The sequence below is a fragment of the Callithrix jacchus genome, chromosome 6, assembly GCF_049354715.1.
Source record: "Callithrix jacchus isolate 240 chromosome 6, calJac240_pri, whole genome shotgun sequence".
Classification (NCBI taxonomy): domain Eukaryota; kingdom Metazoa; phylum Chordata; class Mammalia; order Primates; family Cebidae; genus Callithrix; species Callithrix jacchus.
The window spans coordinates 31275399-31419577 of NC_133507.1; positions in this window are offsets into that span (position 1 = coordinate 31275399).

The window sequence follows — 144179 nt, forward strand, 5'->3', positions numbered from 1 at the left end:
TCTGCTGTGCGTTGGTTCAACTAACGGAGTTGAAGCTTTGTTTAGATTTAGAGAGTTTGAAGCACGTTTCTCCTTGGAGCTGCTTTTGGATATACCCAAGTGAATGCCAGTAAACGCTGTATTGAGAAATATCTGCTTCTGAAACGAAAACGGAGCTACCTAACAGAGTGGTCTTCAACGTGTGCATTCAACTTACAGAGTTAAACTAAGGTGTGTTTGCAGTAGTTTCTAGAAACTTTCTGTGAAAAAGCAGAAAACGCGATTTTACAGCCAAATCCAAGTATTTCAGCAATAGCGGTACATCTCCGTCTAAAACACCAAACAAACGTATCTTTTAAACTGCTCTACTATGTGTTGGTTCAACTAACGGAGTTGAAGCTTTGTTTAGATTTAGAGAGTCTGAAGCACGTTTATTTTGGAGCTGCTTTTGGATATTCCCGAGTGAATGGCAGTAAACGCTGTTCTGAGAAGTATCTGTTTCTGAAACAAAAGCGGAGCTACCTAACAGAGTGGTCTTCAACGTGTGCATTCAACTTACAGAGTTAAACTAATGTGTGTTTGCAGTAGTTATTAGACGCTTTCTGTGAAGAAGCAGAAAACGCGTTTTTACAGCCAAATCCAAGTATTTCAGCAAAAGTGGTAAATCTCCGTCTAAAACACCAAACAAACGTATCTTCCAAACTGCTCTGCTGTGTGTTGGTTCAACTCACGGAGTTGACGCTTTGTTTATATTCAGAGAATTTGAAGCACGTTTCTCCTTGGTGCTGCTTTTGGATATTCCCGAGTGAATGGCAGTACACGCTGTATTGAGAAATATCTGCTTCTGAAACCAAAACGGAGCTACCTAACAGAGTGGTCTTCAACGTGTGCATTCAACTTACAGAGATATACTAATATGTGTTTGCAGTAGTTTCTAGACGCTTTCTGTGAAAAAGCAGAAAACGCGTTTTTACAGCCAAATCCAAGTATTTCAGCAACTGCAGAAAATCTCCGTCTAAAACAGCAAACAAACGTATCTTCCAAATTGATCTGCTGTGTGTTGGTTCAACTAACGGAGTTGAAGCTTTGTTTAGATTCAGAGAGTTTGAAGCACGTTTCTCCTTGGATCTGCTTTTGGATATTCCCGAGTGAATGGCAGTACACGCTGTATTGAGAAATATCTGCTTCTGAAACCAAAACGGAGCTACCTAACAGAGTGGTCTTCCACGTGTGCATTCAACTTACACAGTTAAACTAATGTGTGTTTGCAGTAGTTTCTGGACGCTTTTTGTGAAGAAGCAGAAAACGCGTTTTTACAGCCAAATCTAAGTATTTCAGCAATAGCGGTAAATCTCCGTCTAAAACACCAAACAAACGTATCTTCCAAACTTCTCTGCTGTGTGTTGGTTCAACTAACGGAGTTAAAGCTTTGTTTAAATTAAGAGAGTTTGAAGCACGTTTCTCCTTGTAGTTGCTTTTGGATATTCCCGAGTGAATGGCAGTAAACGCTGTATTGAGAAATATCTGCTTCTGAAACGAAAACGGCGCTACGTAACAGAGTGGTCTGCAATGTGTGCATTCAACTTACAGAGTTAAACTAACGTGTGTTTGCAGTAGTTTCTAGACACTTTCTTTGAAGAAGCAGAAAACGCGTTTTTACAGACAATTCAAGAATTTCATCAATAGCGGTAAATCTCCGTCTAAAACACCAAACAAACGTATCTTCCAAACTGCTTTTCTGTGTGTCGTTTCAACTAACAAAGTTGAAGTTTGTTTAGATTCAGAGAGTTTGAAGCACGTTTCTCCTTGGAGCTTCTTTTGGATATTCCCGAGTGAATGGCAGTAAACGCTGTATTGAGAAGTATCTGCTTCTGAAACGAAAACGGAGCTACCTAACAGAGTGGTCTTCGACGTGTGCATTCAACTTACAGAGGTAACCTAATTTGTGTTTGCAGTAGTTTCTAGACGCTTTCTGTGAAGAAGCAGAAAACGCGTTTTTACAGCCAAATCCAAGTATTTCAGCAATAGCGGTAAATCTCCGTCTAAAACACCAAACAAACGTTTATTCCAAACTGCTCTGCTGTGTGTTGTTTCAACTAACGGAGTTGAAGCTTTGTTTAGATTCAGAGAGTTTGAAGCACGTTTCTCCTTGGAGCTGCTTTTGGATATTCCCGAGTGAATGGCAGTAAACGCTGTATTGAGAACTATCTGCTTCTGAAACGAAAACGGAGCTACCTAACAGAGTGGTCTTCAACGTGTGCATTCAACTTACCGAGTTAAACAAATGTGTGTTTGCAGTAGTTTCTAGACGCTTTCTGTGAAGAAGCAGAAAACGCGTTTTTACATCCAAATCCAAGTATTTCAGCAATAGCGGTAAATCTTCGTCTAAAACACCAAACAAACGTATCTTCCAAACTGCTCTGCTGTGTGTTGGTTCAACTAACGGAGTTGAAGCTTTGTTTAGATTCAGAGAGTTTGAAGCACGTTTCTCCTTGGAGCTGCTTTTGGATATTCCCGAGCGAATGGCAGTAAACGCTGTATTGAGAAATATCTGCTTCTGAAACGAAAACGGAGCTACCTAACAGAGTGGTCTTCAACGTGTGCATTCAACTTACAGAGTTAAACTAATGTGTGTTTGCAGTAGTTTCTAGACGCTTTCTGTGAAGAAGCAGAAAACGCGTGTTTACAGCCAAATCCAAGTATTTCAGCAATAGCGGTAAATCTCCGTCTAAAACACCAAACAAACGTATCTTCCAAACTGCTCTGCTGTGGGTTGGTTCAACTAACGGAGTTGAAGCTCTGTTTAGATTCAGAGAGTTTGAAACACCTTTCTTCTTGGAGCTGCTTTTGGACATTCCCGAGTGAATGGCAGTAAACGCTGTATTGAGAAATATCTGCTTCTGAAACGAAAACGGAGATACCTAACAACAGAGTGGCCTTAAACGTGTACATTCAACTTACGGAGTTAAACTAATGTGTGTTTCCAGTAGTTTGTAGACGCTTTCTGTGAAGAAGCAGAAAACGCGTTTTTACAGCCAAATCCAAGTATTTCAGCAATAGCGGTAAATCTCCGTCTAAAACACCAAACAAACGTATCTTCCAAACTGCTCTGCTGTGTGTTGGTTCAATAACGGAGTTGAAGCTTTGTTTAGATTCAGAGAGTTTGAAGCACGTTTCTCCTCGGAGCTGCTTTTGGATATTTCCGAGTTAATGGCAGTAAACGCTGTATTGAGAAATATCTGCTTCTGAAACGAAAACGGAGCTACCTAACAGAGTGGTCTTCAACGTGTGCATTCAACTTATGGAGTTAAACTAATGTGTGTTTGCAGTAGTTTCTACACGCTTTCTGTGAAGAAGCAGTAAACGCGTTTTTACAGCCAAATCCAAGTATTTCTGCAATAGCGGTAAATCTCCGTCTAAAACACCAAACAAACGTATCTTCCAAACTGCTCTGCTGTGTGTTGGTTCAACTAACGGAGTTGAAGCTTTGTTTAGATTCCGAGACTTTGAAGCACGTTTCTACTTGGAGCTGCTTTTGGATATTCCCGAGTGAATGGCAGTACACGCTGTATTGAGAAATATCTGCTTCTGAAACGAAAACGGAGCTACCTAACAGAGTGGTCTTCAACGTGTCCATTCAACTTACGGAGGTAAACTAATGTGTGTTTGCAGTAGTTTCTAGACGCTTTCTGTGAAGAAGCAGAAAACGCGTTTTTACAGCCAAATCCAAGTATTTCAGCAATAGCGGTAAATCTCCGTCTAAAACACCAAACAAACCTATCTTCCAAACTGCTCTGCTGTGTGTTGTTTCAACTAACGGAGTTGAAGCTTAGTTTAGATTCAGAGAGTTTGAAACACGTTTCTCCTTAGAGCTACTTTTGGAAATTCCCGAGTTAATGGCAGTAAACGCTGCATTGAGAAATATCTGCTTCTGAAACCAAAACGGAGCTACCTAACAGAGTGGTCTTCAACGTGTGCATTCAACTTATGGACTTAAACTATTGTGTGTTTGCAGTAGTTTCTAGACGCTTTCTGTGAAGAAGCAGAAAACGCGTTTTTACAGCCAAATCCAAGTATTTCAGCAATAGCGGTGAATCTCCATCTAAAACACCAAACAAACGTATCTTCCAAACTGCTCTGCTGTGTGTTGGTTCAACTAACGGAGTTGAAGCTTTGTTTAGATTCAGAGAGTTTGAAGCACGTTTCTCCTTGGAGCTGCTTTTGGATATTCCCTAGCGAATGGCAGTAAACGCTGTATTGAGAAATATCTGCTTCTAAAACGGAAACGGAGCTACCTAACAGAGTGGTCTTCAACGTTTGCATTCAACTTATAGAGTTAAACTAATGTGTGTTTGCAGTAGTTTCTAGACGCTTTCTGTGAAGAAGCAGAAAACGCGTTTTTACAGCCAAATCCAAGTATTTCAGCAATAGCGGTAAATCTCCGTCTAAAACACAAAAAAAACGTATCTTCCAAACTGCTCTGCTGTGTGTTGGTTCAACTAACGGAGTTGAAGCTTTTTTTAGATTCAGAGAGTTTGAAGCACGTTTCTCCTTGGAGCTGCTTTTAGGATATTCCCGAGTGAATGGCAATAAACGCTGTATTGAGAAATATCTGCTTCTGAAACGAAAACGGAGCTACCTAACAGAGTGGTCTTAAACGTGTGCATTCAACTTACGGAGTTAAACTAATGTGTGTTTGCAGTAGTTTCTAGACGCTTTCTGTGAATAAGAAGAATGCGCGTTTTTACAGCCAAATCCAAGTATTTCAGCAATAGCGGTAAATCTCCGTCTAAAACACCAAACAAACGTATCTTCCAAACTGCTCTGCTGTGTGTTGGTTCAACTAACGGAGTTGAAGCTTTGTTTAGATTCAGAGAGTTTGAAGCACGTTTCTCCTTGGAGCTGCTTTTGGATATTCCCGAGCGAATGGCAGTAAACGCTGTATTGAGAAATATCTCCTTCTGAAACGAAAACGGAGCTACCTAACAGAGTGGTCTTCAACGTGTGCATTCAACTTACAGAGTTAAACTAATGTGTGTTTGCAGTAGTTTCTAGACGCTTTCTGTGAAGAAGGAGAAAACGCGTTTTTACAGCCAAATACAAGTATTTCAGCAATAGCGGTAAATCTCCGTATAAAACACCAAACAAACGTATCTTCCAAACTGCTCTGCTGTGTGTTGGTTCAACTAACGGAGTTGAAGCTTTGTTTAGATTCAGAGAGTTTGAAGCACGTTTCTCCTTGGAGCTGCTTTTGGATATTCCCGAGTGAATGGCCATAAACGTTGTATAAAGAAATATCTGCTTCTGAAACGAAAACAGAGCTACCTAACAGAGTGGTCTTCAACGTGTGCATTCAACTTACAGAGTTAAACTAATGTGTGTTTGCAGTAGTTTCTAGACGGTTTCTGTGAAGAAGCAGAAAACGCGTTTTTACGGCCAAATCCAAGTATTTCAGCAATAGCGGTAAATCTCCGTCTAAAACACCAAACAAACGTATCTTCCAAACTGCTCTGTTGTGTGTTGGTTCAACTAACGGAGTTGAAGCTTTGTTTAGATTCAGAGAGTTTGAAGCACGTTTCTCCTTGGAGCTGCTTTTGGATATTCCCGAGTGAATGACAGTAAACGCTGTATTAAGAAATATCTGCTTCTGAAACGAAAACGGAACTACCTAACAGAGTGGTCTTCAACGTGTGCATTCAACTTACAGAGTTAAACTAATGTGTGTTTGCAGTATTTTCTGCACGCTTTCTGTGAAGAAGCAGAAAAGGCGTTTGTACAGCCAAATCCAAGTATTTCAGCAATAGCGGTAAATCTTTGTATAAAACACAAAACAAACGTATCTTCCAAACTGCTCTGCTGTGTGTTGGTTCAACTAACGGAGTTGAAGCTTTGTTTAGATTCAGAGAGTTTGAAGCACGTTTCTCCTTGGAGCTGCTTTTGGATATTCCCGAGTGAAAGGCAGTAAACGCTGTATTGAGAAATATCTGCTTGTGAAACGAAAACGGAGCTACCTAACAGAGTGGTCTTCAACGTGTGCATTCAACTTACATAGTTAAACTAATGTGTGTTTGCAGTAGTTTCTAGACGCTTTCTGTGAAGAAGCAGAAAACGCGTTTTTACAACCAAATTCAAGTATTTCAGCAATAGCGGTAAATCTCCGTCTATAAAACCAAACAAACCTATCTTCCAAACTGCTCTGCTGTGCGTTGGTTCAACTAACGGAGTTGAAGCTTTGTTTAGATTCAGAGAGTTTGAAGCACGTTTCTCCTTTAGAGCTGCTTCTGGATATTGCCGAGCGAATGGCAGTAAACGCTGTATTGAGAAATATCTGCTTCTGAAACGAAAACGGAGCTACCTAACAGAGTGGTCTTCAACGTGTGCATTCAACTTACAGAGTTAAACTAATGTGTGTTTGCAGTAGTTTCTAGACGCTTTCTGTGAAGAAGCAGAAAACGCGTTTTTACAGCCAAATCCAAGTATTTCAGCAACAGCGGTAAATCTCCGTCTAAAACACTAAACAAACGTATCTTCCAAACTGCTCTGCTGTGTGTTGGTTCAACTAACGGAGTTGAAGCTTTGTTTAGATTCAGAGAGTTTGAAGCACGTTTCTCCTTGGAGCTGCTTTTGGATATTCCCGAGAGAATGGCAGTAAACGCTGTATTGAGAAATATCTGCTTCTGAAACGAAAACGGAGCTACCTAACAGAGTGGTCTTCAACGTGTGCATTCAACTTACAGAGTTAAACTAATGTGTGTTTGCAGCGTTTTCTGCACGCTTTCTGTGAAGAAGCAGAAAACGCGTTTGTACAGCCAAATCCAAGTATTTCAGCAATAGCGGTAAATCTTTGTATAAAACACCAAACAAACGTATCTTCCAAACTGCTCTGCTGTGTGTTGGTTCAACTAACGGAGTTGAAGCTTTGTTTCGATTCAGAGAGTTTGAAGCACGTTTCTCCTTGAAGCTGCTTTTGGATATTCCCGAGTGAATGGCAGTAAACGCTGTATTGAGAAATATCTGCTTGTGAAACGAAAACGGAGCTACCTAACAGAGTGGTCTTCAACGTGTGCATTCAACTTACAGAGTTAAACTAATGTGTGTTTGCAGTATTTTCTGCACGCTTTCTGTGAAGAAGCAGAAAAGGCGTTTGTACAGCCAAATCCACGTATTTCAGCAATAGCGGTAAATCTTTGTATAAAACACCAAACAAACGTATCTTCCAAACTGCTCTGCTGTGTGTTGGTTCAACTAACGGAGTTGAAGCTTTGTTTAGATTCAGAGAGTTTGAAGCACGTTTCTCCTTGGAGATGCTTTTGGATATTCCCGAGTGAATGGCAGTAAACGCTGTATTGAGAAATATCTGCTTCTGAAACGAAAACGGAGCTACCTAACAGAGTGGTCTTCAACGTGTGCATTCAACTTACAGAGTTAAACTAATGTGTGTTTGCAGTAGTTTCTAGACGCTTTCTGTGAAGAAGCAGAAAACGCGTTTTTACAGCCAAATCCAAGTATTTCAGCAATAGCGGTAAATCTCCGTCTAAAACACTAAACAAACGTATCTTCCAAACTGCTCTGCTGTGTGTTGGTTCAACTAACGGAGTTTTAGCTTTGTTTAGATTCAGAGAGTTTGAAGCACGTTTCTCCTTGAAGCTGCTTTTGGATATTCCCGAGTGAATGGCAGTAAACGCTGTATTGAGAAATATCTGCTTGTGAAACGAAAACGGAGCTACCTAACAGAGTGGTCTTCAACGTGTGCATTCAACTTAAAGAGTTAAACTAATGTGTGTTTGCAGTAGTTTCTAGACGCTTTCTGTGAAGAAGCAGAAAACGCGTTTTTACAGCCAAATCCAAGTATTTCAGCAATAGCGGTAAATCTCCGTCTAAAAATCCAAACAAACGTATCTTCCAAACTGCTCTGCTGTGTGTTGGTTCAACTAACGGAGTTGAAGCTTTGTTTAGATTCAGAGAGTTTGAAGCACGTTTCTCCTTGGAGCTGCTTTTGGATATTCCCGAGCGAATGGCAGTAAACGCTCTATTGAGAAATATCTGCTTCTGAAACGAAAACGGAGCTACCTAACAGAGTGGTCTTCAACGTGTGCATTCAACTTACAGAGTTAAACTAATGTGTGTTTGCAGTAGTTTCTAGACGCTTTCTGTGAAGAAGCAGAAAACGCGTTTTTACAGCCAAATCCACGTATTTCAGCAATAGCGGTAAATCTCCGTCTAACACACCAAACAAACGTATCTTCCAAACTGCTCTGCTGTGTGTTGGTTCAACTAACGGAGTTGAAGCTTTGTTTAGATTCAGAGAGTTTGAAACACGTTTCTCCTTGGAGCTGTTTTGGACATTACCGAGTGAATGACAGTAAACGCTGTATTGAGAAATATCTGCTTCTGAAACCAAAACGGAGCTACCTTACAGAGTGGTCTTCAACGTGTGCATTCAACTTACGGAGTTAAACTAATGTGTGTTTGCAGTAGTTTCTAGACGCTTTCTGTGAAGAAGCAGAAAACGCGTTTTTACAGCCAAATCCAAGTATTTCAGCAATAGCGGTAAATCTCCGTCTAAAACACCAAACAAACCTATCTTCCAAACTGCTCTGCTGTGTGTTGTTTCAACTAACGTAGTTGAAGCTTAGTTTAGATTCAGAGAGTTTGAAACACGTTTCTCCTTAGAGCTACTTTTGGAAATTCCCGAGTTAATGGCAGTAAACGCTGTATTGAGAAATATCTGCTTCTGAAACCAAAACGGAGCTACCTAACAGAGTGGTCTTCAACGTGTGCATTCAACTTATGGAGTTAAACTATTGTGTGTTTGCAGTAGTTTCTAGACGCTTTCTGTGAAGAAGCAGAAAACGCGTTTTTACAGCCAAATCCAAGTATTTCAGCAATAGCGGTAAATCTCCGTCTAAAACACCAAACAAACGTATCTTCCAAACTGCTCTGCTGTGTGTTGGTTGAACTAACAAAGTTGAAGCTTTGTTCAGATTCAGAGAGTTTGAAGCACGTTTCTCCTTGGAGCTGCTTTTGGATATTCCCGAGTGAATGGCAGTAAACGCTGTATGGAGAAATATCTGCTTCTGAAACGAAAACGGAGCTACGTAACAGAGTGGTCTTCAACGTGTGCATTCAACTTACAGAGTTAAACTAACGTGTGTTTGCAGTAGTTTCTAGAGGCTTTCTGTGAAGAAGCAGAAAACGCGTTTGTACAGCCAAATCCAAGTATTTCAGCAATAACGGTAAATCTCCGTCTAAAACACCAAACAAACGTATCTTCCAAACTGCTCTGCTGTGTGTTGGTTCAACTAACGGAGTTGAAGCTTCGTTTAGATTCCGAGAGTTTGAAGCACGTTTCTTCTTGGAGCTGCTTCTGGACATTCTCGAGAGAATATCAGTAAACGCTGTACTGAGAAATATCTGCTTCTGAAACGAAAACGGAGCTACCTAACAGAGTGGTCTTCAACATGTGCATTCAACTTACGGAGTTAAACTAATGTGTGTTTGCAGTAGTTTCTAGACGCTTTCTGTGAAGAAGCAGAAAACGCGTTTACAGCCACATCCAAGTATTTCAGCAATAGCGGTAAATCTCCGTCTAAAACACCAAACAAACGTATCTTCCAAACTGCTCTGCTGTGTGTTGGTTCAACTAACGTAGTTGAAGCTTTGTTTAGATTCAGAGAGGTTGAAACACGTTTCTCCTTGGAGCTGCTTTTGGACATTACCGAGTGAAAGGCAGTAAACGCTGTATTGAGAAATATCTGCTTCTGAAACCAAAACGGAGCTACCTAACAGAGTGGTCTTCAACGTGTGCATTCAACTTATGGAGGTAAACTAATGTGTGTTTGCAGTAGTTTCTAAACGCTTTCTGTGAAGAAGCAGAAAACGCGTTTTTACAGCCAAATCCAAGTATTTCAGCAATAGCGGTAAATCTCCGTCGAACACACCAAACAAACGTATCTTCCAAACTTCTCTGCTGTGTTTGGTTCAACTAACGGAGTTGAAGCTTTGTTAAGATTCAGAGAGTTTGAAACACGTTTCTCCTTGGAGCTGCTTTTGGACATTACCGAGTGAATGGCAGTAAACGCTCTATTGAGAAATATCTGCTTCTGAAACCAAAACGGAGCTACCTAACTGAGTGGTCTTCAACGTGTGCATTCAACTTACGGAGTTAAACTAATGTGTGTTTGCAGTAGTTTCTAGACGCTTTCTGTGAAGAAGCAGAAAACGCGTTTTTACAGCCAAATCCAAGTATTTCAGAAATAGCAATAAATTTCCCTCTAAAACACCAAACAAACGTATCTTCCAAACTGCTCTGCTGTGTGTTGGTTCAACTAACGGAGTTGAAGCTTTGTTTAGATTCAGAGAGTTTGAAACACGTTTCTCCTTAGAGCTGCTTTTGGACATTCCCGAGTGAATGGCAGTAAACGCTGTATTGAGAAATATCTGCTTCTGAAACAGAAACGGAGCTACCTGACAGAGTGGTCTTCAACGTGTGCATTCACCTTACAGAGTTAAACTTATGTGTGTTTGCAGTAGTTTCTAGACGCTTTCTGTGAAGAAGCAGAAAACGCGTTTTTACAGCCAAATCCAAGTATTTCAGCAATAGCGGTAAATCTCCGTCTAAAACACCAAACAAACGTATCTTCCAAACTGCTCTGCTGTGTGTTGGTTCAACTAACGGAGTTGAAGCTTTGTTTAGATTCAGAGAGTTTGAAGCACGTTTCTCCTTGGTGCTGCTTTTGGATATTTCCGAGTGAATGGCAGTAAACGCTGTATAGAGAAATATCTGCTTCTGAAACGAAAACGGAGCTACCTAACAGAGTGGTCTTCAAAGTGTGCATTCAACTTACAGAGTTAAACTAATGTGTGTTTGCAGTAGTTTCTAGACGCTTTCTGTGAAGAAGCAGACAACGCGATTTTACAGCCAAATCCAAGTATTTTAGCAATAACGGTAAATCTCCGTCTAAAACACCAAACAAACGTATCTTCCAAAGTGGTCTGCTGTGCGTTGGTTCAACTAACGGAGTTGAAGCTTTGTTTAGATTCAGAGAGTTTGAAGCACGTTTCTCCTTGGAGCTGCTTTTGGATATTCCCGAGTGAATGGCAGTAAACGCTGTATTGAGAAATATCTGCTTCTGAAACGAAAACGGAGCTACCTAACAGAGTGGTCTTCAACGTGTGCATTCAACTTACAGAGTTAAACTAATGTGTGTTTGCAGTAGTTTCTAGACGCTTTCTGTGAAGAAGCAGAATACGCGTTTTTACAGCCAAATCCAAGTATTTCACCAATAGCGGAAAATCTCCGTCTAAAACACCAAACAAACGTATCTTCCAAACTGCTCTGCTGTGTGTTGGTTCAACTAACGGAGTTGAAGCTTTGTTTAGATTCAGAGAGTTTGAAGCAACTTTCTCCTTGGAGCTGCTTTTGGATATTCCCGAGCGAATGGCAGTAAACGCTGTATTGAGAAATATCTGTTTCTGAAACGAAAACGGAGCTACCTAACAGAGTGGTCTTCAACGTGTGCATTCAACTTACAGAGTTAAACTAATGTGTGTTTGCAGTAGTTTCTAGACGCTTTCTGTGAAGAAGCAGAAAACGCGTTTTTACAGCCAAATCCAAGTATTTCAGCAATAGCGGTAAATCTCCGTCTAAAACACCAAACAAACGTATCTTCCAAACTGCTCTGCTGTGTGTTGGTTCAACTAACGGAGTTGAAGCTTTGTTTAGATTCAGAGAGTTTGAAGCACGTTTCTCCTTGGAGCTGCTTTTGGATATTCCCGAGAGAATGGCAGTAAACGCTGTATTGAGAAATATCTGCTTCTGAAACGAAAACGGAGCTACCTAACAGAGTGGTCTTCAACGTGTGCATTCAACTTACAGAGTTAAACTAATGTGTGTTTGCAGTAGTTTCTAGACGCTTTCTGTGAAGAAGCAGAAAACGCGTTTTTACAGCCAAATCCAAGTATTTCAGCAATAGCGGTAAATCTCCGTCTAAAACACCAAACAAACGTATCTTCCATACTGCTCTGCTGTGTGTTGGTTCAACTAACGGAGTTGAAGCTTTGTTTAGATTCAGAGAGTTTGAAGCACGTTTCTCCTTGGAGCTGCTTTTGGATATTTCCGAGTGAATGGCAGTAAACGCTGTATTGAGAAATATCCGCTTCTGAAACGAAAACGGAGCTACCTAACAGAGTGGTCTTCAAAGTGTGCATTCAACTTACAGAGTTAAACTAATGTGTGTTTGCAGTAGTTTCTAGACGCTTTCTGTGAAGAAGCAGACAACGCGATTTTACAGCCAAATCCAAGTATTTTAGCAATAGCGGTAAATCTCCGTCTAAAACACCAAACAAACGTATCTTCCAAAGTGGTCTGCTGTGCGTTGGTTCAACTAACGGAGTTGAAGCTTTGTTTAGATTCAGAGAGTTTGAAGCACGTTTCTCCTTGGAGCTGCTTTTGGATATTCCCGAGTGAATGGCAGTAAACGCTGTATTGAGAAATATCTGCTTCTGAAACGAAAACGGAGCTACCCAGCAGAGTGGTCTTCAACGTGTGCATTCAACTTACAGAGTTAAATTAATGTGTGTTTGCAGTAGTTTCTAAACGCTTTCTGTGAAGAAGCAGAATACGCGTTTTTACAGCCAAATCCAAGTATTTCAGCAATAGAGGTAAATCTCCGTCTAAAACACCAAACAAACGTATCTTCCAAACTGCTCTGCTGTGTGTTGGTTCAACTAACGGAGTTGAAGCTTTGTTTAGATTCAGAGAGTTTGAAGCAACTTTCTCCTTGGAGCTGCTTTTGGATATTCCCGAGCGAATGGCAGTGAACGCTGTATTGAGAAATATCTGCTTCTGAAACGAAAACGGAGCTACCTAACAGAGTGGTCTTCAACGTGTGCATTCAACTTACAGAGTTAAACTAATGTGTGTTTGCAGTAGTTTCTAGACGCTTTCTGTGAAGAAGCAGAAAACGCGTTTTTACAGCCAAATCCAAGTATTTCAGCAATAGCGGTAAATCTCCGTATAAAACACCAAACAAACGTATCTTCCAAACTGCTCTGCTGTGTGTTGGTTCAACTAACGGAGTTGAAGCTTTGTTTAGATTCAGAGAGTTTGAAGCACGTTTCTCCTTGGAGCTGCTTTTGGATATTCTTGAGAGAATGGCAGTAAACGCTGTATTGAGAAATATCTGCTTCTGAAACGAAAACGGAGCTACCTAACAGAGTGGTCTTCAACGTGTGCATTCAACTTACAGAGTTAAACTAATGTGTGTTTGCAGTAGTTTCTAGACGCTTTCTGTGAAGAAGCAGACAACGCGATTTTACAGCCAAATCCAAGTATTTTAGCAATAGCGGTAAATCTCCGTCTAAAACACCAAACAAACGTATCTTCCAAAGTGGTCTGCTGTGCGTTGGTTCAACTAACGGAGTTGAAGCTTTGTTTAGATTCAGAGAGTTTGAAGCACGTTTCTCCTTGGAGCTGCTTTTGGATATTCCCGAGTGAATGGCAGTAAACGCTGTATTGAGAAATATCTGCTTCTGAAACGAAAACGGAGCTACCTAACAGAGTGGTCTTCAACGTGTGCATTCAACTTACAGAGTTAAACTAATGTGTGTTTGCAGTAGTTTCTAAACGCTTTCTGTGAAGAAGCAGAATACGCGTTTTTACAGCCAAATCCAAGTATTTCAGCAATAGCGGTAAATCTCCGTCTAAAACACCAAACAAACGTATCTTCCAAACTGCTCTGCTGTGTGTTGGTTCAACTAACGGAGTTGAAGCTTTGTTTAGATTCAGAGAGTTCGAAGCAACTTTCTCCTTGGAGCTGCTTTTGGATATTCCCGAGCGAATGGCAGTAAACGCTGTATTGAGAAATATCTGCTTCTGAAACGAAAACGGAGCTACCTAACAGAGTGGTCTTCAACGTGTGCATTCAACTTACAGAGTTAAACTAATGTGTGTTTGCAGTAGTTTCTAGACGCTTTCTGTGAAGAAGCAGAAAACGCGTTTTTACAGCCAAATCCAAGTATTTCAGCAATAGCGGTAAATCTCCGTATAAAACACCAAACAAACGTATCTTCCAAACTGCTCTGCTGTGTGTTGGTCCAACTAACGGAGTTGAAGCTTTGTTTAGATTCAGAGAGTTTGAAGCACGTTTCTCCTTGGAGCTGCTTTTGGATATTCCCGAGAGAATGGCAGTAAACGCTGTATTGAGAAATATCTGCTTCTGAAACGAAAACGGAGCTACCTAACAGAGTGGTCTTCAACGTGTGCATTCAACTTACAGAGTTAAACTAATGTGTGTTTGCAGTAGTTTCTAGACGCTTTCTGTGAAGAAGCAGAAAACGCGTTTTTACAGCCAAATCCAAGTATTTCAGCAATAGCGGTAAATCTCCGTCTAAAACACCAAACAAACGTATCTTCCAAACTGCTCTGCTGTGTGTTGGATCAACTAACGGAGTTGAAGCTTTGTTTAGATTCAGAGAGTTTGAAGCACCTTTCTCCTTGGAGCCGCTTTTGGATATTCCCGAGCGAATGGCAGTAAACGCTGTATTGAGAAATATCTGCTTCTGAAACAAAAACAAAGCTACCTAACAGAGTGGTGTTCAACGTGTGCATTAAACTTACAGAGTTAAACTAATGTGTGTTTGCAGTAGTTTCTAGACGCTTTTCGTGAAGAAGCAGAATACGCGTTTTTACAGCCAAATCCAAGTATTTCAGCAATAGCGGTAAATCTCCGTCTAAAACACCAAACAAACCTATCTTCCAAACTGCTCTGCTGTGTGTTGTTTCAACTAACGGAGTTGAAGCTTAGTTTAGATTCAGAGAGTTTGAAACACGTTTCTCCTTAGAGCTGCTTTTGGAAATTCCCGAGTTAATGGCAGTAAACGCTGTATTGAGAAATATCTGCTTCTGAAACCAAAACGGAGCTACCTAACAGAGTGGTCTTCAACGTGTGCATTCAACTTATGGAGTTAAACTATTGTGTGTTTGCAGTAGTTTCTAGAAGCTTTCTGTGAAGAAGCAGAAAACGCGTTTTTACAGCCAAATCCAAGTATTTCAGCAATAGCGGTAAATCTCCGTCTAAAACACCAAACAAACGTATCTTCCAAACTGCTCTGCTGTGTGTTGGTTGAACTAACAAAGTTGAAGCTTTGTTCAGATTCAGAGAGTTTGAAGCACGTTTCTCCTTGGAGCTGCTTTTGGATATTCCCGAGTAAATGGCAGTAAACGCTGTATGGAGAAATATCTGCTGAAACGAAAACGGAGCTACCTAACAGAGTGGTCTTCAACGTGTGCATTCAACTTACAGAGTTAAACTAACGTGTGTTTGCAGTAGTTTCTAGACGTTTTTTGTGAAGAAGCAGAAAACGCGTTTGTACAGCCAAATCCAAGTATTTCAGCAATAACGGTAAATCTCCGTCTAAAACACCAAACAAACGTATCTTCCAAACTGCTCTGCTGTGTGTTGGTTCAACTAACGGAGTTGAAGCTTCGTTTAGATTCTGAGAGTTTGAAGCACGTTTCTTCTTGGAGCTGCTTCTGGACATTCCCGAGTGAATATCAGTAAACGCTGTACTGAGAAATATCTGCTTCTGAAACGAAAACGGAGCTACCTAACAGAGTGGTCTTCAACATGTGCATTCAACTTACGGAGTTAAACTAATGTGTGTTTGCAGTAGTTTCTAGACGCTTTCTGTGAAGAAGCAGAAAACGCGTTTACAGCCACATCCAAGTATTTCAGCAATAGCGGTAAATCTCCGTCTAAAACACCAATCAAACGTATCTTCCAAACTGCTCTGCTGTGTGTTGGTTCAACTAACGTAGTTGAAGCTTTGTTTAGATTTAGAGAGGTTGAAACACGTTTCTCCTTGGAGCTGCTTTTGGACATTACCGAGTGAAAGGCAGTAAACGCTGTATTGAGAAATATCTGCTTCTGAAACCAAAACGGAGCTACCTAACAGAGTGGTCTTCAACGTGTCCATTCAACTTATGGAGTTAAACTAATGTGTGTTTGCAGTAGTTTCTAAACGCTTTCTGTGAAGAAGCAGAAAACGCGTTTTTACAGCCAAATCCAAGTATTTCAGCAATAGCGGTAAATCTCCGTCGAACACACCAAACGAACGTATCTTCCAAACTGCTCTGCTGTGCGTTGGTTCAACTAACGGAGTTGAAGCTTTGTTTAGATTCAGAGAGTTTGAAACACGTTTCTCCTTAGAGCTGCTTTTGGACATTCCCGAGTGAATGGCAGTAAACGCTGTATTGAGAAATATCTGCTTCTGAAACAGAAACGGAGCTACCTGACAGAGTGGTCTTCAACGTGTGCATTCACCTTACAGAGGTAAACTTATGTGTGTTTGCAGTAGTTTCTAGACGCTTTCTGTGAAGAAGCAGAAAACGCGTTTTTACAGCCAAATCCAAGTTTTTCAGAAAGAGCAATAAATCTCCCTCTAAAACACCAAACAAACGTATCTTCCAAACTGCTCTGCTGTGTGTTGGTTCAACTATCGGAGTTGAAGCTTTGTTTAGATTCAGAGAGTTTGAAGCAACTTTCTCCTTGGAGCTGCTTTTGGATATTCCCGAGCGAATGGCAGTAAACGCTGTATTGAGAAATATCTGCTTCTGAAACGAAAACGGAGCTACCTAACAGAGTGGTCTTCAACGTGTGCATTCAACTTACAGAGTTAAACTAATGTGTGTTTGCAGTAGTTTCTAGACGCTTTCTGTGAAGAAGCAGAAAACGCGTTTTTACAGCCAAATCCAAGTATTTCAGCAATAGCGGTAAATCTCCGTATAAAACACCAAACAAACGTATCTTCCAAACTGCTCTGCTGTGTGTTGGTTCAACTAACGGAGTTGAAGCTTTGTTTAGATTCAGAGAGTTTGAAGAACGTTTCTCCTTGGAGCTGCTTTTGGATATTCCCGAGAGAATGGCAGTAAACGCTGTATTGAGAAATATCTGCTTCTGAAACGAAAACGGAGCTACCTAACAGAGTGGTCTTCAACGTGTGCATTCAACTTACAGAGTTAAACTAATGTGTGTTTGCAGTAGTTTCTAGACGCTTTCTGTGAAGAAGCAGAAAACGCGTTTTTACAGCCAAATCCAAGTATTTCAGCAATAGCGGTAAATCTCCGTCTAAAACACCAAACAAACGTATCTTCCAAACTGCTCTGCTGTGGGTTGGTTCAACTAACGGAGTTGAAGCTTTGTTTAGATTCAGAGAGTTTGAAACACCTTTCTTCTTGGAGCTGCTTTTGGACATTCCCGAGTGAATGGCAGTAAACGCTGTATTGAGAAATATCTGCTTCTGAAACCAAAACGGAGCTACCTAACAGAGTGGCCTTCAACGTGTGCATTCAACTTACGGAGTTAAACTAATGTGTGTTTCCAGTAGTTTGTAGACACTTTCTGTGAAGAAGCAGAAAACGCGTTTTTACAGCCAAATCCAAGTATTTCAGCAATAGCGGTAAATCTCCGTCTAAAACACCAAACAAACTTATCTTCCAAACTGCTCTGCTGTGTGTTGGTTCAACTAACGGAGTTGAAGCTTTGTTTAGATTCAGAGAGTTTGAAACACGTTTCTCCTTGGAGCTGCTTTTGGACATTACCGAGTGAATGGCAGTAAACACTGTATTGAGAAATATCTCCTTCTGAAACCAAAACCGAGCTACCTAACAGAGTGGTCTTCAACGTGTCCATTCAACTTACGGAGTTAAACTAATGTGTGTTTGTAGTGGTTTCTAGACGCTTTCTGTGAAGAAGCAGAAAACGCCTTTGTACAGCCAAATTCAAGTATTTCAGCAAGAGCGGTAAATCTCCGTGTAAAACACCAAACAAACGAATCTTCCAAACTGCTCTGCTGTGTGTTGGTTCAACTAACGGAGTTGAAGCTTTGTTTAGATTCAGAGCGTTTGAAACACGTTTCTCCTTGGAGCTGCTTTTGGATATTCCCGAGTGAATGGCAGTAAACGAAGTATGGAGAAATATCTGCTTCTGAAACGAAAACGAAGCTACCTAACAGAGTGGTCTTCAACGTGTGCATTCAACTTACAGAGTTAAATTAATGTGTATTTGCAGTAGTTTCTAGACGCTTTCTGTGAAGAGGCAGAAAACGCGTTTTTACAGCCAAATCCAAGTATTTCAGCAATACCGGTAAATCTCCGTCTAAAACACCAAACAAACGTATCTTCCAAACTGGTCTGCTGTGTGTTGGTTCAACTAACGGAGTTGAAGCTTTGTTTAGATTCAGAGAGTTTGAAGCACCTTTCTCCTTGGAGCTGCTTTTGGATATTCCCGAGTGAATGGCAGTAAACGAAGTATGGAGAAATATCTGCTTCTGAAACCAAAACGGAGCTACCTAACAGAGTGGTCTTCAACGTGTGCATTCAACTTATGGAGTTAAACTATTGTGTGTTTGCAGTAGTTTCTAGACGCTTTCTGTGAAGAAGCAGAAAACGCGTTTTTACAGCCAAATCCAAGTATTTCAGCAATAGCGGTAAATCTCCGTCTAAAACACCAAACAAACGTATCTTCCAAACTGCTCTGCTGTGTGTTGGTTGAACTAACAAAGTTGAAGCTTTGTTCAGATTCAGAGAGTTTGAAGCACGTTTCTCCTTGGAGCTGCTTTTGGATATTCCCGAGTGAATGGCAGTAAACGCTGTATGGAGAAATATCTGCTTCTGAAACGAAAACGGAGCTACGTAACAGAGTGGTCTTCAACGTGTGCATTCAACTTACAGAGTTAAACTAACGTGTGTTTGCAGTAGTTTCTAGAGGCTTTCTGTGAAGAAGCAGAAAACGCGTTTGTACAGCCAAATCCAAGTATTTCAGCAATAACGGTAAATCTCCGTCTAAAACACCAAACAAACGTATCTTCCAAACTGCTCTGCTGTGTGTTGGTTCAACTAACGGAGTTGAAGCTTCGTTTAGATTCCGAGAGTTTGAAGCACGTTTCTTCTTGGAGCTGCTTCTGGACATTCTCGAGAGAATATCAGTAAACGCTGTACTGAGAAATATCTGCTTCTGAAACGAAAACGGAGCTACCTAACAGAGTGGTCTTCAACATGTGCATTCAACTTACGGAGTTAAACTAATGTGTGTTTGCAGTAGTTTCTAGACGCTTTCTGTGAAGAAGCAGAAAACGCGTTTACAGCCACATCCAAGTATTTCAGCAATAGCGGTAAATCTCCGTCTAAAACACCAAACAAACGTATCTTCCAAACTGCTCTGCTGTGTGTTGGTTCAACTAACGTAGTTGAAGCTTTGTTTAGATTCAGAGAGGTTGAAACACGTTTCTCCTTGGAGCTGCTTTTGGACATTACCGAGTGAAAGGCAGTAAACGCTGTATTGAGAAATATCTGCTTCTGAAACCAAAACGGAGCTACCTAACAGAGTGGTCTTCAACGTGTGCATTCAACTTATGGAGGTAAACTAATGTGTGTTTGCAGTAGTTTCTAAACGCTTTCTGTGAAGAAGCAGAAAACGCGTTTTTACAGCCAAATCCAAGTATTTCAGCAATAGCGGTAAATCTCCGTCGAACACACCAAACAAACGTATCTTCCAAACTTCTCTGCTGTGTTTGGTTCAACTAACGGAGTTGAAGCTTTGTTAAGATTCAGAGAGTTTGAAACACGTTTCTCCTTGGAGCTGCTTTTGGACATTACCGAGTGAATGGCAGTAAACGCTCTATTGAGAAATATCTGCTTCTGAAACCAAAACGGAGCTACCTAACTGAGTGGTCTTCAACGTGTGCATTCAACTTACGGAGTTAAACTAATGTGTGTTTGCAGTAGTTTCTAGACGCTTTCTGTGAAGAAGCAGAAAACGCGTTTTTACAGCCAAATCCAAGTATTCCAGAAATAGCAATAAATTTCCCTCTAAAACACCAAACAAACGTATCTTCCAAACTGCTCTGCTGTGTGTTGGTTCAACTAACGGAGTTGAAGCTTTGTTTAGATTCAGAGAGTTTGAAACACGTTTCTCCTTAGAGCTGCTTTTGGACATTCCCGAGTGAATGGCAGTAAACGCTGTATTGAGAAATATCTGCTTCTGAAACAGAAACGGAGCTACCTGACAGAGTGGTCTTCAACGTGTGCATTCACCTTACAGAGTTAAACTTATGTGTGTTTGCAGTAGTTTCTAGACGCTTTCTGTGAAGAAGCAGAAAACGCGTTTTTACAGCCAAATCCAAGTATTTCAGCAATAGCGGTAAATCTCCGTCTAAAACACCAAACAAACGTATCTTCCAAACTGCTCTGCTGTGTGTTGGTTCAACTAACGGAGTTGAAGCTTTGTTTAGATTCAGAGAGTTTGAAGCACGTTTCTCCTTGGTGCTGCTTTTGGATATTTCCGAGTGAATGGCAGTAAACGCTGTATAGAGAAATATCTGCTTCTGAAACGAAAACGGAGCTACCTAACAGAGTGGTCTTCAAAGTGTGCATTCAACTTACAGAGTTAAACTAATGTGTGTTTGCAGTAGTTTCTAGACGCTTTCTGTGAAGAAGCAGACAACGCGATTTTACAGCCAAATCCAAGTATTTTAGCAATAACGGTAAATCTCCGTCTAAAACACCAAACAAACGTATCTTCCAAAGTGGTCTGCTGTGCGTTGGTTCAACTAACGGAGTTGAAGCTTTGTCTAGATTCAGAGAGTTTGAAGCACGTTTCTCCTTGGAGCTGCTTTTGGATATTCCCGAGTGAATGGCAGTAAACGCTGTATTGAGAAATATCTGCTTCTGAAACGAAAACGGAGCTACCTAACAGAGTGGTCTTCAACGTGTGCATTCAACTTACAGAGTTAAACTAATGTGTGTTTGCAGTAGTTTCTAGACGCTTTCTGTGAAGAAGCAGAATACGCGTTTTTACAGCCAAATCCAAGTATTTCAGCAATAGCGGAAAATCTCCGTCTAAAACACCAAACAAACGTATCTTCCAAACTGCTCTGCTGTGTGTTGGTTCAACTAACGGAGTTGAAGCTTTGTTTAGATTCAGAGAGTTTGAAGCAACTTTCTCCTTGGAGCTGCTTTTGGATATTCCCGAGCGAATGGCAGTAAACGCTGTATTGAGAAATATCTGTTTCTGAAACGAAAACGGAGCTACCTAACAGAGTGGTCTTCAACGTGTGCATTCAACTTACAGAGTTAAACTAATGTGTGTTTGCAGTAGTTTCTAGACGCTTTCTGTGAAGAAGCAGAAAACGCGTTTTTACAGCCAAATCCAAGTATTTCAGCAATAGCGGTAAATCTCCGTCTAAAACACCAAACAAACGTATCTTCCAAACTGCTCTGCTGTGTGTTGGTTCAACTAACGGAGTTGAAGCTTTGTTTAGATTCAGAGAGTTTGAAGCACGTTTCTCCTTGGAGCTGCTTTTGGATATTCCCGAGAGAATGGCAGTAAACGCTGTATTGAGAAATATCTGCTTCTGAAACGAAAACGGAGCTACCTAACAGAGTGGTCTTCAACGTGTGCATTCAACTTACAGAGTTAAACTAATGTGTGTTTGCAGTAGTTTCTAGACGCTTTCTGTGAAGAAGCAGAAAACGCGTTTTTACAGCCAAATCCAATATTTCAGCAATAGCGGTAAATCTCCGTCTAAAACACCAAACAAACGTATCTTCCAAACTGCTCTGCTGTGTGTTGGTTCAACTAACGGAGTTGAAGCTTTGTTTAGATTCAGAGAGTTTGAAGCACGTTTCTCCTTGGAGCTGCTTTTGGATATTTCCGAGTGAATGGCAGTAAACGCTGTATTGAGAAATATCCGCTTCTGAAAGGAAAACGGAGCTACCTAACAGAGTGGTCTTCAAAGTGTGCATTCAACTTACAGAGTTAAACTAATGTGTGTTTGCAGTAGTTTCTAGACGCTTTCTGTGAAGAAGCAGACAACGCGATTTTACAGCCAAATCCAAGTATTTTAGCAATAGCGGTAAATCTCCGTCTAAAACACCAAACAAACGTATCTTCCAAAGTGGTCTGCTGTGCGTTGGTTCAACTAACGGAGTTGAAGCTTTGTTTAGATTCAGAGAGTTTGAAGCACGTTTCTCCTTGGAGCTGCTTTTGGATATTCCCGAGTGAATGGCAGTAAACGCTGTATTGAGAAATATCTGCTTCTGAAACGAAAACGGAGCTACCTAACAGAGTGGTCTTCAACGTGTGCATTCAACTTACAGAGTTAAATTAATGTGTGTTTGCAGTAGTTTCTAAACGCTTTCTGTGAAGAAGCAGAATACGCGTTTTTACAGCCAAATCCAAGTATTTCAGCAATAGAGGTAAATCTCCGTCTAAAACACCAAACAAACGTATCTTCCAAACTGCTCTGCTGTGTGTTGGTTCAACTAACGGAGTTGAAGCTTTGTTTAGATTCAGAGAGTTTGAAGCAACTTTCTCCTTGGAGCTGCTTTTGGATATTCCCGAGCGAATGGCAGTGAACGCTGTATTGAGAAATATCTGCTTCTGAAACGAAAACGGAGCTACCTAACAGAGTGGTCTTCAACGTGTGCATTCAACTTACAGAGTTAAACTAATGTGTGTTTGCAGTAGTTTCTAGACGCTTTCTGTGAAGAAGCAGAAAACGCGTTTTTACAGCCAAATCCAAGTATTTCAGCAATAGCGGTAAATCTCCGTATAAAACACCAAACAAACGTATCTTCCAAACTGCTCTGCTGTGTGTTGGTTCAACTAACGGAGTTGAAGCTTTGTTTAGATTCAGAGAGTTTGAAGCACGTTTCTCCTTGGAGCTGCTTTTGGATATTCTTGAGAGAATGGCAGTAAACGCTGTATTGAGAAATATCTGCTTCTGAAACGAAAACGGAGCTACCTAACAGAGTGGTCTTCAACGTGTGCATTCAACTTACAGAGTTAAACTAATGTGTGTTTGCAGTAGTTTCTAGACGCTTTCTGTGAAGAAGCAGACAACGCGATTTTACAGCCAAATCCAAGTATTTTAGCAATAGCGGTAAATCTCCGTCTAAAACACCAAACAAACGTATCTTCCAAAGTGGTCTGCTGTGCGTTGGTTCAACTAACGGAGTTGAAGCTTTGTTTAGATTCAGAGAGTTTGAAGCACGTTTCTCCTTGGAGCTGCTTTTGGATATTCCCGAGTGAATGGCAGTAAACGCTGTATTGAGAAATATCTGCTTCTGAAACGAAAACGGAGCTACCTAACAGAGTGGTCTTCAACGTGTGCATTCAACTTACAGAGTTAAACTAATGTGTGTTTGCAGTAGTTTCTAAACGCTTTCTGTGAAGAAGCAGAATACGCGTTTTTACAGCCAAATCCAAGTATTTCAGCAATAGCGGTAAATCTCCGTCTAAAACACCAAACAAACGTATCTTCCAAACTGCTCTGCTGTGTCTTGGTTCAACTAACGGAGTTGAAGCTTTGTTTAGATTCAGAGAGTTTGAAGCAACTTTCTCCTTGGAGCTGCTTTTGGATATTCCCGAGCGAATGGCAGTAAACGCTGTATTGAGAAATATCTGCTTCTGAAACGAAAACGGAGCTACCTAACAGAGTGGTCTTCAACGTGTGCATTCAACTTACAGAGTTAAACTAATGTGTGTTTGCAGTAGTTTCTAGACGCTTTCTGTGAAGAAGCAGAAAACGCGTTTTTACAGCCAAATCCAAGTATTTCAGCAATAGCGGTAAATCTCCGTATAAAACACCAAACAAACGTATCTTCCAAACTGCTCTGCTGTGTGTTGGTCCAACTAACGGAGTTGAAGCTTTGTTTAGATTCAGAGAGTTTGAAGCACGTTTCTCCTTGGAGCTGCTTTTGGATATTCCCGAGAGAATGGCAGTAAACGCTGTATTGAGAAATATCTGCTTCTGAAACGAAAACGGAGCTACCTAACAGAGTGGTCTTCAACGTGTGCATTCAACTTACAGAGTTAAACTAATGTGTGTTTGCAGTAGTTTCTAGACGCTTTCTGTGAAGAAGCAGAAAACGCGTTTTTACAGCCAAATCCAAGTATTTCAGCAATAGCGGTAAATCTCCGTCTAAAACACCAAACAAACGTATCTTCCAAACTGCTCTGCTGTGTGTTGGTTCAACTAACGGAGTTGAAGCTTTGTTTAGATTCAGAGAGTTTGAAGCACCTTTCTCCTTGGAGCCGCTTTTGGATATTCCCGAGCGAATGGCAGTAAACGCTGTATTGAGAAATATCTGCTTCTGAAACAAAAACAAAGCTACCTAACAGAGTGGTGTTCAACGTGTGCATTAAACTTACAGAGTTAAACTAATGTGTGTTTGCAGTAGTTTCTAGACGCTTTTCGTGAAGAAGCAGAATACGCGTTTTTACAGCCAAATCCAAGTATTTCAGCAATAGCGGTAAATCTCCGTCTAAAACACCAAACAAACCTATCTTCCAAACTGCTCTGCTGTGTGTTGTTTCAACTAACGGAGTTGAAGCTTAGTTTAGATTCAGAGAGTTTGAAACACGTTTCTCCTTAGAGCTGCTTTTGGAAATTCCCGAGTTAATGGCAGTAAACGCTGTATTGAGAAATATCTGCTTCTGAAACCAAAACGGAGCTACCTAACAGAGTGGTCTTCAACGTGTGCATTCAACTTATGGAGTTAAACTATTGTGTGTTTGCAGTAGTTTCTAGAAGCTTTCTGTGAAGAAGCAGAAAACGCGTTTTTACAGCCAAATCCAAGTATTTCAGCAATAGCGGTAAATCTCCGTCTAAAACACCAAACAAACGTATCTTCCAAACTGCTCTGCTGTGTGTTGGTTGAACTAACAAAGTTGAAGCTTTGTTCAGATTCAGAGAGTTTGAAGCACGTTTCTCCTTGGAGCTGCTTTTGGATATTCCCGAGTGAATGGCAGTAAACGCTGTATGGAGAAATATCTGCTGAAACGAAAACGGAGCTACCTAACAGAGTGGTCTTCAACGTGTGCATTCAACTTACAGAGTTAAACTAACGTGTGTTTGCAGTAGTTTCTAGACGTTTTTTGTGAAGAAGCAGAAAACGCGTTTGTACAGCCAAATCCAAGTATTTCAGCAATAACGGTAAATCTCCGTCTAAAACACCAAACAAACGTATCTTCCAAACTGCTCTGCTGTGTGTTGGTTCAACTAACGGAGTTGAAGCTTCGTTTAGATTCCGAGAGTTTGAAGCACGTTTTTTCTTGGAGCTGCTTCTGGACATTCCCGAGTGAATATCAGTAAACGCTGTACTGAGAAATATCTGCTTCTGAAACGAAAACGGAGCTACCTAACAGAGTGGTCTTCATCATGTGCATTCAACTTACGGAGTTAAACTAATGTGTGTTTGCAGTAGTTTCTAGACGCTTTCTGTGAAGAAGCAGAAAACGCGTTTACAGCCACATCCAAGTATTTCAGCAATAGCGGTAAATCTCCGTCTAAAACACCAATCAAACGTATCTTCCAAACTGCTCTGCTGTGTGTTGGTTCAACTAACGTAGTTGAAGCTTTGTTTAGATTTAGAGAGGTTGAAACACGTTTCTCCTTGGAGCTGCTTTTGGACATTACCGAGTGAAAGGCAGTAAACGCTGTATTGAGAAATATCTGCTTCTGAAACCAAAACGGAGCTACCTAACAGAGTGGTCTTCAACGTGTCCATTCAACTTATGGAGTTAAACTAATGTGTGTTTGCAGTAGTTTCTAAACGCTTTCTGTGAAGAAGCAGAAAACGCGTTTTTACAGCCAAATCCAAGTATTTCAGCAATAGCGGTAAATCTCCGTCGAACACACCAAACGAACGTATCTTCCAAACTGCTCTGCTGTGCGTTGGTTCAACTAACGGAGTTGAAGCTTTGTTTAGATTCAGAGAGTTTGAAACACGTTTCTCCTTAGAGCTGCTTTTGGACATTCCCGAGTGAATGGCAGTAAACGCTGTATTGAGAAATATCTGCTTCTGAAACAGAAACGGAGCTACCTGACAGAGTGGTCTTCAACGTGTGCATTCACCTTACAGAGGTAAACTTATGTGTGTTTGCAGTAGTTTCTAGACGCTTTCTGTGAAGAAGCAGAAAACGCGTTTTTACAGCCAAATCCAAGTTTTTCAGAAAGAGCAATAAATCTCCCTCTAAAACACCAAACAAACGTATCTTCCAAACTGCTCTGCTGTGTGTTGGTTCAACTATCGGAGTTGAAGCTTTGTTTAGATTCAGAGAGTTTGAAGCAACTTTCTCCTTGGAGCTGCTTTTGGATATTCCCGAGCGAATGGCAGTAAACGCTGTATTGAGAAATATCTGCTTCTGAAACGAAAACGGAGCTACCTAACAGAGTGGTCTTCAACGTGTGCATTCAACTTACAGAGTTAAACTAATGTGTGTTTGCAGTAGTTTCTAGACGCTTTCTGTGAAGAAGCAGAAAACGCGTTTTTACAGCCAAATCCAAGTATTTCAGCAATAGCGGTAAATCTCCGTATAAAACACCAAACAAACGTATCTTCCAAACTGCTCTGCTGTGTGTTGGTTCAACTAACGGAGTTGAAGCTTTGTTTAGATTCAGAGAGTTTGAAGAACGTTTCTCCTTGGAGCTGCTTTTGGATATTCCCGAGAGAATGGCAGTAAACGCTGTATTGAGAAATATCTGCTTCTGAAACGAAAACGGAGCTACCTAACAGAGTGGTCTTCAACGTGTGCATTCAACTTACAGAGTTAAACTAATGTGTGTTTGCAGTAGTTTCTAGACGCTTTCTGTGAAGAAGCAGAAAACGCGTTTTTACAGCCAAATCCAAGTATTTCAGCAATAGCGGTAAATCTCCGTCTAAAACACCAAACAAACGTATCTTCCAAACTGCTCTGCTGTGGGTTGGTTCAACTAACGGAGTTGAAGCTTTGTTTAGATTCAGAGAGTTTGAAACACCTTTCTTCTTGGAGCTGCTTTTGGACATTCCCGAGTGAATGGCAGTAAACGCTGTATTGAGAAATATCTGCTTCTGAAACCAAAACGGAGCTAACTAACAGAGTGGCCTTCAACGTGTGCATTCAACTTACGGAGTTAAACTAATGTGTGTTTCCAGTAGTTTGTAGACACTTTCTGTGAAGAAGCAGAAAACGCGTTTTTACAGCCAAATCCAAGTATTTCAGCAATAGCGGTAAATCTCCGTCTAAAACACCAAACAAACGTATCTTCCAAACTGCTCTGCTGTGTGTTGGTTCAACTAACGGAGTTGAAGCTTTGTTTAGATTCAGAGAGTTTGAAACACGTTTCTCCTTGGAGCTGCTTTTGGACATTACCGAGTGAATGGCAGTAAACACTGTATTGAGAAATATCTCCTTCTGAAACCAAAACCGAGCTACCTAACAGAGTGGTCTTCAACGTGTCCATTCAACTTACGGAGTTGAACTAATGTGTGTTTGTAGTGGTTTCTAGACGCTTTCTGTGAAGAAGCAGAAAACGCCTTTGTACAGCCAAATTCAAGTATTTCAGCAAGAGCGGTAAATCTCCGTGTAAAACACCAAACAAACGAATCTTCCAAACTGCTCTGCTGTGTGTTGGTTCAACTAACGGAGTTGAAGCTTTGTTTAGATTCAGAGCGTTTGAAACACGTTTCTCCTTGGAGCTGCTTTTGGATATTCCCGAGTGAATGGCAGTAAACGAAGTATGGAGAAATATCTGCTTCTGAAACGAAAACGAAGCTACCTAACAGAGTGGTCTTCAACGTGTGCATTCAACTTACAGAGTTAAATTAATGTGTATTTGCAGTAGTTTCTAGACGCTTTCTGTGAAGAGGCAGAAAACGCGTTTTTACAGCCAAATCCAAGTATTTCAGCAATACCGGTAAATCTCCGTCTAAAACACCAAACAAACGTATCTTCCAAACTGGTCTGCTGTGTGTTGGTTCAACTAACGGAGTTGAAGCTTTGTTTAGATTCAGAGAGTTTGAAGCACCTTTCTCCTTGGAGCTGCTTTTGGATATTCCCGAGCGAATGGCAGTAAACGCTGTATTGAGAAATATCTGCTTCTGAAACAAAAACAAAGCTACCTAACAGAGTGGTGTTCAACGTGTGCATTAAACTTACAGAGTTAAACTAATGTGTGTTTGCAGTAGTTTCTAGACGCTATTCGTGAAGAAGCAGAATACGCGTTTTTAAAGCCAAATCCAAGTATTTCAGCAATAGCGGTAAATCTCCGTCTAAAACACCAAACAAACGTATCTTCCAAACTGCTCTGCTGTGTGTTGGTTCAACTAACGGAGTTGAAGCTTTGTTTAGATTCAGAGAGTTTGAAGCACGTTTCTCCTTGGAGCTGCTTTTGGATATTCCCGAGTGAATGGCAGTAAACGCTGTATTGAGAAATATCTGCTTCTGCAACGAAAAGGGAGCTACCTAACCGAGTAGTCTTCAACGTGTGCATTCAACGTACAGAGTTAAACTAATGTGTGTTTGCAGTAGTTTTTAGACGCTTTCTGTGAAAAAGCAGAAAACGCGTTTTTACTGCCAAATCCAAGTATTTCAGCAATAGCGGTAAATCTCCGTCTAAAACACCAAACAAACGTATCTTCCAAACTGCTCTGCTGTGTGTTGGTTCAACTAACGGAGTTGAAGCTTTGTTTAGATTCAGAGAGTTTGAAGCACGTTTCTCCTTAGAGCTGCTTTTGGATATTCCCGAGTGAATGGCAGTAAACGCTGTATTGAGAAATATCTGCTTCTTAATAGAAAACGGAGCTACATAACAGAGTGGTCTTCAACGTGTGCATTCAACTTACAGAGTTAAACTAATGTGTGTTTGCAGTAGTTTCTAGACGCTTTCTGCGAAGAAGCCGAAAACGCGTTTTTACAGCCAAATCCAAGTATTTCAGCAATAGCGGTAAATCTCCGTCTAAAACACCAAACAAACGTATCTTCCAAACTGCTCTGCTGTGTGTTGGTTCAACTAACGGAGTTGAAGCTTTGTTTAGATTCAGAGAGTTTGAAGCACGTTTCTCCTTGGAGCTGCTTTTGGATATTCCCGAGCAAATGGCAGTAAACGCTGTATTGAGAAATATCTGCTTCTGAAACGAAAACGGAGCTACCTTACAGAGTGGTCTTCAACGTGTGCATTCAACTTACAGAGTTAAACTAATGTGTGCTTGCAGTAGTATCTAGACGCTTTCTGTGAAGAAGCAGAAAACGCGTTTTTACAGCCAAATCCAGGTATTTCAGCAATAGCGGTAAATCTCCGTCTAAAACACCAAACAAACGTATCTTCCAAACTGCTCTGCTGTGTGTTGGTTCAACTAATGGAGTTGAAGCTTTGTTTAGATTCAGAGAGTTTGAAGCACGTTTCTCCTTGGAACTGCTTTTAAATATTCCCGAGCGAATGGCAGTAAACGCTGTATTGAGAAATATCTGCTTCTGATACGAAAAAGGAGCTACCTAACAGAGTGGTCTTCAACGTGTGCATTCAACTTACGTAGTTAAACTAATGTGTGTTTGCAGTAGTTTTTAGACGCTTTCTGTGAAGAAGCAGACAACGCGTTCTTACAGCCAAATCCAAGTATTTCAGCAATAGCGGTAAATCTCCGTCTAAAACACCAAACAAACGTATCTTCCAAACTGCTCTGCTGTGCCTTGGTTCAACTAACAAAGTTGAAGCTTTGTTTAGATTCAGAGAGTTTGAAGCACGTTTCTCCTTGGAGCCGCTTATGGATATTTCCGAGTGAATGGCAGTAAACGATGTATTGAGAAATATCTGCTTCTGAAACGAAAACGGAGCTACCTAACAGAGTGGTCTTCAACGTGTGCATTCAACTTACGTAGTTAAACTAATATGTGTTTGCAGCAGTTTCTAGACGCTTTCTGTGAAGAAGCAGAAAACGCGTTTTTACAGCCAAATCCAAGTATTTCAGCAATAGCGGTAAATCTCCGTATAAAACACCAAACAAACGTATCTTCCAAACTGCTCTGCTGTGTCTTGGTTCAACTAACGGAGTTGAAGCTTTGTTTAGATTTAGAGAGTGTGAAGCACGTTTCTCCTTGGAGCCGCTTTTGGATATTCCCGAGTGAATGGCAGTAAACGCTGTATTTAGAAATATCTGCTTCTGAAACCAAAACGGAGCTAACTAACAGAGTGGTCTTCAACGTGTGCATTCAACTTACAGAGTTAAACTAATGTGTGTTTGCAGTAGTTTCTAGACGCTTTCTGTGAAGAAGCAGAAAACGCGTTTTTACAGCCAAATCCAAGTATTTCAGCAATAGCGGTGAATCTCCATCTAAAACACCAAACAAACGTATCTTCCAAACTGCTCTGCTGTGTGTTGGTTCAACTAACGGAGTTGAAGCTTTGTTTAGATTCAGAGAGTTTGAAGCACGTTTCTCCTTGGAGCTGCTTTTGGATATTCCCTAGCGAATGGCAGTAAACGCTGTATTGAGAAATATCTGCTTCTGAAACGAAAACGGAGCTACCTAACAGAGTGGTCTTCAACGTTTGCATTCAACTTATAGAGTTAAACTAATGTGTGTTTGCAGTAGTTTCTAGACGGTTTCTGTGAAGAAGCAGAAAACGCGTTTTTACAGCCAAATCCAAGTATTTCAGCAATAGCGGTAAATCTCCGTCTAAAACACCAAACAAACGTATCTTCCAAACTGCTCTGCTGTGTGTTGGTTCAACTAACGGAGTTGAAGCTTTGTTTAGATTTAGAGAGTTTGAAGCAACTTTCTCCTTGGAGCTGCTTTTGGATATTTCCGAGCGAATGGCAGTAAACGCTGTATTGAGAAATATCTGCTTCTGAAACGAAAACGGAGCTACCTAACAGAGTGGTCTTCAACGTGAGCATTCAACTTACAGAGTTAAACTAATGTGTGTTTGCAGTAGTTTCTAGACGCTTTTCGTGAAGAAGCAGAAAACGCGTTTTTACAGCCAAATCCAAGTATTTCAGCAATAGCGGTAAATCTCCGTCTAAAACACCAAACAAACGTATCTTCCAAACTGTTGTGCTGTGTTGGTTCAACTAACGGAGTTGAAGCTTTGTTTAGATTCAGAGAGTTTGAAGCACGTTTCTCCTTGGAGCCGCTTTTGGATATTTCCGAGTGAATGGCAGTAAACGCTGTATTGAGAAATATCTGCTTGTGAAACGAAAACAGAGCTACCTAACAGAGTGGTCTTCAACGTGTGCATTCAACTTACAGAGTTAAACTAATGTGTGTTTGCAGTAGTTTCTAGACTCTTTCTGTGAAGAAGCAGAAAACGCGTTTTTACAGCCAAATCCAAGTATTTCAGCAATAGCGGTAAATCTCCGTCTAAAACACCAAACAAACGTATCTTCCAAACTGCTCTGCTGTGTGTTGGTTCAACTAACGGAGTTGAAGCTTCGTTTAGATTCCGAGAGTTTGAAGCACGTTTCTCCTTGGAGCTGCTTTTGGATATTCCCGAGTGAATGGCAGTACACGCTGTATTGAGAAATATCTGCTTCTGAAACGAAAACGGAGCTACCTAACAGAGTGGTCTTCAACGTGTCCATTCAACTTACGGAGGTAAACTAATGTGTGTTTGCAGTAGTTTCTAGACGCTTTCTGTGAAGAAGCAGAAAACGCGTTTTTACAGCCAAATCCAAGTATTTCAGCAATAGCGGTAAATCTCCGTCTAAAACACCAAACAAACCTATCTTCCAAACTGCTCTGCTGTGTGTTGTTTCAACTAACGGAGTTGAAGCTTAGTTTAGATTCAGAGAGTTTGAAACACGTTTCTCCTTAGAGCTGCTTTTGGATATTCCCGAGCAAATGGCAGTAAACGCTGTATTGAGAAATATCTGCTTCTGAAACAAAAACGGAGTTACCTAACAGAGTGGTCTTCAACGTGTGCATTCAACTTACAGAGTTAAACTAATGTGTGTTTGCAGTAGTTTCTAGACGCTTTCTGTGAACAAGCAGAAAACGCGATTTTACTGCCAAATCCAAGTATTTCAGCAATAGCGGTAAATCTCCGTCTAAAACACCAAACAAACGTATCTTCCAAACTGGTCTGCTGTGTGTTGGTTCAACTAACGGAGTTGAAGCTTTGTTTAGATTCAGAGTTTGAAGCACGTTTCTCCTTGGAGCTGCTTTTGGATATTCCCGAGTGAATGGCAGTAAACGCTGTATTGAGAAATATCTGCTTCTGAAACCAAAACGGAGCTACCTAACAGAGTGGTCTTCAACGTGTGCATTCAACTGACAGAGTTAAACTAATGTATGTTTGCAGTAGTTTCTAGACGCTTTCTGTGAAGAAGCAGAAAACGCGTTTTTACAGCCAAATCCAAGTATTTCAGCAATAGCGGTAAATCTCCGTCTAAAACACCAAACAAACGTATCTTCCAAACTGCTCTGCTGTGTGTTGGTTCAACTAACGGAGTTGAAGCTTTGTTTAGATTCAGAGAGTTTGAAGCACGTTTCTCCTTGGAGCTGCTTTTGGATATTCCCGAGTGAATGGCAGTAAACACTGTATTGAGAAATATCTGCTTCTGAAACGAAAACGGAGCTACCTAACAGCGTGGTCTTCAACGTGTGCATTCAACTTACAGAGTTAAACTAATGTGTGTTTGCAGTAGTTTCTAGACGCTTTCTGTGAAGAAGCAGAAAAGGCGTTTTTACAGCCAAATCCAAGTATTTCAGCAATAGCGGTAAATCTCCGTCTAAAACACCAAACAAACGTATCTTCCAAACTGCTCTGCTCTGTGTTGGTTACACTAACGGAGTTGAAGCTTTGTTTAGATTCAGAGAGTTTGAAGCACGTTTCTCCTTGGAGCTGCTTTTGGATATTCCCGAGCGAATGGCAGTAAACGCTGTATTGAGAAATATCTGCTTCTGAAACGAAAACGGAGCTACCTAACAGAGTGGTCTTCAACGTGTGCATTCAACTTACAGAGTTAAACTAATGTGTGTTTGCAGTAGTTTCTAGACGCTTTCTGTGAAGAAGCAGAAAACGCGTTTTTAGAGCCAAATCCAAGTATTTCAGCAATAGCGGTAAATCTTTGTCTAAAACACCAAACAAACGTATCTTCCAAGCTGCTCTGCTGTGTGTTGGTTCAACTAACGGAGTTGAAGCTTTGTTTAGATTCAGAGAGTTTGAAGCACCTTTCTCCTTGGAGCTGCTTTTGGATATTCCCGAACGAATGGCAGTAAACGCTGTATTGAGAAATATCTGCTTCTGAAACGAAAACGGAGCTACCTAACAGAGTGGTCTTAAACGTGTGCATTCAACTTACAGAGTTAAACTAATGTGTGTTTGCAGTATTTTCTGCACGCTTTCTGTGAAGAAGCAGAAAACGCGTTTGTACAGCCAAATCCAAGTATTTCAGCAATAGCGGTAAATCTTTGTATAAAACACCAAACAAACATATCTTCCAAACTGCTCTGCTGTGTGTTGGTTCAACTAACGGAGTTGAAGCTATGTTTAGATTCAGAGAGTTTGAAGCACGTTTCTCCTTGGAGCTGCTTTTGGATATTCCCGAGTGAATGGCAGTAAACGCTGTATTGAGAAATATCTGCTTCTGAAACGAAAACGGAGCTACCTAACAGAGTGGTCTTCAACGTGTGCATTGAACTTACAGAGTTAAACTAATGTGTGTTTGCAGTAGTTTCTAGACGCTTTCTGTGAAGAAGCAGAAAACGCGTTTTTACAGCCAAATCCAAGTATTTCAGCAATAGCGGTAAATCTCCGTCTAAAACACCAAACAAACGTATCTTCCAAACTGCTCTGCTGTGTGTTGGTTCAACTAACGGAGTTGAAGCTTTGTTTAGATTCAGAGAGTTTGAAGCACGTTTCTCCTTGGAGCTGCTTTTGGATATTCCCGAGTGAATGGCAGTAAACGCTGTATTGAGAAATATCTGCTTCTGAAACGAAAACGGAGCTACCTAACAGAGTGGTCTTCAACGTGTGCATTCAACTTACAGAGTTAAACTAATGTGTGTTTGCAGTAGTTTCTAGACGCTTTCTGTGAAGAAGCAGAAAACGCGTTTTTACAGCCAAATCCAAGTATTTCAGCAATAGCGGTAAATCTCCGTCTAAAACACCAAACAAACGTATCTTCCAAACTGCTCTGCTGTGTGTTGGTTCAACTAACGGAGTTGAAGCTTTGTTTAGATTCAGAGAGTTTGAAGCACGTTTCTCCTTGGAGCTGCTTTTGGATATTCCCGAGCGAATGGCAGTAAACGCTGTATTGAGAAATATCTGCTTCTGAAACGAAAACGGAGCTACCTAACAGAGTGGTCTTCAACGTGTGCATTCAACTTACAGAGTTAAACTAACGTGTGTTTGCAGTAGTTTCTAGACGCTTTCTGTGAAGAAGCAGAAAACGCGTTTCTACAGCCAAATCCAAGTATTTCAGCAATAGCGATAAATCTCCGTCTAAAACACCAAACGAACGTATCTTCCAAGCTGCTCTGCTGTGTGTTGGTTCAACTAACGGAGTTGAAGCTTTGTTTAGATTCAGAGAGTTTGAAGCACCTTTCTCCTTGGAGCTGCTTATGGATATTCCCGAGCGAATGGCAGTAAACGCTGTATTGAGAAATATCTGCTTCTGAAACGAAAACGGAGCTACCTAACAGAGTGGTCTTCAACGTGTGCATTCAACTTACAGAGTTAAACTAATGTGTGTTTGCACTATTTTCTGCACGCTTTCTGTGAAGAAGCAGAAAACGCGTTTGTACAGCCAAATCCAAGTATTTCAGCAATAGCGGTAAATCTTTGTATAAAACACCAAACAAACGTATCTTCCAAACTGCTCTGCTGTGTGTTGGTTAAACTAACGGAGTTGAAGCTTTGTTTAGATTCAGAGAGTTTGAAGCACGTTTCTCCTTAGAGCTGCTTTTGGATATTCCCGAGTGAATGGCAGTAAACGCTGTATTGAGAAATATCTGCTTCTGAAACGAAAACGGAGCTACCTAACAGAGTGGTCTTCAACGTGTGCATTCAACTTACAGAGTTAAACTAATGTGTGTTTGCAGTAGTTTCTAGACGCTTTCTGTGAAGAAGCAGAAAACGCGTTTTTACAGCCAAATCCAAGTATTTCAGCAATAGCGGTAAATCTCCGTCTAAAACACCAAACAAACGTATCTTCCAAACTGCTCTGCTGTGTGTTGGTTCAACTAACGGAGTTGAAGATTTGTTTAGATTCAGAGCGTTTGAAACACGTTTCTCCTTGGAGCTGCTTTTGGATATTCCCGAGTTAATGGCAGTTAACGCTGTATGGAGAAATATCTGCTTCTGAAACGAAAACGAAGCTACCTAACAGAGTGGTCTTCAACGTTTGCATTCAACTTACAGAGTTAAATTAATGTGTATTTGCAGTAGTTTCTAGACGCTTTCTGTGAAGAGGCAGAAAACGCGTTTTTACAGCCAAATCCAAGTATTTCAGCAATAGCGGTAAATCTCCGTCTAAAACACCAAACAAACGTATCTTCCAAACTGCTCTGCTGTGTGTTGGTTCAACTAACGGAGTTGAAGCTTTGTTTAGATTCAGAGAGTTTGAAGCACCTTTCTCCTTGGAGCTAGTTTTGGATATTCCCGAGCGAATGGCAGTAAACGCTGTATTGAGAAATATCTGCTTCTGAAACGAAAACGGAGCTACCTAACAGAGTGGTCTTCAACGTGTGCATTCAACTTACAGAGTTAAACTAATGTGTATTTGCAGTAGTTTCTAGACGCTTTCTGTGAAAAAGCAGAAAACGCGTTTTTACAGCCAAATCCAAGTATTTCAGCAATAGCGGTAAATCTCCGTCTAAAACACCAAACAAACGTATCTTCCAAACTGCTCTGCTGTGTGTTGGTTCAACTAACGGAGTTGAAGCTTTGTTTAGATTCAGAGCGTTTGAAACACGTTTCTCCTTGGAGCTGCTTTTGGATATTCCCGAGTTAATGGCAGTTAACGCTGTATGGAGAAATATCTGCTTCTGTAACGAAAACGAAGCTACCTAACAGAGTGGTCTTCAACGTGTGCATTCAACTTACAGAGTTAAATTAATGTGTATTTGCAGTAGTTTCTAGAGGCTTTCTGTGAAGAGGCAGAAAACGCGTTTTTACAGCCAAATCCAAGTATTTCAGCAATAGCGGTAAATCTCCGTCTAAAACACCAAACAAACGTATCTTCCAAACTGCTCTGCTGTGTGTTGGTTCAACTAACGGAGTTGAAGCTTTGTTTAGATTCAGAGAGTTTGAAGCACGTTTCTCCTTGGAGCTGCTTTTGGATATTCCCGAGCAAATGGCAGTAAACGCTGTATTGAGAAATATCTGCTTCTGAAACAAAAACGGAGTTACCTAACAGAGTGGTCTTCAACGTGTGCATTCAACTTACAGAGTTAAACTAATGTGTGTTTGCAGTAGTTTCTAGACGCTTTCTGTGAACAAGCAGAAAACGCGATTTTACTGCCAAATCCAAGTATTTCAGCAATAGCGGTAAATCTCCGTCTAAAACACCAAACAAACGTATCTTCCAAACTGGTCTGCTGTGTGTTGGTTCAACTAACGGAGTTGAAGCTTTGTTTAGATTCAGAGTTTGAAGCACGTTTCTCCTTGGAGCTGCTTTTGGATATTCCCGAGTGAATGGCAGTAAACGCTGTATTGAGAAATATCTGCTTCTGAAACCAAAACGGAGCTACCTAACAGAGTGGTCTTCAACGTGTGCATTCAACTGACAGAGTTAAACTAATGTATGTTTGCAGTAGTTTCTAGACGCTTTCTGTGAAGAAGCAGAAAACGCGTTTTTACAGCCAAATCCAAGTATTTCAGCAATAGCGGTAAATCTCCGTCTAAAACACCAAACAAACGTATCTTCCAAACTGCTCTGCTGTGTGTTGGTTCAACTAACGGAGTTGAAGCTATGTTTAGATTCAGAGAGTTTGAAGCACGTTTCTCCTTGGAGCTGCTTTTGGATATTCCCGAGTGAATGGCAGTAAACGCTGTATTGAGAAATATCTGCTTCTGAAACGAAAACGGAGCTACCTAACAGAGTGGTCTTCAACGTGTGCATTGAACTTACAGAGTTAAACTAATGTGTGTTTGCAGTAGTTTCTAGACGCTTTCTGTGAAGAAGCAGAAAACGCGTTTTTACAGCCAAATCCAAGTATTTCAGCAATAGCGGTAAATCTCCGTCTAAAACACCAAACAAACGTATCTTCCAAACTGCTCTGCTGTGTCTTGGTTCAACTAACGGAGTTGAAGCTTTGTTTAGATTCAGAGAGTTTGAAGCACGTTTCTCCTTGGAGCTGCTTTTGGATATTCCCGAGTGAATGGCAGTAAACGCTGTATTGAGAAATATCTGCTTCTGAAACGAAAACGGAGCTACCTAACAGAGTGGTCTTCAACGTGTGCATTCAACTTACAGAGTTAAACTAATGTGTGTTTGCAGTAGTTTCTAGACGCTTTCTGTGAAGAAGCAGAAAACGCGTTTTTACAGCCAAATCCAAGTATTTCAGCAATAGCGGTAAATCTCCGTCTAAAACACCAAACAAACGTATCTTCCAAACTGCTCTGCTGTGTGTTGGTTCAACTAACGGAGTTGAAGCTTTGTTTAGATTCAGAGAGTTTGAAGCACGTTTCTCCTTGGAGCTGCTTTTGGATATTCCCGAGCGAATGGCAGTAAACGCTGTATTGAGAAATATCTGCTTCTGAAACGAAAACGGAGCTACCTAACAGAGTGGTCTTCAACGTGTGCATTCAACTTACAGAGTTAAACTAACGTGTGTTTGCAGTAGTTTCTAGACGCTTTCTGTGAAGAAGCAGAAAACGCGTTTTTACAGCCAAATCCAATATTTCAGCAATAGCGATAAATCTCCGTCTAAAACACCAAACGAACGTATCTTCCAAGCTGCTCTGCTGTGTGTTGGTTCAACTAACGGAGTTGAAGCTTTGTTTAGATTCAGAGAGTTTGAAGCACCTTTCTCCTTGGAGCTGCTTATGGATATTCCCGAGCGAATGGCAGTAAACGCTGTATTGAGAAATATCTGCTTCTGAAACGAAAACGGAGCTACCTAACAGAGTGGTCTTCAACGTGTGCATTCAACTTACAGAGTTAAACTAATGTGTGTTTGCACTATTTTCTGCACGCTTTCTGTGAAGAAGCAGAAAACGCGTTTGTACAGCCAAATCCAAGTATTTCAGCAATAGCGGTAAATCTTTGTATAAAACACCAAACAAACATATCTTCCAAACTGCTCTGCTGTGTGTTGGTTAAACTAACGGAGTTGAAGCTTTGTTTAGATTCAGAGAGTTTGAAGCACGTTTCTCCTTGGAGCTGCTTCTGGATATTCCCGAGTGAATGGCAGTAAACGCTGTATTGAGAAATATCTGCTTCTGAAACGAAAACGGAGCTACCTAACAGAGTGGTCTTCAACGTGTGCATTCAACTTACAGAGTTAAACTAATGTGTGTTTGCAGTAGTTTCTAGACGCTTTCTGTGAAAAGCAGAAAACGCGTTTTTAAAACCAAATCCAAGTATTTCAGCAATAGCGGTAAATCTTCGTCTAAAAAACCAAACAAACGTATCTTCCAAACTGCTCTGCTGTGTGTTGGTTCAACTAACGGAGTTGAAGCTTTGTTTAGATTCAGAGAGTTTGAAACACGTTTCTCCTTGGAGCTGCTTTTGGACATTACCGAGTGAATGGCAGTAAACGCTGTATTGAGAAATATCTGCTTCTGAAACCAAAACGGAGCTACCTTACAGAGTGGTCTTCAACGTGTGCATTCAACTTACGGAGTTAAACTAATGTGTGTTTGCAGTAGTTTCTAGACGCTTTCTGTGAAGAAGCAGAAAACGCGTTTGTACAGCCAAATCCAAGTATTTCAGCAATAGCGGTAAATCTCCGTCTAAAACACCAAACAAACGTATCTTCCAAACTGTTGTGCTGTGTGTTGGTTCAACTAACGGAGTTGAAGCTTTGTTTAGATTCAGAGAGTATGAAGCACGTTTCTCCTTGGAGCTGCTTTTGGATATTCCCGAGTGAATGGCATTAAACGCTGTATGGAGAAATATCTGCTTCTGAAACGAAAACGGAGCTACCTAACAGAGTGGTCTTCAAAGTGTGCATTCAACTTACAGAGTTAAACTAATGTGTGTTTGCAGTAGTTTCTAGACGCTTTCTGTGAAGAAGCAGAAAACGCGTTTTTACAGCCAAATCCAAGTATTTCAGCAATAGCGGTAAATCTTTGTCTAAAACACCAAAAAAACGTATCTTCCAAGCTGCTCTGCTGTGTGTTGGTTCAACTAACGGAGTTGAAGCTTTGTTTAGATTCAGAGAGTTTGAAGCACCTTTCTCCTTGGAGCTGCTTTTGGATATTCCCGAGCGAATGGCAGTAAACGCTGTATTGAGAAATATCTGCTTCTGAAACGAAAACGGAGCTACCTAACAGAGTGGTCTTCAACGTGTGCATTCAACTTACAGAGTTAAACTAATGTGTGTTTGCAGTATTTTCTGCACGCTTTCTGTGAAGAAGCAGAAAACGCGTTTGTACAGCCAAATCCAAGTGTTTCAGCAATAGCGGTAAATCTTTGTATAAAACACCAAACAAACATATCTTCCAAACTGCTCTGCTGTGTGTTGGTTCAACTAACGGAGTTGAAGCTATGTTTAGATTCAGAGAGTTTGAAGCACGTTCTTCCTTGGAGCTGCTTTTGGATATTCCCGAGTGAATGGCAGTAAACGCTGTATTGAGAAATATCTGCTTCTGAAACGAAAACGGAGCTACCTAACAGAGTGGTCTTCAACGTGTGCATTGAACTTACAGAGTTAAACTAATGTGTGTTTGCAGTAGTTTCTAGACGCTTTCTGTGAAGATGCAGAAAACGCGTTTTTACAACCAAATCCAAGTATTTCAGCAATAGCGGTAAATCTCCGTCTAAAAAACCAAACAAACGTATCTTCCAAACTGCTCTGCTGTGTGTTGGTTCAACTAACGGAGTTGAAGCTTTGTTTAGATTCAGAGAGTTTGAAGCACGTTTCTGCTTGGAGCTGCTTATGGATATTCCCGAGCGAATGGCAGTAAACGCTGTATTGAGAAATATCTGCTTCTGAAACGAAAACGGAGCTACCTAACAGAGTGGTCTTCAACGTGTGCATTCAACTTACAGAGTTAAACTAATGTGTGTTTGCAGTAGTTTCTAGACGCTTTCTGTGAAAAAGCAGAAAACGCGTTTTTACAGCCAAATCCAAGTATTTCAGCAATAGCGGTAAATCTCCGTCTAAAACACCAAACAAACGTATCTTCCAAACTGCTCTGCTGTGTGTTGGTTCAACTAACGGAGTTGAAGCTTTGTTTAGATTCAGAGAGTTTGAACCACCTTTCTCCTTGGAGCTGCTTTTGGATATTCCCGAGAGAATGGCAGTAAACGCTGTATTGAGAAATATCTGCTTTTGAAACGAAAACGGAGCTACCTAACAGAGTGGTCTTCAACGTGTGCATTCAACTTACAGAGTTAAACTAATGTGTGTTTGCAGTATTTTCTGCACGCTTTCTGTGAAGAAGCAGAAAACGCGTTTGTACAGCCAAATCCAAGTATTTCACAAATAGCGGTAAATCTTTGTATAAAACACCAAACAAACGTATCTTCCAAACTGCTCTGCTGTGTGTTGGTTCAACTAACGGAGTTGAAGCTTTGTTTAGATTCAGAGAGTTTGAAGCACGTTTCTTTTTGGAGCTGCTTCTGGATATTCCCGAGTGAATGGCAGTAAACGCTGTATTGAGAAATATCTGCTTGTGAAACGAAAACGGAGCTACCTAACAGAGTGGTCTTCAACGTGTGCATTCAACTTACAGAGTTAAACTAATGTGTGTTTGCAGTAGTTTATAGACGCTTTCTGTGAAAAGCAGAAAACGCGTTTTTATAACCAAATCCAAGTATTTCAGCAATAGCGGTAAATCTCCGTCTAAAAAACCAAACAAACGTGTCTTCCAAACTGCTCTGCTGTGTGTTGGTTCAACTAACGGAGTTGAAGCTTTGTTTAGATTCAGAGAGTTTGAAGCACGTTTCTCCTTGGAGCTGCTTTTGGATATTCCCGAGCGAATGGCAGTAAACGCTGTATTGAGAAATATCTGCTTCTGAAACGAAAACGGAGCTACCTAACAGAGTGGTCTTCAACGTGTGCATTCAACTTACAGAGTTAAACTAATGTGTGTTTGCAGTAGTTTCTAGACGCTTTCTGTGAAGAAGCAGAAAACGCGATTTTACAGCCAAATCCAAGTATTTCAGCAATAGCGGTAAATCTCCGTCTAAAACACTAAACAAACGTATCTTCCAAACTGCTCTGCTGTGTGTTGGTTCAACGAACGGAGTTGAAGCTTTGTTTAGATTCAGAGAGTTTGAAGCACGTTTCTCCTTGGAGCTGCTTTTGGATATTCCCGAGTGAATGGCAGTAAACGCTGTATTGAGAAATATCTGCTTCTGAAACGAAAACGGAGCTACCTAACAGAGTGGTCTTCAACGTGTGCATTCAACTTACAGAGTTAAACTAATGTGTGTTTGCAGTAGTTTCTAGACGCTTTTCGTGAAGAAGCAGAAAACGCGTTTATACAGCCAAATCCAAGTATTTCAGCAATAGCGGTAAATCTTTGTATAAAACACCAAACAAACGTATCTTCCAAACTGCTCTGCTGTGTGTTGGTTCAACTAACGGAGTTGAAGCTTTGTTTGGATTCAGAGAGTTTGAAGCACGTTTCTCCTTGAAGCTGCTTTTGGATATTCCCGAGTGAATGGCAGTAAAAGCTGTATTGAGAAATATCTGCTTGTGAAACGAAAACGGAGCTACCTAACAGAGTGGTCTTCAACGTGTGCATTCAACTTACAGAGTTAAACTAATTTGTGTTTGCAGTAGTTTCTAGACGCTTTCTGTGAAGAAGCAGAAAACGCGTTTTTACAGCCAAATCCAAGTATTTCAGCAATAGCGGTAAATCTCCGTCTAAAACACCAAACAAACGTATCTACCAAACTGCTCTGCTGTGTGTTGGTTCAACTAACGGAGTTGAAGCTTTGTTTAGATTCAGAGAGTTTGAAGCACGTTTCTCCTTGGAGCTGCTTTTGGATATTCCCGAGCGAATGGCAGTAAACGCTGTATTGAGAAATATCTGCTTCTGAAACGAAAACGGAGCTACCTAACAGAGTGGTCTTCAACGTGTGCATTCAACTTACAGAGTTAAACTAACGTGTGTTTGCAGTAGTTTCTAGACGCTTTCTGTGAAGAAGCAGAAAACGCGTTTTTACAGCCAAATCCAATATTTCAGCAATAGCGATAAATCTCCGTCTAAAACACCAAACGAACGTATCTTCCAAGCTGCTCTGCTGTGTGTTGGTTCAACTAACGGAGTTGAAGCTTTGTTTAGATTCAGAGAGTTTGAAGCACCTTTCTCCTTGGAGCTGCTTATGGATATTCCCGAGCGAATGGCAGTAAACGCTGTATTGAGAAATATCTGCTTCTGAAACGAAAACGGAGCTACCTAACAGAGTGGTCTTCAACGTGTGCATTCAACTTACAGAGTTAAACTAATGTGTGTTTGCAGTAGTTTCTAGACGCTTTCTGTGAAAAAGCAGAAAACGCGTTTTTACAGCCAAATCCAAGTATTTCAGCAATAGCGGTAAATCTCCGTCTAAAACACCAAACAAACGTATCTTCCAAACTGCTCTGCTGTGTGTTGGTTCAACTAACGGAGTTGAAGCTATCTTTAGATTCAGAGAGTTTGAAGCACGTTCCTCCTTGGAGCTGCTTTTGGATATTCCCGAGTGAATGGCAGTAAACGCTGTATTGAGAAATATCTGCTTCTGAAACGAAAACGGAGCTACCTAACAGAGTGGTCTTCAACGTGTGCATTCAACTTACAGAGTTAAACTAATGTGTGTTTGCAGTAGTTTCTAGACGCTTTCTGTGAAGATGCAGAAAACGCGTTTTTACAACCAAATCCAAGTATTTCAGCAATAGCGGTAAATCTCCGTCTAAAAAACCAAACAAACGTATCTTCCAAACTGCTCTGCTGTGTGTTGGTTCAACTAACGGAGTTGAAGCTTTGTTTAGATTCAGAGAGTTTGAAGCACGTTTCTGCTTGGAGCTGCTTATGGATATTCCCGAGCGAATGGCAGTAAACGCTGTATTGAGAAATATCTGCTTCTGAAACGAAAACGGAGCTACCTAACAGAGTGGTCTTCAACGTGTGCATTCAACTTACAGAGTTAAACTAATGTGTGTTTGCAGTAGTTTCTAGACGCTTTCTGTGAAAAAGCAGAAAACGCGTTTTTACAGCCAAATCCAAGTATTTCAGCAATAGCGGTAAATCTCCGTCTAAAACACCAAACAAACGTATCTTCCAAACTGCTCTGCTGTGTGTTGGTTCAACTAACGGAGTTGAAGCTTTGTTTAGATTCAGAGAGTTTGAACCACCTTTCTCCTTGGAGCTGCTTTTGGATATTCCCGAGAGAATGGCAGTAAACGCTGTATTGAGAAATATCTGCTTCTGAAACGAAAACGGAGCTACCTAACAGAGTGGTCTTCAACGTGTGCATTCAACTTACAGAGTTAAACTAATGTGTGTTTGCAGTATTTTCTGCACGCTTTCTGTGAAGAAGCAGAAAACGCGTTTCTACAGCCAAATCCAAGTATTTCACAAATAGCGGTAAATCTTTGTATAAAACACCAAACAAACGTATCTTCCAAACTGCTCTGCTGTGTGTTGGTTCAACTAACGGAGTTGAAGCTTTGTTTAGATTCAGAGAGTTTGAAGCACGTTTCTTTTTGGAGCTGCTTCTGGATATTCCCGAGTGAATGGCAGTAAACGCTGTATTGAGAAATATCTGCTTGTGAAACGAAAACGGAGCTACCTAACAGAGTGGTCTTCAACGTGTGCATTCAACTTACAGAGTTAAACTAATGTGTGTTTGCAGTAGTTTATAGACGCTTTCTGTGAAAAGCAGAAAACGCGTTTTTATAACCAAATCCAAGTATTTCAGCAATAGCGGTAAATCTCCGTCTAAAAAACCAAACAAACGTGTCTTCCAAACTGCTCTGCTGTGTGTTGGTTCACCTAACGGAGTTGAAGCTTTGTTTAGATTCAGAGAGTTTGAAGCACGTTTCTCCTTGGAGCTGCTTTTGGATATTCCCGAGCGAATGGCAGTAAACGCTGTATTGAGAAATATCTGCTTCTGAAACGAAAACGGAGCTACCTAACAGAGTGGTCTTCAACGTGTGCATTCAACTTACAGAGTTAAACTAATGTGTGTTTGCAGTAGTTTCTAGACGCTTTCTGTGAAGAAGCAGAAAACGCGATTTTACAGCCAAATCCAAGTATTTCAGCAATAGCGGTAAATCTCCGTCTAAAACACTAAACAAACGTATCTTCCAAACTGCTCTGCTGTGTGTTGGTTCAACGAACGGAGTTGAAGCTTTGTTTAGATTCAGAGAGTTTGAAGCACGTTTCTCCTTGGAGCTGCTTTTGGATATTCCCGAGTGAATGGCAGTAAACGCTGTATTGAGAAATATCTGCTTCTGAAACGAAAACGGAGCTACCTAACAGAGTGGTCTTCAACGTGTGCATTCAACTTACAGAGTTAAACTAATGTGTGTTTGCAGTAGTTTCTAGACGCTTTTCGTGAAGAAGCAGAAAACGCGTTTATACAGCCAAATCCAAGTATTTCAGCAATAGCGGTAAATCTTTGTATAAAACACCAAACAAACGTATCTTCCAAACTGCTCTGCTGTGTGTTGGTTCAACTAACGGAGTTGAAGCTTTGTTTGGATTCAGAGAGTTTGAAGCACGTTTCTCCTTGAAGCTGCTTTTGGATATTCCCGAGTGAATGGCAGTAAACGCTGTATTGAGAAATATCTGCTTGTGAAACGAAAACGGAGCTACCTAACAGAGTGGTCTTCAACGTGTGCATTCAACTTACAGAGTTAAACTAATTTGTGTTTGCAGTAGTTTCTAGACGCTTTCTGTGAAGAAGCAGAAAACGCGTTTTTACAGCCAAATCCAAGTATTTCAGCAATAGCGGTAAATCTCCGTCTAAAACACCAAACAAACGTATCTACCAAACTGCTCTGCTGTGTGTTGGTTCAACTAACGGAGTTGAAGCTTTGTTTAGATTCAGAGAGTTTGAAGCACGTTTCTCCTTGGAGCTGCTTTTGGATATTCCCGAGCGAATGGCAGTAAACGCTGTATTGAGAAATATCTGCTTCTGAAACGAAAACGGAGCTACCTAACAGAGTGGTCTTCAACGTGTGCATTCAACTTACAGAGTTAAACTAACGTGTGTTTGCAGTAGTTTCTAGACGCTTTCTGTGAAGAAGCAGAAAACGCGTTTTTACAGCCAAATCCAATATTTCAGCAATAGCGATAAATCTCCGTCTAAAACACCAAACGAACGTATCTTCCAAGCTGCTCTGCTGTGTGTTGGTTCAACTAACGGAGTTGAAGCTTTGTTTAGATTCAGAGAGTTTGAAGCACCTTTCTCCTTGGAGCTGCTTATGGATATTCCCGAGCGAATGGCAGTAAACGCTGTATTGAGAAATATCTGCTTCTGAAACGAAAACGGAGCTACCTAACAGAGTGGTCTTCAACGTGTGCATTCAACTTACAGAGTTAAACTAATGTGTGTTTGCACTATTTTCTGCACGCTTTCTGTGAAGAAGCAGAAAACGCGTTTGTACAGCCAAATCCAAGTATTTCAGCAATAGCGGTAAATCTTTGTATAAAACACCAAACAAACATATCTTCCAAACTGCTCTGCTGTGTGTTGGTTAAACTAACGGAGTTGAAGCTTTGTTTAGATTCAGAGAGTTTGAAGCACGTTTCTCCTTGGAGCTGCTTCTGGATATTCCCGAGTGAATGGCAGTAAACGCTGTATTGAGAAATATCTGCTTCTGAAACGAAAACGGAGCTACCTAACAGAGTGGTCTTCAACGTGTGCATTCAACTTACAGAGTTAAACTAATGTGTGTTTGCAGTAGTTTCTAGACGCTTTCTGTGAAAAGCAGAAAACGCGTTTTTACAACCAAATCCAAGTATTTCAGCAATAGCGGTAAATCTTCGTCTAAAAAACCAAACAAACGTATCTTCCAAACTGCTCTGCTGTGTGTTGGTTCAACTAACGGAGTTGAAGCTTTGTTTAGATTCAGAGAGTTTGAAACACGTTTCTCCTTGGAGCTGCTTTTGGACATTACCGAGTGAATGGCAGTAAACGCTGTATTGAGAAATATCTGCTTCTGAAACCAAAACGGAGCTACCTTACAGAGTGGTCTTCAACGTGTGCATTCAACTTACGGAGTTAAACTAATGTGTGTTTGCAGTAGTTTCTAGACGCTTTCTGTGAAGAAGCAGAAAACGCGTTTGTACAGCCAAATCCAAGTATTTCAGCAATAGCGGTAAATCTCCGTCTAAAACACCAAACAAACGTATCTTCCAAACTGTTGTGCTGTGTGTTGGTTCAACTAACGGAGTTGAAGCTTTGTTTAGATTCAGAGAGTATGAAGCACGTTTCTCCTTGGAGCTGCTTTTGGATATTCCCGAGTGAATGGCATTAAACGCTGTATGGAGAAATATCTGCTTCTGAAACGAAAACGGAGCTACCTAACAGAGTGGTCTTCAAAGTGTGCATTCAACTTACAGAGTTAAACTAATGTGTGTTTGCAGTAGTTTCTAGACGCTTTCTGTGAAGAAGCAGAAAACGCGTTTTTACAGCCAAATACAAGTATTTCAGCAATAGCGGTAAATCTTTGTCTAAAACACCAAAAAAACGTATCTTCCAAGCTGCTCTGCTGTGTGTTGGTTCAACTAACGGAGTTGAAGCTTTGTTTAGATTCAGAGAGTTTGAAGCACCTTTCTCCTTGGAGCTGCTTTTGGATATTCCCGAGCGAATGGCAGTAAACGCTGTATTGAGAAATATCTGCTTCTGAAACGACAACGGAGCTACCTAACAGAGTGGTCTTCAACGTGTGCATTCAACTTACAGAGTTAAACTAATGTGTGTTTGCAGTATTTTCTGCACGCTTTCTGTGAAGAAGCAGAAAACGCGTTTGTACAGCCAAATCCAAGTATTTCAGCAATAGCGGTAAATCTTTGTATAAAACACCAAACAACCATATCTTCCAAACTGCTCTGCTGTGTGTTGGTTCAACTAACGGAGTTGAAGCTATGTTTAGATTCCGAGAGTTTGAAGCACGTTCCTCCTTGGAGCTGCTTTTGGATATTCCCGAGTGAATGGCAGTAAACGCTGTATTGAGAAATATCTGCTTCTGAAACGAAAACGGAGCTACCTAACAGAGTGGTCTTCAACGTGTGCATTGAACTTACAGAGTTAAACTAATGTGTGTTTGCAGTAGTTTCTAGACGCTTTCTGTGAAGATGCAGAAAACGCGTTTTTACAACCAAATCCAAGTATTTCAGCAATAGCGGTAAATCTCCGTCTAAAAAACCAAACAAACGTATCTTCCAAACTGCTCTGCTGTGTGTTGGTTCAACTAACGGAGTTGAAGCTTTGTTTAGATTCAGAGAGTTTGAAGCACGTTTCTGCTTGGAGCTGCTTATGGATATTCCCGAGCGAATGGCAGTAAACGCTGTATTGAGAAATATCTGCTTCTGAAACGAAAACGGAGCTACCTAACAGAGTGGTCTTCAACGTGTGCATTCAACTTACAGAGTTAAACTAATGTGTGTTTGCAGTAGTTTCTAGACGCTTTCTGTGAAAAAGCAGAAAACGCGTTTTTACAGCCAAATCCAAGTATTTCAGCAATAGCGGTAAATCTCCGTCTAAAACACCAAACAAACGTATCTTCCAAACTGCTCTGCTGTGTGTTGGTTCAACTAACGGAGTTGAAGCTTTGTTTAGATTCAGAGAGTTTGAACCACCTTTCTCCTTGGAGCTGCTTTTGGATATTCCCGAGAGAATGGCAGTAAACGCTGTATTGAGAAATATCTGCTTCTGAAACGAAAACGGAGCTACCTAACAGAGTGGTCTTCAACGTGTGCATTCAACTTACAGAGTTAAACTAATGTGTGTTTGCAGTATTTTCTGCACGCTTTCTGTGAAGAAGCAGAAAACGCGTTTGTACAGCCAAATCCAAGTATTTCACAAATAGCGGTAAATCTTTGTATAAAACACCAAACAAACGTATCTTCCAAACTGCTCTGCTGTGTGTTGGTTCAACTAACGGAGTTGAAGCTTTGTTTAGATTCAGAGAGTTTGAAGCACGTTTCTTTTTGGAGCTGCTTCTGGATATTCCCGAGTGAATGGCAGTAAACGCTGTATTGAGAAATATCTGCTTGTGAAACGAAAACGGAGCTACCTAACAGAGTGGTCTTCAACGTGTGCATTCAACTTACAGAGTTAAACTAATGTGTGTTTGCAGTAGTTTATAGACGCTTTCTGTGAAAAGCAGAAAACGCGTTTTTATAACCAAATCCAAGTATTTCAGCAATAGCGGTAAATCTCCGTCTAAAAAACCAAACAAACGTGTCTTCCAAACTGCTCTGCTGTGTGTTGGTTCAACTAACGGAGTTGAAGCTTTGTTTAGATTCAGAGAGTTTGAAGCACGTTTCTCCTTGGAGCTGCTTTTGGATATTCCCGAGCGAATGGCAGTAAACGCTGTATTGAGAAATATCTGCTTCTGAAACGAAAACGGAGCTACCTAACAGAGTGGTCTTCAACGTGTGCATTCAACTTACAGAGTTAAACTAATGTGTGTTTGCAGTAGTTTCTAGACGCTTTCTGTGAAGAAGCAGAAAACGCGATTTTACAGCCAAATCCAAGTATTTCAGCAATAGCGGTAAATCTCCGTCTAAAACACTAAACAAACGTATCTTCCAAACTGCTCTGCTGTGTGTTGGTTCAACGAACGGAGTTGAAGCTTTGTTTAGATTCAGAGAGTTTGAAGCACGTTTCTCCTTGGAGCTGCTTTTGGATATTCCCGAGTGAATGGCAGTAAACGCTGTATTGAGAAATATCTGCTTCTGAAACGAAAACGGAGCTACCTAACAGAGTGGTCTTCAACGTGTGCATTCAACTTACAGAGTTAAACTAATGTGTGTTTGCAGTAGTTTCTAGACGCTTTTCGTGAAGAAGCAGAAAACGCGTTTATACAGCCAAATCCAAGTATTTCAGCAATAGCGGTAAATCTTTGTATAAAACACCAAACAAACGTATCTTCCAAACTGCTCTGCTGTGTGTTGGTTCAACTAACGGAGTTGAAGCTTTGTTTGGATTCAGAGAGTTTGAAGCACGTTTCTCCTTGAAGCTGCTTTTGGATATTCCCGAGTGAATGGCAGTAAACGCTGTATTGAGAAATATCTGCTTGTGAAACGAAAACGGAGCTACCTAACAGAGTGGTCTTCAACGTGTGCATTCAACTTACAGAGTTAAACTAATTTGTGTTTGCAGTAGTTTCTAGACGCTTTCTGTGAAGAAGCAGAAAACGCGTTTTTACAGCCAAATCCAAGTATTTCAGCAATAGCGGTAAATCTCCGTCTAAAACACCAAACAAACGTATCTACCAAACTGCTCTGCTGTGTGTTGGTTCAACTAACGGAGTTGAAGCTTTGTTTAGATTCAGAGAGTTTGAAGCACGTTTCTCCTTGGAGCTGCTTTTGGATATTCCCGAGCGAATGGCAGTAAACGCTGTATTGAGAAATATCTGCTTCTGAAACGAAAACGGAGCTACCTAACAGAGTGGTCTTCAACGTGTGCATTCAACTTACAGAGTTAAACTCATGTGTGTTTGCAGTAGTTTCTAGACGCTTTCTGTGAAGAAGCAGAAAACGCGTTTTTACAGCCAAATCCAAGTATTTCAGCAATAGCGGTAAATCTCCGTCTAACCCACCAAACAAACGTATCTTTCAAACTGCTCTGCTGTGTGTTGGTTCAACTAACGGAGTTGAAGCTTTGTTTAGATTCAGAGAGTTTGAAACACGTTTCTCCTTGGAGCTGCTTTTGGACATTACCGAGTGAATGGCAGTAAACGCTGTATTGAGAAATATCTGCTTCTGAAACCAAAACGGAGCTACCTTACAGAGTGGTCTTCAACGTGTGCATTCAACTTACGGAGTAAAACTAATGTGTGTTTGCAGTAGTTTCTAGACGCTTTCTGTGAAGAAGCAGAAAACGCGTTTGTACAGCCAAATCCAAGTATTTAAGCAATAGCGGTAAATCTCCGTCTAAAACACCAAACAAACGTATCTTCCAAGCTGCTCTGCTGTGTGTTGGTTCAACTAACGGAGTTGAAGCTTTGTTTAGATTCAGAGAGTTTGAAGCACCTTTCTCCTTGGAGCTGCTTTTGGATATTCCCGAGCGAATGGCAGTAAACGCTGTATTGAGAAATATCTGCTTCTGAAACGAAAACGGAGCTACCTAACAGAGTGGTCTTCAACGTGTGCATTCAACTTACAGAGTTAAACTAATGTGTGTTTGCAGTATTTTCTGCACGCTTTCTGTGAAGAAGCAGAAAACGCGTTTGTACCGCCAAATCCAAGTATTTCAGCAATAGCGGTAAATCTTTGTATAAAACACCAAACAAACATATCTTCCAAACTGCTCTGCTGTGTGTTGGTTCAACTAACGGAGTTGAAGCTATGTTTAGATTCAGAGAGTTTGAAGCACGTTTCTCCTTGGAGCTGCTTTTGGATATTCCCGAGTGAATGGCAGTAAACGCTGTATTGAGAAATATCTGCTTCTGAAACGAAAACGGAGCTACCTAACAGAGTGGTCTTCAACGTGTGCATTGAACTTACAGAGTTAAACTAATGTGTGTTTGCAGTAGTTTCTAGACGCTTTCTGTGAAGAAGCAGAAAACGCGTTTTTACAGCCAAATCCAAGTATTTCAGCAATAGCGGTAAATCTCCGTCTAAAACACCAAACAAACGTATCTTCCAAACTGCTCTGCTGTGTCTTGGTTCAACTAACGGAGTTGAAGCTTTGTTTAGATTCAGAGAGTTTGAAGCACGTTTCTCCTTGGAGCTGCTTTTGGATATTCCCGAGTGAATGGCAGTAAACGCTGTATTGAGAAATATCTGCTTCTGAAACGAAAACGGAGCTACCTAACAGAGTGGTCTTCAACGTGTGCATTCAACTTACAGAGTTAAACTAATGTGTGTTTGCAGTAGTTTCTAGACGCTTTCTGTGAAGAAGCAGAAAACGCGTTTTTACAGCCAAATCCAAGTATTTCAGCAATAGCGGTAAATCTCCGTCTAAAACACCAAACAAACGTATCTTCCAAACTGCTCTGCTGTGTGTTGGTTCAACTAACGGAGTTGAAGCTTTGTTTAGATTCAGAGAGTTTGAAGCACGTTTCTCCTTGGAGCTGCTTTTGGATATTCCCGAGCGAATGGCAGTAAACGCTGTATTGAGAAATATCTGCTTCTGAAACGAAAACGGAGCTACCTAAAAGAGTGGTCTTCAACGTGTGCATTCAACTTACAGAGTTAAACTAACGTGTGTTTGCAGTAGTTTCTAGACGCTTTCTGTGAAGAAGCAGAAAACGCGTTTTTACAGCCAAATCCAAGTATTTCAGCAATAGGGATAAATCTCCGTCTAAAACACCAAACGAACGTATCTTCCAAGCTGCTCTGCTGTGTGTTGGTTCAACTAACGGAGTTGAAGCTTTGTTTAGATTCAGAGAGTTTGAAGCACCTTTCTCCTTGGAGCTGCTTATGGATATTCCCGAGCGAATGGCAGTAAACGCTGTATTGAGAAATATCTGCTTCTGAAACGAAAACGGAGCTACCTAACAGAGTGGTCTTCAACGTGTGCATTCAACTTACAGAGTTAAACTAATGTGTGTTTGCACTATTTTCTGCACGCTTTCTGTGAAGAAGCAGAAAACGCGTTTGTACAGCCAAATCCAAGTATTTCAGCAATAGCGGTAAATCTTTGTATAAAACACCAAACAAACGTATCTTCCAAACTGCTCTGCTGTGTGTTGGTTAAACTAACGGAGTTGAAGCTTTGTTTAGATTCAGAGAGTTTGAAGCACGTTTCTCCTTAGAGCTGCTTTTGGATATTCCCGAGTGAATGGCAGTAAACGCTGTATTGAGAAATATCTGCTTCTGAAACGAAAACGGAGCTACCTAACAGAGTGGTCTTCAACGTGTGCATTCAACTTACAGAGTTAAACTAATGTGTGTTTGCAGTAGTTTCTAGACGCTTTCTGTGAAGAAGCAGAAAACGCGTTTGTACAGCCAAATCCAAGTATTTCAGCAATAGCGGTAAATCTTTGTATAAAACACCAAACAAACATATCTTCCAAACTGCTCTGCTGTGTGTTGGTTCAACTAACGGAGTTGAAGCTATGTTTAGATTCAGAGAGTTTGAAGCACGTTTCTCCTTGGAGCTGCTTTTGGATATTCCCGAGTGAATGGCAGTAAACGCTGTATTGAGAAATATCTGCTTCTGAAACGAAAACGGAGCTACCTAACAGAGTGGTCTTCAACGTGTGCATTGAACTTACAGAGTTAAACTAATGTGTGTTTGCAGTAGTTTCTAGACGCTTTCTGTGAAGAAGCAGAAAACGCGTTTTTACAGCCAAATCCAAGTATTTCAGCAATAGCGGTAAATCTCCGTCTAAAACACCAAACAAACGTATCTTCCAAACTGCTCTGCTGTGTCTTGGTTCAACTAACGGAGTTGAAGCTTTGTTTAGATTCAGAGAGTTTGAAGCACGTTTCTCCTTGGAGCTGCTTTTGGATATTCCCGAGTGAATGGCAGTAAACGCTGTATTGAGAAATATCTGCTTCTGAAACGAAAACGGAGCTACCTAACAGAGTGGTCTTCAACGTGTGCATTCAACTTACAGAGTTAAACTAATGTGTGTTTGCAGTAGTTTCTAGACGCTTTCTGTGAAGAAGCAGAAAACGCGTTTTTACAGCCAAATCCAAGTATTTCAGCAATAGCGGTAAATCTCCGTCTAAAACACCAAACAAACGTATCTTCCAAACTGCTCTGCTGTGTGTTGGTTCAACTAACGGAGTTGAAGCTTTGTTTAGATTCAGAGAGTTTGAAGCACGTTTCTCCTTGGAGCTGCTTTTGGATATTCCCGAGCGAATGGCAGTAAACGCTGTATTGAGAAATATCTGCTTCTGAAACGAAAACGGAGCTACCTAACAGAGTGGTCTTCAACGTGTGCATTCAACTTACAGAGTTAAACTAATGTGTGTTTGCACTATTTTCTGCACGCTTTCTGTGAAGAAGCAGAAAACGCGTTTGTACAGCCAAATCCAAGTATTTCAGCAATAGCGGTAAATCTCCGTCTAAAACACTAAACAAACGTATCTTCCAAACTGCTCTGCTGTGTGTTGGTTCAACGAACGGAGTTGAAGCTTTGTTTAGATTCAGAGAGTTTGAAGCACGTTTCTCCTTGGAGCTGCTTTTGGATATTCCCGAGTGAATGGCAGTAAACGCTGTATTGAGAAATATCTGCTTCTGAAACGAAAACGGAGCTACCTAACAGAGTGGTCTTCAACGTGTGCATTCAACTTACAGAGTTAAACTAATGTGTGTTTGCAGTAGTTTCTAGACGCTTTTCGTGAAGAAGCAGAAAACGCGTTTATACAGCCAAATCCAAGTATTTCAGCAATAGCGGTAAATCTTTGTATAAAACACCAAACAAACGTATCTTCCAAACTGCTCTGCTGTGTGTTGGTTCAACTAACGGAGTTGAAGCTTTGTTTGGATTCAGAGAGTTTGAAGCACGTTTCTCCTTGAAGCTGCTTTTGGATATTCCCGAGTGAATGGCAGTAAACGCTGTATTGAGAAATATCTGCTTGTGAAACGAAAACGGAGCTACCTAACAGAGTGGTCTTCAACGTGTGCATTCAACTTACAGAGTTAAACTAATTTGTGTTTGCAGTAGTTTCTAGACGCTTTCTGTGAAGAAGCAGAAAACGCGTTTTTACAGCCAAATCCAAGTATTTCAGCAATAGCGGTAAATCTCCGTCTAAAACACCAAACAAACGTATCTACCAAACTGCTCTGCTGTGTGTTGGTTCAACTAACGGAGTTGAAGCTTTGTTTAGATTCAGAGAGTTTGAAGCACGTTTCTCCTTGGAGCTGCTTTTGGATATTCCCGAGCGAATGGCAGTAAACGCTGTATTGAGAAATATCTGCTTCTGAAACGAAAACGGAGCTACCTAACAGAGTGGTCTTCAACGTGTGCATTCAACTTACAGAGTTAAACTCATGTGTGTTTGCAGTAGTTTCTAGACGCTTTCTGTGAAGAAGCAGAAAACGCGTTTTTACAGCCAAATCCAAGTATTTCAGCAATAGCGGTAAATCTCCGTCTAACCCACCAAACAAACGTATCTTTCAAACTGCTCTGCTGTGTGTTGGTTCAACTAACGGAGTTGAAGCTTTGTTTAGATTCAGAGAGTTTGAAACACGTTTCTCCTTGGAGCTGCTTTTGGACATTACCGAGTGAATGGCAGTAAACGCTGTATTGAGAAATATCTGCTTCTGAAACCAAAACGGAGCTACCTTACAGAGTGGTCTTCAACGTGTGCATTCAACTTACGGAGTAAAACTAATGTGTGTTTGCAGTAGTTTCTAGACGCTTTCTGTGAAGAAGCAGAAAACGCGTTTGTACAGCCAAATCCAAGTATTTAAGCAATAGCGGTAAATCTCCGTCTAAAACACCAAACAAACGTATCTTCCAAGCTGCTCTGCTGTGTGTTGGTTCAACTAACGGAGTTGAAGCTTTGTTTAGATTCAGAGAGTTTGAAGCACCTTTCTCCTTGGAGCTGCTTTTGGATATTCCCGAGCGAATGGCAGTAAACGCTGTATTGAGAAATATCTGCTTCTGAAACGAAAACGGAGCTACCTAACAGAGTGGTCTTCAACGTGTGCATTCAACTTACAGAGTTAAACTAATGTGTGTTTGCAGTATTTTCTGCACGCTTTCTGTGAAGAAGCAGAAAACGCGTTTGTACCGCCAAATCCAAGTATTTCAGCAATAGCGGTAAATCTTTGTATAAAACACCAAACAAACATATCTTCCAAACTGCTCTGCTGTGTGTTGGTTCAACTAACGGAGTTGAAGCTATGTTTAGATTCAGAGAGTTTGAAGCACGTTTCTCCTTGGAGCTGCTTTTGGATATTCCCGAGTGAATGGCAGTAAACGCTGTATTGAGAAATATCTGCTTCTGAAACGAAAACGGAGCTACCTAACAGAGTGGTCTTCAACGTGTGCATTGAACTTACAGAGTTAAACTAATGTGTGTTTGCAGTAGTTTCTAGACGCTTTCTGTGAAGAAGCAGAAAACGCGTTTTTACAGCCAAATCCAAGTATTTCAGCAATAGCGGTAAATCTCCGTCTAAAACACCAAACAAACGTATCTTCCAAACTGCTCTGCTGTGTCTTGGTTCAACTAACGGAGTTGAAGCTTTGTTTAGATTCAGAGAGTTTGAAGCACGTTTCTCCTTGGAGCTGCTTTTGGATATTCCCGAGTGAATGGCAGTAAACGCTGTATTGAGAAATATCTGCTTCTGAAACGAAAACGGAGCTACCTAACAGAGTGGTCTTCAACGTGTGCATTCAACTTACAGAGTTAAACTAATGTGTGTTTGCAGTAGTTTCTAGACGCTTTCTGTGAAGAAGCAGAAAACGCGTTTTTACAGCCAAATCCAAGTATTTCAGCAATAGCGGTAAATCTCCGTCTAAAACACCAAACAAACGTATCTTCCAAACTGCTCTGCTGTGTGTTGGTTCAACTAACGGAGTTGAAGCTTTGTTTAGATTCAGAGAGTTTGAAGCACGTTTCTCCTTGGAGCTGCTTTTGGATATTCCCGAGCGAATGGCAGTAAACGCTGTATTGAGAAATATCTGCTTCTGAAACGAAAACGGAGCTACCTAAAAGAGTGGTCTTCAACGTGTGCATTCAACTTACAGAGTTAAACTAACGTGTGTTTGCAGTAGTTTCTAGACGCTTTCTGTGAAGAAGCAGAAAACGCGTTTTTACAGCCAAATCCAAGTATTTCAGCAATAGGGATAAATCTCCGTCTAAAACACCAAACGAACGTATCTTCCAAGCTGCTCTGCTGTGTGTTGGTTCAACTAACGGAGTTGAAGCTTTGTTTAGATTCAGAGAGTTTGAAGCACCTTTCTCCTTGGAGCTGCTTATGGATATTCCCGAGCGAATGGCAGTAAACGCTGTATTGAGAAATATCTGCTTCTGAAACGAAAACGGAGCTACCTAACAGAGTGGTCTTCAACGTGTGCATTCAACTTACAGAGTTAAACTAATGTGTGTTTGCACTATTTTCTGCACGCTTTCTGTGAAGAAGCAGAAAACGCGTTTGTACAGCCAAATCCAAGTATTTCAGCAATAGCGGTAAATCTTTGTATAAAACACCAAACAAACGTATCTTCCAAACTGCTCTGCTGTGTGTTGGTTAAACTAACGGAGTTGAAGCTTTGTTTAGATTCAGAGAGTTTGAAGCACGTTTCTCCTTAGAGCTGCTTTTGGATATTCCCGAGTGAATGGCAGTAAACGCTGTATTGAGAAATATCTGCTTCTGAAACGAAAACGGAGCTACCTAACAGAGTGGTCTTCAACGTGTGCATTCAACTTACAGAGTTAAACTAATGTGTGTTTGCAGTAGTTTCTAGACGCTTTCTGTGAAGAAGCAGAAAACGCGTTTGTACAGCCAAATCCAAGTATTTCAGCAATAGCGGTAAATCTTTGTATAAAACACCAAACAAACATATCTTCCAAACTGCTCTGCTGTGTGTTGGTTCAACTAACGGAGTTGAAGCTATGTTTAGATTCAGAGAGTTTGAAGCACGTTTCTCCTTGGAGCTGCTTTTGGATATTCCCGAGTGAATGGCAGTAAACGCTGTATTGAGAAATATCTGCTTCTGAAACGAAAACGGAGCTACCTAACAGAGTGGTCTTCAACGTGTGCATTGAACTTACAGAGTTAAACTAATGTGTGTTTGCAGTAGTTTCTAGACGCTTTCTGTGAAGAAGCAGAAAACGCGTTTTTACAGCCAAATCCAAGTATTTCAGCAATAGCGGTAAATCTCCGTCTAAAACACCAAACAAACGTATCTTCCAAACTGCTCTGCTGTGTCTTGGTTCAACTAACGGAGTTGAAGCTTTGTTTAGATTCAGAGAGTTTGAAGCACGTTTCTCCTTGGAGCTGCTTTTGGATATTCCCGAGTGAATGGCAGTAAACGCTGTATTGAGAAATATCTGCTTCTGAAACGAAAACGGAGCTACCTAACAGAGTGGTCTTCAACGTGTGCATTCAACTTACAGAGTTAAACTAATGTGTGTTTGCAGTAGTTTCTAGACGCTTTCTGTGAAGAAGCAGAAAACGCGTTTTTACAGCCAAATCCAAGTATTTCAGCAATAGCGGTAAATCTCCGTCTAAAACACCAAACAAACGTATCTTCCAAACTGCTCTGCTGTGTGTTGGTTCAACTAACGGAGTTGAAGCTTTGTTTAGATTCAGAGAGTTTGAAGCACGTTTCTCCTTGGAGCTGCTTTTGGATATTCCCGAGCGAATGGCAGTAAACGCTGTATTGAGAAATATCTGCTTCTGAAACGAAAACGGAGCTACCTAACAGAGTGGTCTTCAACGTGTGCATTCAACTTACAGAGTTAAACTAATGTGTGTTTGCACTATTTTCTGCACGCTTTCTGTGAAGAAGCAGAAAACGCGTTTGTACAGCCAAATCCAAGTATTTCAGCAATAGCGGTAAATCTTTGTATAAAACACCAAACAAACGTATCTTCCAAACTGCTCTGCTGTGTGTTGGTTAAACTAACGGAGTTGAAGCTTTGTTTAGATTCAGAGAGTTTGAAGCACGTTTCTCCTTGGAGCTGCTTCTGGATATTCCCGAGTGAATGGCAGTAAACGCTGTATTGAGAAATATCTGCTTGTGAAACGAAAACGGAGCTACCTAACAGAGTGGTCTTCAACGTGTGCATTCAACTTACAGAGTTAAACTAATGTGTGTTTGCAGTAGTTTCTAGACGCTTTCTGTGAAAAGCAGAAAACGCGTTTTTACAACCAAATCCAAGTATTTCAGCAATAGCGGTAAATCTTCGTCTAAAAAACCAAACAAACGTATCTTCCAAACTGCTCTGCTGTGTGTTGGTTCAACTAACGGAGTTGAAGCTTTGTTTAGATTCAGAGAGTTTGAAACACGTTTCTCCTTGGAGCTGCTTTTGGACATTACCGAGTGAATGGCAGTAAACGCTGTATTGAGAAATATCTGCTTCTGAAACCAAAACGGAGCTACCTTACAGAGTGGTCTTCAACGTGTGCATTCAACTTACGGAGTTAAACTAATGTGTGTTTGCAGTAGTTTCTAGACGCTTTCTGTGAAGAAGCAGAAAACGCGTTTGTACAGCCAAATCCAAGTATTTCAGCAATAGCGGTAAATCTTTGTATAAAACACCAAACAAACATATCTTCCAAACTGCTCTGCTGTGTGTTGGTTCAACTAACGGAGTTGAAGCTATGTTTAGATTCAGAGAGTTTGAAGCACGTTTCTCCTTGGAGCTGCTTTTGGATATTCCCGAGTGAATGGCAGTAAACGCTGTATTGAGAAATATCTGCTTCTGAAACGAAAACGGAGCTACCTAACAGAGTGGTCTTCAACGTGTGCATTGAACTTACAGAGTTAAACTAATGTGTGTTTGCAGTAGTTTCTAGACGCTTTCTGTGAAGATGCAGAAAACGCGTTTTTACAACCAAATCCAAGTATTTCAGCAATAGCGGTAAATCTCCGTCTAAAAAACCAAACAAACGTATCTTCCAAACTGCTCTGCTGTGTGTTGGTTCAACTAACGGAGTTGAAGCTTTGTTTAGATTCAGAGAGTTTGAAGCACGTTTCTGCTTGGAGCTGCTTATGGATATTCCCGAGCGAATGGCAGTAAACGCTGTATTGAGAAATATCTGCTTCTGAAACGAAAACGGAGCTACCTAACAGAGTGGTCTTCAACGTGTGCATTCAACTTACAGAGTTAAACTAATGTGTGTTTGCAGTAGTTTCTAGACGCTTTCTGTGAAAAAGCAGAAAACGCGTTTTTACAGCCAAATCCAAGTATTTCAGCAATAGCGGTAAATCTCCGTCTAAAACACCAAACAAACGTATCTTCCAAACTGCTCTGCTGTGTGTTGGTTCAACTAACGGAGTTGAAGCTTTGTTTAGATTCAGAGAGTTTGAAGCACCTTTCTCCTTGGAGCTGCTTTTGGATATTCCCGAGAGAATGGCAGTAAACGCTGTATTGAGAAATATCTGCTTCTGAAACGAAAACGGAGCTACCTAACAGAGTGGTCTTCAACGTGTGCATTCAACTTACAGAGTTAAACTAATGTGTGTTTGCAGTAGTTTCTAGACGCTTTCTGTGAAGAAGCAGAAAACGCGTTTTTACAGCCAAATCCAAGTATTTCAGCAATAGCGGTAAATCTCCGTCTAAAACACCAAACAAACGTATCTTCCAAACTGCTCTGCTGTGGGTTGGTTCAACTAACGGAGTTGAAGCTTTGTTTAGATTCAGAGAGTTTGAAACACCTTTCTTCTTGGAGCTGCTTTTGGACATTCCCGAGTGAATGGCAGTAAACGCTGTATTGAGAAATATCTGCTTCTGAAACCAAAACGGAGCTACCTAACAGAGTGGCCTTCAACGTGTGCATTCAACTTACGGAGTTAAACTAATGTGTGTTTCCAGTAGTTTGTAGACACTTTCTGTGAAGAAGCAGAAAACGCGTTTTTACAGCCAAATCCAAGTATTTCAGCAATAGCGGTAAATCTCCGTCTAAAACACCAAACAAACGTATCTTCCAAACTGCTCTGCTGTGTGTTGGTTCAACTAACGGAGTTGAAGCTTTGTTTAGATTCAGAGAGTTTGAAACACGTTTCTCCTTGGAGCTGCTTTTGGACATTACCGAGTGAATGGCAGTAAACACTGTATTGAGAAATATCTGCTTCTGAAACCAAAACCGAGCTACCTAACAGAGTGGTCTTCAACGTGTCCATTCAACTTACGGAGTTAAATTAATGTGTATTTGCAGTAGTTTCTAGACGCTTTCTGTGAAGAGGCAGAAAACGCGTTTTTACAGCCAAATCCAAGTATTTCAGCAATAGCGGTAAATCTCCGTGTAAAACACCAAACAAACGAATCTTCCAAACTGCTCTGCTGTGTGTTGGTTCAACTAACGGAGTTGAAGCTTTGTTTAGATTCAGAGCGTTTGAAACACGTTTCTCCTTGGAGCTGCTTTTGGATATTCCCGAGTGAATGGCAGTAAACGAAGTATGGAGAAATATCTGCTTCTGAAACGAAAACGAAGCTACCTAACAGAGTGGTCTTCAACGTGTGCATTCAACTTACAGAGTTAAATTAATGTGTATTTGCAGTAGTTTCTAGACGCTTTCTGTGAAGAGGCAGAAAACGCGTTTTTACAGCCAAATCCAAGTATTTCAGCAATACCGGTAAATCTCCGTCTAAAACACCAAACAAACGTATCTTCCAAACTGGTCTGCTGTGTGTTGGTTCAACTAACGGAGTTGAAGCTTTGTTTAGATTCAGAGAGTTTGAAGCACCTTTCTCCTTGGAGCTGCTTTTGGATATTCCCGAGCGAATGGCAGTAAACGCTGTATTGAGAAATATCTGCTTCTGAAACAAAAACAAAGCTACCTAACAGAGTGGTGTTCAACGTGTGCATTAAACTTACAGAGTTAAACTAATGTGTGTTTGCAGTAGTTTCTAGACGCTTTTCGTGAAGAAGCAGAAAACGCGTTTTTACAGCCAAATCCAAGTATTTCAGCAATAGCGGTAAATCTCCGTCTAAAACACCAAACAAACGTATCTTCCAAACTGTTGTGCTGTGTTGGTTCAACTAACGGAGTTGAAGCTTTGTTTAGATTCAGAGAGTTTGAAGCACGTTTCTCCTTGGAGCGGCTTTTGGATATTTCCGAGTGAATGGCAGTAAACGCTGTATTGAGAAATATCTGCTTGTGAAACGAAAACAGAGCTACCTAACAGAGTGGTCTTCAACGTGTGCATTCAACTTACAGAGTTAAACTAATGTGTGTTTGCAGTAGTTTCTAGACTCTTTCTGTGAAGAAGCAGAAAACGCGTTTTTACAGCCAAATCCAAGTATTTCAGCAATAGCGGTAAATCTCCGTCTAAAACACCAAACAAACGTATCTTCCAAACTGCTCTGCTGTGTGTTGGTTCAACTAACGGAGTTGAAGCTTCGTTTAGATTCCGAGAGTTTGAAGCACGTTTCTCCTTGGAGCAGCTTTTGGATATTCCCGAGTGAATGGCAGTACACGCTGTATTGAGAAATATCTGCTTCTGAAACGAAAACGGAGCTACCTAACAGAGTGGTCTTCAACGTGTCCATTCAACTTACGGAGGTAAACTAATGTGTGTTTGCAGTAGTTTCTAGACGCTTTCTGTGAAGAAGCAGAAAACGCGTTTTTAGAGCCAAATCCAAGTATTTCAGCAATAGCGGTAAATCTCCGTCTAAAACACCAAACAAACCTATCTTCCAAACTGCTCTGCTGTGTGTTGTTTCAACTAACGGAGTTGAAGCTTAGTTTAGATTCAGAGAGTTTGAAACACGTTTCTCCTTAGAGCTGCTTTTGGACATTCCCGAGTTAATGGCAGTAAACGCTGTATTGAGAAATATCTGCTTCTGAAACCAAAACGGAGCTACCTAACAGAGTGGTCTTCAACGTGTGCATTCAACTTATGGAGTTAAACTATTGTGTGTTTGCAGTAGTTTCTAGACGCTTTCTGTGAAGAAGCAGAAAACGCGTTTTTACAGCCAAATCCAAGTATTTCTGCAATAGCGGTAAATCTCCGTCTAAAACACCAAACAAACGTATCTTCCAAACTGCTCTGCTCTGTGTTGGTTACACTAACGGAGTTGAAGCTTTGTTTAGATTCAGAGAGTTTGAAGCAGGTTTCTCCTTGGAGCTGCTTTTGGATATTCCCGAGCGAATGGCAGTAAACGCTGTATTGAGAAATATCTGCTTCTGAAACGAAAACGGAGCTACCTAACAGAGTGGTCTTCAACGTGTGCATTCAACTTACAGAGTTAAACTAATGTGTGTTTGCAGTAGTTTCTAGACGCTTTCTGTGAAGAAGCAGAAAACGCGTTTTTAGAGCCAAATCCAAGTATTTCAGCAATAGCGGTAAATCTTTGTCTAAAACACCAAACAAACGTATCTTCCAAGCTGCTCTGCTGTGTGTTGGTTCAACTAACGGAGTTGAAGCTTTGTTTAGATTCAGAGAGTTTGAAGCACGTTTCTCCTTGGAGCTGCTTTTGGATATTCCCGAGCGAATGGCAGTAAACGCTGTATTGAGAAATATCTGCTTCTGAAACGAAAACGGAGCTACCTAACAGAGTGGTCTTCAACGTGTGCATTCAACGTACAGAGTTAAACTAATGTGTGTTTGCAGTATTTTCTGCACGCTTTCTGTGAAGAAGCAGAAAACGCGTTTGTACAGCCAAATCCAAGTATTTCAGCAATAGCGGTAAATCTTTGTATAAAACACCAAACAAACATATCTTCCAAACTGCTCTGCTGTGTGTTGGTTCAACTAACGGAGTTGAAGCCATGTTTAGATTCAGAGAGTTTGAAGCACGTTTCTCCTTGGAGCTGCTTTTGGATATTCCCGAGTGAATGGCAGTAAACGCTGTATTGAGAAATATCTGCTTCTGAAACGAAAACGGAGCTACCTAACAGAGTGGTCTTCAACGTGTGCATTGAACTTACAGAGTTAAACTAATGTGTGTTTGCAGTAGTTTCTAGACGCTTTCTGTGAAGAAGCAGAAAACGCGTTTTTACAGCCAAATCCAAGTATTTCAGCAATAGCGGTAAATCTCCGTCTAAAACACCAAACAAACGTATCTTCCAAACTGCTCTGCTGTGTCTTGGTTCAACTAACGGAGTTGAAGCTTTGTTTAGATTCAGAGAGTTTGAAGCACGTTTCTCCTTGGAGCTGCTTTTGGATATTCTCGAGTGAATGGCAGTAAACGCTGTATTGAGAAATATCTGCTTCTGAAACGAAAACGGAGCTACCTAACAGAGTGGTCTTCAACGTGTGCATTCAACTTACAGAGTTAAACTAATGTGTGTTTGCAGTAGTTTCTAGACGCTTTCTGTGAAGAAGCAGAAAACGCGTTTTTACAGCCAAATCCAAGTATTTCAGCAATAGCGGTAAATCTCCGTCTAAAACACCAAACAAACGTATCTTCCAAACTGCTCTGCTGTGTGTTGGTTCAACTAACGGAGTTGAAGCTTTGTTTAGATTCAGAGAGTTTGAAGCACGTTTCTCCTTGGAGCTGCTTTTGGATATTCCCGAGCGAATGGCAGTAAACGCTGTATTGAGAAATATCTGCTTCTGAAACGAAAACGGAGCTACCTAACAGAGTGGTCTTCAACGTGTGCATTCAACTTACAGAGTTAAACTAACGTGTGTTTGCAGTAGTTTCTAGACGCTTTCTGTGAAGAAGCAGAAAACGCGTTTTTACAGCCAAATCCAAGTATTTCAGCAATAGCGGTAAATCTTTGTCTAAAACACCAAACAAACGTATCTTCCAAGCTGCTCTGCTGTGTGTTGGTTCAACTAACGGAGTTGAAGCTTTGTTTAGATTCAGAGAGTTTGAAGCACCTTTCTCCTTGGAGCTGCTTTTGGATATTCCCGAGCGAATGGCAGTAAACGCTGTATTGAGAAATATCTGCTTCTGAAACGAAAACGGAGCTACCTAACAGAGTGGTCTTCAACGTGTGCATTCAACTTACAGAGTTAAACTAATGTGTGTTTGCAGTATTTTCTGCACGCTTTCTGTGAAGAAGCAGAAAACGCGTTTGTACAGCCAAATCCAAGTATTTCAGCAATAGCGGTAAATCTTTGTATAAAACACCAAACAAACATATCTTCCAAACTGCTCTGCTGTGTGTTGGTTCAACTAACGGAGTTGAAGCTATGTTTAGATTCAGAGAGTTTGAAGCACGTTTCTCCTTGGAGCTGCTTTTGGATATTCCCGAGTGAATGGCAGTAAACGCTGTATTGAGAAATATCTGCTTCTGAAACGAAAACGGAGCTACCTAACAGAGTGGTCTTCAACGTGTGCATTGAACTTACAGAGTTAAACTAATGTGTGTTTGCAGTAGTTTCTAGACGCTTTCTGTGAAGATGCAGAAAACGCGTTTTTACAACCAAATCCAAGTATTTCAGCAATAGCGGTAAATCTCCGTCTAAAAAACCAAACAAACGTATCTTCCAAACTGCTCTGCTGTGTGTTGGTTCAACTAACGGAGTTGAAGCTTTGTTTAGATTCAGAGAGTTTGAAGCACGTTTCTGCTTGGAGCTGCTTATGGATATTCCCGAGCGAATGGCAGTAAACGCTGTATTGAGAAATATCTGCTTCTGAAACGAAAACGGAGCTACCTAACAGAGTGGTCTTCAACGTGTGCATTCAACTTACAGAGTTAAACTAATGTGTGTTTGCAGTAGTTTCTAGACGCTTTCTGTGAAAAAGCAGAAAACGCGTTTTTACAGCCAAATCCAAGTATTTCAGCAATAGCGGTAAATCTCTGTCTAAAACACCAAACAAACGTATCTTCCAAACTGCTCTGCTGTGTGTTGGTTCAACTAACGGAGTTGAAGCTTTGTTTAGATTCAGAGAGTTTGAAGCACCTTTCTCCTTGGAGCTGCTTTTGGATATTCCCGAGCGAATGGCAGTAAACGCTGTATTGAGAAATATCTGCTTCTGAAACGAAAACGGAGCTACCTAACAGAGTGGTCTTCAACGTGTGCATTCAACTTACAGAGTTAAACTAATGTGTGTTGGCAGTATTTTCTGCACGCTTTCTGTGAAGAAGCAGAAAACGCGTTTGTACAGCCAAATCCAAGTATTTCAGCAATAGCGGTAAATCTTTGTATAAAACACCAAACAAACGTATCTTCCAAACTGCTCTGCTGTGTGTTGGTTCAACTAACGGAGTTGAAGCTTTGTTTAGATTCAGAGAGTTTGAAGCACGTTTCTTTTTGGAGCTGCTTCTGGATATTCCCGAGTGAATGGCAGTAAACGCTGTATTGAGAAATATCTGCTTGTGAAACGAAAACGGAGCTACCTAACAGAGTGGTCTTCAACGTGTGCATTCAACTTACAGAGTTAAACTAATGTGTGTTTGCAGTAGTTTATAGACGCTTTCTGTGAAAAGCAGAAAACGCGTTTTTATAACCAAATCCAAGTATTTCAGCAATAGCGGTAAATCTCCGTCTAAAAAACCAAACAAACGTATCTTCCAAACTGCTCTGCTGTGTGTTGGTTCAACTAACGGAGTTGAAGCTTTGTTTAGATTCAGAGAGTTTGAAGCACGTTTCTCCTTGGAGCTGCTTTTGGATATTCCCGAGCGAATGGCAGTAAACGCTGTATTGAGAAATATCTGCTTCTGAAACGAAAACGGAGCTACCTAACAGAGTGGTCTTCAACGTGTGCATTCAACTTACAGAGTTAAACTAATGTGTGTTTGCAGTAGTTTCTAGACGCTTTCTGTGAAGAAGCAGAAAACGCGATTTTACAGCCAAATCCAAGTATTTCAGCAATAGCGGTAAATCTCCGTCTAAAACACTAAACAAACGTATCTTCCAAACTGCTCTGCTGTGTGTTGGTTCAACGAACGGAGTTGAAGCTTTGTTTAGATTCAGAGAGTTTGAAGCACGTTTCTCCTTGGAGCTGCTTTTGGATATTCCCGAGTGAATGGCAGTAAACGCTGTATTGAGAAATATCTGCTTCTGAAACGAAAACGGAGCTACCTAACAGAGTGGTCTTCAACGTGTGCATTCAACTTACAGAGTTAAACTAATGTGTGTTTGCAGTAGTTTCTAGACGCTTTTCGTGAAGAAGCAGAAAACGCGTTTATACAGCCAAATCCAAGTATTTCAGCAATAGCGGTAAATCTTTGTATAAAACACCAAACAAACATATCTTCCAAACTGCTCTGCTGTGTGTTGGTTCAACTAACGGAGTTGAAGCTTTGTTTGGATTCAGAGAGTTTGAAGCACGTTTCTCCTTGAAGCTGCTTTTGGATATTCCCGAGTGAATGGCAGTAAACGCTGTATTGAGAAATATCTGCTTGTGAAACGAAAACGGAGCTACCTAACAGAGTGGTCTTCAACGTGTGCATTCAACTTACAGAGTTAAACTAATTTGTGTTTGCAGTAGTTTCTAGACGCTTTCTGTGAAGAAGCAGAAAACGCGTTTTTACAGCCAAATCCAAGTATTTCAGCAATAGCGGTAAATCTCCGTCTAAAACACCAAACAAACGTATCTACCAAACTGCTCTGCTGTGTGTTGGTTCAACTAACGGAGTTGAAGCTTTGTTTAGATTCAGAGAGTTTGAAGCACGTTTCTCCTTGGAGCTGCTTTTGGATATTCCCGAGCGAATGGCAGTAAACGCTGTATTGAGAAATATCTGCTTCTGAAACGAAAACGGAGCTACCTAACAGAGTGGTCTTCAACGTGTGCATTCAACTTACAGAGTTAAACTCATGTGTGTTTGCAGTAGTTTCTAGACGCTTTCTGTGAAGAAGCAGAAAACGCGTTTTTACAGCCAAATCCAAGTATTTCAGCAATAGCGGTAAATCTCCGTCTAACCCACCAAACAAACGTATCTTTCAAACTGCTCTGCTGTGTGTTGGTTCAACTAACGGAGTTGAAGCTTTGTTTAGATTCAGAGAGTTTGAAACACGTTTCTCCTTGGAGCTGCTTTTGGACATTACCGAGTGAATGGCAGTAAACGCTGTATTGAGAAATATCTGCTTCTGAAACCAAAACGGAGCTACCTTACAGAGTGGTCTTCAACGTGTGCATTCAACTTACGGAGTAAAACTAATGTGTGTTTGCAGTAGTTTCTAGACGCTTTCTGTGAAGAAGCAGAAAACGCGTTTTTACAGCCAAATCCAAGTATTTCAGCAATAGCGGTAAATCTCCGTCTAAAACACCAAACAAACGTATCTTCCAAACTGTTGTGCTGTGTGTTGGTTCAACTAACGGAGTTGAAGCTTTGTTTAGATTCAGAGAGTATGAAGCACGTTTCTCCTTGGAGCTGCTTTTGGATATTCCCGAGTGAATGGCATTAAACGCTGTATGGAGAAATATCTGCTTCTGAAACGAAAACGGAGCTACCTAACAGAGTGGTCTTCAACGTGTGCATTCAACTTACAGAGTTAAACTAATGTGTGTTTGCAGTAGTTTCTAGACGCTTTCTGTGAAGAAGCAGAAAACGCGTTTTCACAGCCAAATTTAAGTATTTCAGCAATAACGGTAAATCTCCGTCTAAAACACCAAACAAACATATCTTCCAAACTGCTCTGCTGTGTGTTGGTTCAACTAACGGAGTTGAAGCTTTGTTTAGATTCAGAGAATTTGAAGCACGTTTCTCCTTGGAGGTGGTTTTGGATATTCACGAGCGAATGGCAGTAAACGCTGTATTGAGAAATATCTGCTTCTGAAACGAAAACGGAGCCACCTAACAGGGTGGTCTTCAACGTGTGCATTCAACTTACAGAGTTAAACTAATGTGTGTTCAGTAGTTTCTAGACGCTTTCTGTGAAGAAGCAGAAAACGCGTTTTTACAGCCAAATCCAAGTATTTCAGCAATAGCGGTAAACTTCGGTCTAAAACACCAAACAAACGTATCTTCCAAACTGTTGTGCTGTGTGTTGGTTCAGCTAACGGAGTTGAAGCTTCGTTTAGATTCCGAGAGTTTGAAGCACGTTTCTCCTTGGAGCTTCTTTGGATATTCCCGAGTGAATGGCAGTAAACGCTGTATTGAGAAATATCTGCTTCTGAAACGAAAACGGAGCTACCTAACAGAGTGGTCTTCAACGTGTCCATTCAACTTACGGAGGTAAACTAATGTGTGTTTGCAGTAGTTTCTAGACGCTTTCTGTGAAGAAGCAGAAAACGCGTTTTTACAGCCCAATCCATGTATTTCAGCAATAGCGGTAACTCTCCGTATAAAACACCAAACAAACCTGTCTTCCAAACTGCTCTGCTGTGTGTTGGTTCAACTAATGGAGTTGAAGCTTTGTTTAGATTCAGAGAGTTTGAAGCACGTTTCTCCTTGGAGCTGCTTTTGGATATTCCCGAGTGAATGGCAGTAAACGCTGTATTGAGAAATATCTGCTTCTGAAACGAAAACGGAGCTACCTAACAGAGTGGTCTTCAAAGTGTGCATTCAACTTACAGAGTTAAACTAATGTGTGTTTGCAGTAGTTTCTAGACGCTTTATGTGAAGAAGCAGAAAACGCGATTTTACAGCCAAATCCAAGTGTTTCAGCAATAGCGGTAAATCTCCGTCTAAAATACAAAACAAAAGTATCTTCCAAAGTGGTCTGCTGTGCGTTGGTTCAACTAACGGAGTTGAAGCTTTGTTTAGATTCAGAGAGTTTGAAGCACGTTTCTCCTTGGAGCTGCTTTTGGATATTCCCGAGCAAATGGCAGTAAACTCTGTATTGAGAAATATCTGCTTCTGAAACAAAAACGGAGCTACCTGACAGAGTGGTCCTCAACGTGTGCATTCAACTTACAGAGTTAAACTAATGTGTGTTTGCAGTAGTTTCTAGACGCTTTCTGTGAAGAAGCAGAAAACGCGTTTTTACAGCCAAATCCAAGTATTTCAGCAATAGCGGTAAATCTCCGTCTAAAACACCAAACAAACGTATCTTCCAAACTGTTCTGCTGTGTGTTGGTTCAACTAACGGAGTTGAAGCTTTGTTTAGATTCAGAGAGTTTGAAGCACGTTTCTCCTTGGAGCTGCTTGTGGATATTTCCGAGTGAATGGCAGTAAACGCTGTATTGAGAAATATCTGCTTCTGAAACGAAAACAAAGCTACCCAACAGAGTGGTCTTCAAAGTGTGCATTCAACATACAGAGTTAAACTAATGTGTGTTTGCAGTAGTTTCTAGACGCTTTCTGTGAAGAAGCAGAAAACGCGATTTTACAGCCAAATCCAAGTATTTTAGCAATAGCGGTAAATCTCCGTCTAAAACACCAAACAAACGTATCTTCCAAAGTGGTCTGCTGTGCGTTGGTTCAACTAACGGAGTTGAAGCTTTGTTTAGATCAGAGAGTTTGAAGCACGTTTCTCCTTGGAGCTGCTTTTGGATATTCCCGAGTGAATGGCAGTAAACGTTGTATTGAGAAATATCTGCTTCTGAAACGAAAACGGAGCTACCTAACAGAGTGGTCTTCAACGTGTGCATTCAACTTACAGAGTTAAACTAATGTGTGTTTGCAGTAGTTTCTTGACGCTTTCTGTGAAGAAGCAGAAAACGCGTTTTTACAGCCAAATCCAAGTATTTCATCAATAGCGGTAAATCTCCGTCTAAAACACCAAACAAACGTATATTCCAAACTGCTCTGCTGTGTGTTGGTTCAACTAACGGAGTTGAAGCTTTGTTTAGATTCAGAGAATTTGAAGCACGTTTCTCCTTGGAGCTGCTTTTGGATATTCCCGAGCAAATGGCAGTAAACGCTGTATTGAGAAATATCTGCTTCTGAAACTAAAACGGAGCTACCTAACAGAGTGGTCTTCAACGTGTGCATTCAACTTACAGAGTTAAACTAATGTGTGTTTGCAGTAGTATCTAGACGCTTTCTGTGAAGAAGCAGAAAACGCGTTTTTACAGCCAAATCCAGGTATTTCAGCAATAGCGGTAAATCTCCGTCTAAAAAACCAAACAAACGTATCTTCCAAACTGCTCTGCTGTGTGTTGGTTCAACTAATACAGTTGAAGCTTTGTTTAGATTCAGAGAATTTGAAGCACGTTTCTCCTTGGAACTGCTTTTAAATATCCCCGAGCGAATGGCAGTAAACGCTGTATTGAGAAATATCTGCTTCTGAAACAAAAAAGGAGTTACCTAATAGAGTGGTCTTCAACGTGTGCATTCAACTTACGTAGTTAAACTAATGTGTGTTTGCAGTAGTTTCTAGACGCTTTCTGTGAAGAAGCAGAAAACGGGTTTTTACAGCCAAATCCAAGTATTTCAGCAATATCGGTAAATCTCCGTCTAAAACACCAAACAAACGTATCTTCCAAACTGCTCTGCTGTGTGTTGGTTCAACTAACGGAGTTGAAGCTTTGTTTAGATTCAGAGAGTTTGAAGCACGTTTCTCCTTGGAGCTGCTTTTGGATATTCCCGAGCGAATGGCAGTAAACGCTGTATTGAGAAATATCTGCTTCTGAAACGAAAACGGAGCTACCTAACAGAGTGGTCTTTAACGTGTGCATTCAACTTACAGAGTTAAACTAATGTGTGTTTGCAGTAGTTTCTAGACGCTTTCTGTGAAGAAGCAGAAAACGCGTTTTTACAGCCAAATCCAGGTATTTCAGCAATAGCGGTAAATCTCCGTCTAAAACACTAAACAAACGTATCTTCCAAACTGCTCTGCTGTGTGTTGGTTCAACTAACGGAGTTGAAGCTTTGTTTAGATTCAGAGAGTTTGAAGCACGTTTCTTTTTGGAGCTGCTTTTGGATATTCCCGAGTGAATGGCAGTAAACACTGTATTGAGAAATATCTGATTCTGAAACGAAAACGGAGCTACCTAACAGAGTGGTCTTCAACGTGTGCATTCAACTTACAGAGTTAAACTAATGTGTGTTTGCAGTAGTTTCTAGACGCTTTCTGTGAAGAAGCAGAAAACGCGTTTTTACAGCCAAATCCAAGTATTTCAGCAATAGCGGTAAATCTCCGTCTAAAACACAAAACAAACGTATCTTCCAAGCTGCTCTGCTGTGTGTTGGTTCGACTAACGGAGTTGAAGCTTTGTTTAGATTCAGAGAGTTTGAAGCACCTTTCTCCTTTTAGCTGCTTTTGGATATTCCCGAGCGAATGGCAGTAAACGCTGTATTGAGAAATATCTGCTTCTGAAACGAAAACGGAGCTACCTAACAGAGTGGTCTTCAACGTGTGCATTCAACTTACAGAGTTAAACTAATGTGTGTTTGCAGTATTTTCTGCACGCTTTCTGTGAAGAAGCAGAAAACGCGTTTGTACAGCCAAATCCAAGTATTTCAGCAATAGCGGTAAATCTTTGTATAAAACACCAAACAAACGTATCTTCCAAACTGCTCTGCTGTGTGTTGGTTCAACTAACGGAGTTGAAGCTTTGTTTAGATTCAGAGAGTTTGAAGCACGTTTCTCCTTGGAGCTGCTTTTGGATATTCCCGAGTGAATGGCAGTAAACGCTGTATTGAGAAATATCTGCTTGTGAAACGAAAACGGAGCTACCTAACAGAGTGGTCTTCAACGTGTGCATTCAACTTACAGAGTTAAACTAATGTGTGTTTGCAGTAGTATCTAGACGCTTTCTGTGAAGAAGCAGAAAACGCGTTCTTACAGCCAAATCCAGGTATTTCAGCAATAGCGGTAAATCTCCGTCTAAAAAACCAAACAAACGTATCTTCCAAACTGCTCTGCTGTGTGTTGCTTCAACTAATACAGTTGAAGCTTTGTTTAGATTCAGAGAGTTTGAAGCACGTTTCTCCTTGGAACTGCTTTTAAATATTCCCGAGCGAATGGCAGTAAACGCTGTATTGAGATATATCTGCTTCTGAAACAAAAAAGGAGCTACCTAACAGAGTGGTCTTCAACGTGTGCATTCAACTTACAGAGTTAAACTAATGTGTGTTTGCAGTATTTTCTGCACGCTTTCTGTGAAGAAGCAGAAAACGCGTTTGTACAGCCAAATCCAAGTATTTCAGCAATAGCGGTAAATCTTTGTATAAAACACCAAACAAACGTATCTTCCAAACTGCTCTGCTGTGTGTTGGTTCAACTAACGGAGTTGAAGCTTTGTTTAGATTCAGAGAGTTTGAAGCACGTTTCTCCTTGGAGCTGCTTCTGGATATTCCCGAGTGAATGGCAGTAAACGCTGTATTGAGAAATATCTGCTTGTGAAACGAAAACGGAGCTACCTAACAGAGTGGTCTTCAACGTGTGCATTCAACTTACACAGTTAAACTAATGTGTGTTTGCAGTAGTTTCTAGACGCTTTCTGTGAAGAAGCAGAAAACGCGTTTTTACAGCCAAATTTAAGTATTTCAGCAATAACGGTAAATCTCCGTCTAAAACACCAAACAAACGTATCTTCCAAACTGCTCTGCTGTGTGTTGGTTCAACTAACGGAGTTGAAGCTTTGTTTAGATTCAGAGAGTTTGAAGCACGTTTCTCCTTGGAGGTGGTTTTGGATATTCACGAGCGAATGGCAGTAAACGCTGTATTGAGAAATATCTGCTTGTGAAACGAAAACGGAGCTACCTAACAGAGTGGTCTTCAACGTGTGCATTCAACTTACAGAGTTAAACTAATGTGTGTTCAGTAGTTTCTAGACGCTTTCTGTGAAGAAGCAGAAAACGCGTTTTTACAGCCAAATCCAAGTATTTCAGCAATAGCGGTAAACTTCGGTCTAAAACACCAAACAAACGTATCTTCCAAACTGTTGTGCTGTGTGTTGGTTCAACTAACGGAGTTGAAGCTTCGTTTAGATTCCGAGAGTTTGAAGCACGTTTCTCCTTGGAGCTTCTTTGGATATTCCCGAGTGAATGGCAGTAAACGCTGTATTGAGAAATATCTGCTTCTGAAACGAAAACGGAGCTACCTAACAGAGTGGTCTTCAACGTGTCCATTCAACTTACGGAGGTAAACTAATGTGTGTTTGCAGTAGATTCTAGACGCTTTCTGTGAAGAAGCAGAAAACGCGTTTTTACAGCCAAATCCATGTATTTCAGCAATAGCGGTAAATCTCCGTATAAAACACCAAACAAACCTGTCTTCCAAACTGCTCTGCTGTGTGTTGGTTCAACTAATGGAGTTGAAGCTTTGTTTAGATTCAGAGAGTTTGAAGCACGTTTCTCCTTGGAGTTGCTTTTGGATATTCCCGAGTGAATGGCAGTAAACGCTGTATTGAGAAATATCTTCTTCTGAAACGAAAACGGAGCTACCTAACAGAGTGGTCTTCAAAGTGTGCATTCAACTTACAGAGTTAAACTAATGTGTGTTTGCAGTAGTTTCTTGACGCTTTATGTGAAGAAGCAGAAAACGCGATTTTACAGCCAAATCCAAGTGTTTCAGCAATAGCGGTAAATCTCCGTCTAAAATACCAAACAAAAGTATCTTCCAAAGTGGTCTGCTGTGCGTTGGTTCAACTAACGGAGTTGAAGCTTTGTTTAGATTCAGAGAGTTTGAAGCACGTTTCTCCTTGGAGCTGCTTTTGGATATTCCCGAGCAAATGGCAGTAAACTCCGTATTGAGAAATATCTGCTTCTGAAACAAAAACGGAGCTACCTGACAGAGTGGTCCTCAACGTGTGCATTCACCTTACAGAGTTAAACTTCTGTGTGTTTGCAGTAGTTTCTAGACGCTTTCTGTGAAGAAGCAGAAAACGCGTTTGTACAGCCAAATCCAAGTATTTCAGCAATAGCGGTAAATCTCCGTCTAAAACACCAAACAAACGTATCTTCCAAACTGCTCTGCTGTGTGTTGGTTCAACTAACGGAGTTGAAGCTTTGTTTAGATTCAGAGAGTTTGAAGCACGTTTCTCCTTGGAGCTGCTTGTGGATATTTCCGAGTGAATGGCAGTAAACGCTGTATTGAGAAATATCTGCATCTGAAACGAAAACAAAGCTACCCAACAGAGTGGTCTTCAAAGTGTGCATTCAACATACAGAGTTAAACTAATGTGTGTTTGCAGTAGTTTCTAGACGCTTTCTGTGAAGAAGCAGAAAACGCGATTTTACAGCCAAATCCAAGTATTTTAGCAATAGCGGTAAATCTCCGTCTAAAACACCAAACAAACGTATCTTCCAAAGTGGTCTGCTGTGCGTTGGTTCAACTAACGGAGTTGAAGCTTTGTTTAGATCAGAGAGTTTGAAGCACGTTTCTCCTTGGAGCTGCTTTTGGATATTCCCGAGTGAATGGCAGTAAACGTTGTATTGAGAAATATCTGCTTCTGAAACGAAAACGGAGCTACCTAACAGAGTGGTCTTCAACGTGTGCATTCAACTTACAGAGTTAAACTAATGTGTGTTTGCAGTAGTTTCTTGACGCTTTCTGTGAAGAAGCAGAAGACGCGTTTTTACAGCCAAATCCAAGTATTTCATCAATAGCGGTAAATCTCCGTCTAAAACACCAAACAAACGTATCTTCCAAACTGCTCTGCTGTGTGTTGGTTCAACTAATACAGTTGAAGCTTTGTTTAGATTCAGAGAGTTTGAAGCACGTTTCTCCATGGAACTGCTTTTAAATATTCCCGAGCGAATGGCAGTAAACGCTGTATTGAGAAATATTTGCTTCTGAAAAAAAAAAGGAGCTACCTAACAGAGTGGTCTTCAACGTGTGCATTCAACTTACGTAGTTAAACTAATGTGTGTTTGCAGTAGTTTCTAGACGCTTTCTGTGAAGAAGCAGAAAACGCGTTTTTACAGCCAAATCCAAGTATTTCAGCAATATCGGTAAATCTCCGTCTAAAACACCAAGCAAACGTATCTTCCAAACTGCTCTGCTGTGTGTTGGTTCAACTAACGGAGTTGAAGCTTTGTTTAGATTCAGAGAGTTTGAAGCAGGTTTCTCCTTGGAGCTGCTTTTGGATATTCCCGAGCGAATGGCAGTAAACGCTGTATTGAGAAATATCTGCTTCTGAAACGAAAACGGAGCTACCTAACAGAGTGGTCTTCAACGTGTGCATTCAACTTACAGAGTTAAACTAATGTGTGTTTGCAGTAGTTTCTAGACGCTTTCTGTGAAGAAGCAGAAAACGCGTTTTTACAGCCAAATCCAAGTATTTCAGCAATAGCGGTAAATCTCCGTATAAAACACAAAACAAACGTATCTTCCAAGCTGCTCTGCTGTGTGTTGGTTCAACTAACGAAGTTGAAGCTTTGTTTAGATTCAGAGAGTTTGAAGCACCTTTCTCCTTTTAGCTGCTTTTGGATATTCCCGAGCGAATGGCAGTAAACGCTGTATTGAGAAATATCTGCTTCTGACACGAAAACGGAGCTACCTAACAGAGTGGTCTTCAACATGTGCATTCAACTTACAGAGTTAAACTAATGTGTGTTTGCAGTATTTTCTGCACGCTTTCTGTGAAGAAGCAGAAAACGCGTTTGTACAGCCAAATCCAAGTATTTCAGCAATAGCGGTAAATCTTTGTATAAAACACCAAACAAACGTATCTTCCAAACTGCTCTGCTGTGTGTTGGTTCAACTAACGGAGTTGAAGCTTTGTTTAGATTCAGAGAGTTTGAAGCACGTTTCTCCTTGGAGCTGCTTTTGGATATTCCCGAGTGAATGGCAGTAAACGCTGTATTGAGAAATATCTGCTTGTGAAACGAAAACGGAGCTACCTAACAGAGTGGTCTTCAACGTGTGCATTCAACTTACAGAGTTAAACTAATGTGTGTTTGCAGTAGTATCTAGACGCTTTCTGTGAAGAAGCAGAAAACGCGTTTTTACAGCCAAATCCAGGTATTTCAGCAATAGCGGTAAATCTCCGTCTAAAAAACCAAACAAACGTATCTTCCAAACTGCTCTGCTGTGTGTTGGTTCAACTAATACAGTTGAAGCTTTGTTTAGATTCAGAGAGTTTGAAGCACGTTTCTCCTTGGAACTGCTTTTAAATATTCCCGAGCGAATGGCAGTAAACGCTGTATTGAGAAATATCTGCTTCTGAAACAAAAAAGGAGCTACCTAACAGAGTGGTCTTCAACGTGTGCATTCAACTTACGTAGTTAAACTAATGTGTGTTTGCAGTAGTTTCTAGACGCTTTCTGTGAAGAAGTAGAAAACGCGTTTTTACAGCCAAATCCAAGTATTTCAGCAATAGCGGTAAATCTCCGTCTAAAACACCAAACAAACGTATCTTCCAAACTGCTCTGCTCTGTGTTGGTTCAACTAACGGAGTTGAAGCTTTGTTTAGATTCAGAGAGTTTGAAGCACGTTTCTCCTTGGAGCTGCTTTTGGATATTCTTGAGCGAATGGCAGTAAACGCTGTATTGAGAAATATCTGCTTCTGAAACGAAAACGGAGCTACCTAACAGAGTAATCTTCAACGTGTGCATTCAACTTACAGAGTTAAACAAATGTGTGTTTGCAGTAGTTTCTAGACGCTTTCTGTGAAGAAGCAGAAAACGCGTTTTTACAGCCAAATCCAAGTATTTCAGCAATAGCGGTAAATCTCCGTCTAAAACACAAAACAAACATATCTTCCAAACTGCTCTGCTGTGTGTTGGTTCAACTAACGGAGTTGAAGCTTTGTTTAGATTCAGAGAGTTTGAAGCACGTTTCTCCTTGGAGCTGCTTTTGGATATTCCCGAGTGAATGGCAGTAAACACTGTATTGAGAAATATCTGCTTCTGAAACGAAAACGGAGCTACCTAACAGAGTGGTCTTCAACGTGTGCATTCAACTTACAGAGTTAAACTAATGTGTGTTTGCAGTAGTTTCTAGACGCTTTCTGTGAAGAAGCAGAAAACGCGTTTTTACAGCAAAATCCAAGTATTTCAGCAATAGCGGTAAATCTCCGTCTAAAACACCAAACAAACGTATCTCCCAAACTGCTCTGCTGTGTATTGGTTCAACTAACGGAGTTGAAGCTTTGTTTAGATTCAGAGAGTTTGAAGCACGTTTCTCCTTGGAGCTGCTTTTGGATATTCCCGAGCGAATGGCAGTAAACGCTGTATTGAGAAATATCTGCTTCTGAAACGAAAACGGAGCTCCCTAACAGAGTGGTCTTCAACGTGTGCATTCAACTTACAGAGTTAAACAAATGTGTGTTTGCAGTAGTTTCTAGACGCTTTCTGTGAAGAAGCAGAAAACGCGTTTTTACAGCCAAATCCAAGTATTTCAGCAATAGCGGTAAATCTCGTCTAAAACACCCAACGAACGTATCTTCCAAGCTGCTCTGCTGTGTGTTGGTTCAACTAACGGAGTTGAAGCTTTGTTTAGATTCAGAGAGTTTGAAGCACCTTTCTCCTTGGAGCTGCTTTTGGATATTCCCGAGCGAATGGCAGTAAACGCTGTATTGAGAAATATCTGCTTGTGAAACGAAAACGGAACTACCTAACAGAGTGGTCTTCAACGTGTGCATTCAACTTACAGAGTTAAACTAATGTGTGTTTGCAGTAGTTTCTAGACGCTTTCTGTGAAGAAGCAGAAAACGCGTTTGTACAGCCAAATCCAAGTATTTCAGCAATAGCGGTAAATCTTTGTATAAAACACCAAACAAACGTATCTTCCAAACTGCTCTGCTGTGTGTTGGTTCAACTAACGGAGTTGAAGCTTTGTTTAGATTCAGAGAGTTTGAAGCACGTTTCTCCTTGGAGCTGCTTTTGGATATTCCCGAGTGAATGGCAGTAAACGCTGTATTGAGAAATATCTGCTTGTGAAACGAAAACGGAGCTACCTAACAGAGTGGTCTTCAACGTGTGCATTCAACTTACAGAGTTAAACTAATGTGTGTTTGCAGTAGTATCTAGACGCTTTCTGTGAAGAAGCAGAAAACGCGTTTTTACAGCCAAATCAAGGTATTTCATCAATAGCGGTAAATCTCCGTCTAAAAAACCAAACAAACGTATCTTCCAAACTGCTCTGCTGTGTGTTGGTTCAACTAATACAGTTCCAGCTTTGTTTAGATTCAGAGAGTTTGAAGCACGTTTCTCCTTGGAACTGCTTTTAAATATTCCCGAGCGAATGGCAGTAAACGCTGTATTGAGAAATATCTGCTTCTGAAACAAAAAAGGAGCTACCTAACAGAGTGGTCTTCAACGTGTGCATTCAACTTACGTAGTTAAACTAATGTGTGTTTGCAGTAGTTTCTAGACGCTTTCTGTGAAGAAGCAGAAAACGCGTTTTTACAGCCAAATCCAAGTATTTCAGCAATAGCGGTAAATCTCCGTCTAAAACACCAAACAAACGTATCTTCCAAACTGCTCTGCTCTGTGTTGGTTCAACTAACGGAGTTGAAGCTTTGTTTAGATTCAGAGAGTTTGAAGCACGTTTCTCCTTGGAGCTGCTTTTGGATATTCCCGAGCGAATGGCAGTAAACGCTGTATTGAGAAATATCTGCTTCTGAAACGAAAACGAAGCTACCTAACAGAGTGGTCTTCAACGTGTGCATTCAACTTACAGAGTTAAACTCATGTGTGTTTGCAGTAGTTTCTAGACGCTTTCTGTGAAGAAGCAGAAAACGCGTTGTTACAGCCAAATCCAAGTATTTAAGCAATAGCGGTAAATCTCCGTCTAACACACCAAACAAACGTATCTTCCAAACTGCTCTGCTGTGTGTTGGTTCAACTAACGGAGTTGAAGCTTTGTTTAGATTCAGAGAGTTTGAAGCACGTTTCTCCTTGGAGCTGCTTTTGGATATTCCCGAGCGAATGGCAGTAAACGCTGTATTGAGAAATATCTGCTTCTGAAACCAAAACGGAGCTACCTTACAGAGTGGTCTTCAACGTGTGCATTCAACTTACGGAGTTCAACTAATGTGTGTTTGCAGTAGTTTCTAGACGCTTTCTGTGAAGAAGCAGAAAACGCGTTTGTACAGCCAAATCCAAGTATTTCAGCAATAGCGGTAAATCTCCGTCTAAAACACCAAACAAACGTATCTTCCAAACTGTTGTGCTGTGTGTTGGTTCAACTAACGGAGTTGAAGCTTTGTTTAGATTCAGAGAGTTTGAAGCACGTTTCTCCTTGGAGCTGCTTTTGGATATTCCCGAGCGAATGGCAGTAAACGCTGTATTGAGAAATATCTGCTTCTGAAACCAAAACGGAGCTACCTTACAGAGTGGTCTTCAACGTGTGCATTCAACTTACGGAGTTCAACTAATGTGTGTTTGCAGTAGTTTCTAGACGCTTTCTGTGAAGAAGCAGAAAACGCGTTTGTACAGCCAAATCCAAGTATTTCAGCAATAGCGGTAAATCTCCGTCTAAAACACCAAACAAACGTATCTTCCAAACTGTTGTGCTGTGTGTTGGTTCAACTAACGGAGTTGAAGCTTTGTTTAGATTCAGAGAGTTTGAAGCACGTTTCTCCTTGGAGCTGCTTTTGGATATTCCCGAGTGAATGGCATTAAACGCTGTATGGAGAAATATCTGCTTCTGAAACGAAAACGGAGCTACCTAACAGAGTGGTCTTCAACGTGTGCATTCAGCTTAAAGAGTTAAACTAATGTGTGTTTGCAGTAGATTCTAGACGCTTTCTGTGAAGAAGCAGAAAACGCGTTTTTACAGCCAAATCCAAGTATTTCAGCAATAGCGGTAAACTTCGGTCTAAAACACCAAACAAACGTATCTTCCAAACTGTTGTGCTGTGTGTTGGTTCAACTAACGGAGTTGAAGCTTCGTTTAGATTCCGAGAGTTTGAAGCACGTTTCTACTTGGAGCTTCTTTGGATATTCCCGAGTGAATGGCAGTAAACGCTGTATTGAGAAATATCTGCTTCTGAAACGAAAACGGAGCTACCTAACAGAGTGGTCTTCAACGTGTCCATTCAACTTACGAAGGTAAACTAATGTGTGTTTGCAGTAGTTTCTAGACGCTTTCTGTGAAGAAGAAGAAAACCCGTTTTTACAGCCAAATCCATGTATTTCAGCAATAGCGGTAAATCTCCGACTAAAATACCAAACAAAAGTATCTTCCAAAGTGGTCTGCTGTGCGTTGGTTCAACTAACGGAGTTGAAGCTTTGTTTAGATTCAGAGAGTTTGAAGCACGTTTCTCCTTGGAGCTGCTTTTGGATATTCCCGAGCAAATGGCAGTAAACTCTGTATTGAGAAATATCTGCTTCTGAAACAAAAACGGAGCTACCTGACAGAGTGGTCTTCAACGTGTGCATTCACCTTAAATAGTTAAACTTCTGTGTGTTTGCAGTAGTTTCTAGACGCTTTCTGTGAAGAAGCAGAAAACGCGTTTTTACAGCCAAATTTAAGTATTTCAGCTATAGCGGTAAATCTCCGTCTAAAAAACCAAACAAACTCATCTTCCAAACTGCTCTGCTGTGTGTTGGTTCAACTAACGGAGTTGAAGCTTTGTTTAGGTTCAGAGAGTTTGAAACACGTTTCTCCTTGGAGCTGCTTTTAGACATTACCGAGTGAATGGCAGTAAACACTGTATTGAGAAATATCTGCTTCTGAAACCAAAACGGAGCTACCTAACAGAGTGGTCTTCAAGGTGTCCATTCAACTTACGGAGTTAAACTAATGTGTGTTTGTAGTGGTTTCTAGACGCTTTCTGTGAAGAAGCAGAAAACGCCTTTGTACAGCCAAATTCAAGTATTTCAGCAAGAGCGGTAAATCTCCGTGTAAAACACCAAACAAACGTATCTTCCAAACTGCTCTGCTGTGTGTTGGTTCAAATAACGGAGTTGAAGCTTTGTTTAGATTCAGAGCGTTTGAAACACGTTTCTCCTTGGAGCTGCTTTTGGATATTCCCGAGTGAATGGCAGTAAACGCTGTATGGAGAAATATCTGCTTCTGAAACGAAAACGAAGCTACCTAACAGAGTGGTCTTCAACGTGTGCATTCAACTTACAGAGTTAAATTAATGTGTATTTGCAGTAGATTCTAGACGCTTTCTGTGAAGAGGCAGAAAACGCGTTTTTACAGCCAAATCCAAGTATTTCAGCAATAGCGGTAAATCTCCGTCTAAAACACCAAACAAACGTATCTTCCAAACTGCTCTGCTGTGTGTTGGTTCAACTAACGGAGTTGAAGCTTTGTTTAGATTCAGAGAGTTTGAAGCACCTTTCTCCTTGGAGCTGCTTTTGGATATTCCCGAGCAAATGGCAATAAACGCTGTATTGAGAAATATCTGCTTCTGAAACGAAAACAAAGCTACCTAACAGAGTGGTGTTCAACGTGTTCATTAAACTTACAGAGTTAAACTAATGTGTGTTTGCAGTAGTTTCTAGACGCTTTTCGTGAAGAAGCAGAAAACGCGTTTTTACGGCCAAATCCAAGTATTTCAGCAATAGCGGTAAATCTCCCTCTAAAACACCAAACAAACGTATCTTCCAAACTGCTCTGCTGTGTGTTGGTTCAACTAACGGAGTTGAAGCTTTGTTTAGATTCAGAGAGTTTGAAGCACGTTTCTCCTTGGAGCTGCTTTTGAATATTCCCGAGTGAATGGCAGTAAACGCTGTATTGAGAAATATCTGCTTCTGCAACGAAAACGGAGCTACCTAACAGAGTAGTCTTCAACGTGTGCATTCAACGTACAGAGTTAAACTAATGTGTGTTTGCAGTAGTTTCTAGACGCTTTCTGTGAAGAAGCAGAAAACGCGTTTTTACAGCCAAATCCAAGTATTTCAGCAATAGCGGTAAATCTCCATCTAAAACACCAAACAAACGTATCTTCCAAACTGCTCTGCTGTGTGTTGGTTCAACTAACGGAGTTGAAGCTTTGTTTAGATTCAGAGAGTTTGAAGCACGTTTCTCCTTGGAGCTGCTTTTGGATATTCCCGAGTGAATGGCAGTAAACGCTGTATTGAGAAATATCTGCTTCTTAATAGAAAACGGAGCTACCTAACAGAGTGGTCTTCAACGTGTGCATTCAACTTACAGAGTTAAACTAATGTGTGTTTGCAGTAGTTTCTAGACGCTTTCTGTGAAGAAGCAGAAAACGCGTTTTTACAGCCAATTCCAAGTATTTCAGCAATAGCGGTAAATCTCCGTCTAAAACACCAAACAAACGTATCTTCCAAACTGCTCTGCTGTGTGTTGGTTCAACTAACGGAGTTGAAGCTTTGTTTAGATTCCGAGAGTTTGAAGCACCTTTCTCCTTTGAGCTGCTTTTGGATATTCCCGAGCGAATGGCAGTAAACACTGTATTGAGAAATATCGGCTTCTGAAACAAAAACGGAGCTACCTAACAGAGTGGTCTTCAACGTGTGCATTCAACTTACAGAGTTAAACTAATGTGTGTTTGCAGTAGTTTCTAGACGCTTTCTGTGAAGAAGCAGAAAACGCGTTTTTACAGCCAAATCCAAGTATTTCAGCAATAGCGGTAAATCTCCGTATAAAACACCAAACAAACGTATCTTCCAAACTGCTCTGCTGTGTGTTGGTTCAACTAACGGAGTTGAAGCTTTGTTTAGATTCAGAGAGTTTGAAGCACGTTTCTCCTTGGAGCTGCTTTTGGATATTCCCGAGTGAATGGCAGTAAACGCTGTATTGAGAAATATCTGCTTGTGAAACGAAAACGGAGCTACCTAACAGAGTGGTCTTCAACGTGTGCATTCAACTTACAGAGTTAAACTAATGTGTGTTTGCAGTAGTATCTAGACGCTTTCTGTGAAGAAGCAGAAAACGCGTTTTTACAGCCAAATCCAGGTATTTCAGCAATAGCGGTAAATCTCCGTCTAAAAAACCAAACAAACGTATCTTCCAAACTGCTCTGCTGTGTGTTGGTTCAACTAATACAGTTGAAGCTTTGTTTAGATTCAGAGAGTTTGAAGCACGTTTCTCCTTGGAACTGCTTTTAAATATTCCCGAGCGAATGGCAGTAAACGCTGTATTGAGAAATATCTGCTTCTGAAACAAAAAAGGAGCTACCTAACAGAGTGGTCTTCAACGTGTGCATTCATCTTACGTAGTTAAACTAATGTGTGTTTGCAGTAGTTTCTAGACGCTTTCTGTGAAGAAGTAGAAAACGCGTTTTTACAGCCAAATCCAAGTATTTCAGCAATAGCGGTAAATCTCCGTCTAAAACACCAAACAAACGTATCTTCCAAACTGCTCTGCTCTGTGTTGGTTCAACTAACGGAGTTGAAGCTTTGTTTAGATTCAGAGAGTTTGAAGCACGTTTCTCCTTGGAGCTGCTTTTGGATATTCTTGAGCGAATGGCAGTAAACGCTGTATTGAGAAATATCTGCTTCTGAAACGAAAACGGAGCTACCTAACAGAGTAATCTTCAACGTGTGCATTCAACTTACAGAGTTAAACAAATGTGTGTTTGCAGTAGTTTCTAGACGCTTTCTGTGAAGAAGCAGAAAACGCGTTTTTACAGCCAAATCCAAGTATTTCAGCAATAGCGGTAAATCTCCGTCTGAAACACTAAACAAACGTATCTCCCAAACTGCTCTGCTGTGTGTTGGTTCAACTAACGGAGTTGAAGCTTTGTTTAGATTCAGAGAGTTTGAAGCACGTTTCTCCTTGGAGCTGCTTTTGGATATTCCCGAGTGAATGGCAGTAAACACTGTATTGAGAAATATCTGCTTCTGAAACGAAAACGGAGCTACCTAACAGAGTGGTCTTCAACGTGTGCATTCAACTTACAGAGTTAAACTAATGTGTGTTTGCAGTAGTTTCTAGACGCTTTCTGTGAAGAAGCAGAAAACGCGTTTTTACAGCCAAATCCAAGTATTTCAGCAATAGCGGTAAATCTTTGTATAAAACACCAAACAAACGTATCTTCCAAACTGTTGTGCTGTGTGTTGGTTCAACTAACGGAGTTGAAGCTTTGTTTAGATTCAGAGAGTTTTAAGCACGTTTCTCCTTGGAGCTGCTTTTGGATATTCCCGAGTGAATGGCATTAAACGCTGTATGGAGAAATATCTGCTTCTGAAACGAAAACGGAGCTACCTAACAGAGTGGTCTTCAACGTGTGCATTAAACTTACAGAGATAAACTAATGTGTGTTTGCAGTAGTTTCTAGACGCTTTCTGTGAAGAAGCAGAAAACGCGTTTTTACAGGCAAATCCAAGTATTTCAGCAATAGCGGTAAATCTCCGTCTAAAACACCAAACAAACGTATCTTCCAAACTGTTGTGCTGTGTGTTGGTTCAACTAACGGAGTTGAAGCTCTGTTTAGATTCAGAGAGTTTGTAGCACGTTTCTCCTTGGAGGTGCTTTTGGATATTCCCGAGCGAATGGCAGTAAACGCTGTATTGAGAAATATCTGCCTCTGAAACAAAAACGGAGCTACCTAACAGAGTGGTCTTCAACGTGTGCATTCAACTTACAGAGTTAAACTAATGTGTGTTTGCAGTAGTTTCTAGACGCTTTATGTGAAGAAGCAGAAAACGCGATTTTACAGCCAAATTCAAGTGTTTCAGCAATAGCGGTTAATCTCCGTCTAAAACACCAAACAAAAGTATCTTCCAAAGTGGTCTGCTGTGCGTTGGTTCAACTAACGGAGTTGAAGCTTTGTTTAGATTCAGAGAGTTTGAAGCACGTTTCTTTTTGGAGCTGCTTTTGGATATTCCCGAGCAAATGGCAGTAAACGCTGTATTGAGAAATATCTGCTTCTGAAACAGAAACGGAGCTACCTGACCGAGTGGTCTTCAACGTGTGCATTCAACTTACAGAGTTAAACTAATGTGTGTTTGCAGTAGTTTCTAGACGCTTTCTGTGAAGAAGCAGAAGACGCGTTTTTACAGCCAAATCCAGGTATTTAAGCAATAGCGGTAAATCTCCGTCTAAAACACCAAACAAACGTATCTTCCAAACTGCTCTGCTGTGTGTTGGTTCAACTAACGGAGTTGAAGCTTTGTTTAGATTCAGAGAGTTTGAAGCAACTTTCTCCTTGGAGCTGCTTTTGGATATTCCCGAGCAAATGGCAGTAAACGCTGTATTGAGAAATATCTGCTTCTGAAACGAAAACGGAGCTACCTAACAGAGTGGTCTTCAACGTGTGCATTCAACTTACAGAGTTAAACTAATGTGTGTTTGCAGTAGTATCTAGACGCTTTCTGTGAAGAAGCAGAAAACGCGTTTTTACAGCCAAATCCAATTATTTCAGCAATAGCGGTAAATCTCCGTCTAAAACACCAAACAAACGTATCTTCCAAACTGCTCTGCTGTGTGTTGGTTCAACTAATGGAGTTGAAGCTTTGTTTAGATTCAGAGAGTTTGAAGCACGTTTCTCCTTGGAACTGCTTTTAAATATTCCCGAGCGAATGGCAGTAAACGCTGTATTGAGAAATATCTGCTTCTGATACGAAAAAGGAGCTACCAAACAGAGTGGTCTTCAACGTGTGCATTCAACTTACGTAGTTAAACTAATGTGTGTTTGCAGTAGTTTCTAGACGCTTTCTGTGAAGAAGCAGAAAACGCGTTTTTACAGCCAAATCCAAGTATTTCAGCAATAGCGGTAAATCTCCGTATAAAACACCAAACAAACGTATCTTCCAAACTGCTCTGCTGTGTCTTGGTTCAACTAACGGAGTTGAAGCTTTGTTTAGATTCAGAGAGTTTGAAGCACGTTTCTCCTTAAAGCTGCTTTTGGATTTTCCCGAGTGAATGGCAGTAAACGCTGTATTGAGAAATATCTGCTTCTGAAACGAAAACGGAGCTACCTAACAGAGTGGTCTTCTACGTGTGCATTTAACTTACAGAGTTAAACTAATGTGTGTTTGCAGTAGTTTCTAGACGCTTTCTGTGAAGAAGCAGAAAACGCGTTTCTACAGCCAAATCCAAGTATTTCAGCAATAGCGGTAAATCTCCGTATAAAACACCAAACAACGTATCTTCCAAACTGCTCTGCTGTGTCTTGGTTCAACTAACGGAGTTGAAGCTTTGTTTAGATTTAGAGAGTGTGAAGCACGTTTCTCCTTGGAGCCGCTTTTGGATATTCCCGAGTGAATGGCAGTAAACGCTGTATTTAGAAATATCTGCTTCTGAAACGAAAACGGAGCTACCTAACAGAGTGGTCTTCAACGTGTGCATTCACCTTAAAGAGTTAAACTAATGTGTATTTGCAGTAGTTTCTAGACGCTTTCTGTGAAGAAGCAGAAAACGCGTTTTTACAGCCAAATCCAAGTATTTCAGAAATAGCGGTGAATCTCCATCTAAAACACCAAACAAACGTATCTTCCAAACTGCTCTGCTGTGTGTTGGTTCAACTAACGGAGTTGAAGCTTTGTTTAGATTCAGAGAGTTTGAAGCACGTTTCTCCTTGGAGCTGCTTTTGGATATTCCCGAGTGAATGGCCATAAACGCTGTATAAAGAAATATCTGCTTCTGAAACGAAAACGGAGCTACCTAACAGAGTGGTCTTCAACGTGTGCATTCAACTTACAGAGTTAAACTAATGTGTGTTTGCAGTAGTTTCTAGACACTTTCTGTGAAGAAGCAGAAAACGCGTTTTTACGGCCAAATCCAAGTATTTCAGCAATAGCGGTAAATCTCCGTCTAAAACACCAAACAAACGTATCTTCCAAACTGCTCTGTTGTTTGTTGGTTCAACTAACGGAGTTGAAGCTTTGTTTAGATTCAGAGAGTTTGAAGCACGTTTCTCCTTGGAGCTGCTTTTGGATATTCCCGAGTGAATGACAGTAAACGCTTTATTAAGAAATATCTGCTTCTGAAACGAAAACGGAACTACCTAACAGAGTGGTCTTCAACGTGTGCATTCAACTTACAGAGTTAAACTAATGTGTGTTTGCAGTATTTTCTGCACGCTTTCTGTGAAGAAGCAGAAAAGGCGTTTGTACAGCCAAATCCAAGTATTTCAGCAATAGCGGTAAATCTTTGTATAAAACACAAAACAAACGTATCTTCCAAACTGCTCTGCTGTGTGTTGGTTCAACTAACGGAGTTGAAGCTTTGTTTAGATTCAGAGAGTTTGAAGCACGTTTCTCCTTGGAGCTGCTTTTGGATATTCCCGAGTGAATGGCAGTAAACGCTGTATTGAAAAATATCTGCTTGTGAAACGAAAACGGAGCTACCTAACAGAGTGGTCTTCAACGTGTGCATTCAACTTACAGAGTTAAACTAATGTGTGTTTGCAGTAGTTTCTAGACGCTTTCTGTGAAGAAGCAGAAAACGCGTTTTTACAACCAAATTCAAGTATTTCTGCAATAGCGGTAAATCTCCGTCTAAAAAACCAAACAAACGTATCTTCCAAACTGCTCTGCTGTGCGTTGGTTCAACTAACGGAGTTGAAGCTTTGTTTAGATTCAGAGAGTTTGAAGCACGTTTCTCCTTTAGAGCTGCTTCTGGATATTCCCGAGCGAATGGCAGTGAACGCTGTATTGAGAAATATCTGCTTCTGAAACGAAAACGGAGCTACCTAACAGAGTGGTCTTCAACGTGTGCATTCAACTTACAGAGTTAAACTAATGTGTGTTTGCAGTAGTTTCTAGACGCTTTCTGTGAAGAACCAGAAAACGCGTTTTTACAGCCAAATCCAAGTATTTCAGCAACAGCGGTAAATCTCCGTCTATAACACTAAACAAACGTATCTTCCAAACTGCTCTGCTGTGTGTTGGTTCAACTAACGGAGTTGAAGCTTTGTTTAGATTCAGAGAGTTTGAAGCACGTTTCTCCTTGGAGCTGCTTTTGGATATTCCCCAGAGAATGGCAGTAAACGCTGTATTGAGAAATATCTGCTTCTGAAACGAAAACGGAGCTACCTAACAGAGTGGTCTTCAACGTGTGCATTCAACTTACAGAGTTAAACTAATGTGTGTTTGCAGTGTTTTCTGCACGCTTTCTGTGAAGAAGCAGAAAACGCGTTTGTACAGCCAAATCCAAGTATTTCAGCAATAGCGGTAAATCTTTGTATAAAACACCAAACAAACGTATCTTCCAAACTGCTCTGCTGTGTGTTGGTTCAACTAACGGAGTTGAAGCTTTGTTTAGATTCAGAGCGTTTGAAGCACGTTTCTCCTTGAAGCTGCTTTTGGATATTCCCGAGTGAATGGCAGTAAACGCTGTATTGAGAAATATCTGCTTGTGAAACGAAAACGGAGCTACCTAACAGAGTGGTCTTCAACGTGTGCATTCAACTTACAGAGTTAAACTAATGTGTGTTTGCAGTATTTTCTGCACGCTTTCTGTGAAGAAGCAGAAAACGCGTTTTTACAGCCAAATCCAAGTATTTCAGCAATAGCGGTAAATCTCCGTCTAAAAAACCAAACAAACGTATCTTCCAAACTGCTCTGCTGTGTGTTGGTTCAACTAACGGAGTTGAAGCTTTGTTTAGATTCAGAGAGTTTGAAGCACCTTTCTCCTTGGAGCTGCTTTTGGATATTCCCGAGCGAATGGCAGTAAACGCTATATTGAGAAATATCTGCTTCTGAAACGAAAACGAAGCTACCTAACAGAGTGGTCTTCAACGTGTGCATTCAACTTACAGAGTTAAACTAATGTGTGTTTGCAGTAGTTTCTAGACGGTTTCTGTGAAGAAGCAGAAAACGCGTTTTTACAGCCAAATGCAAGTATTTCAGCAATAGCGGTAAATCTCCGTCTAAAACACTAAACAAACGTATCTTCCAAACTGCTCTGCTGTGTGTTGGTTCAACTAACGGAGTTGAAGATTTGTTTAGATTCAGAGAGTTTGAAGCACGTTTCTCCTTGAAGCTGCTTTTGGATATTCCCGAGTGAATGGCAGTAAACGCTGTATTGAGAAATATCTGCTTGTGAAACGAAAACGGAGCTACCTAACAGAGTGGTCTTCAACGTGTGCATTCAACTTACAGAGTTAAACTAATGTGTGTTTGCAGTAGTTTCTAGACGCTTTCTGTGAAGAAGCAGAAAACGCGTTTTTACAGCCAAATCCAAGTATTTCAGCAATAGCGGTAAATCTCCGTCTAAAAAACCAAACAAACGTATCTTCCAAACTGCTCTGCTGTGTGTTGGTTCAACTAACGGAGTTGAAGCTTTGTTTAGATTCAGAGAGTTTGAAGCACGTTTCTCCTTGGAGCTGCTTTTGGATATTCCCGAGCGAATGGCAGTAAACGCTCTATAGAGAAATATCTGCTTCTGAAACGAAAACGGAGCTACCTAACAGAGTGGTCGTCAACGTGTGCATTCAACTTACAGAGTTAAACTAATGTGTGTTTGCAGTAGTTTCTAGACGCTTTCTGTGAAGAAGCAGAAAACGCGTTTTTACAGCCAAATCCACGTATTTCAGCAATAGCGGTAAATCTCCGTCTAACACACCAAACAAACGTATCTTCCAAACTGCTCTGCTGTGTGTTGGTTCAACTAACGGAGTTGAAGCTTTGTTTAGATTCAGAGAGTTTGAAACACGTTTCTCCTTGGAGCTGTTTTGGACAATACCGAGTGAATGGCAGTAAACGCTGTATTGAGAAATATCTGCTTCTGAAACCAAAACGGAGCTACCTTACAGAGTGGTCTTCAACGTGTGCATTCAACTTACGGAGTTAAACTAATGTGTGTTTGCAGTAGTTTCTAGACGCTTTCTGTGAAGAAGCAGAAAACGCGTTTGTACAGCCAAATCCAAGTATTTCAGCAATAGCGGTAAATCTCCGTCTAAAACACCAAACAAACGTATCTTCCAAACTGTTGTGCTGTGTGTTGGTTCAACTAACGGAGTTGAAGCTTTGTTTAGATTCAGAGAGTTTGAAGCACGTTTCTCCTTGGAGCTGCTTTTGGATATTGCCGAGTGAATGGCATTAAACGCTGTATGGAGAAATATCTGCTTCTGAAACGAAAACGGAGCTACCTAACAGAGTGGTCTTCAACGTGTGCATTCAACTTACAGAGTTAAACTAATGTGTGTTTGCAGTAGTTTCTAGACGCTTTCTGTGAAGAAGCAGAAAACGCGTTTTTACAGCCAAATCCAAGTATTTCAGCAATAGCGGTAAATCTCCGTCTAAAACACCAAAAAAACGTATCTCCCAAACTGCTGTGCTGTGTGTTGGTTCAACTAACGGAGTTGAAGCTTTGTTTAGATTCAGAGAGTTTGAAGCACGTTTCTCCTTGGAGCTGCTTTTGGATATTCCCGAGCGAATGGCAGTAAACGCTGTATTGAGAAATATCTGCTTCTGAAACGAAAACGGAGCTACCTAACAGAGTGGTCTTCAACGTGTGCATTCAACTTACAGAGTTAAACTAATGTGTGTTTGCAGTAGTTTCTAGACGCTTTCTGTGAAGAAGCAGAAAACGCGTTTTTACAGCCAAATCCTAGTATTTCAGCAATAGCGGTAAATCTCCGTCTAAAACACCAAACGAACGTATCTTCCAAGCTGCTCTGCTGTGTGTTGGTTCAACTAACGGAGTTGAAGCTTTGTTTAGATTCAGAGAGTTTGAAGCACCTTTCTCCTTGGAGGTGCTTTTGGATATTCCCGAGTGAATGGCAGTAAAGGCTGTATTGAGAAATATCTGCTTCTGAAACGAAAACGGAGCTACCTAACAGAGTGGTCTTCAACGTGTGCATTCAACTTACAGAGTTAAACTAATGTGTGTTTGCAGTATTTTCTGCACGCTTTCTGTGAAGAAGCAGAAAAGGCGTTTGTACAGCCAAATCCACGTATTTCAGCAATAGCGGTAAATCTTTGTATAAAACACCAAACAAACGTATCTTCCAAACTGCTCTGCTGTGTGTTGGTTCAACTAACGGAGTTGAAGCTTTGTTTAGATTCAGAGAGTTTGAAGCACGTTTCTCCTTGGAGATGCTTTTGGATATTCCCGAGTGAATGGCAGTAAACGCTGTATTGAGAAATATCTGCTTCTGAAACGAAAACGGAGCTACCTAACAGAGTGGTCTTCAACGTGTGCATTCAACTTACAGAGTTAAACTAATGTGTGTTTGCAGTAGTTTCTAGACGCTTTCTGTGAAGAAGCAGAAAACGCGTTTTTACAGCCAAATCCAAGTATTTCAGCAATAGCGGTAAATCTCCGTCTAAAACACTAAACAAACGTATCTTCCAAACTGCTCTGCTGTGTGTTGGTTCAACTAACGGAGTTGAAGCTTTGTTTAGATTCAGAGAGTTTGAAACACGTTTCTCCTTGAAGCTGCTTTTGGATATTCCCGAGTGAATGGCAGTAAACGCTGTATTGAGAAATATCTGCTTGTGAAACGAAAACGGAGCTACCTAACACAGTGGTCTTCAACGTGTGCATTCAACTTACAGAGTTAAACTAATGTGTGTTTGCAGTAGTTTCTAGACGCTTTCTGTGAATAAGCAGAAAACGCGTTTTTACAGCCAAATCCAAGTATTTCAGCAATAGCGGTAAATCTCCGTCTAAAAAACCAAACAAACGTATCTTCCAAACTGCTCTGCTGTGTGTTGGTTCAACTAACGGAGTTGAAGCTTTGTTTAGATTCAGAGAGTTTGAAGCACGTTTCTCCTTGGAGCTGCTTTTGCATATTCCCGAGCGAATGGCAGTAAACGCTCTATTGAGAAATATCTGCTTCTGAAACGAAAACGGAGCTACCTAACAGAGTGGTCTTCAACGTGTGCATTCAACTTACAGAGTTAAACTAATGTGTGTTTGCAGTAGTTTCTAGACGCTTTCTGTGAAAAAGCAGAAAACGCGTTTTTACAGCCAAATCCTAGTATTTCAGCAATAGCGGTAAATCTCCGTCTAAAACACCAAACGAACGTATCTTCCAAGCTGCTCTGCTGTGTGTTGGTTCAACTAACGGAGTTGAAGCTTTGTTTAGATTCAGAGAGTTTGAAGCACCTTTCTCCTTGGAGGTGCTTTTGGATATTCCCGAGTGAATGGCAGTAAAGGCTGTATTGAGAAATATCTGCTTCTGAAACGAAAACGGAGCTACCTAACAGAGTGGTCTTCAACGTGTGCATTCAACTTACAGAGTTAAACTAATGTGTGTTTGCAGTATTTTCTGCACGCTTTCTGTGAAGAAGCAGAAAAGGCGTTTGTACAGCCAAATCCACGTATTTCAGCAATAGCGGTAAATCTTTGTATAAAACACCAAACAAACGTATCTTCCAAACTGCTCTGCTGTGTGTTGGTTCAACTAACGGAGTTGAAGCTTTGTTTAGATTCAGAGAGTTTGAAGCACGTTTCTCCTTGGAGATGCTTTTGGATATTCCCGAGTGAATGGCAGTAAACGCTGTATTGAGAAATATCTGCTTCTGAAACGAAAACGGAGCTACCTAACAGAGTGGTCTTCAACGTGTGCATTCAACTTACAGAGTTAAACTAATGTGTGTTTGCAGTAGTTTCTAGACGCTTTCTGTGAAGAAGCAGAAAACGCGTTTTTACAGCCAAATCCAAGTATTTCAGCAATAGCGGTAAATCTCCGTCTAAAACACCAAACAAACGTATCTTCCAAACTGCTCTGCTGTGTGTTGGTTCAACTAACGGAGTTGAAGCTTTGTTTAGATTCAGAGAGTTTGAAGCACGTTTCTCCTTGGAGCTGCTTTTGGATATTCCCGAGAGAATGGCAGTAAACGCTGTATTGAGAAATATCTGCTTCTGAAGCGAAAACTAAGCTACCTAACAGAGTGGTCTTCAACGTGTGCATTCAACTTACAGAGTTAAACTAATGTGTGTTTGCAGTAGTTTCTAGACGCTTTCTGTGAAGAAGCAGAAAACGCGTTTTTACAGCCAAATCCAAGTATTTCAGAAATAGCAATAAGTCTCCCTCTAAAACACCAAACAAACGTATCTTCCAAACTGCTCTGCTGTGTGTTGGTTCAACTAACGGAGTTGAAGCTTTGTTTAGATTCAGAGAGTTTGAAACACGTTTCTCCTTAGAGCTGCTTTTGGACATTCCCGAGTGAATGGCAGTAAACGCTGTATTGAGAAATATCTGCTTCTGAAACGAAAACGGAGCTACCTAACAGAGTGGTCTTCAAAGTGTGCATTCAACTTACAGAGTTAAACTAATGTGTGTTTGCAGTAGTTTCTAGACGCTTTCTGTGAAGAAGCAGAAAACGCGTTTTTACAGCCAAATCCAAGTATTTCAGAAATAGCAATAAGTCTCCCTCTAAAACACCAAACAAACGTATCTTCCAAACTGCTCTGCTGTGTGTTGGTTCAACTAACGGAGTTGAAGCTTTGTTTAGATTCAGAGAGTTTGAAACACGTTTCTCCTTAGAGCTGCTTTTGGACATTCCCGAGTGAATGGCAGTAAACGCTGTATTGAGAAATATCTGCTTCTGAAACGAAAACGGAGCTACCTGACAGAGTGGTCTTCAACGTGTGCATTCACCTTACAGAGTTAAACAAATGTGTGTTTGCAGTAGTTTCTAGACGCTTTCTGTGAAGAAGCAGAAAACGCGTTTTTACAGCCAAATCCAAGTATTTCAGCAATAGCGGTAAATCTCCGTCTAAAACACCAAACAAACGTATCTTCCAAACTGCTCTGCTGTGTGTTGGTTCAACTAACGGAGTTGAAGCTTTGTTTAGATTCAGAAAGTTTGAAGCACGTTTCTCCTTGGAGCTGCTTTTGGATATTTCCGAGTGAATGGCAGTAAACGCTGTATTGAGAAATATCTGCTTCTGAAACGAAAACGGAGCTACCTAACAGAGTGGTCTTCAAAGTGTGCATTCAACTTACAGAGTTAAACTAATGTGTGTTTGCAGTAGTTTCTAGACGCTTTCTGTGAAGAAGCAGAATACGCGTTTTTACAGCCAAATCCAATTATTTCAGCAATAGCGGTAAATCTCCGTCTAAAACACCAAACAAACGTATCTTCCAAACTGCTCTGCTGTGTGTTGGTTCAACTAACGGAGTTGAACCTTTGTTTAGATTCAGAGAGTTTGAAGCACGTTTCTCCTTGGAGCTGCTTTTGGATATTCCCGAGTGAATGGCATTAAACGCTGTATGGAGAAATATCTGCTTCTGAAACGAAAACGGAGCTACCTAACAGAGTGGTCTTCAACGTGTGCATTCAACTTACAGAGTTAAACTAATGTGTGTTTGCAGTAGTTTCTAGACGCTTTCTGTGAAGAAGCAGAAAACGCGTTTTTACAGCCAAATCCAAGTATTTCCGCAATAGCGGTAAATCTCCGTCTAAAACACCAAACAAACGTATCTCCCAAACTGCTCTGCTGTGTGTTGGTTCAACTAACGGAGTTGAAGCTTTGTTTAGATTCAGAGAGTTTGAAGCACGTTTCTCCTTGGAGCTGCTTTTGGATATTCCCGAGCGAATGGCAGTAAACGCTGTATTGAGAAATATCTGCTTCTGAAACGAAAACGGAGCTACCTAACAGAGTGGTCTTCAACGTGTGCATTCAACTTACAGAGTTAAACTAATGTGTGTTTGCAGTAGTTTCTAGACGCTTTCTTTGAAGAAGCAGAAAACGCGTTTTTACAGCCAAATCCACGTATTTCAGCAATAGCGGTAAATCTCCGTCTAACACACAAAAAAAACGTATCTTCCAAACTGCTCTGCTGTGTGTTGGTTCAACTAACGGAGTTGAAGCTTTGTTTAGATTCAGAGAGTTTGAAGCACGTTTCTCCTTGGAGCTGCTTTTGGACATTACCGAGTGAATGGCAGTAAACGCTGTATTGAGAAATATCTGCTTCTGAAACCAAAACGGAGCTACCTTACAGAGTGGTCTTCAACGTGTGCATTCAACTTACGAAGTTAAACTAATGTGTGTTTGCAGTAGTTTCTAGACGCTTTCTGTGAAGAAGCAGAAAACGCGTTTGTACAGCCAAATCCAAGTATTTCAGCAATAGCGGTAAATCTCCGTCTAAAACACCAAACAAACGTATCTCCCAAACTGCTCTGCTGTGTTTTGGTTCAACTAACGGAGTTGAAGCTTTGTTTAGATTCAGAGAGTTTGAAGCACCTTTCTCCTTGGAGCTGCTTTTGGATATTCCCGAGCGAATGGCAGTAAACGCTGTATTGAGAAATATCTGCTTCTGAAACGAAAACGGAGCTACCTAACAGAGTGGTCTTCAACGTGTGCATTCAACTTACAGAGTTAAACTAATGTGTGTTTGCAGTATTTTCTGCACGCTTTCTGTGAAGAAGCAGAAAGGGCGTTTGTACAGCCAAATCCAAGTATTTCAGCAATAGCGGTAAATCTCCGTCTAAAACACCAAACAAACGTATCTTCCAAACTGCTCTGCTGTGTGTTGGTTCAACTAACGGAGTTGAAGCTTTGTTTAGATTCAGAGAGTTTGAAGCACGTTTCTCCTTGGAGCTGCTTGTGGATATTTCCGAGTGAATGGCAGTAAACGCTGTATTGAGAAATATCTGCTTCTGAAACGAAAACAAAGCTACCCAACAGAGTGGTCTTCAAAGTGTGCATTCAACATACAGAGTTAAACTAATGTGTGTTTGCAGTAGTTTCTAGACGCTTTCTGTGAATAAGCAGAAAACGCGATTTTACAGCCAAATCCAAGTATTTTAGCAATAGCGGTAAATCTCCGTCTAAAACACCAAACAAACGTATCTTCCAAAGTGGTCTGCTGTGCGTTGGTTCAACTAACGGAGTTGAAGCTTTGTTTAGATCAGAGAGTTTGAAGCACGTTTCTCCTTGGAGCTGCTTTTGGATATTCCCGAGTGAATGGCAGTAAACGTTGTATTGAGAAATATCTGCTTCTGAAACGAAAACGGAGCTACCTAACAGAGTGGTCTTCAACGTGTGCATTCAACTTACAGAGTTAAACTAATGTGTGTTTGCAGTAGTTTCTTGACGCTTTCTGTGAAGAAGCAGAAGACGCGTTTTTACAGCCAAATCCAAGTATTTCATCAATAGCGGTAAATCTCCGTCTAAAACACCAAACAAACGTATCTTCCAAACTGCTCTGCTGTGTGTTGGTTCAACTAATACAGTTGAAGCTTTGTTTAGATTCAGAGAGTTTGAAGCACGTTTCTCCTTGGACCTGCTTTTAAATATTCCCGAGCGAATGGCAGTAATCGCTGTATTGAGAAATATCTGCTTCTGAAACAAAAAAGGAGCTACCTAACAGAGTGGTCTTCAACGTGTGCATTCAACTTACGTAGTTAAACTAATGTGTGTTTGCAGTAGTTTCTAGACGCTTTCTGTGAAGAAGCAGAAAACGCGTTTTTACAGCCAAATCCAAGTATTTCAGCAATATCGGTAAATCTCCGTCTAAAACACCAAACAAACGTATCTTCCAAACTGCTCTGCTGTGTGTTGGTTCAACTAACGGAGTTGAAGCTTTGTTTAGATTCAGAGAGTTTGAAGCAGGTTTCTCCTTGGAGCTGCTTTTGGATATTCCCGAGCGAATGGCAGTAAACGCTGTATTGAGAAATATCTGCTTCTGAAACGAAAACGGAGCTACCTAACAGAGTGGTCTTCAACGTGTGCATTCAACTTACAGAGTTAAACTAATGTGTGTTTGCAGTAGTTTCTAGACGCTTTCTGTGAAGAAGCAGAAAACGCGTTTTTACAGCTAAATCCAAGTATTTCAGCAATAGCGGTAAATCTCCGTATAAAACACAAAACAAACGTATCTTCCAAGCTGCTCTGCTGTGTGTTGGTTCAACTAACGAAGTTGAAGCTTTGTTTAGATTCAGAGAGTTTGAAGCACCTTTCTCCTTTTAGCTGCTTTTGGATATTCCCGAGCGAATGGCAGTAAACGCTGTATTGAGAAATATCTGCTTCTGAAACGAAAACGGAGCTACCTAACAGAGTGGTCTTCAACATGTGCATTCAACTTACAGAGTTAAACTAATGTGTGTTTGCAGTATTTTCTGCACGCTTTCTGTGAAGAAGCAGAAAACGCGTTTGTACAGCCAAATCCAAGTATTTCAGCAATAGCGGTAAATCTTTGTATAAAACACCAAACAAACGTATCTTCCAAACTGCTCTGCTGTGTGTTGGTTCAACTAACGGAGTTGAAGCTTTGTTTAGATTCAGAGAGTTTGAAGCACGTTTCTCCTTGGAGCTGCTTTTGGATATTCCCGAGTGAATGGCAGTAAACGCTGTATTGAGAAATATCTCCTTGTGAAACGAAAACGGAGCTACCTAACAGAGTGGTCTTCAACGTGTGCATTCAACTTACAGAGTTAAACTAATGTGTGTTTGCAGTAGTATCTAGACGCTTTCTGTGAAGAAGCAGAAAACGCGTTTTTACAGCCAAATCCAGGTATTTCAGCAATAGCGGTAAATCTCCGTCTAAAAAACCAAACAAACGTATCTTCCAAACTGCTCTGCTGTGTGTTGGTTCAACTAATACAGTTGAAGCTTTGTTTAGATTCAGAGAGTTTGAAGCACGTTTCTCCTTGGAACTGCTTTTAAATATTCCCGAGCGAATGGCAGTAAACGCTGTATTGAGAAATATCTGCTTCTGAAACCAAAAAGGAGCTACCTAACAGAGTGGTCTTCAACGTGTGCATTCAACTTACGTAGTTAAACTAATGTGTGTTTGCAGTAGTTTCTAGACGCTTTCTGTGAAGAAGTAGAAAACGCGTTTTTACAGCCAAATCCAAGTATTTCAGCAATAGCGGTAAATCTCCGTCTAAAACACCAAACAAACGTATCTTCCAAACTGCTCTGCTCTGTGTTGGTTCAACTAACGGAGTTGAAGCTTTGTTTAGATTCAGAGAGTTTGAAGCACGTTTCTCCTTGGAGCTGCTTTTGGATATTCTTGAGCGAATGGCAGTAAACGCTGTATTGAGAAATATCTGCTTCTGAAACGAAAACGGAGCTACCTAACAGAGTAATCTTCAACGTGTGCATTCAACTTACAGAGTTAAACAAATGTGTGTTTGCAGTAGTTTCTAGACGCTTTCTGTGAAGAAGCAGAAAACGCGTTTTTACAGCCAAATCCAAGTATTTCAGCAATAGCGGTAAATCTCCGTCTAAAACACTAAACAAACGTATCTTCCAAACTGCTCTGCTGTGTGTTGGTTCAACTAACGGAGTTGAAGCTTTGTTTAGATTCAGAGAGTTTGAAGCACGTTTCTCCTTGGAGCTGCTTTTGGATATTCCCGAGTGAATGGCAGTAAACACTGTATTGAGAAATATCTGCTTCTGAAACGAAAACGGAGCTACCTAACAGAGTGGTCTTCAACGTGTGCATTCAACTTACAGAGTTAAACTAATGTGTGTTTGCAGTAGTTTCTAGACGCTTTCTGTGAAGAAGCAGAAAACGCGTTTTTACAGCAAAATCCAAGTATTTCAGCAATAGCGGTAAATCTCCGTCTAAAACACCAAACAAACGTATCTCCCAAACTGCTCTGCTGTGTATTGGTTCAACTAACGGAGTTGAAGCTTTGTTTAGATTCAGAGAGTTTGAAGCACGTTTCTCCTTGGAGCTGCTTTTGGATATTCCCGAGCGAATGGCAGTAAACGCTGTATTGAGAAATATCTGCTTCTGAAACGAAAACGGAGCTACCTAACAGAGTGGTCTTCAACGTGTGCATTCAACTTACAGAGTTAAACTAATGTGTGTTTGCAGTAGTTTCTAGACGCTTTCTGTGAAGAAGCAGAAAACGCGTTTTTACAGCCAAATCCAAGTATTTCAGCAATAGCGGTAAATCTCGTCTAAAACACCAAACGAACGTATCTTCCAAGCTGCTCTGCTGTGTGTTGGTTCAACTAACGGAGTTGAAGCTTTGTTTAGATTCAGAGAGTTTGAAGCACCTTTCTCCTTGGAGCTGCTTTTGGATATTCCCGAGCGAATGGCAGTAAACGCTGTATTGAGAAATATCTGCTTGTGAAACGAAAACGGAACTACCTAACAGAGTGGTCTTCAACGTGTGCATTCAACTTACAGAGTTAAACTAATGTGTGTTTGCAGTAGTTTCTAGACGCTTTCTGTGAAGAAGCAGAAAACGCGTTTTTACAGCCAAATCCAAGTATTTCAGCAATAGGGGTAAATCTCCGTCTAAAACACTAAACAAACCTATCTTCCAAACTGCTCTGCTGTGTGTTGGTTCAACTAACGGAGTTGAAGCTTTGTTTAGATTCAGAGAGTTTGAAGCACGTTTCTCCTTGGAGCTGCTTTTGGATATTCCCGAGTGAATGGCAGTAAACACTGTATTGAGAAATATCTGCTTCTGAAACGAAAACGGAGCTACCTAACAGAGTGGTCTTCAACGTGTGCATTCAACTTACAGAGTTAAACTAATGTGTGTTTGCAGTAGTTTCTAGACGCTTTCTGTGAAGAAGCAGAAAACGCGTTTTTACAGCAGAATCCAAGTATTTCAGCAATAGCGGTAAATCTCCGTCTAAAACACCAAACAAACGTATCTCCCAAACTGCTCTGCTGTGTGTTGGTTCAACTAACGGAGTTGAAGTTTTGTTTAGATTCAGAGAGTTTGAAGCACGTTTCTCCTTGGAGCTGCTTTTGGATATTCCCGAGCGAATGGCAGTAAACGCTGTATTGAGAAATATCTGCTTCTGAAACGAAAACGGAGCTACCTAACAGAGTGGTCTTCAACGTGTGCATTCAACTTACAGAGTTAAACTAATGTGTGGTTGCAGTATTTTCTGCACGCTTTCTGTGAAGAAGCAGAAAACGCGTTTGTACAGCCAAATCCAAGTATTTCAGCAATAGCGGTAAATCTTTATATAAAACAAAAAACAAACGTATCTTCCAAACTGCTCTGCTGTGTGTTGGTTCAACTAACGGAGTTGAAGCTTTGTTTAGATTCAGAGAGTTTGAAGCACGTTTCTCCTTGAAGCTGCTTTTGGATATTCCCGAGTGAATGGCAGTAAACGCTGTATTGAGAAATATCTGCTTGTGAAACGAAAACGGAGCTACCTAACAGAGTGGTCTTCAACGTGTGCATTCAACTTACAGAGTTAAACTAATGTGTGTTTGCAGTAGTTTCTAGACGCTTTCTGTGAAGAAGCAGAAAACGCGTTTTTACAGCCAAATCCAAGTATTTCAGCAATAGCGGTAAATCTCCGTCTAAAACACCAAACAAACGTATCTTCCAAACTGCTCTGCTGTGTGTTGGTTCAACTAACGGAGTTGAAGCTTTGTTTAGATTCAGAGAGTTTGAAGCACGTTTCTCCTTGGAGCTGCTTTTGGATATTCCCGAGCGAATGGCAGTAAACGCTGTATTGAGAAATATCTGCTTCTGAAACGAAAACGAAGCTACCTAACAGAGTGGTCTTCAACGTGTGCATTCAACTTACAGAGTTAAACTCATGTGTGTTTGCAGTAGTTTCTAGACGCTTTCTGTGAAGAAGCAGAAAACGCGTTGTTACAGCCAAATCCAAGTATTTCAGCAATAGCGGTAAATCTCCGTCTAACACACCAAACAAACGTATCTTCCAAACTGCTCTGCTGTGTGTTGGTTCAACTAACGGAGTTGAAGCTTTGTTTAGATTCAGAGAGTTTGAAGCACGTTTCTCCTTGGAGCTGCTTTTGGATATTCCCGAGCGAATGGCAGTAAACGCTGTATTGAGAAATATCTGCTTCTGAAACCAAAACGGAGCTACCTTACAGAGTGGTCTTCAACGTGTGCATTCAACTTACGGAGTTCAACTAATGTGTGTTTGCAGTAGTTTCTAGACGCTTTCTGTGAAGAAGCAGAAAACGCGTTTGTACAGCCAAATCCAAGTATTTCAGCAATAGCGGTAAATCTCCGTCTAAAACACCAAACAAACGTATCTTCCAAACTGTTGTGCTGTGTGTTGGTTCAACTAACGGAGTTGAAGCTTTGTTTAGATTCAGAGAGTTTGAAGCACGTTTCTCCTTGGAGCTGCTTTTGGATATTCCCGAGCGAATGGCAGTAAACGCTGTATTGAGAAATATCTGCTTCTGAAACCAAAACGGAGCTACCTTACAGAGTGGTCTTCAACGTGTGCATTCAACTTACGGAGTTCAACTAATGTGTGTTTGCAGTAGTTTCTAGACGCTTTCTGTGAAGAAGCAGAAAACGCGTTTGTACAGCCAAATCCAAGTATTTCAGCAATAGCGGTAAATCTCCGTCTAAAACACCAAACAAACGTATCTTCCAAACTGTTGTGCTGTGTGTTGGTTCAACTAACGGGGTTGAAGCTTTGTTTAGATTCAGAGAGTTTGAAGCACGTTTCTCCTTGGAGCTGCTTTTGGATATTCCCGAGTGAATGGCATTAAACGCTGTATGGAGAAATATCTGCTTCTGAAACGAAAACGGAGCTACCTAACAGAGTGGTCTTCAACGTGTGCATTCAGCTTAAAGAGTTAAACTAATGTGTGTTTGCAGTAGATTCTAGACGCTTTCTGTGAAGAAGCAGAAAACGCGTTTTTACAGCCAAATCCAAGTATTTCAGCAATAGCGGTAAACTTCGGTCTAAAACACCAAACAAACGTATCTTCCAAACTGTTGTGCTGTGTGTTGGTTCAACTAACGGAGTTGAAGCTTCGTTTAGATTCCGAGAGTTTGAAGCACGTTTCTCCTTGGAGCTTCTTTGGATATTCCCGAGTGAATGGCAGTAAACGCTGTATTGAGAAATATCTGCTTCTGAAACGAAAACGGAGCTACCTAACAGAGTGGTCTTCAACGTGTCCATTCAACTTACGGAGGTAAACTAATGTGTGTTTGCAGTAGTTTCTAGACGCTTTCTGTGAAGAAGCAGAAAACCCGTTTTTACAGCCAAATCCATGTATTTCAGCAATAGCGGTAAATCTCCGTCTAAAACACCAAACAAACCTATCTTCCAAACTGCTCTGCTGTGTGTTGGTTCAACTAATGGAGTTGAAGCTTTGTTTAGATTCAGAGAGTTTGAAGCACGTTTCTCCTTGGAGCTGCTTTTGGATATTCCCGAGTGAATGGCAGTAAACGCTGTATTGAGAAATATCTGCTTCTGAAACGAAAACGGAGCTACCTAACAGAGTGGTCTTCAAAGTGTGCATTCAACTTACAGAGTTAAACTAATGTGTGTTTGCAGTAGTTTCTAGACGCTTTATGTGAAGAAGCAGAAAACGCGATTTTACAGCCAAATCCAAGTGTTTCAGCAATAGCGGTAAATCTCCGTCTAAAATACCAAACAAAAGTATCTTCCAAAGTGGTCTGCTGTGCGTTGGTTCAACTAACGGAGTTGAAGCTTTGTTTAGATTCAGAGAGTTTGAAGCACGTTTCTCCTTGGAGCTGCTTTTGGATATTCCCGAGCAAATGGCAGTAAACTCTGTATTGAGAAATATCTGCTTCTGAAACAAAAACGGAGCTACCTGACAGAGTGGTCTTCAACGTGTGCATTCACCTTAAATAGTTAAACTTCTGTGTGTTTGCAGTAGTTTCTAGACGCTTTCTGTGAAGAAGCAGAAAACGCGTTTTTACAGCCAAATCCAAGTATTTCAGCTATAGCGGTAAATCTCCGTCTAAAAAACCAAACAAACTCATCTTCCAAACTGCTCTGCTGTGTGTTGGTTCAACTAACGGAGTTGAAGCTTTGTTTAGATTCAGAGCGTTTGAAACACGTTTCTCCTTGGAGCTGCTTTTGGATATTCCCGAGCAAATGGCAATAAACGCTGTATTGAGAAATATCTGCTTCTGAAACGAAAACAAAGCTACCTAACAGAGTGGTGTTCAACGTGTGCATTAAACTTACAGAGTTAAATTAATGTGTATTTGCAGTAGTTTCTAGACGCTTTTCGTGAAGAAGCAGAAAACGCGTTTTTACGGCCAAATCCAAGTATTTCAGCAATAGCGGTAAATCTCCCTCTAAAACACCAAACAAACGTATCTTCCAAACTGCTCTGCTGTGTGTTGGTTCAACTAACGGAGTTGAAGCTTTGTTTAGATTCAGAGAGTTTGAAGCACGTTTCTCCTTGGAGCTGCTTTTGGATATTCCCGAGTGAATGGCAGTGAACGCTGTATTGAGAAATATCTGCTTCTGCAACGAAAACGGAGCTACCTAACAGAGTAGTCTTCAACGTGTGCATTCAACGTACAGAGTTAAACTAATGTGTGTTTGCAGTAGTTTCTAGACGCTTTCTGTGAAGAAGCAGAAAACGCGTTTTTACAGCCAAATCCAAGTATTTCAGCAATAGCGGTAAATCTCCATCTAAAACACCAAAAAAACGTATCTTCCAAACTGCTCTGCTGTGTGTTGGTTCAACTAACGGAGTTGAAGCTTTGTTTAGATTCAGAGAGTTTGAAGCACGTTTCTCCTTGGAGCTGCTTTTGGATATTCCCGAGTGAATGGCAGTAAACGCTGTATTGAGAAATATCTGCTTGTGAAACGAAAACGGAGCTACCTAACAGAGTGGTCTTCAACGTGTGCATTCAACTTACAGAGTTAAACTAATGTGTGTTTGCAGTAGTATCAAGACGCTTTCTGTGAAGAAGCAGAAAACGCGTTTTTACAGCCAAATCCAGGTATTTCAGCAATAGCGGTAAATCTCCGTCTAAAAAACCAAACAAACGTATCTTCCAAACTGCTCTGCTGTGTGTTGGTTCAACTAATACAGTTGAAGCTTTGTTTAGATTCAGAGAGTTTGAAGCACGTTTCTCCTTGGAACTGCTTTTAAATATTCCCGAGCGAATGGCAGTAAACGCTGTATTGAGAAATATCTGCTTCTGAAACAAAAAAGGAGCTACCTAACAGAGTGGTCTTCAACGTGTGCATTCAACTTACGTAGTTAAACTAATGTGTGTTTGCAGTAGTTTCTAGACGCTTTCTGTGAAGAAGTAGAAAACGCGTTTTTACAGCCAAATCCAAGTATTTCAGCAATAGCGGTAAATCTCCGTCTAAAACACCAAACAAACGTATCTTCCAAACTGCTCTGCTCTGTGTTGGTTCAACTAACGGAGTTGAAGCTTTGTTTAGATTCAGAGAGTTTGAAGCACGTTTCTCCTTGGAGCTGCTTTTGGATATTCTTGAGCGAATGGCAGTAAACGCTGTATTGAGAAATATCTGCTTCTGAAACGAAAACGGAGCTACCTAACAGAGTAATCTTCAACGTGTGCATTCAACTTACAGAGTTAAACAAATGTGTGTTTGCAGTAGTTTCTAGACGCTTTCTGTGAAGAAGCAGAAAACGCGTTTTTACAGCCAAATCCAAGTATTTCAGCAATAGCGGTAAATCTCCGTCTGAAACACTAAACAAACGTATCTCCCAAACTGCTCTGCTGTGTGTTGGTTCAACTAACGGAGTTGAAGCTTTGTTTAGATTCAGAGAGTTTGAAGCACGTTTCTCCTTGGAGCTGCTTTTGGATATTCCCGAGTGAATGGCAGTAAACACTGTATTGAGAAATATCTGCTTCTGAAACGAAAACGGAGCTACCTAACAGAGTGGTCTTCAACGTGTGCATTCAACTTACAGAGTTAAACTAATGTGTGTTTGCAGTAGTTTCTAGACGCTTTCTGTGAAGAAGCAGAAAACGCGTTTTTACAGCAAAATCCAAGTATTTCAGCAATAGCGGTAAATCTCCGTCTAAAACACCAAACAAACGTATCTCCCAAACTGCTCTGCTGTGTATTGGTTTAACTAACGGAGTTGAAGCTTTGTTTAGATTCAGAGAGTTTGAAGCACGTTTCTCCTTGGAGCTGCTTTTGGATATTCCCGAGCGAATGGCAGTAAACGCTGTATTGAGAAATATCTGCTTCTGAAACGAAAACGGAGCTACCTAACAGAGTGGTCTTCAACGTGTGCATTCAACTTACAGAGTTAAACTAATGTGTGTTTGCAGTAGTTTCTAGACGCTTTCTGTGAAGAAGCAGAAAACGCGTTTTTACAGCCAAATCCAAGTATTTCAGCAATAGCGGTAAATCTCGTCTAAAACACCAAACGAACGTATCTTCCAAGCTGCTCTGCTGTGTGTTGGTTCAACTAACGGAGTTGAAGCTTTGTTTAGATTCAGAGAGTTTGAAGCACCTTTCTCCTTGGAGCTGCTTTTGGATATTCCCGAGCGAATGGCAGTAAACGCTGTATTGAGAAATATCTGCTTGTGAAACGAAAACGGAACTACCTAACAGAGTGGTCTTCAACGTGTGCATTCAACTTACAGAGTTAAACTAATGTGTGTTTGCAGTAGTTTCTAGACGCTTTCTGTGAAGAAGCAGAAAACGCGTTTGTACAGCCAAATCCAAGTATTTCAGCAATAGCGGTAAATCTTTGTATAAAACACCAAACAAACGTATCTTCCAAACTGCTCTGCTGTGTGTTGGTTCAACTAACGGAGTTGAAGCTTTGTTTAGATTCAGAGAGTTTGAAGCACGTTTCTCCTTGGAGCTGCTTTTGGATATTCCCGAGTGAATGGCAGTAAACGCTGTATTGAGAAATATCTGCTTGTGAAACGAAAACGGAGCTACCTAACAGAGTGGTCTTCAACGTGTGCATTCAACTTACAGAGTTACACTAATGTGTGTTTGCAGTAGTATCTAGACGCTTTCTGTGAAGAAGCAGAAAACGCGTATTTACAGCCAAATCAAGGTATTTCATCAATAGCGGTAAATCTCCGTCTAAAAAACCAAACAAACGTATCTTCCAAACTGCTCTGCTGTGTGTTGGTTCAACTAATACAGTTCAAGCTTTGTTTAGATTCAGAGAGTTTGAAGCACGTTTCTCCTTGGAACTGCTTTTAAATATTCCCGAGCGAATGGCAGTAAACGCTGTATTGAGAAATATCTGCTTCTGAAACAAAAAAGGAGCTACCTAACAGAGTGGTCTTCAACGTGTGCATTCAACTTACGTAGTTAAACTAATGTGTGTTTGCAGTAGTTTCTAGACGCTTTCTGTGAAGAAGCAGAAAACGCGTTTTTACAGCCATATCCAAGTATTTCAGCAATAGCGGTAAATCTCCGTCTAAAACACCAAACAAACGTATCTTCCAAACTGCTCTGCTCTGTGTTGGTTCAACTAACGGAGTTGAAGCTTTGTTTAGATTCAGAGAGTTTGAAGCACGTTTCTCCTTGGAGCTGCTTTTGGATATTCCCGAGCGAATGGCAGTAAACGCTGTATTGAGAAATATCTGTTTCTGAAACGAAAACGGAGCTACCTAACAGAGTGGTCTTCAACGTGTGCATTCAACTTACAGAGTTAAACTAATGTGTGTTTGCAGTAGTTTCTAGACGCTTTCTGTGAAGAAGCAGAAAACGAGTTTTTACAGCCAAATCCAGGTATTTCAGCAATAGCGGTAAATCTCCATCTAAAACACCAAACAAACGTATCTTCCAAACTGCTCTGCTGTGTGTTGGTTCAACTAACGGAGTTGAAGCTTTGTTTAGATTCAGAGAGTTTGAAGCACGTTTCTCCTTGGAGCTGCTTTTGGATATTCTTGAGCGAATGGCAGTAAACGCTGTATTGAGAAATATCTGCTTCTGAAACGAAAACGGAGCTACCTAACAGAGTGGTCTTCAACGTGTGCATTCAACTTACAGAGTTAAACTAATGTGTGTTTGCAGTAGTTTCTAGACGCTTTCTGTGAAGAAGCAGAAAACGCGTTTTTACAGCCAAATCCAAGTATTTCAGCAATAGGGGTAAATCTCCGTCTAAAACACTAAACAAACCTATCTTCCAAACTGCTCTGCTGTGTGTTGGTTCAAATAACGGAGTTGAAGCTTTGTTTAGATTCAGAGAGTTTGAAGCACGTTTCTCCTTGGAGCTGCTTTTGGATATTCCCGAGTGAATGGCAGTAAACACTGTATTGAGAAATATCTGCTTCTGAAACGAAAACGGAGCTACCTAACAGAGTGGTCTTCAACGTGTGCATTCAACTTACAGAGTTAAACTAATGTGTGTTTGCAGTAGTTTCTAGACGCTTTCTGTGAAGAAGCAGAAAACGCGTTTTTACAGCAGAATCCAAGTATTTCAGCAATAGCGGTAAATCTCCGTCTAAAACACCAAACAAACGTATCTCCCAAACTGCTCTGCTGTGTGTTGGTTCAACTAACGGAGTTGAAGCTTTGTTTAGATTCAGAGAGTTTGAAGCACGTTTCTCCTTGGAGCTGCTTTTGGATATTCCCGAGCGAATGGCAGTAAACGCTGTATTGAGAAATATCTGCTTCTGAAACGAAAACGGAGCTACCTAACAGAGTGGTCTTCAACGTGTGCATTCAACTTACAGAGTTAAACTAATGTGTGGTTGCAGTATTTTCTGCACGCTTTCTGTGAAGAAGCAGAAAACGCGTTTGTACAGCCAAATCCAAGTATTTCAGCAATAGCGGTAAATCTTTATATAAAACAAAAAACAAACGTATCTTTTAAACTGCTCTGCTGTGTGTTGGTTCAACTAACGGAGTTGAAGCTTTGTTTAGATTCAGAGAGTTTGAAGCACGTTTCTCCTTGAAGCTGCTTTTGGATATTCCCGAGTGAATGGCAGTAAACGCTGTATTGAGAAATATCTGCTTGTGAAACGAAAACGGAGCTACCTAACAGAGTGGTCTTCAACGTGTGCATTCAACTTACAGAGTTAAACTAATGTGTGTTTGCAGTAGTTTCTAGACGCTTTCTGTGAAGAAGCAGAAAACGCGTTTTTACAGCCAAATCCAAGTATTTCAGCAATAGCGGTAAATCTCCGTCTAAAACACCAAACAAACGTATCTTCCAAACTGCTCTGCTGTGTGTTGGTTCAACTAACGGAGTTGAAGCTTTGTTTAGATTCAGAGAGTTTGAAGCACGTTTCTCCTTGGAGCTGCTTTTGGATATTCCCGAGCGAATGGCAGTAAACGCTGTATTGAGAAATATCTGCTTCTGAAACGAAAACGAAGCTACCTAACAGAGTGGTCTTCAACGTGTGCATTCAACTTACAGAGTTAAACTCATGTGTGTTTGCAGTAGTTTCTAGACGCTTTCTGTGAAGAAGCAGAAAACGCGTTGTTACAGCCAAATCCAAGTATTTCAGCAATAGCGGTAAATCTCCGTCTAACACACCAAACAAACGTATCTTCCAAACTGCTCTGCTGTGTGTTGGTTCAACTAACGGAGTTGAAGCTTTGTTTAGATTCAGAGAGTTTGAAGCACGTTTCTCCTTGGAGCTGCTTTTGGATATTCCCGAGCGAATGGCAGTAAACGCTGTATTGAGAAATATCTGCTTCTGAAACCAAAACGGAGCTACCTTACAGAGTGGTCTTCAACGTGTGCATTCAACTTACGGAGTTCAACTAATGTGTGTTTGCAGTAGTTTCTAGACGCTTTCTGTGAAGAAGCAGAAAACGCGTTTGTACAGCCAAATCCAAGTATTTCAGCAATAGCGGTAAATCTCCGTCTAAAACACCAAACAAACGTATCTTCCAAACTGTTGTGCTGTGTGTTGGTTCAACTAACGGAGTTGAAGCTTTGTTTAGATTCAGAGAGTTTGAAGCACGTTTCTCCTTGGAGCTGCTTTTGGATATTCCCGAGCGAATGGCAGTAAACCCTGTATTGAGAAATATCTGCTTCTGAAACCAAAACGGAGCTACCTTACAGAGTGGTCTTCAACGTGTGCATTCAACTTACGGAGTTCAACTAATGTGTGTTTGCAGTAGTTTCTAGACGCTTTCTGTGAAGAAGCAGAAAACGCGTTTGTACAGCCAAATCCAAGTATTTCAGCAATAGCGGTAAATCTCCGTCTAAAACACCAAACAAACGTATCTTCCAAACTGTTGTGCTGTGTGTTGGTTCAACTAACGGAGTTGAAGCTTTGTTTAGATTCAGAGAGTTTGAAGCACGTTTCTCCTTGGAGCTGCTTTTGGATATTCCCGAGTGAATGGCATTAAACGCTGTATGGAGAAATATCTGCTTCTGAAACGAAAACGGAGCTACCTAACAGAGTGGTCTTCAACGTGTGCATTCAGCTTAAAGAGTTAAACTAATGTGTGTTTGCAGTAGATTCTAGACGCTTTCTGTGAAGAAGCAGAAAACGCGTTTTTACAGCCAAATCCAAGTATTTCAGCAATAGCGGTAAACTTCGGTCTAAAACACCAAACAAACGTATCTTCCAAACTGTTGTGCTGTGTGTTGGTTCAACTAACGGAGTTGAAGCTTCGTTTAGATTCCGAGAGTTTGAAGCACGTTTCTCCTTGGAGCTTCTTTGGATATTCCCGAGTGAATGGCAGTAAACGCTGTATTGAGAAATATCTGCTTCTGAAATGAAAACGGAGCTACCTAACAGAGTGGTCTTCAACGTGTCCATTCAACTTACGGAGGTAAACTAATGTGTGTTTGCAGTAGTTTCTAGACGCTTTCTGTGAAGAAGCAGAAAACCCGTTTTTACAGCCAAATCCATGTATTTCAGCAATAGCGGTAAATCTCCGTCTAAAACACCAAACAAACCTATCTTCCAAACTGCTCTGCTGTGTGTTGGTTCAACTAATGGAGTTGAAGCTTTGTTTAGATTCAGAGAGTTTGAAGCACGTTTCTCCTTGGAGCTGCTTTTGGATATTCCCGAGTGAATGGCAGTAAACGCTGTATTGAGAAATATCTGCTTCTGAAACGAAAACGGAGCTACCTAACAGAGTGGTCTTCAAAGTGTGCATTCAACTTACAGAGTTAAACTAATGTGTGTTTGCAGTAGTTTCTAGACGCTTTATGTGAAGAAGCAGAAAACGCGATTTTACAGCCAAATCCAAGTGTTTCAGCAATAGCGGTAAATCTCCGTCTAAAATACCAAACAAAAGTATCTTCCAAAGTGGTCTGCTGTGCGTTGGTTCAACTAACGGAGTTGAAGCTTTGTTTAGATTCAGAGAGTTTGAAGCACGTTTCTCCTTGGAGCTGCTTTTGGATATTCCCGAGCAAATGGCAGTAAACTCTGTATTGAGAAATATCTGCTTCTGAAACAAAAACGGAGCTACCTGACAGAGTGGTCTTCAACGTGTGCATTCACCTTAAATAGTTAAACTTCTGTGTGTTTGCAGTAGTTTCTAGACGCTTTCTGTGAAGAAGCAGAAAACGCGTTTTTACAGCCAAATCCAAGTATTTCAGCTATAGCGGTAAATCTCCGTCTAAAAAACCAAACAAACTCATCTTCCAAACTGCTCTGCTGTGTGTTGGTTCAACTAACGGAGTTGAAGCTTTGTTTAGGTTCAGAGAGTTTGAAACACGTTTCTCCTTGGAGCTGATTTTAGACATTACCGAGTGAATGGCAGTAAACACTGTATTGAGAAATATCTGCTTCTGAAACCAAAACGGAGCTACCTAACAGAGTGGTCTTCAAGGTGTCCATTCAACTTACGGAGTTAAACTAATGTGTGTTTGTAGTGGTTTCTAGACGCTTTCTGTGAAGAAGCAGAAAACGCCTTTGTACAGCCAAATTCAAGTATTTCAGCAAGAGCGGTAAATCTCCGTGTAAAACACCAAACAAACGTATCTTCCAAACTGCTCTGCTGTGTGTTGGTTCAAATAACGGAGTTGAAGCTTTGTTTAGATTCAGAGCGTTTGAAACACGTTTCTCCTTGGAGCTGCTTTTGGATATTCCCGAGTGAATGGCAGTAAACGCTGTATGGAGAAATATCTGCTTCTGAAACGAAAACGAAGCTACCTAACAGAGTGGTCTTCAACGTGTGCATTCAACTTACAGAGTTAAATTAATGTGTATTTGCAGTAGATTCTAGACGCTTTCTGTGAAGAGGCAGAAAACGCGTTTTTACAGCCAAATCCAAGTATTTCAGCAATAGCGGTAAATCTCCGTCTAAAACACCAAACAAACGTATCTTCCAAACTGCTCTGCTGTGTGTTGGTTCAACTAACGGAGTTGAAGCTTTGTTTAGATTCAGAGAGTTTGAAGCACCTTTCTCCTTGGAGCTGCTTTTGGATATTCCCGAGCAAATGGCAATAAACGCTGTATTGAGAAATATCTGCTTCTGAAACGAAAACAAAGCTACATAACAGAGTGGTGTTCAACGTGTGCATTAAACTTACAGAGTTAAACTAATGTGTGTTTGCAGTAGTTTCTAGACGCTTTTCGTGAAGAAGCAGAAAACGCGTTTTTACGGCCAAATCCAAGTATTTCAACAATAGCGGTAAATCTCCCTCTAAAACACAAAACAAACGTATCTTCCAAACTGCTCTGCTGTGTGTTGGTTCAACTAACGGAGTTGAAGCTTTGTTTAGATTCAGAGAGTTTGAAGCACGTTTCTCCTTGGAGCTGCTTTTGGATATTCCCGAGTGAATGGCAGTAAACGCTGTATTGAGAAATATCTGCTTCTGCAACGAAAACGGAGCTACCTAACAGAGTAGTCTTCAACGTGTGGATTCAACGTACAGAGTTAAACTAATGTGTGTTTGCAGTAGTTTCTAGACGCTTTCTGTGAAGAAGCAGAAAACGCGTTTTTACAGCCAAATCCAAGTATTTCAGCAATAGCGGTAAATCTCCATCTAAAACACCAAACAAACGTATCTTCCAAACTGCTCTGCTGTGTGTTGGTTCAACTAACGGAGTTGAAGCTTTGTTTAGATTCAGAGAGTTTGAAGCACGTTTCTCCTTGGAGCTGCTTTTGGATATTCCCGAGTGAATGGCAGTAAACGCTGTATTGAGAAATATCTGCTTCTTAATAGAAAACGGAGCTACCTAACAGAGTGGTCTTCAACGTGTGCATTCAACTTACAGAGTTAAACTAATGTGTGTTTGCAGTAGTTTCTAGACGCTTTCTGTGAAGAAGCAGAAAACGCGTTTTTACAGCCAATTCCAAGTATTTCAGCAATAGCGGTAAATCTCCGTCTAAAACACCAAACAAACGTATCTTCCAAACTGCTCTGCTGTGTGTTGGTTCAACTAACGGAGTTGAAGCTTTGTTTAGATTCAGAGAGTTTGAAGCACCTTTCTCCTTTGAGCTGCTTTTGGATATTCCCGAGCGAATGGCAGTAAACACTGTATTGAGAAATATCTGCTTCTGAAACAAAAACGGAGCTAACTAACAGAGTGGTCTTCAACGTGTGCATTCAACTTACAGAGTTAAACTAATGTGTGTTTGCAGTAGTTTCTAGACGCTTTCTGTGAAGAAGCAGAAAACGCGTTTTTACAGCCAAATCCAAGTATTTCAGCAATAGCGGTAAATCTCCGTATAAAACACCAAACAAACGTATCTTCCAAACTGCTCTGCTGTGTGTTGGTTCAACTAACGGAGTTGAAGCTTTGTTTAGATTCAGAGAGTTTGAAGCACGTTTCTCCTTGGAGCTGCTTTTGGATATTCCCGAGTGAATGGCAGTAAACGCTCTATTGAGAAATATCTGCTTGTGAAATGAAAACGGAGCTACCTAACAGAGTGGTCTTCAACGTGTGCATTCAACTTACAGAGTTAAACAAATGTGTGTTTGCAGTAGTTTCTAGACTCTTTCTGTGAAGAAGCAGAAAACGCGTTTTTACAGCCAAATCCAAGTATTTCAGCAATAGCGGTAAATCTCCGTCTAAAACACCAAACAAACGTATCTTCCAAACTGTTGTGCTGTGTTGGTTCAACTAACGGAGTTGAAGCTTTGTTTAGATTCAGAGAGTTTGAAGCACGTTTCTCCTTGGAGCTGCTTTTGGATATTCCCGAGTTAATGGCAGTAAACGCTGTATTGAGGAATATCTGCTTCTGAAACGAAAACGGAGCTACCTAACAGAGTGGTCTTCAACGTGTGCATTAAACTTATGGAGTTAAACTAATGTGTGTTTGCAGTAGTTTCTAGACGCTTTCTGTGAAGAAGCAGAAAACGCGTTTTTACAGCCAAATCCAAGTATTTCAGCAATAGCGGTAAATCTCCGTCTAAAACACCAAACAAACGTATCTTCCAAACTGCTCTGCTGTGTGTTGGTTCAACTATCGGAGTTGAAGCTTCGTTTAGATTCCGAGAGTTTGAAGCACGTTTCTCCTTGGAGCTGCTTTTAAATATTCCCGAGTGAATGGCAGTACACGCTGTATTGAGAAATATCTGCTTCTGAAACGAAAACGGAGCTACCTAACAGAGTGGTCTTCAACGTGTCCATTCAACTTACGGAGGTAAATTAATGTGTGTTTGCAGTAGTTTCTAGACGCTTTCTGTGAAGAAGCAGAAAACGGGTTTTTACAGCCAAATCCAAGTATTTCAGCAATAGCGGTAAATCTCCGTCTAAAACACCAAACAAACGTATCTTCCAAACTGTTGTGCTGTGTGTTGGTTCAACTAACAAAGTTGAAGCTTTGTTTAGATTCAGAGAGTTTGAAGCACGTTTCTCCTTGGAGCTGCTTTTGGATATTTCCGAGTTAATGGCAGTAAACGCTGTATTGAGAAATATCTGCTTCTGAAACGAAAACGGAGCTACCTAACAGAGTGGTCTTCAACGTGTGCATTCAACTTATGGAGTTAAACTAATGTGTGTTTGCAGTAGTTTCTACACGCTTTCTGTGAAGAAGCAGAAAACGCGTTTTTACAGCCAAATCCAAGTATTTCTGCAATAGCGGTAAATCTCCGTCTAAAACACCAAACAAACGTATCTTCCAAACTGCTCTGCTGAGTGTTGGTTCAACTCACGGAGTTGAAGCTTTGTTTAGATTCCGAGACTTTGAAGCACGTTTCTCCTTAGAGCTGCTTTTGGATATTCCCGAGTGAATGGCAGTACACGCTGTATTGAGAAATATCTGCTTCTGAAACGAAAACGGAGCTACCTAACAGAGTGGTCTTCAACGTGTCCATTCAACTTCCGGAGGTAAACTAATGTGTGTTTGCAGTAGTTTCTAGACGCTTTCTGTGAAGAAGCAGAAAACGCGTTTTTACAGCCAAATCCAAGTATTTCAGCAATAGCGGTAAATCTCCGTCTAAAACACCAAACAAACCTATCTTCCAAACTGCTCTGCTGTGTGTTGTTTCAACTAACGGAGTTGAAGCTTAGTTTAGATTCAGAGAGTTTGAAACACGTTTCTTCTTAGAGCTACTTTTGGAAATTCCCGAGTTAATGGCAGTAAACGCTGTATTGAGAAATATCTGCTTCTGAAACCAAAACGGAGCTACCTAACAGAGTGGTCTTCAACGTGTGCATTCAACTTACAGAGTTAAACTAATGTGTGTTTGCAGTAGTTTCTAGACGCTTTATGTGAAGAAGCAGAAAACGCGATTTTACAGCCAAATTCAAGTGTTTCAGCAATAGCGGTAAATCTCCGTCTAAAACACCAAACAAAAGTATCTTCCAAAGTGGTCTGCTGTGCGTTGGTTCAACTAACGGAGTTGAAGCTTTGTTTAGATTCAGAGAGTTTGAAGCACGTTTCTTTTTGGAGCTGCTTTTGGATATTCCCGAGCAAATGGCAGTAAACGCTGTATTGAGAAATATCTGCTTCTGAAACAGAAACGGAGCTACCTGACCGAGTGGTCTTCAACGTGTGCATTCACCTTACAGAGTTAAACTTATGTGTGTTTGCAGTAGTTTCTAGACGCTTTCTGTGAAGAAGCAGAAAACGCGTTTTTACAGCCAAATCCAAGTATTTCAGCAATAGCGGTAAATCTCCGTCTGAAACACCAAACAAACGTATCTTCCAAACTGCTCTGCTGTGTGTTGGTTTAACTAACGGAGTTGAAGCTTTGTTTAGATTCAGAGAGTATGAAGCACGTTTCTCCTTGGAGCTGCTTTTGGATATTTCCGAGTGAATGGCAGTAAACGCTGTATTGAGAAATATCTGCTTCTGAAACGAAAACGGAGCTACCTAACAGAGTGGTCTTCAACGTGTGCATTCAACTTACAGAGTTAAACTAATGTGTGTTTGCAGTAGTTTCTAGACGCTTTCTGTGAAGAAGCAGAAAACGCGTTTTTACAGCCAAATCCAAGTATTTCAGCAATAGCGGTAAATCTCCGTATAAAACACCAAACAAACGTATCTTCCAAACTGCTCTGCTGTGTGTTGGTTCAACTAACGGAGTTGAAGCTTTGTTTAGATTCAGAGAGTTTGAAGCACGTTTCTCCTTGGAGCTGCTTTTGGATATTCCCGAGTGAATGGCAGTAAACGCTGTATTGAGAAATATCTGCTTGTGAAATGAAAACGGAGCTACCTAACAGAGTGGTCTTCAACGTGTGCATTCAACTTACAGAGTTAAACAAATGTGTGTTTGCAGTAGTTTCTAGACTCTTTCTGTGAAGAAGCAGAAAACGCGTTTTTACAGCCAAATCCAAGTATTTCAGCAATAGCGGTAAATCTCCGTCTAAAACACCAAACAAACGTATCTTCCAAACTGTTGTGCTGTGTTGGTTCAACTAACGGAGTTGAAGCTTTGTTTAGATTCAGAGAGTTTGAAGCACGTTTCTCCTTGGAGCTGCTTTTGGATATTCCCGAGTTAATGGCAGTAAACGCTGTATTGAGGAATATCTGCTTCTGAAACGAAAACGGAGCTACCTAACAGAGTGGTCTTCAACGTGTGCATTAAACTTATGGAGTTAAACTAATGTGTGTTTGCAGTAGTTTCTAGACGCCTTCTGTGAAGAAGCAGAAAACGCGTTTTTACAGCCAAATCCAAGTATTTCAGCAATAGCGGTAAATCTCCGTCTAAAACACCAAACAAACGTATCTTCCAAACTGCTCTGCTGTGTGTTGGTTCAACTATCGGAGTTGAAGCTTCGTTTAGATTCCGAGAGTTTGAAGCACGTTTCTCCTTGGAGCTGCTTTTAAATATTCCCGAGTGAATGGCAGTACACGCTGTATTGAGAAATATCTGCTTCTGAAACGAAAACGGAGCTACCTAACAGAGTGGTCTTCAACGTGTCCATTCAACTTACGGAGGTAAATTAATGTGTGTTTGCAGTAGTTTCTAGACGCTTTCTGTGAAGAAGCAGAAAACGGGTTTTTACAGCCAAATCCAAGTATTTCAGCAATAGCGGTAAATCTCCGTCTAAAACACCAAACAAACGTATCTTCCAAACTGTTGTGCTGTGTGTTGGTTCAACTAACAAAGTTGAAGCTTTGTTTAGATTCAGAGAGTTTGAAGCACGTTTCTCCTTGGAGCTGCTTTTGGATATTTCCGAGTTAATGGCAGTAAACGCTGTATTGAGAAATATCTGCTTCTGAAACGAAAACGGAGCTACCTAACAGAGTGGTCTTCAACGTGTGCATTCAACTTATGGAGTTAAACTAATGTGTGTTTGCAGTAGTTTCTACACGCTTTCTGTGAAGAAGCAGAAAACGCGTTTTTACAGCCAAATCCAAGTATTTCTGCAATAGCGGTAAATCTCCGTCTAAAACACCAAACAAACGTATCTTCCAAACTGCTCTGCTGAGTGTTGGTTCAACTCACGGAGTTGAAGCTTTGTTTAGATTCCGAGACTTTGAAGCACGTTTCTCCTTAGAGCTGCTTTTGGATATTCCCGAGTGAATGGCAGTACACGCTGTATTGAGAAATATCTGCTTCTGAAACGAAAACGGAGCTACCTAACAGAGTGGTCTTCAACGTGTCCATTCAACTTCCCGAGGTAAACTAATGTGTGTTTGCAGTAGTTTCTAGACGCTTTCTGTGAAGAAGCAGAAAACGCGTTTTTACAGCCAAATCCAAGTATTTCAGCAATAGCGGTAAATCTCCGTCTAAAACACCAAACAAACCTATCTTCCAAACTGCTCTGCTGTGTGTTGTTTCAACTAACGGAGTTGAAGCTTAGTTTAGATTCAGAGAGTTTGAAACACGTTTCTTCTTAGAGCTACTTTTGGAAATTCCCGAGTTAATGGCAGTAAACGCTGTATTGAGAAATATCTGCTTCTGAAACCAAAACGGAGCTACCTAACAGAGTGGTCTTCAACGTGTGCATTCAACTTACAGAGTTAAACTAATGTGTGTTTGCAGTAGTTTCTAGACGCTTTATGTGAAGAAGCAGAAAACGCGATTTTACAGCCAAATTCAAGTGTTTCAGCAATAGCGGTAAATCTCCGTCTAAAACACCAAACAAAAGTATCTTCCAAAGTGGTCTGCTGTGCGTTGGTTCAACTAACGGAGTTGAAGCTTTGTTTAGATTCAGAGAGTTTGAAGCACGTTTCTTTTTGGAGCTGCTTTTGGATATTCCCGAGCAAATGGCAGTAAACGCTTTATTGAGAAATATCTGCTTCTGAAACAGAAACGGAGCTACCTGACCGAGTGGTCTTCAACGTGTGCATTCACCTTACAGAGTTAAACTTATGTGTGTTTGCAGTAGTTTCTAGACGCTTTCTGTGAAGAAGCAGAAAACGCGTTTTTACAGCCAAATCCAAGTATTTCAGCAATAGCGGTAAATCTCCGTCTGAAACACCAAACAAACGTATCTTCCAAACTTCTCTGCTGTGTGTTGGTTTAACTAACGGAGTTGAAGCTTTGTTTAGATTCAGAGAGTATGAAGCACGTTTCTCCTTGGAGCTGCTTTTGGATATTTCCGAGTGAATGGCAGTAAACGCTGTATTGAGAAATATCTGCTTCTGAAACGAAAACGGAGCTACCTAACAGAGTGGTCTTCAAATTGTGCATTCAACTTACAGAGTGAAACTAATGTGTGTTTGCAGTAGTTTCTAGACACTTTCTGTGAAGAAGCAGAAAACGCGATTTTACAGCCAAATCCAAGTATTTTAGCAATAGCGGTAAATCTCCGTCTAAAACACCAAACAAACGTATCTTCCGAAGTGGTCTGCTGTGCGTTGGTTCAACTAACAAAGTTGAAGCTTTGTTTAGATTCAGAGAGTTTGAAGCACGTTTCTCCTTGGAGCTGCTTTTGGATATTCCCGAGTGAATGGCATTAAACGCTGTATGGAGAAATATCTGCTTCTGAAACGAAAACGCAGCTACCTAACAGAGTGGTCTTCAACGTGTGCATTAAACTTACAGAGATAAACAAATGTGTGTTTGCAGTAGTTTCTAGACGCTTTCTGTGAAGAAGCAGAAAACGCGTTTTTACAGGCAAATCCAAGTATTTCAGCAATAGCGGTAAATCTCCGTCTAAAACACCAAACAAACGTATCTTCCAAACTGTTGTGCTGTGTGTTGGTTCAACTAACGGAGTTGAAGCTCTGTTTAGATTCAGAGAGTTTGTAGCACGTTTCTCCTTGGAGGTGCTTTTGGATATTCCCGAGCGAATGGCAGTAAACGCTGTATTGAGAAATATCTGCCTCTGAAACAAAAACGGAGCTACCTAACAGAGTGGTCTTCAACGTGTGCATTCAACTTACAGAGTTAAACTAATGTGTGTTTGCAGTAGTTTCTAGACGCTTTATGTGAAGAAGCAGAAAACGGGATTTTACAGCCAAATTCAAATGTTTCAGCAATAGCGGTAAATCTCCGTCTAAAACACCAAACAAAAGTATCTTCCAAAGTGGTCTGCTGTGCGTTGGTTCAACTAACGGAGTTGAAGCTTTGTTTAGATTCAGAGAGTTTGAAGCACGTTTCTTTTTGGAGCTGCTTTTGGATATTCCCGAGCAAATTGCAGTAAACGCTGTATTGAGAAATATCTGCTTCTGAAACAGAAACGGAGCTACCTGACCGAGTGGTCTTCAACGTGTGCATTCACCTTACAGAGTTAAACTTATGTGTGTTTGCAGTAGTTTCTAGACGCTTTCTGTGAAGAAGCAGAAAACGCGTTTTTACAGCCAAATCCAAGTATTTTAGCAATAGCGGTAAATCTCCGTCTAAAACACCAAACAAACGTATCTTCCAAAGTGGTCTGCTGTGCGTTGGTTCAACTAACAAAGTTGAAGCTTTGTTTAGATTCAGAGAGTTTGAAGCACGTTTCTCCTTGGAGCTGCTTTTGGATATTCCCGAGTGAATGGCAGTAAACGCTGTATTGAGAAATATCTGCTTCTGAAACGAAAACGGAGCTACCTAACAGAGTGGTCTTCAACGTGTGCATTCAACTTACAGAGTTAAACTAATGTGTGTTTGCAGTAGTTTCTAGACGCTTTCTGTGAAGAAGCAGAAGACGCGTTTTTACAGCCAAATCCAGGTATTTAAGCAATAGCGGTAAATCTCCGTCTAAAACACCAAACAAACGTATCTTCCAAACTGCTCTGCTGTGTGTTGGTTCAACTAACGGAGTTGAAGCTTTGTTTAGATTCAGAGAGTTTGAAGCAACTTTCTCCTTGGAGCTGCTTTTGGATATTCCCGAGCAAATGGCAGTAAACGGTGTATTGAGAAATATCTGCTTCTGAAACGAAAACGGAGCTACCTAACAGAGTGGTCTTCAACGTGTGCATTCAACTTACAGAGTTAAACTAATGTGTGTTTGCAGTAGTATCTAGACGCTTTCTGTGAAGAAGCAGAAAACGCGTTTTTACAGCCAAATCCAATTATTTCAGCAATAGCGGTAAATCTCCGTCTAAAACACCAAACAAACGTATCTTCCAAACTGCTCTGCTGTGTGTTGGTTAAACTAATGGAGTTGAAGCTTTGTTTAGATTCAGAGAGTTTGAAGCACGTTTCTCCTTGGAACTGCTTTTAAATATTCCCGAGCGAATGGCAGTAAACGCTGTATTGAGAAATATCTGCTTCTGATACGAAAAAGGAGCTACCAAACAGAGTGGTCTTCAACGTGTGCATTCAACTTACGTAGTTAAACTAATGTGTGTTTGCAGTAGTTTCTAGACGCTTTCTGTGAAGAAGCAGAAAACGCGTTTTTACAGCCAAATCCAAGTATTTCAGCAATAGCGGTAAATCTCCGTATAAAACACCAAACAAACGTATCTTCCAAACTGCTCTGCTGTGTCTTGGTTCAACTAACGGAGTTGAAGCTTTGTTTAGATTCAGAGAGTTTGAAGCACGTTTCTCCTTAAAGCTGCTTTTGGATTTTCCCGAGTGAATGGCAGTAAACGCTGTATTGAGAAATATCTGCTTCTGAAACGAAAACGGAGCTACCTAACAGAGTGGTCTTCTACGTGTGCATTTAACTTACAGAGTTAAACTAATGTGTGTTTGCAGTAGTTTCTAGACGCTTTCTGTGAAGAAGCAGAAAACGCGTTTTTACAGCCAAATCCAAGTATTTCAGCAATAGCGGTAAATCTCCGTCTAAAACACCAAACAAACGTATCTTCCAAACTGCTCTGCTGTGTCTTCGTTCAACTAACGGAGTTGAAGCTTTGTTTAGATTCAGAGAGTTTGAAGCACGTTTCTCCTTGAAGCCGCTTATGGATATTCCCGAGTGAATGGCAGTAAACGCTGTATTGAGAAATATCTGCTTCTGAAACGAAAACGGAGCTACCTAACAGAGTGGTCTTCAACGTGTGCATTCAACTTACGTAGTTAAACTAATATGTGTTTGCAGTAGTTTCTAGACGCTTTCTGTGAAGAAGCAGAAAACGCGTTTCTACAGCCAAATCCAAGTATTTCAGCAATAGCGGTAAATCTCCGTATAAAACACCAAACAAACGTATCTTCCAAACTGCTCTGCTGTGTCTTAATTCAACTAACGGAGTTGAAGCTTTGTTTAGATTTAGAGAGTGTGAAGCACGTTTCTCCTTGGAGCCGCTTTTGGATATTCCCGAGTGAATGGCAGTAAACGCTGTATTTAGAAATATCTGCTTCTGAAACGAAAACGGAGCTACCTAACAGAGTGGTCTTCAACGTGTGCATTCACCTTAAAGAGTTAAACTAATGTGTGTTTGCAGTAGTTTCTAGACGCTTTCTGTGAAGAAGCAGAAAACGCGTTTTTACAGCCAAATCCAAGTATTTCAGCAATAGCGGTGAATCTCCATCTAAAACACCAAACAAACGTATCTTCCAAACTGCTCTGCTGTGTGTTGGTTCAACTAACGGAGTTGAAGCTTTGTTTAGATTCAGAGAGTTTGAAGCACGTTTCTCCTTGGAGCTGCTTTTGGATATTCCCTAGCGAATGGCAGTAAACGCTGTATTGAGAAATATCTGCTTCTAAAACGAAAACGGAGCTACCTAACAGAGTGGTCTTCAACGTTTGCATTCAACTTATAGAGTTAAACTAATGTGTGTTTGCAGTAGTTTCTAGACGCTTTCTGTGAAGAAGCAGAAAACGCGTTTTTACAGCCAAATCCAAGTATTTCAGCAATAGCGGTAAATCTCCGTCTAAAACACAAAAAAAACGTATCTTCCAAACTGCTCTGCTGTGTGTTGGTTCAACTAACGGAGTTGAAGCTTTTTTTAGATTCAGAGAGTTTGAAGCACGTTTCTCCTTGGAGCTGCTTTTGGATATTCCCGAGTGAATGGCAGTAAACGCTGTATTGAGAAATATCTGCTTCTGAAACGAAAACGGAGCTACCTAACAGAGTGGTCTTCAACGTGTGCATTCAACTTACGGAGTTAAACTAATGTGTGTTTGCAGTAGTTTCTAGACGCTTTCTGTGAATAAGAAGAATGCGCGTTTTTACAGCCAAATCCAAGTATTTCAGCAATAGCGGTAAATCTCCGTCTAAAACACCAAACAAACGTATCTTCCAAACTGCTCTGCTGTGTGTTGGTTCAACTAACGGAGTTGAAGCTTTGTTTAGATTCAGAGAGTTTGAAGCACGTTTCTCCTTGGAGCTGCTTTTGGATATTCCCGAGCGAATGGCAGTAAACGCTGTATTGAGAAATATCTCCTTCTGAAACGAAAACGGAGCTACCTAACAGAGTGGTCTTCAACGTGTGCATTCAACTTACAGAGTTAAACTAATGTGTGTTTGCAGTAGTTTATAGACGCTTTCTGTGAAGAAGGAGAAAACGCGTTTTTACAGCCAAATACAAGTATTTCAGCAATAGCGGTAAATCTCCGTATAAAACACCAAACAAACGTATCTTCCAAACTGCTCTGCTGTGTGTTGGTTCAACTAACGGAGTTGAAGCTTTGTTTAGATTCAGAGAGTTTGAAGCACGTTTCTCCTTGGAGCTGCTTTTGGATATTCCCGAGTGAATGGCCATAAACGCTGTATAAAGAAATATCTGCTTCTGAAACGAAAACGGAGCTACCTAACAGAGTGGTCTTCAACGTGTGCATTCAACTTACAGAGTTAAACTAATGTGTGTTTGCAGTAGTTTCTAGACACTTTCTGTGAAGAAGCAGAAAACGCGTTTTTACGGCCAAATCCAAGTATTTCAGCAATAGCGGTAAATCTCCGTCTAAAACACCAATCAAACGTATCTTCCAAACGGCTCTGCTGTGTGTTGGTTCAACTAACGTAGTTGAAGCTTTGTTTAGATTCAGAGAGGTTGAAACACGTTTCTCCTTGGAGCTGCTTTTGGACATTACCGAGTGAATGGCAGTAAACGCTGTATTGAGAAATATCTGCTTCTGAAACCAAAACGGAGCTACCTAACAGAGTGGTCTTCAACGTGTGCATTCAACTTATGGAGTTAAACTAATGTGTGTTTGCAGTAGTTTCTAAACGCTTTCTGTGAAGAAGCAGAAAACGCGTTTTTACAGCCAAATCCAAGTATTTCAGCAATAGCGGTAAATCTTTGTCGAACACAGCAAACGAACGTATCTTCCAAACTTCTCTACTGTGTCTGGTTCAACTAACGGAGTTGAAGCTTTGTTAAGATTCATAGAGTTTGAAACACGTTTCTCCTTGGAGCTGCTTTTGGACATTACCGAGTGAATGGCAGTAAACGCTCTATTGAGAAATATCTGCTTCTGAAACCAAAACGGAGCTACCTTACAGAGTGGTCTTCAACGTGTGCATTCAGCTTACGGAGTTAAACTAATGTGTGTTTGCAGTAGTTTCTAGACGCTTTCTGTGAAGAAGCAGAAAACGCGTTTCTACAGCCAAATCCAAGTATTTCAGCAATAGCGGTAAATCTCCGTCTAAAACACAAAACAAACGTATCTTCCAAACTGTTGTGCTGTGTGTTGGTTCAAATAACGGAGTTGAAGCTTTGTTTAGATTCAGAGAGTTTTAAGCACGTTTCTCCTTGGAGCTGCTTTTGGATATTCCCGAGTGAATGGCATTAAACGCTGTATGGAGAAATATCTGCTTCTGAAACGAAAACGGAGCTACCTAACAGAGTGGTCTTCAACGTGTGCATTAAACTTACAGAGATAAACTAATGTGTGTTTGCAGTAGTTTCTAGACGCTTTCTGTGAAGAAGCAGAAAACGCGTTTTTACAGGCAAATCCAAGTATTTCAGCAATAGCGGTAAATCTCCGTCTAAAACACCAAACAAACGTATCTTCCAAACTGTTGTGCTGTGTGTTGGTTCAACTAACGGAGTTGAAGCTCTGTTTAGATTCAGAGAGTTTGTAGCACGTTTCTCCTTGGAGGTGCTTTTGGATATTCCCGAGCGAATGGCAGTAAACGCTGTATTGAGAAATATCTGCCTCTGAAACAAAAACGGAGCTACCTAACAGAGTGGTCTTCAACGTGTGCATTCAACTTACAGAGTTAAACTAATGTGTGTTTGCAGTAGTTTCTAGACGCTTTATGTGAAGAAGCAGAAAACGCGATTTTACAGCCAAATTCAAGTGTTTCAGCAATAGCGGTAAATCTCCGTCTAAAACACCAAACAAAAGTATCTTCCAAAGTGGTCTGCTGTGCGTTGGTTCAACTAACGGAGTTGAAGCTTTGTTTAGATTCAGAGAGTTTGAAGCACGTTTCTTTTTGGAGCTGCTTTTGGATATTCCCGAGCAAATGGCAGTAAACGCTGTATTGAGAAATATCTGCTTCTGAAACAGAAACGGAGCTACCTGACCGAGTGGTCTTCAACGTGTGCATTCAACTTACAGAGTTAAACTAATGTGTGTTTGCAGTAGTTTCTAGACGCTTTCTGTGAAGAAGCAGAAGACGCGTTTTTACAGCCAAATCCAGGTATTTAAGCAATAGCGGTAAATCTCCGTCTAAAACACCAAACAAACGTATCTTCCAAACTGCTCTGCTGTGTGTTGGTTCAACTAACGGAGTTGAAGCTTTGTTTAGATTCAGAGAGTTTGAAGCAACTTTCTCCTTGGAGCTGCTTTTGGATATTCCCGAGCAAATGGCAGTAAACGCTGTATTGAGAAATATCTGCTTCTGAAACGAAAACGGAGCTACCTAACAGAGTGGTCTTCAACGTGTGCATTCAACTTACAGAGTTAAACTAATGTGTGTTTGCAGTAGTATCTAGACGCTTTCTGTGAAGAAGCAGAAAACGCGTTTTTACAGCCAAATCCAATTATTTCAGCAATAGCGGTAAATCTCCGTCTAAAACACCAAACAAACGTATCTTCCAAACTGCTCTGCTGTGTGTTGGTTCAACTAATGGAGTTGAAGCTTTGTTTAGATTCAGAGAGTTTGAAGCACGTTTCTCCTTGGAACTGCTTTTAAATATTCCCGAGCGAATGGCAGTAAACGCTGTATTGAGAAATATCTGCTTCTGATACGAAAAAGGAGCTACCAAACAGAGTGGTCTTCAACGTGTGCATTCAACTTACGTAGTTAAACTAATGTGTGTTTGCAGTAGTTTCTAGACGCTTTCTGTGAAGAAGCAGAAAACGCGTTTTTACAGCCAAATCCAAGTATTTCAGCAATAGCGGTAAATCTCCGTATAAAACACCAAACAAACGTATCTTCCAAACTGCTCTGCTGTGTCTTGGTTCAACTAACGGAGTTGAAGCTTTGTTTAGATTCAGAGAGTTTGAAGCACGTTTCTCCTTAAAGCTGCTTTTGGATTTTCCCGAGTGAATGGCAGTAAACGCTGTATTGAGAAATATCTGCTTCTGAAACGAAAACGGAGCTACCTAAAAGAGTGGTCTTCTACGTGTGCATTTAACTTACAGAGTTAAACTAATGTGTGTTTGCAGTAGTTTCTAGACGCTTTCTGTGAAGAAGCAGAAAACGCGTTTTTACAGCCAAATCCAAGTATTTCAGCAATAGCGGTAAATCTCCGTCTAAAACACCAAACAAACGTATCTTCCAAACTGCTCTGCTGTGTCTTCGTTCAACTAACGGAGTTGAAGCTTTGTTTAGATTCAGAGAGTTTGAAGCACGTTTCTCCTTGAAGCCGCTTATGGATATTCCCGAGTGAATGGCAGTAAACGCTGTATTGAGAAATATCTGCTTCTGAAACGAAAACGGAGCTACCTAACAGAGTGGTCTTCAACGTGTGCATTCAACTTACGTAGTTAAACTAATATGTGTTTGCAGTAGTTTCTAGACGCTTTCTGTGAAGAAGCAGAAAACGCGTTTCTACAGCCAAATCCAAGTATTTCAGCAATAGCGGTAAATCTCCGTATAAAACACCAAACAACGTATCTTCCAAACTGCTCTGCTGTGTCTTGGTTCAACTAACGGAGTTGAAGCTTTGTTTAGATTTAGAGAGTGTGAAGCACGTTTCTCCTTGGAGCCGCTTTTGGATATTCCCGAGTGAATGGCAGTAAACGCTGTATTTAGAAATATCTGCTTCTGAAACGAAAACGGAGCTACCTAACAGAGTGGTCTTCAACGTGTGCATTCACCTTAAAGAGTTAAACTAATGTGTATTTGCAGTAGTTTCTAGACGCTTTCTGTGAAGAAGCAGAAAACGCGTTTTTACAGCCAAATCCAAGTATTTCAGAAATAGCGGTGAATCTCCATCTAAAACACCAAACAAACGTATCTTCCAAACTGCTCTGCTGTGTGTTGGTTCAACTAACGGAGTTGAAGCTTTGTTTAGATTCAGAGAGTTTGAAGCACGTTTCTCCTTGGAGCTGCTTTTGGATATTCCCTAGCGAATGGCAGTAAACGCTGTATTGAGAAATATCTGCTTCTAAAACGAAAACGGAGCTACCTAACAGAGTGGTCTTCAACGTTTGCATTCAACTTATAGAGTTCAACTAATGTGTGTTTGCAGTAGTTTCTAGACGCTTTCTGTGAAGAAGCAGAAAACGCGTTTTTACAGCCAAATCCAAGTATTTCAGCAATAGCGGTAAATCTCCGTCTAAAACACAAAAAAAACGTATCTTCCAAACTGCTCTGCTGTGTGTTGGTTCAACTAACGGAGTTGAAGCTTTTTTTAGATTCAGAGAGTTTGAAGCACGTTTCTCCTTGGAGCTGCTTTTGGATATTCCCGAGTGAATGGCAGTAAACGCTGTATTGAGAAATATCTGCTTCTGAAACGAAAACGGAGCTACCTAACAGAGTGGTCTTCAACGTGTGCATTCAACTTACGGAGTTAAACTAATGTGTGTTTGCAGTAGTTTCTAGACGCTTTCTGTGAATAAGAAGAATGCGCGTTTTTACAGCCAAATCCAAGTATTTCAGCAATAGCGGTAAATCTCCGTCTAAAACACCAAACAAACGTATCTTCCAAACTGCTCTGCTGTGTGTTGGTTCAACTAACGGAGTTGAAGCTTTGTTTAGATTCAGAGAGTTTGAAGCACGTTTCTCCTTGGAGCTGCTTTTGGATATTCCCGAGCGAATGGCAGTAAACGCTGTATTGAGAAATATCTCCTTCTGAAACGAAAACGGAGCTACCTAACAGAGTGGTCTTCAACGTGTGCATTCAACTTACAGAGTTAAACTAATGTGTGTTTGCAGTAGTTTATAGACGCTTTCTGTGAAGGAGGAGAAAACGAGTTTTTTCAGCAAAATACAAGTATTTCAGCAATAGCGGTAAATCTCCGTATAAAACACCAAACAAACGTATCTTCCAAACTGCTCTGCTGTGTGTTGGTTCAACTAACGGAGTTGAAGCTTTGTTTAGATTCAGAGAGTTTGAAGCACGTTTCTCCTTGGAGCTGCTTTTGGATATTCCCGAGTGAATGGCCATAAACGCTGTATAAAGAAATATCTGCTTCTGAAACGAAAACGGAGCTACCTAACAGAGTGGTCTTCAACGTGTGCATTCAACTTACAGAGTTAAACTAATGTGTGTTTGCAGTAGTTTCTAGACACTTTCTGTGAAGAAGCAGAAAACGCGTTTTTACGGCCAAATCCAAGTATTTCAGCAATAGAGGTAAATCTCCGTCTAAAACACCAAACAAACGTATCTTCCAAACTGCTCTGTTGTTTGTTGGTTCAACTAACGGAGTTGAAGCTTTGTTTAGATTCAGAGAGTTTGAAGCACGTTTCTCCTTGGAGCTGCTTTTGGATATTCCCGAGTGAATGACAGTAAACGCTGTATTAAGAAATATCTGCTTCTGAAACGAAAACGGAACTACCTAACAGAGTGGTCTTCAACGTGTGCATTCAACTTACAGAGTTAAACTAATGTGTGTTTGCAGTATTTTCTGCACGCTTTCTGTGAAGAAGCAGAAAAGGCGTTTGTACAGCCAAATCCAAGTATTTCAGCAATAGCGGTAAATCTTTGTATAAAACACAAAACAAACGTATCTTCCAAACTGCTCTGCTGTGTGTTGGTTCAACTAACGGAGTTGAAGCTTTGTTTAGATTCAGAGAGTTTGAAGCACGTTTCTCCTTGGAGCTGCTTTTGGATATTCCCGAGTGAATGGCAGTAAACGCTGTATTGAAAAATATCTGCTTGTGAAACGAAAACGGAGCTACCTAACAGAGTGGTCTTCAACGTGTGCATTCAACTTACAGAGTTAAATTAATGTGTGTTTGCAGTAGTTTCTAGACGCTTTCTGTGAAGAAGCAGAAAACGCGTTTTTACAACCAAATTCAAGTATTTCTGCAATAGCGGTAAATCTCCGTCTAAAAAACCAAACAAACGTATCTTCCAAACTGCTCTGCTGTGCGTTGGTTCAACTAACGGAGTTGAAGCTTTGTTTAGATTCAGAGAGTTTGAAGCACGTTTCTCCTTTAGAGCTGCTTCTGGATATTCCCGAGCGAATGGCAGTAAACGCTGTATTGAGAAATATCTGCTTCTGAAACGAAAACGGAGCTACCTAACAGAGTGGTCTTCAACGTGTGCATTCAACTTACAGAGTTAAACTAATGTGTGTTTGCAGTAGTTTCTAGACGCTTTCTGTGAAGAAGCAGAAAACGCGTTTTTACAGCCAAATCCAAGTATTTCAGCAACAGCGGTAAATCTCCGTCTATAACACTAAACAAACGTATCTTCCAAACTGCTCTGCTGTGTGTTGGTTCAACTAACGGAGTTGAAGCTTTGTTTAGATTCAGAGAGTTTGAAGCACGTTTCTCCTTGGAGCTGCTTTTGGATATTCCCCAGAGAATGGCAGTAAACGCTGTATTGAGAAATATCTGCTTCTGAAACGAAAACGGAGCTACCTAACAGAGTGGTCTTCAACGTGTGCATTCAACTTACAGAGTTAAACTAATGTGTGTTTGCAGTGTTTTCTGCACGCTTTCTGTGAAGAAGCAGAAAACGCGTTTGTACAGCCAAATCCAAGTATTTCAGCAATAGCGGTAAATCTTTGTATAAAACACCAAAGAAACGTATCTTCCAAACTGCTCTGCTGTGTGTTGGTTCAACTAACGGAGTTGAAGCTTTGTTTAGATTCAGAGCGTTTGAAGCACGTTTCTCCTTGAAGCTGCTTTTGGATATTCCCGAGTGAATGGCAGTAAACGCTGTATTGAGAAATATCTGCTTGTGAAACGAAAACGGAGCTACCTAACAGAGTGGTCTTCAACGTGTGCATTCAACTTACAGAGTTAAACTAATGTGTGTTTGCAGTATTTTCTGCACGCTTTCTGTGAAGAAGCAGAAAACGCGTTTTTACAGCCAAATCCAAGTATTTCAGCAATAGCGGTAAATCTCCGTCTAAAAAACCAAACAAACGTATCTTCCAAACTGCTCTGCTGTGTGTTGGTTCAACTAACGGAGTTGAAGCTTTGTTTAGATTCAGAGAGTTTGAAGCACCTTTCTCCTTGGAGCTGCTTTTGGATATTCCCGAGCGAATGGCAGTAAACGCTATATTGAGAAATATCTGCTTCTGAAACGAAAACGAAGCTACCTAACAGAGTGGTCTTCAACGTGTGCATTCAACTTACAGAGTTAAACTAATGTGTGTTTGCAGTAGTTTCTAGACGGTTTCTGTGAAGAAGCAGAAAACGCGTTTTTACAGCCAAATGCAAGTATTTCAGCAATAGCGGTAAATCTCCGTCTAAAACACTAAACAAACGTATCTTCCAAACTGCTCTGCTGTGTGTTGGTTCAACTAACGGAGTTGAAGATTTGTTTAGATTCAGAGAGTTTGAAGCACGTTTCTCCTTGAAGCTGCTTTTGGATATTCCCGAGTGAATGGCAGTAAACGCTGTATTGAGAAATATCTGCTTGTGAAACGAAAACGGAGCTACCTAACAGAGTGGTCTTCAACGTGTGCATTCAACTTACAGAGTTAAACTAATGTGTGTTTGCAGTAGTTTCTAGACGCTTTCTGTGAAGAAGCAGAAAACGCGTTTTTACAGCCAAATCCAAGTATTTCAGCAATAGCGGTAAATCTCCGTCTAAAAAACCAAACAAACGTATCTTCCAAACTGCTCTGCTGTGTGTTGGTTCAACTAACGGAGTTGAAGCTTTGTTTAGATTCAGAGAGTTTGAAGCACGTTTCTCCTTGGAGCTGCTTTTGGATATTCCCGAGCGAATGGCAGTAAACGCTCTATTGAGAAATATCTGCTTCTGAAACGAAAACGGAGCTACCTAACAGAGTGGTCGTCAACGTGTGCATTCAACTTACAGAGTTAAACTAATGTGTGTTTGCAGTAGTTTCTAGACGCTTTCTGTGAAGAAGCAGAAAACGCGTTTTTACAGCCAAATCCACGTATTTCAGCAATAGCGGTAAATCTCCGTCTAACACACCAAACAAACGTATCTTCCAAACTGCTCTGCTGTGTGTTGGTTCAACTAACGGAGTTGAAGCTTTGTTTAGATTCAGAGAGTTTGAAACACGTTTCTCCTTGGAGCTGTTTTGGACAATACCGAGTGAATGGCAGTAAACGCTGTATTGAGAAATATCTGCTTCTGAAACCAAAACGGAGCTACCTTACAGAGTGGTCTTCAACGTGTGCATTCAACTTACGGAGTTAAACTAATGTGTGTTTGCAGTAGTTTCTAGACGCTTTCTGTGAAGAAGCAGAAAACGCGTTTGTACAGCCAAATCCAAGTATTTCAGCAATAGCGGTAAATCTCCGTCTAAAACACCAAACAAACGTATCTTCCAAACTGTTGTGCTGTGTGTTGGTTCAACTAACGGAGTTGAAGCTTTGTTTAGATTCAGAGAGTTTGAAGCACGTTTCTCGTTGGAGCTGCTTTTGGATATTGCCGAGTGAATGGCATTAAACGCTGTATGGAGAAATATCTGCTTCTGAAACGAAAACGGAGCTACCTAACAGAGTGGTCTTCAACGTGTGCATTCAACTTACAGAGTTAAACTAATGTGTGTTTGCAGTAGTTTCTAGACGCTTTCTGTGAAGAAGCAGAAAACGCGTTTTTACAGCCAAATCCAAGTATTTCAGCAATAGCGGTAAATCTCCGTCTAAAACACCAAAAAAACGTATCTCCCAAACTGCTGTGCTGTGTGTTGGTTCAACTAACGGAGTTGAAGCTTTGTTTAGATTCAGAGAGTTTGAAGCACGTTTCTCCTTGGAGCCGCTTTTGGATATTCCCGAGCGAATGGCAGTAAACGCTGTATTGAGAAATATCTGCTTCTGAAACGAAAACGGAGCTACCTAACAGAGTGGTCTTCAACGTGTGCATTCAACTTACAGAGTTAAACTAATGTGTGTTTGCAGTAGTTTCTAGACGCTTTCTGTGAAGAAGCAGAAAACGCGTTTTTACAGCCAAATCCTAGTATTTCAGCAATAGCGGTAAATCTCCGTCTAAAACACCAAACGAACGTATCTTCCAAGCTGCTCTGCTGTGTGTTGGTTCAACTAACGGAGTTGAAGCTTTGTTTAGATTCAGAGAGTTTGAAGCACCTTTCTCCTTGGAGGTGCTTTTGGATATTCCCGAGTGAATGGCAGTAAAGGCTGTATTGAGAAATATCTGCTTCTGAAACGAAAACGGAGCTACCTAACAGAGTGGTCTTCAACGTGTGCATTCAACTTACAGAGTTAAACTAATGTGTGTTTGCAGTATTTTCTGCACGCTTTCTGTGAAGAAGCAGAAAAGGCGTTTGTACAGCCAAATCCACGTATTTCAGCAATAGCGGTAAATCTTTGTATAAAACACCAAACAAACGTATCTTCCAAACTGCTCTGCTGTGTGTTGGTTCAACTAACGGAGTTGAAGCTTTGTTTAGATTCAGAGAGTTTGAAGCACGTTTCTCCTTGGAGATGCTTTTGGATATTCCCGAGTGAATGGCAGTAAACGCTGTATTGAGAAATATCTGCTTCTGAAACGAAAACGGAGCTACCTAACAGAGTGGTCTTCAACGTGTGCATTCAACTTACAGAGTTAAACTAATGTGTGTTTGCAGTAGTTTCTAGACGCTTTCTGTGAAGAAGCAGAAAACGCGTTTTTTCAGCCAAATCCAAGTATTTCAGCAATAGCGGTAAATCTCCGTCTAAAACACTAAACAAACGTATCTTCCAAACTGCTCTGCTGTGTGTTGGTTCAACTAACGGAGTTGAAGCTTTGTTTAGATTCAGAGAGTTTGAAACACGTTTCTCCTTGAAGCTGCTTTTGGATATTCCCGAGTGAATGGCAGTAAACGCTGTATTGAGAAATATCTGCTTGTGAAACGAAAACGGAGCTACCTAACAGAGTGGTCTTCAACGTGTGCATTCAACTTACAGAGTTAAACTAATGTGTGTTTGCAGTAGTTTCTAGACGCTTTCTGTGAAGAAGCAGAAAACGCGTTTTTACAGCCAAATCCAAGTATTTCAGCAATAGCGGTAAATCTCCGTCTAAAAAACCAAACAAACGTATCTTCCAAACTGCTCTGCTGTGTGTTGGTTCAACTAACGGAGTTGAAGCTTTGTTTAGATTCAGAGAGTTTGAAGCACGTTTCTCCTTGGAGCTGCTTTTGGATATTCCCGAGCGAATGGCAGTAAACGCTCTATTGAGAAATATCTGCTTCTGAAACGAAAACGGAGCTACCTAACAGAGTGGTTTTCAACGTGTGCATTCAACTTACAGAGTTAAACTAATGTGTGTTTGCAGTAGTTTCTAGACGCTTTCTGTGAAGAAGCAGAAAACGCGTTTTTACAGCCAAATCCTAGTATTTCAGCAATAGCGGTAAATCTCCGTCTAAAACACCAAACGAACGTATCTTCCAAGCTGCTCTGCTGTGTGTTGGTTCAACTAACGGAGTTGAAGCTTTGTTTAGATTCAGAGAGTTTGAAGCACCTTTCTCCTTGGAGGTGCTTTTGGATATTCCCGAGTGAATGGCAGTAAAGGCTGTATTGAGAAATATCTGCTTCTGAAACGAAAACGGAGCTACCTAACAGAGTGGTCTTCAACGTGTGCATTCAACTTACAGAGTTAAACTAATGTGTGTTTGCAGTATTTTCTGCACGCTTTCTGTGAAGAAGCAGAAAAGGCGTTTGTACAGCCAAATCCACGTATTTCAGCAATAGCGGTAAATCTTGGTATAAAACACCAAACAAACGTATCTTCCAAACTGCTCTGCTGTGTGTTGGTTCAACTAACGGAGTTGAAGCTTTGTTTAGATTCAGAGAGTTTGAAGCACGTTTCTCCTTGGAGATGCTTTTGGATATTCCCGAGTGAATGGCAGTAAACGCTGTATTGAGAAATATCTGCTTCTGAAACGAAAACGGAGCTACCTAACAGAGTGGTCTTCAACGTGTGCATTCAACTTACAGAGTTAAACTAATGTGTGTTTGCAGTAGTTTCTAGACGCTTTCTGTGAAGAAGCAGAAAACGCGTTTTTACAGCCAAATCCAAGTATTTCAGCAATAGCGGTAAATCTCCGTCTAAAACACCAAACAAACGTATCTTCCAAACTGCTCTGCTGTGTGTTGGTTCAACTAACGGAGTTGAAGCTTTGTTTAGATTCAGAGAGTTTGAAGCACGTTTCTCCTTGGAGCTGCTTTTGGATATTCCCGAGAGAATGGCAGTAAACGCTGTATTGAGAAATATCTGCTTCTGAAGCGAAAACGGAGCTACCTAACAGAGTGGTCTTCAACGTGTGCATTCAACTTACAGAGTTAAACTAATGTGTGTTTGCAGTAGTTTCTAGACGCTTTCTGTGAAGAAGCAGAAAACGCGTTTTTACAGCCAAATCCAAGTATTTCAGAAATAGCAATAAGTCTCCCTCTAAAACACCAAACAAACGTATCTTCCAAACTGCTCTGCTGTGTGTTGGTTCAACTAACGGAGTTGAAGCTTTGTTTAGATTCAGAGAGTTTGAAACACGTTTCTCCTTAGAGCTGCTTTTGGACATTCCCGAGTGAATGGCAGTAAACGCTGTATTGAGAAATATCTGCTTCTGAAACAGAAACGGAGCTACCTGACAGAGTGGTCTTCAACGTGTGCATTCACCTTACAGAGTTAAACAAATGTGTGTTTGCAGTAGTTTCTAGACGCTTTCTGTGAAGAAGCAGAAAACGCGTTTTTACAGCCAAATCCAAGTATTTCAGCAATAGCGGTAAATCTCCGTCTAAAACACCAAACAAACGTATCTTCCAAACTGCTCTGCTGTGTGTTGGTTCAACTAACGGAGTTGAAGCTTTGTTTAGATTCAGAAAGTTTGAAGCACGTTTCTCCTTGGAGCTGCTTTTGGATATTTCCGAGTGAATGGCAGTAAACGCTGTATTGAGAAATATCTGCTTCTGAAACGAAAACGGAGCTACCTAACAGAGTGGTCTTCAAAGTGTGCATTCAACTTACAGAGTTAAACTAATGTGTGTTTGCAGTAGTTTCTAGACGCTTTCTGTGAAGAAGCAGACAACGCGATTTTACAGCCAAATCCAAGTATTTTAGCAATAGCGGTAAATCTCCGTCTAAAACACCAAACAAACGTATCTTCCAAAGTGGTCTGCTGTGCGTTGGTTCAACTAACGGAGTTGAAGCTTTGTTTAGATTCAGAGAGTTTGAAGCACGTTTCTCCTTGGAGCTGCTTTTGGATATTCCCGAGTGAATGGCAGTAAACGCTATATTGAGAAATATCTGCTTCTGAAACGAAAACGGAGCTACCTAACAGAGTGGTCTTCAACGTGTGCATTCAACTTACAGAGTTAAACTAATGTGTGTTTGCAGTAGTTTCTAAACGCTTTCTGTGAAGAAGCAGAATACGCGTTTTTACAGCAAAATCCAAGTATTTCAGCAATAGCGGTAAATCTCCGTCTAAAACACCAAACAAACGTATCTTCCAAACTGCTCTGCTGTGTGTTGGTTCAACTAACGGAGTTGAAACTTTGTTTAGATTAAGAGAGTTTGAAGCACGTTTCTCCTTGGAGCTGCTTTTGGATATTCCCGAGTGAATGGCATTAAACGCTGTATGGAGAAATATCTGCTTCTGAAACGAAAACGGAGCTACCTAACAGAGTGGTCTTCAACGTGTGCATTCAACTTACAGAGTTAAACTAATGTGTGTTTGCAGTAGTTTCTAGACGCTTTCTGTGAAGAAGCAGAAAACGCGTTTTTACAGCCAAATCCAAGTATTTCAGCAATAGCGGTAAATCTCCGTCTAAAACACCAAACAAACGTATCTCCCAAACTGCTCTGCTGTGTGTTGGTTCAACTAACGGAGTTGAAGCTTTGTTTAGATTCAGAGAGTTTGAAGCACGTTTCTCCTTGGAGCTGCTTTTGGATATTCCCGAGCGAATGGCAGTAAACGCTGTATTGAGAAATATCTGCTTCTGAAACGAAAACGGAGCTACCTAACAGAGTGGTCTTCAACGTGTGCATTCAACTTACAGAGTTAAACTAATGTGTGTTTGCAGTAGTTTCTAGACGCTTTCTTTGAAGAAGCAGAAAACGCGTTTTTACAGCCAAATCCACGTATTTCAGCAATAGCGGTAAATCTCCGTCTAACACACAAAACAAACGTATCTTCCAAACTGCTCTGCTGTGTGTTGGTTCAACTAACGGAGTTGAAGCTTTGTTTAGATTCAGAGAGTTTGAAGCACGTTTCTCCTTGGAGCTGCTTTTGGACATTACCGAGTGAATGGCAGTAAACGCTGTATTGAGAAATATCTGCTTCTGAAACCAAAACGGAGCTACCTTACAGAGTGGTCTTCAACGTGTGCATTCAACTTACGAAGTTAAACTAATGTGTGTTTGCAGTAGTTTCTAGACGCTTTCTGTGAAGAAGCAGAAAACGCGTTTGTACAGCCAAATCCAAGTATTTCAGCAATAGCGGTAAATCTCCGTCTAAAACACCAAACAAACGTATCTCCCAAACTGCTCTGCTGTGTTTTGGTTCAACTAACGGAGTTGAAGCTTTGTTTAGATTCAGAGAGTTTGAAGCACCTTTCTCCTTGGAGCTGCTTTTGGATATTCCCGAGCGAATGGCAGTAAACGCTGTATTGAGAAATATCTGCTTCTGAAACGAAAACGGAGCTACCTAACAGAGTGGTCTTCAACGTGTGCATTCAACTTACAGAGTTAAACTAATGTGTGTTTGCAGTATTTTCTGCACGCTTTCTGTGAAGAAGCAGAAAGGGCGTTTGTACAGCCAAATCCAAGTATTTCAGCAATAGCGGTAAATCTTTGTATAAAACACCAAACAAACGTATCTTCCAAACTGCTCTGCTGTGTGTTGGTTCAACTAACGGAGTTGAAGCTTTGTTTAGATTCAGAGAGTTTGAAGCACGTTTCTCCTTGGAGCTGCTTCTGGATATTCCCGAGTGAATGGCAGTAAACGCTGTATTGAGAAATATCTGCTTGTGAAACGAAAACGGAGCTACCTAACAGAGTGGTCTTCAACGTGTGCATTCAACTTACAGAGTTAAACTAATGTGTGTTTGCAGTAGTTTGTAGACGCTTTCTGTGAAGAAGCAGAAAACGCGTTTTTACAGCCAAATCCAAGTATTTCAGCAATAGCGGTAAATCTCCGTCTAAAACACCAAACAAACGTATCTCCCAAACTGCTCTGCTGTGTGTTGGTTCAACTAACGGAGTTGAAGCTTTGTTTAGATTCAGAGAGTTTGAAGCACGTTTCTCCTTGGAGCTGCTTTTGGATATTCCCGAGCGAATGGCAGTAAACGCTGTATTGAGAAATATCTGCTTCTGAAACGAAAACGGAGCTACCTAACAGAGTGGTCTTCAACGTGTGCATTCAACTTACAGAGTTAAACTAATGATTGTTTGCAGTAGTTTCTAGACGCTTTCTGTGAAGAAGCAGAAAACGCGTTTTTACAGCCAAATCCAAGTATTTCAGCAATAGCGGTAAATCTCCGTCTAAAACACCAAACAAACGTATCTTCCAAACTGCTCTGCTGTGTGTTGGTTCAACTAACGGAGTTGAAGCTTTGTTTAGATTCAGAGAGTTTGAAGCAACTTTCTCCTTGGAGCTGCTTTTGGATATTCCCGAGTGAATGGCAGTAAACGCTGTATTGAGAAATATCTGCTTGTGAAACGAAAACGGAGCTACCTAACAGAGTGGTCTTCAACGTGTGCATTCAACTTACAGAGTTAAACTAATGTGTGTTTGCAGTAGTATCTAGACGCTTTCTGTGAAGAAGCAGAAAACGCGTTTTTACAGCCAAATCCAGGTATTTCAGCAATAGCGGTAAATCTCCGTCTAAAAAACCAAACAAACGTATCTTCCAAACTGCTCTGCTGTGTGTTGGTTCAACTAATACAGTTGAAGCTTTGTTTAGATTCAGAGAGTTTGAAGCACGTTTCTCCTTGGAACTGCTTTTAAATATTCCCGAGCGAATGGCATTAAACGCTGTATTGAGATATATCTGCTTCTGAAACAAAAAAGGAGCTACCTAACAGAGTGGTCTTCAACGTGTGCATTCAACTTACAGAGTTAAACTAATGTGTGTTTGCAGTATTTTCTGCACGCTTTCTGTGAAGAAGCAGAAAACGCGTTTGTACAGCCAAATCCAAGTATTTCAGCAATAGCGGTAAATCTTTGTATAAAACACCAAACAAACGTATCTTCCAAACTGCTCTGCTGTGTGTTGGTTCAACTAACGGAGTTGAAGCTTTGTTTAGATTCAGAGAGTTTGAAGCACGTTTCTCCTTGGAGCTGCTTCTGGATATTCCCGAGTGAATGGCAGTAAACGCTGTATTGAGAAATATCTGCTTGTGAAACGAAAACGGAGCTACCTAACAGAGTGGTCTTCAACGTGTGCATTCAACTTACACAGTTAAACTAATGTGTGTTTGCAGTAGTTTCTAGACGCTTTCTGTGAAAAGCAGAAAACGCGTTTTTACAACCAAATCCAAGTATTTCAGCAATAGCGGTAAATCTCCGTCTAAAAAACCAAACAAACGTATCTTCCAAACTGCTCTGCTGTGTGTTGGTTCAACTAACGGAGTTGAAGCTTTGTTTAGATTCAGAGAGTTTGAAGCACGTTTCTCCTTGGAGCTGCTTTTGGATATTCCCGAGCGAATGGCAGTAAACGCTGTATTGAGAAATATCTGCTTCTGAAACGAAAACGGAGCTACCTAACAGAGTGGTCTTCAACGTGTGCATTCAACTTACAGAGTTAAACTAATGTGTGTTTGCAGTAGTTTCTAGACGCTTCCTGTGAAGAAGCAGAAAACGCGATTTTACAGCCAAATCCAAGTATTTCAGCAATAGCGGTAAATCTCCGTCTAAAACACTAAACAAACGTATCTTCCAAACTGCTCTGCTGTGTGTTGGTTCAACTAACGGAGTTGAAGCTTTGTTTAGATTCAGAGAGTTTGAAGCACGTTTCTCCTTGGAGCTGCTTTTGGATATTCCCGAGTGAATGGCAGTAAACGCTGTATTGAGAAATATCTGCTTCTGAAACGAAAACGGAGCTACCTAACAGAGTGGTCTTCAACGTGTGCATTCAACTTACAGAGTTAAACTAATGTGTGTTTGCAGTAGTTTCTAGACGCTTCCTGTGAAGAAGCAGAAAACGCGATTTTACAGCCAAATCCATGTATTTCAGCAATAGCGGTAAATCTCCGTCTAAAACACTAAACAAACGTATCTTCCAAACGGCTCTGCTGTGTGTTGGTTCAACTAACGGAGTTGAAGCTTTGTTTAGATTCAGAGAGTTTGAAGCACGTTTCTCCTTGGAGCTGCTTTTGGATATTCCCGAGTGAATGGCAGTAAACGCTGTATTGAGAAATATCTGCTTCTGAAACGAAAACGGAGCTACCTAACAGAGTGGTCTTCAACGTGTGCATTCAACTTACAGAGTTAAACTAATGTGTGTTTGCAGTATTTTCTGCACGCTTTCTGTGAAGAAGCAGAAAACGCGTTTATACAGCCAAATCCAAGTATTTCAGCAATAGCGGTAAATCTTTGTATAAAACACCAAACAAACGTATCTTCCAAACTGCTCTGCTGTGTGTTGGTTCAACTAACGGAGTTGAAGCTTTGTTTGGATTCAGAGAGTTTGAAGCACGTTTCTCCTTGAAGCTGCTTTTGGATATTCCCGAGTGAATGGCAGTAAACGCTGTATTGAGAAATATCTGCTTGTGAAACGAAAACGGAGCTACCTAACAGAGTGGTCTTCAACGTGTGCATTCAACTTACAAAGTTAAACTAATGTGTGTTTGCAGTAGTTTCTAGACGCTTTCTGTGAAGAAGCAGAAAACGCGTTTTTACAGCCAAATCCAAGTATTTCAGCAATAGCGGTAAATCTCCGTCTAAAACACCAAACAAACGTATCTTCCAAACTGCTCTGCTGTGTGTTGGTTCAACTAACGGAGTTGAAGCTTTGTTTAGATTCAGAGAGTTTGAAGCACGTTTCTCCTTGGAGCTGCTTTTGGATATTCCCGAGCGAATGGCAGTAAACGCTGTATTGAGAAATATCTGCTTCTGAAACGAAAACGGAGCTACCTAACAGAGTGGTCTTCAACGTGTGCATTCAACTTACAGAGTTAAACTCATGTGTGTTTGCAGTAGTTTCTAGACGCTTTCTGTGAAGAAGCAGAAAACGCGTTTTTACAGCCAAATCCAAGTATTTCAGCAATGGCGGTAAATCTCCGTCTAACACACCAAACAAACGTATCTTCCAAACTGCTCTGCTGTGTGTTGGTTCAACTAACGGAGTTGAAGCTTTGTTTAGATTCAGAGAGTTTGAAACACGTTTCTCCTTGGAGCTGCTTTTGGACATTACCGAGTGAATGGCAGTAAACGCTGTATTGAGAAATATCTGCTTCTGAAACCAAAACGGAGCTACCTTACAGAGTGGTCTTCAACGTGTGCATTCAACTTACGGAGTTAAACTAATGTGTGTTTGCAGTAGTTTCTAGACGCTTTCTGTGAAGAAGCAGAAAACGCGTTTGTACAGCCAAATCCAAGTATTTCAGCAATAGCGGTAAATCTCCGTCTAAAACACCAAACAAACGTATCTTCCAAACTGTTGTGCTGTGTGTTGGTTCAAGTAACGGAGTTGAAGCTTTGTTTAGATTCAGAGAGTTTGAAGCACGTTTCTCCTTGGAGCTGCTTTTGGATATTCCCGAGTGAATGGCAGTAAACGCTGTATTGAGAAATATCTGCTTCTGAAACGAAAACGGAGCTACCTAACAGAGTGGTCTTCAACGTGTGCATTCAACTTACAGAGTTAAACTAATGTGTGTTTGCAGTATTTTCTGCACGCTTTCTGTGAAGAAGCAGAAAACGCGTTTATACAGCCAAATCCAAGTATTTCAGCAATAGCGGTAAATCTTTGTATAAAACACCAAACAAACGTATCTTCCAAACTGCTCTGCTGTGTGTTGGTTCAACTAACGGAGTTGAAGCTTTGTTTGGATTCAGAGAGTTTGAAGCACGTTTCTCCTTGAAGCTGCTTTTGGATATTCCCGAGTGAATGGCAGTAAACGCTGTATTGAGAAATATCTGCTTGTGAAACGAAAACGGAGCTACCTAACAGAGTGGTCTTCAACGTGTGCATTCAACTTACAGAGTTAAACTAATGTGTGTTTGCAGTAGTTTCTAGACGCTTTCTGTGAAGAAGCAGAAAACGCGTTTTTACAGCCAAATCCAAGTATTTCAGCAATAGCGGTAAATCTCCGTCTAAAACACCAAACAAACGTATCTTCCAAACTGCTCTGCTGTGTGTTGGTTCAACTAACGGAGTTGAAGCTTTGTTTAGATTCAGAGAGTTTGAAGCACGTTTCTCCTTGGAGCTGCTTTTGGATATTCCCTAGCGAATGGCAGTAAACGCTGTATTGAGAAATATCTGCTTCTGAAACGAAAACGGAGCTACCTAACAGAGTGGTCTTCAACGTGTGCATTCAACTTACAGAGTTAAACTCATGTGTGTTTGCAGTAGTTTCTAGACGCTTTCTGTGAAGAAGCAGAAAACGCGTTTTTACAGCCAAATCCAAGTATTTCAGCAATAGCGGTAAATCTCCGTCTAACACACCAAACAAACGTATCTTCCAAACTGCTCTGCTGTGTGTTGGTTCAACTAACGGAGTTGAAGCTTTGTTTAGATTCAGAGAGTTTGAATCACGTTTCTCCTTGGAGCTGCTTTTGGACATTACCGAGTGAATGGCAGTAAACGCTGTATTGAGAAATATCTGCTTCTGAAACCAAAACGGAGCTACCTTACAAAGTGGTCTTCAACGTGTGCATTCAACTTACGGAGTTAAACTAATGTGTGTTTGCAGTAGTTTCTAGACGCTTTCTGTGAAGAAGCAGAAAACGCGTTTTTACAGCCAAATTTAAGTATTTCAGCAATAACGGTAAATCTCCGTCTAAAACACCAAAAAAACGTATCTTCCAAACTGCTCTGCTGTGTGTTGGTTCAACTAACGGAGTTGAAGCTTTGTTTAGATTCAGAGAGTTTGAAGCACGTTTCTCCTTGGAGGTGGTTTTGGATATTCACGAGCGAATGGCAGTAAACGCTGTATTGAGAAATATCTGCTTGTGAAACGAAAACGGAGCTACCTAACAGAGTGGTCTTCAACGTGTGCATTCAACTTACAGAGTTAAACTAATGTGTGTTCAGTAGTTTCTAGACGCTTTCTGTGAAGAAGCAGAAAACGCGTTTTTACAGCCAAATCCAAGTATTTCAGCAATAGCGGTAAACTTCGGTCTAAAACACCAAACAAACGTATCTTCCAAACTGTTGTGCTGTGTGTTGGTTCAACTAACGGAGTTGAAGCTTCGTTTAGATTCCGAGAGTTTGAAGCACGTTTCTCCTTGGAGCTTCTTTGGATATTCCCGAGTGAATGGCAGTAAACGCTGTATTGAGAAATATCTGCTTCTGAAACGAAAACGGAGCTACCTAACAGAGTGGTCTTCAACGTGTCCATTCAACTTACGGAGGTAAACTAATGTGTGTTTGCAGTAGATTCTAGACGCTTTCTGTGAAGAAGCAGAAAACGCGTTTTTACAGCCAAATCCATGTATTTCAGCAATAGCGGTAAATCTCCGTATAAAACACCAAACAAACCTGTCTTCCAAACTGCTCTGCTGTGTGTTGGTTCAACTAATGGAGTTGAAGCTTTGTTTAGATTCAGAGAGTTTGAAGCACGTTTCTCCTTGGAGTTGCTTTTGGATATTCCCGAGTGAATGGCAGTAAACGCTGTATTGAGAAATATCTTCTTCTGAAACGAAAACGGAGCTACCTAACAGAGTGGTCTTCAAAGTGTGCATTCAACTTACAGAGTTAAACTAATGTGTGTTTGCAGTAGTTTCTAGACGCTTTATGTGAAGAAGCAGAAAACGCGATTTTACAGCCAAATCCAAGTGTTTCAGCAATAGCGGTAAATCTCCGTCTAAAATACCAAACAAAAGTATCTTCCAAAGTGGTCTGCTGTGCGTTGGTTCAACTAACGGAGTTGAAGCTTTGTTTAGATTCAGAGAGTTTGAAGCACGTTTCTCCTTGGAGCTGCTTTTGGATATTCCCGAGCAAATGGCAGTAAACTCCGTATTGAGAAATATCTGCTTCTGAAACAAAAACGGAGCTACCTGACAGAGTGGTCCTCAACGTGTGCATTCACCTTACAGAGTTAAACTTCTGTGTGTTTGCAGTAGTTTCTAGACGCTTTCTGTGAAGAAGCAGAAAACGCGTTTGTACAGCCAAATCCAAGTATTTCAGCAATAGCGGTAAATCTCCGTCTAAAACACCAAACAAACGTATCTTCCAAACTGCTCTGCTGTGTGTTGGTTCAACTAACGGAGTTGAAGCTTTGTTTAGATTCAGAGAGTTTGAAGCACGTTTCTCCTTGGAGCTGCTTGTGGATATTTCCGAGTGAATGGCAGTAAACGCTGTATTGAGAAATATCTGCTTCTGAAACGAAAACAAAGCTACCCAACAGAGTGGTCTTCAAAGTGTGCATTCAACATACAGAGTTAAACTAATGTGTGTTTGCAGTAGTTTCTAGACGCTTTCTGTGAAGAAGCAGAAAACGCGATTTTACAGCCAAATCCAAGTATTTTAGCAATAGCGGTAAATCTCCGTCTAAAACACCAAACAAACGTATCTTCCAAAGTGGTCTGCTGTGCGTTGGTTCAACTAACGGAGTTGAAGCTTTGTTTAGATCAGAGAGTTTGAAGCACGTTTCTCCTTGGAGCTGCTTTTGGATATTCCCGAGTGAATGGCAGTAAACGTTGTATTGAGAAATATCTGCTTCTGAAACGAAAACGGAGCTACCTAACAGAGTGGTCTTCAACGTGTGCATTCAACTTACAGAGTTAAACTAATGTGTGTTTGCAGTAGTTTCTTGACGCTTTCTGTGAAGAAGCAGAAGACGCGTTTTTACAGCCAAATCCAAGTATTTCATCAATAGCGGTAAATCTCCGTCTAAAACACCAAACAAACGTATCTTCCAAACTGCTCTGCTGTGTGTTGGTTCAACTAATACAGTTGAAGCTTTGTTTAGATTCAGAGAGTTTGAAGCACGTTTCTCCTTGGAACTGCTTTTAAATATTCCCGAGCGAATGGCAGTAAACGCTGTATTGAGAAATATCTGCTTCTGAAACAAAAAAGGAGCTACCTAACAGAGTGGTCTTCAACGTGTGCATTCAACTTACGTAGTTAAACTAATGTGTGTTTGCAGTAGTTTCTAGACGCTTTCTGTGAAGAAGCAGAAAACGCGTTTTTACAGCCAAATCCAAGTATTTCAGCAATATCGGTAAATCTCCGTCTAAAACACCAAACAAACGTATCTTCCAAACTGCTCTGCTGTGTGTTGGTTCAACTAACGGAGTTGAAGCTTTGTTTAGATTCAGAGAGTTTGAAGCAGGTTTCTCCTTGGAGCTGCTTTTGGATATTCCCGAGCGAATGGCAGTAAACGCTGTATTGAGAAATATCTGCTTCTGAAACGAAAACGGAGCTACCTAACAGAGTGGTCTTCAACGTGTGCATTCAACTTACAGAGTTAAACTAATGTGTGTTTGCAGTAGTTTCTAGACGCTTTCTGTGAAGAAGCAGAAAACGCGTTTTTACAGCTAAATCCAAGTATTTCAGCAATAGCGGTAAATCTCCGTATAAAACACAAAACAAACGTATCTTCCAAGATGCTCTGCTGTGTGTTGGTTCAACTAACGAAGTTGAAGCTTTGTTTAGATTCAGAGAGTTTGAAGCACCTTTCTCCTTTTAGCTGCTTTTGGATATTCCCGAGCGAATGGCAGTAAACGCTGTATTGAGAAATATCTGCTTCTGAAACGAAAACGGAGCTACCTTACAGAGTGGTCTTCAACATGTGCATTCAACTTACAGAGTTAAACTAATGTGTGTTTGCAGTATTTTCTGCACGCTTTCTGTGAAGAAGCAGAAAACGCGTTTGTACAACCAAATCCAAGTATTTCAGCAATAGCGGTAAATCTTTGTATAAAACACCAAACAAACGTATCTTCCAAACTGCTCTGCTGTGTGTTGGTTCAACTAACGGAGTTGAAGCTTTGTTTAGATTCAGAGAGTTTGAAGCACGTTTCTCCTTGGAGCTGCTTTTGGATATTCCCGAGTGAATGGCAGTAAACGCTGTATTGAGAAATATCTGCTTGTGAAACGAAAACGGAGCTACCTAACAGAGTGGTCTTCAACGTGTGCATTCAACTTACAGAGTTAAACTAATGTGTGTTTGCAGTAGTATCTAGACGCTTTCTGTGAAGAAGCAGAAAACGCGTTTTTACAGCCAAATCCAGGTATTTCAGCAATAGCGGTAAATCTCCGTCTAAAAAACCAAACAAACGTATCTTCCAAACTGCTCTGCTGTGTGTTGGTTCAACTAATACAGTTGAAGCTTTGTTTAGATTCAGAGAGTTTGAAGCACGTTTCTCCTTGGAACTGCTTTTAAATATTCCCGAGCGAATGGCAGTAAACGCTGTATTGAGAAATATCTGCTTCTGAAACAAAAAAGGAGCTACCTAACAGAGTGGTCTTCAACGTGTGCATTCAACTTACGTAGTTAAACTAATGTGTGTTTGCAGTAGTTTCTAGACGCTTTCTGTGAAGAAGTAGAAAACGCGTTTTTACAGCCAAATCCAAGTATTTCAGCAATAGCGGTAAATCTCCGTCTAAAACACCAAACAAACGTATCTTCCAAACTGCTCTGCTCTGTGTTGGTTCAACTAACGGAGTTGAAGCTTTGTTTAGATTCAGAGAGTTTGAAGCACGTTTCTCCTTGGAGCTGCTTTTGGATATTCTTGAGCGAATGGCAGTAAACGCTGTATTGAGAAATATCTGCTTCTGAAACGAAAACGGAGCTACCTAACAGAGTAATCTTCAACGTGTGCATTCAACTTACAGAGTTAAACAAATGTGTGTTTGCAGTAGTTTCTAGACGCTTTCTGTGAAGAAGCAGAAAACGCGTTTTTACAGCCAAATCCAAGTATTTCAGCAATAGCGGTAAATCTCCGTCTAAAACACTAAACAAACGTATCTTCCAAACTGCTCTGCTGTGTGTTGGTTCAACTAACGGAGTTGAAGCTTTGTTTAGATTCAGAGAGTTTGAAGCACGTTTCTCCTTGGAGCTGCTTTTGGATATTCCCGAGTGAATGGCAGTAAACACTGTATTGAGAAATATCTGCTTCTGAAACGAAAACGGAGCTACCTAACAGAGTGGTCTTCAACGT